Source organism: Panthera pardus, unplaced genomic scaffold (genome assembly GCF_024362965.1).
Source record: "Panthera pardus isolate Hobbes unplaced genomic scaffold, ASM2436296v1 HiC_scaffold_25, whole genome shotgun sequence".
Taxonomy (NCBI): domain Eukaryota; kingdom Metazoa; phylum Chordata; class Mammalia; order Carnivora; family Felidae; genus Panthera; species Panthera pardus.
This window is the reverse complement of record NW_026526821.1, coordinates 36,885,498-37,029,676: the sequence shown is the minus strand read 5'-3', so window position 1 is coordinate 37,029,676 and position 144,179 is coordinate 36,885,498. Positions and strand designations below refer to the sequence as shown.

Below are 144,179 nucleotides of genomic sequence, written 5' to 3'. Positions count from 1 at the left end.
CCCCCTGCCCTCTAAGCCATGTTGTTTAGGTCAGAGCCTGATTCTTGTCCAGTCTATCACTGACTCGCGTTGGAAATTGACACAGAATATATCCCAAACATAGGCATTTGTCTGGAGTCACCTTAATACCATAAATTATATCTGCTTACATTCAGGCTTAGCATCCCCTGTCAGTTTCCGTTGGAAGTTTCAGCTCCCCCCTGATTCTGACCCACCCGGTTAATGCATGATCCTCCTTCCCCAAAGCCTGGGAGAATGAGGAAAGACAGGCATTTGATAAAAGCCCATTACCATTCAAGAGAAGGGGAAAAAGAGAGAACAGAGCTGGAGCCACCCCATACCACGACCAGCAGTTGTTGGGTTTAAAATTTCACGTTGGCCTCTTTCTTATTAGACAGCCTAAGCTGGCATCAAGGGGCTATCGACTGTCAAAACAGCAGCCAGAGAAACAATCGACAAAGCCATCCCTTGAGAATGTTGAGTAAACTGGGGAAAATACTGTCAAAGGAGTTAATGTGCAAGCTGGCACCCAATGCCAGACCCAGCGTGAGAACCACTTACGTGGTAATTGTCCCTCCCGGTGTCCCTCGGCTCTGTCAAACACTGCCCCAGGCTTGCCTTTCAGCACAGGAACTGATCTCTTTTTGACAAACTGAAATACACACCCACCCTAAAACCCTACCAGCTGAGGGTGGGGAATGCAGGTGGGAAAGCAAGCAATTCTCTAGCAACCGGTGGGGGGTTCAGTTTCTCCAGACTCCCCTAGGGTCGGGCAAGCTGGGCCAACTGTTTCTGGGAACGCTTGGGTGATATTTATGTGCAGCCCTGGACTCAAGGGGAGATAAAGCCAGACACCAGCTGAATCTCACAAAAACCCTTACACCCAATCCATTTGTAGTCGGAGCTCCTCAGTACCAAAGTCCCGCACCCTCCTTTGTGGCATTTAGAATAATATGCTTCCCCAAAAAGAGAGAGATCCTGTAGTCAGAACCAAAGAGTGCATTGCAGCACCAACTCTTAGGGCCTGGTGGCAGGGCTCGCTGAAACAGTGTGAAATACTTTAAGTAATAGAGAAAAAGTGTCACTGTAGTGTCACTGTAATTACAAAGGTCAGAAATATGCAATTTGAAATAATGGGATTGAATAGGAAGACAGTAATCCCAAGAGAGGGCTGGGGTTTTATTTGTTTTTTTGGGGGGGTGTTTTTGTTTTTGTTTTATATCAAGAGAGACACCTGTCTCAAATTCGAGCTGATGCCTAGACTGCAGAATCCCTTAACATTTTGGAAATCATATCAGTTCACTACTCTGCCAAGTTCTCCAGTCACCCAAAAGAATGAGGAAATAGGGTTTATAAATATAAACAAATACAACTTGTGAAAAAAAGCCACTTGGAAATGACTTTGAACAGGCAGCATATGTATGAACATAAAAAAGTAACTAAGACACCCAAAACAAAAATAAATACAGGTTATAAATAGGCCAATCAAAAAAAAAGTCTAATAAATGTGGATAGTTAATTCAGTCATTACTAATTTAAAAACTTTAAGTAAAAAGAGCAGTGCCATATTTTTTTGCTCTAATCAGCAAATTTAAAATTGCTAATCAGCAAATTTGGCATTTAATGCCAAATGCAATTCATAAAATAAGATTAATGGAAATTTGTATTGCTGCAAGCCATTGGAAAAGCAATTTGATTGTAGGAGTCCAAAATGTTAAAAATACTTGTGTAGTTGTACCCAGTCATTCTGCTATGAAGAAGGGTCTTCCCTCAAGCCCCTGCCGTTGAACAGTGTGGAACCACATGTACAGATGGCCCCTCTGTGTCTGGACCACTCATAATCCTGACCTTCCATCTTCCGGTCAAAAGATGCTGGCTCATAATTCATTCACTTACTTCTGTGGAAATCTAGACTTTGCGTAGGGTGGGTGCAGACAGGGGCCGATACGTGGCTTTTATTCTCCTTATATTTTGCCCAAGTATCATTCTACTCACCTTTTTGTTGTTGTTCACTTTTTCCTCTTTTGAGGTTGTTAGGGACTCAATATCATTGGCGATGCAGGTTCCTTTTTAATTTCTTTTTCTTTCTTCTTCTTCTTTTTTTTAATGTGTGATAACCAAAGAGCAATTAGAGGGAAAATGCCTTTATTTTATCAAAAGTATTTTCACATTGCTTTTTTTAGATTTTCTAAATTTTTGGCACAGATCATTATTTTTTGCCATTAGGAAAAAAGTCCAATTTAAATTACTTCACAGTATGAATAAGTTTACAATTTGTATTTAGGGTAAAAACTAAGGTAGTAATTATATAGATTTTTAAAGACTTTTCCAAATAACAATTGAGAAAGAAATTAATTGTGGCAAGGCATGAGCTGTATCTATCAATGCTCAGATAATTAAAGTTATTTCAGAAGTTCAGTAAAAATGCTTTCATTGAAGATGAAGTCTGAAATGCCACTGGGGCTCACATTGCTATTTTCTTATTCATGTTATAAAGGTTCTAAAGAAAGCCTTTCTTTAAAAAATTGCCTTGTAGATAAGGAAAATCAATTAGAACGGATTTCAATAGTTCATCTTCTATAAAACAGCACCATGCAGTGTTTCATCCAGAAATATTTTTCATCTCCTGTGAAGGTATGAAAATCGCATTGTGTAGTTTTGTTAAGAAATGAAATCAGCACAGGGGCGCCTGGGTGGCTCAGTCGGTTGAGTGACCGACTTTGGCTCAGGTCGTGGCTCAGGTCGTGATCTCAAGGTTTGTGAGTTTGAGCCTTGCGTCGGGCTCTGTGCTGACAGCTTGGAGCCTGGAGCCTGCTTCGGATTCTGTGTCTCCCTCTCTCTCGGCCCCTCCCCCACTCGTGCTGTGTCTCTGTCTCAAGAAATAAATAAACATTAAGAAATTAAAAAAAAAAGAAACAAATGAAATCACCACAACATTGTTCATTTTTGCTTTAGTACAAAATAGCAATGGTAATCTCCATATGTATTAAGGCTGACCTTACTGGTTCAAACACTGAAGTCTCACACCCCAGGATACTCTCAGTCCCAAATTGTTATCTATCCCAGAGCTGAGTGGCTCAAAATAATAGCTATCTTATTATTATATCTAATGACTCTGAATTCACTAAATTTCTGCTCCATATGATGATGCCCCCTGGTGTCACTCTTGGTATTGAGCAGGTGGTTGGGCTGGTCCGGAGGGTCTAGGACAGCTTTAGTCCCTTGCATGGCATGGCATATCAGTGAGGATGTCTCAAAGGTTGATCTCTACTGGGCCCCTATCCCTCTCTGTATAGTGTCTCGTCCTCTCCAGGTATTCTTTTCAGCAGGGTACTGAAACTCCTTACCTGGTGGCTCAGGGTTCAGGGTGGCTCCAGGCTCTGAGTTCTGACAGACAGGAAGTAGAAGCCAATGGACAGGAAGCTAGTCTTTTAAATCTGGGCCTGAAAACTGCTAGTGTCACTTCCCATGTATTGTGTTGGTCAGAGTAGTCACAAACCCCGGGAAGGGAACAGAAAGAACATAGGATATATTTCTCAGTGGGAGGAGTGTGAAAGAACTTAAGATTGACTTTAAACTACAACACAGATACTGTGTTTTAACATAGTAACTGCAAGCTGTAGTTTAACTTGTCAAAATACAATAAGATAAAATAAATTATTCTCATTTTGTAGTTGAAAAAACTGATCCTCAGAGAAGCTGAATAATTTTCTCAGATCACACAACTAATATCAGAGCTCTGGTAAAGCTTAGGTTGATCTATGAAAAATATGCCATTTTCTTTATGCTACATTGGCCACAGAGAAGCATTTCATTGTGTATTCACAGATGGGAAACCTCTGCATATTGAGTACACGGAGGTATGGTGTACATCCATGGGAAAGGAAGACGATGAGTAGAAACTCCTCTCCCATGCTTGTGATAGACAGATAGGAGGATTGTCTAGCAAAGATTTTAATTCCCCATCTACCAAGGCACATGGGGTGTAACAAACAGACCATTGGGCTGTCTCATGAGGTGTCAGGTTACTCATGAGGCCTGCCAAAGAGTACGCGGAAGGTTATAACCATTAGTCCTGTGTCTGATTCTGCTGTGTAACAAAGCACCCCAGAACTTAGTTGCCTGAACAACTCTTCCAGTCTCAGCAGCCCAGGCTAACTGTGGCTGGGCTTCCTCATGTGTCTACATTCACCTGGTGGCTTAACAGGTCTGGGATGGGCTTCCTTCAGATGTCTTGTGGTTGGTAGGCATTTGCCAGGGGCTGGCCAACTATTGGCTGGTAAGCCTTGCTTCTTTTCCACATGACTTTTTAACCGCCAACAAGTGAAATAAGGTTTGTTCATGTGAAAGCTTCAGCGTGTCAAGCATAACAGTGTGCAAGGCTTCCTGAGATGGAGGCTCAGAACTCACACAACATTGTTTCCTTTGTATCCTATTGGCCAAAGCAAGTCAGAAGCCCAGCTCAGTTTCAAGCAGTGGCAAAATAGACTTTGCCTCTCTTGATAAGAGTGTTGCAAAATCCCATTGAAAGAGTCTGGATACAGAGAGAATAACTGCAGTCATCTTTGCAATTCTAAGACAAGATGAATTGGTTGATATCCTGTACACTATTTAACAGCCAGTTGCAGACCCCCACAACTCTGATGAAATGTCTTAAATGAAATTGTGGGCATTGTGAATTCAACCAGAAACCCTATCCAAATAATTAAGCTATAACAAAATCAATAATTCCAAAGGGTATTCTGAAGTACTTCTCATCCTCACTACCCACAATTTTAACTTATTGTGGTCCACTGTAAGGATTAAACTGCATATAAGGAAGAGCCTCCCCCCGCCCTACCCCCGACACCACCACCCTGGGCTGTTTACAGCTGGACCCTACTAGAAATTAAGTAATATCTCTTAGACACACACATCAATATTCTACAGTAAAACCAGGAAAAGAAAGAAAAAAGCCACATGAATGAAAACTGTACAGCAGGAATGCAGCAACAAACTTTGATTCCCCAAAACAGTCTAAGAATATTCCTTATGTTTTAGTAACTACTATAGGGTTCATATTTGAACTTGAACAGCAAAGTAGATCTGTTGAGTGCATTGTAAGTGCCAAGTATAGTACTGGGCATTTGATATATTTCATATCATTTAATGCTCACTGTGAATTTATCATTCATCAATGAACATTAGCATCTGCATTATTCACGTAAGGTGATTGGAACTTAAAATGTATGGTAGATTAGATTGCTCAAGATTTCTCTTTGTCTATTAAGAGGTGGAGTCACCATCCCTTGAATCTTGGCTCCACTGTGTGACTTGCTTTAGTCCGAGGATATTAGTAAATGTGATTGATGCATGCAAAAGATTGAAACATACTTCGACATTAGGGCCTTTTTCCTACTACCCTTAAGATCCTAGGGCACCATATGAATAAGCCTGAGCTGCCCTGCTGGAAGATGGGAGACTACATGGCAGAAATCCAAGGTGAACACCAGCTGAGAGTCCACCAGCCCCTGGCCAATCACCTGTTAACTTCCAGGCATGTGACAGAGGTCATCCTAGATCATGCATCCTCCAGCCAATTTCCAGCTGTCTGGAGCTAGTGGAAGCTGAGCTGGGAGTCAAGCTCATGTTCTCACATTCCAAAGCCTATATCCTTAATAGTGATACTGTACTGACTTCTCTAAAATATATAGTGTTTCTCAGAAGGTTTATAAGACTTATAGTTGTTAAAGTATCCACAAAGACTGCCTGGCATACAAGGAAGTACAGGCAGAAATTTCTCTTGTGTATGAACCCCAAGTGTCTTTACACACACCAAGGACTTATGGAGTAACCCTCAGGATAATAGAAACTCGTTAAGATTTTAAACAGGTTTTTAAACGAATCGTAAAAAGGTAAAATTGCAAGTAGCAGGGACATAGATTTTGGAAAGGGGAAGAATAGAGGCAGAGAAACCAGAGGCAACACTCTAGGTGTGAATTAATGAAGTCGTAAGTCAAGACAGCAACAATGAGATTGAGAGAGGAGGCATTAGTAGGGGAATCTGTGTGACATGATTGTTTAATCCTTTGCCTTAACTAGGCACTCACTTCAACTACCCTGGACTTGAACTCCCATGGGGATCCCAACTTACACAAATGCTGAGATGAAATTTATTTGAAATTCTGAAGGAGAGAAAAAGAAGAAGACACAGAGAGAAATGAAATATAGGAGCCATCTGGTCTCATTTGAAAATCCTTTGTCTGAAATCAGGAAATAGGAGTTTTGATCCCTCTCTGACATCACTTACTTTGGACCTTGAATAAGTCACTTAACTGCAACCTTCTGGCCTCAGTTTTCATCTCTGTCCAAAGGGAATCCTTTGAAGGATGGTGCTTGTTAAGGTTAAAAGCATTAATAAATTCAGTGTATTACCAATTTGTAAAATGGTTTTCTCTATGAGCACTTCCCATGCCAAGGTACTTAAAAGAGCAGAAACAGTTAAATGGAATTTACCAGAACTCTTTTCATTAATTTCACACATCCTGCCAACCCTTAGATTAATTAGAAATCCAGATTCTCTCTAGTGTCTTTGGGAATTTAGTCTTAAGGCTCAATAGCCTGATCTTGAGGGAACTGACATCTAGGAGAAATTTTGCTGGCCTCATAATATAATGACCATGAGATTTAGAAGTGAATGGTCCACTGTCAAATCAAGATATGAATTCTTGGTTTGAAATCTTAAACCCATCTCTTAATAGTTGCATAATTGTGGGCAAACTTCTTAACTAGTCTGCATCAGTTTCCTCATCTGTAAAGTGGGGATATAATAATACCTATTTTATAGGGTTGCTGTGAAAATTAAATGAACTTTCCTGTATGTATGGTGCTTAAAACATTGTCTGGCACACTGTAAATACTATATAAAAAGGTTACCAGTTAGCGTTATTGCTTATTAGTGTGAACTGAAACCTCTTCCTTCCCCTATGAGTTTAGAAAATCAAGATAAATCCTTTATCATTAGCCTCAGTTTCTCTCTCTTGCTGCCTAGCACTGCTGGTTCTCAGTTGTTCCTGTGCTTGCTTCTTTGGATGCTATCATAGCAGCACCATATCAGGTGATATGGTTCACGTCTGATTTTTACAGTAAAGTGAATTCCAATGATTCAGAAATCATTATGGCCAAAGACATATTTCAGTCAAAGCAGCAGAATTTCTTGGACCACTTCAGGGTTTGTCACATAGATCTGGTTACTGCAGATCTATGGGTTTCAAATATTTTTCAAGTATTTTTACTTCCTAAACAGCAGAATCTGTCAAATATAACATGTATCCTATATTGAAGGAATCCTAGTTTCCTTCATTACATTAGTCCAGCACCCTTATTTATAGATGACGTCTAAATAGATTAAGTGACTCTGGTCATACAGCTGTTTGGTGGCAAAACCACAAAGGTGCTCAGGTACTGGTTAGTTAGAAGCCAAACCAGCATGTGTAGAGCTTCAAAGGAAATGGCTATGAGAGATTGTTCCCCACTCAGAAATCACTCAGCCACATTAAGGACACGAGAAACAGCAGTGAGTGGAAAGGAAGTGATGGGTGAAGAGAGGTCTCTGTAGAGAGCTGTTGGGCCGTGGGGTCAGTCCCACCTCTGGGTATATAGCAGTACCTCTGATTGCTGCCTCCTTCCTTTGGGTGTGATTTTCTCATTTTTAGGCCATTATCATCAGTGAAAGTGTATAGTTCACTCTTGACAGGCACTCTATCTGCTCAGATTCAAACTATGTTCTTAGCTCCTTTTATAACTGTGGCTAGACAAGTGCAAAGCAGTCCACTATTCTGCTTCTTTTCCCTTCTCTAGTGGGCATTCTCTCCCTCCACAAAGCCTGATTGACAGAGTTTCTTCTGAATTTACTAACTTCACTTTTTTTCTTAAGCCCACAGTAACTAACCAGGATACCTTTTATTTGATCTGACACAGTAAGTGCCCACTTTACGTTTCCCTTTGGATCAATACTTATCACCAGACACTTTCCCGTACAAAATATCTTGCACAATAGCCTCCCCCGTATGTCTTAAATGTCACATACTTTGGAGTATTGTTTACTTTAAAATGCAAATCCCTGTCACACTAACCAAATTGCTCTTCATAGAATGAGTCACCCTAATCCTTTCTAATTGCTGAGTGGTGGATATATTGGGGGCAGTGTGCAGATGTTTGGATATATGTCATAATGGTAAGGATGGTGGATGAGAAAAGAAATGTGTCCATTATTGGGTGAGTGATGTTGGAATTCTGCCCTAGGTAGAAAGCTCAGAGTCCAGGGGGAAGATAAGTATCCTAGATTTCCAGGGCAAGGCAGGAGAGAGGAGGGATCATAAATAAGCATAGAATCTGTGAGAGGTGAAATTAGTACTTGAATTAAGACCTCCACTTATATCATGACCATACCTGGGGATTTAAACATTTTTTTAAGTTTATTTATTTATTTTCAGAGAGAAGGAGACAGCGTGAGTGGGGTAGGGACAGAGAGAATCCCAAGCAAGCTCTGCATTTTCAGCACAGAGCCCATTGTGGGTCTTGAACTTGCAGACCGTGAAATCATGATCTGAGCCAAAATTAAGAGTCAGACGCTTAATCAACTGAGGTGCCCAGGTGCCTCCATACTTGGGGTTTTAGAGTCTTTTCATGCACTCCCCACTGCTGAGCTACCATCAACTCCCATCACTGACATGGGTATAGCCATATTCTTCCAACAAAAAAAAAAAAAAAAAGAAAAGAAAGGTAGGTAAGTAGGTCATTACTCTAATCATTCCTATCCAATAATGTGGAAGAGAGCAACAACAAAAAAATCAATAGACAGGGAAGAAAGCCAAAATGAGTTTCCTTAAAGGTTAAATCAGATCTGTCTCCTAAGAGTAAACAGGCTATTATTGATGAAGGGCTGGGATTTCATTGTATTTTAAATTAACTTGATCCCAATAAAGATGGAAGTCTTGGAGCCAGCTATCTCCAAGTGCAGGTGCACTTGGGAAGTCCATTCTCTTTGGATATTACCACCATTTTCTGAGAACACTGTGTTGACCGAGTATAACTAGAAATCAGAGTCTCCATCCATATTTAATCTGACAGGCTCAAACAGCAGTCAGGGGAATCTTCACAGGGGTTTAGAGGAAAACTTCCTTCACAAGTCTGAGGTCTGATGGGATGCCATGTGAAGTTATATGATACAGCTACCTGAGGAAGGGAATTTAAAAAGCAGAAAAGAAGACTTCTAGGAAACATGGCCTCCCAAAGACGTTCTCTTCTCTCTATTTATCAAGGAAGTCTTCCTTGTGTGCACTAACCTGGGACATATCTCTGCTCTCTGCTCACTTTTGCATCTACTTTTCATTTTGAAATTAACCTCTTAACATCTTTCCATTGAAGGAAGCAAAACAAAGTCCAAACTGTAATATGGAAAACGTGAGTTAGAAATGGCCTTTATGGCTATTGTGGCATTTTCATAGCTACTTTTTAAAGGCTAATTCTTTTTCTTCATTGTTTATACAGTATTTCTTGAGCTCTGTTGATACCTTACTGTTTGTACCTCTCTGTTATCAGGGTGCTCTGATTGGGTTAGGGTCATGCAGTTTTTATAACATTGCCTGTGAAATTATCAGGCAGGGACATCAAGAAGGCCTATGTTGCCATAGCAGCAAAGCTGTGTCAGCCCAGCTAAACACCAATGATTCTCAGAGTAATAATGGACCTAATTAACTTTAGCACAAACTCAGGGTCAGAAACCCATCCATCCTCATGTGCTATGTTACCTGGAGGTTACCATCTTTTTCAATAATGCATTCAGATGTTGAGGGTTGAATTATATGGTACATGTAAAGCATTAAGAATAGAGCCACTAAATCGTAATTGTAGTGATAGCTTTCTCTGTTCCAGATTCTGTATTTATTGCTTGTGATGGATCATGGCAATATTCACAACTACACAGTGAGGTGAGGTGCCCCCATTATTCCCATTATACAGATGAGGAAGTTGAGGCTTAGTGTGGTCAAATGATTTGCCCTTGGCTGTAGAGCTAGAAAGTGGTAAATGTCAATGCCTATAGCATAATGCCAGGGTCCTATTTGTGTAATAGTTTGCTCTTCATCATCTGATGCACCTAGGCCCACTCACCCGTTTGTTTGCCTTCTCATACGACTTCAGTGATTTCAAACTACATTGTCTCTTACTTTTATATACTTCCCTTCTTCCTCAAGCTTTCCCTTTTCCTGCACCCCCCCGCCCCAACTCTCAAATCCTCCTGAAAAGGATAATAATCCTTTTATATGGACCCCTTACTAGCTGATTTGCTGGGGTATGGCTCTACAGGAAGGACTGGGCGAGCAGGGTGCTAAATTCTTGGGTGAGGCATGGGGCAATGACTTATCAACTGGTGTGGAAGTGCCAATATTGTAGACACCAGTACGTTCCTACATGTTTGTATGTTTTGAATTATAGCCCTGTCTCCTATAAGTCCTTGATCTGAGTTTCTATTCAAGTATCACTTGCCTTGGTTTCCCCAGATTCAAAAAGTCTGGGCTTAGTTTTCACTCTAATCTGTTCTCTTCTTGCTCTCATCTCACCACCTTAGAACATGGACATTTCCATGTCATCTTTTGTATCAGACTCTGTGATATGTGAGGGGAGGCTCCAAGTAGAATCTGCCTTTGCATCCTTCTTGCCTGATACACTGTTGAGTGAATAAAGGAATCTCTGCATCTGGTACTATCACTATTTCTTACAGGTTTTGAATTACCTACTGGATTTACAGAACCTTGAGTGTGGGAACTTGAGTTCACGTCTCTACTTCCTGGTGCCCACCGTTCTCTTACAAAGGTAGCACCCTCAATATTGTGTTTGTGGTTGGTGGGGAGGCCATAATAATAATAAACCAATGATAATTTTCATGTTATGATGCATTCTATGTGCCACAACATATAGAAGTTGAAATTCAGATATCATATATATAAACGTATGCAGTGTGCATTTAGACATATTATCATATGCATGCTGATCATAAGTACAGTCACATGTGTACACACACATACACTTAATTTTTGAAAAACAAACCTCTGAAGGCAGATACTTTTTATCTCCACTTTGTAGGAAAAACTGGAACCAAAGGGCAGACACTTGCATTCTCTTATTCATTTCAACAACTGTGTGCATGCCTTTAGTGTGCTGCTCATTGTCACTGGCACTGGGTAGTTAGTATCCAAAGGTGAACAATTCAGTGTTTCATGCCTTTTTTTTTTTTTTTTTGAGCTTTTGGCAAGTGGTAGAGATATGATTACACATTGTGATAATGGTAGGAAGAGAAAAGGAATGCTATGAGGGAGAGTAACAAGGAGGCTATAATTTTCATTTGAAGGGGTTAAAGACATATTTCCATGAAATGACAGCCTAATTAGGAAGGATCTGGGCTAGAATTTGGGTCTAAATCTGTTGGGCTGATTATGGACAAAATGACATTTGGCTGTGTCATTCTGTAGGAGAAATGCATTCTTAAATCTTTTTAAATAAACAATTATTTTAATTGTTTTAATTTTACTATTCACAGAATATTAGAGTAGGAACTAACTACTCAAGTGTTCCCTATGTAGGGGTCACTTGGTTAGCAACCATTATATGTGGTGATCCAAAAATTAATTGAATGCTTTCAGTGGTCAAGAGCTCACTATCTCAAAATATAACCTATTCCACTTTCAGTAACATGCATGATTTATTACACTCTCACAATGTGCTCAAAGCTGCTTCCTCATTATTTCCATCCAGTTGATCTGGAAAGGCACTAGATGCAAAGAATCCACTTTTTCCCATGATATTCTCCATGATTCTCCTGATTTGCCGGCCTAATGATTTCAGAGATCCCTTCTTTATTTTATCCCTGGAGAAGGGTCACAACTGCCACTGTGGTTTACTGCAACCATCATCTTATACTCCATGGGTCTCCCTCTTAAAATGGTGCAACCAGCACTGAACAAAGTGGCACCCGGCCAGCAAACAGTGTCAGAATTTTCTTCCTATTATCTAGCCACTTCCTTTCTCCAGAGTCATAGTCTGATAACAAATGGATGACAAAACTCTGTCAGTGTTTCATATTCCTATTATTCATGTGTTCTGTTTTTTACTCGTTTGATTACAAACTCCTTGAGGGAAGCTCCTACCATAGGGTTTGAACATAAGAATCATACCACAAATGTTTTTCAAAAGAAGTTTTTGAAACAGAGAAAGCCTCTCTGTTTACACCAGAAGATCTGTCTGAATTGACTCCTTAAAAATCACCAGGTGGAAATCAGAAGATTCCATCATGAATATCCAAATAACTTAATGCTATTATCTGGATTGGAACCATTTGGAACATTTACCTGATTGCGGAATCTTGGTGTTTCCTACAGAGGGTATCTAACAGTCATGTGTTAGTGATCCCTAAAGCTTTTTCTTCTTATTCAAGGACAACTTTTAAATTCCCTTTATTTTTTTATTCCATTAAAATCTTTTTCCATTGTTATGTCTGGTTCACTGTTTTGCCTTGCCTTCAATCAGTTTCTCCATGTTTACTGTGCTCCCAAGTTCTAGCTCATTTACCATCATTTGGTCTTACAGGAACAAATGCTAGTTGGAGTTCTTTGCTTAAACAGTCCTATTTTCCTTTAAAAAACCAATCTATTTGGACTTTATTCTGAAGTCAAGCTGGGGATTTTCTCTCTGCCAGGCTCCTCTGCCAACATGTGGAGAATATGATCTTGTCTACTGTGTAAATGCTATTTCCTAAAACCAACAAGAATAGCTGCAGGGTGAGAGTGAAAGGAGAATGGAACCATCTAAAAGGCAGGCAGGACAATCACAAAGCAGCTTGCATTTATACACTACTGATAATGTGCCAGCTCCTCTTCTAAGTGCTTTGTGCCTATTCATTTAATCTTCACGGTAATTCAGTGAGAGAAGCCTGAATACTATCCCCATTCTACAGATGACTAAACTGAAGTTCAGAGAGGTTAAATAACTTACCCAAGATGGTAAGAGGTGGAGATGGGAAGCAAAAGCCTAGCAGGTCTAGTTTACTCTTACTAAGGCTATTCTAGTACTGCCTACCAGGACTCCTAGCATCTTGGAAGCCACTCAGTCCTGTTACCCTATACAGTCTTGTTCTGACTAGACTGATCAATCCAGACATGAAATTGAATGGAAATGGAACAAAGATACCCTAATCTCTTCTAGGAGAATTCATGGTTAGATTGGCAGTAGACCTGTAATGTAGTTAGGAGTCATGAATTCTAACTTCTGTCCCTATGTCTGAACCTTTCCTCCAAAGTCTTAGATTAGAAGCTCAGATTAACATCTCTTTCCTCTCTGGAATGCTATTCTTACAATAAGAAAAACAGTGCTAGAGCATGAAAGATTATTACCCATCATCTCCAGCCCTCTGTTTCCCAACATGTAGAACAAACATGCTACTAAAAAAAGTTAGAGTCACTTAGTGAGGTGGTTGCTCACCTTTCATTGGTGGTCGGGCATCCTGCTAATTGTCATGAGGAAAGTCTCTGTGTGGTGCTAGGATTTCTTCAACACATCTCTACCACTTCTCCCTTTTGAGGAAAGAGAGAACAGTGTCTAGATTGAGAGTCTTTGGCAGACCACAGTATTTATTGTAATGGTTTATGTTGACTGCCAGAAGAGACCTCTAGCAGCTCTAAAACCTATGCTTAGTAAGGGCATAGATTAAAGAAACCTTTATGTGTTGCTTTCATCTTTCTGTTGAACATGTTACCATCCTGTAGTGCCAACTTTAAGATGTTTCTTTGGCTTGGTAGAAAATCATACTGGTTTCCCATTTTTGTATATGGCATAAAGTTTCTTTATAAAATTAATTAATTTGAGTAAAATTAAAGGCATGATCTTTACTATTGTTAGATTCAACATCTAATGGCAATGATAGAGGTTAGTTTTCATCTAGTGAGGATGTAAGAATCTTCTGCCTGGTAGGAAAGATAACCCCAAAGGTAATTGTTTGCATGGAAATATAGGCAGTCTTTTGGTCCCACTGAGAGTCAAACCCAGAATCTTGTGTGTAAAGCAGATGTGATAGTCACTACAACATGGAACCTTAAGGTGACTATTTGATTGCCCTGTGGGATATTAACCAGTTTTATGTCTAACCTAGACATCTTAATTTATCTTTGTCAAATGCCTATTATAACCTCTGATTCTCTATTTCTCTTTGAAACTAATTTTCCATGGTCCAGGACCCCACATAATGGAGTTGAAATCATTGACATGTGTTCATTCTGTATTTGTAAGTGAGCCATGTTTTAAATTTTTGAAAACAAAACAAAACAATTATTCTTTGACAATACTGAGCAAGTAAAATTCAGCAATTATTTCTTAACCATGTCTAGTATGCCAGACATACAAATAAACATAATTAAAAACTGTGGTAAGTGCTTTGGAGGTGTAAAGTGACCTTGGTTTTTATTTCAGGGTCAAAGAAATGAAAGAAAGGAAGTTAGAAATGTATAAGTAATTATATTTGTCATTCATAGACCATAGTAAAATTGTGAAGGTAACATGTGTTTGGTTGAAATTCTGAAGTACATGGTTATCTCCCTTTAAACATGGATTCCTAGAGACTCAAGGAGGCCAATCCACTTACCCTAAGCCCACAGCTCCGGAACAGTTATCATCTGATCTGTCCACCACACAATTGCAGCATTGCCCTTCTCTGAGACAAGATCCAGGGTTCCCCCATGCCTGGGGCAACTCTGTATTCTCCTTGGCCATATGGTAGCAGGTATGTGGTTGGAGAAGAGAACAGGTAGACTGGGAAAAGGAGGGAAGCTATCCATGTAAATGACTGAAATTGACTACTGCAATACCCCTTTCTTTCCTCATAGAGGTATAGAGCTGATTCCTGGCAGTGTTCCACTGGGGCTCAAATTATTTTAATGACAGATAAGCTTGAATAGAAATTCTCAAACTTCCTTCTGCCTCCTCCTTACCCATATGCAAAGAACAATTCCATCAGGCACATCTTTTTAATAACAGGGTTTAATTTCAGAAATTCTGGGGTAAAGAGGAAGCTCAGGCAAGTGGGAAGAAGGGGCCATATCCCATGATTCTTTCATATTGAATTTCCACTTTGAGACTCTCAGGGCAGATGTTTAACTGCACAGACCCATGGACTAAAACTTATACTCCTCTACATGTTAGGAGGATGTTGACTTTTGTCTTTAACACCTTCTTACCTTCACTGTCAGGTCTTTCCACCACTATCTTGACACCCCTTCCCTCTTGGAAATCAGTACTTCACAAGAAAAACATATCCCAGTAAGTTATCACATTTGATTAAACACCTCACCCTGAAGTGTAAATATTTCAGTGGCTCCTCCTTTCACAGATATATTTGCACCCCTTGGCTTCATAGCAGCCTTCTCAAACAGTGGAATTTCAGCAATCAGGAAAAGCCAGATAAGGTGGATATTTTGGGAAGGAGGATTTCCCCAAAGTCTATTCCTCAAATCAAATTGCTTTAGCACAATTATGACACTGATTTATTGACGTAAAAGGGCTATTACTTTGTTCTTGCTACATAAAATATCTGTGTTTGCTTAGCTTAGCTGATTTCCTGGTATATCTGAAATACACTTACAGAACTCCATAGAAGAATGTTTGTCTTTTTTTACCCTTTCTTTTTCTATATTGCTTACACTAAGCTTCTTCCCCTTGGGAAGAAAATTTAAATATATTTCACAGCTGCTTTGAAAACAGCTGTATAAATGTAAGACATTAATAGGGAAAGCCAAAATACGCACTAGGGCAAAATAAGACCAAAGTTATTAAACCATAACCTAAAGATAGTCAAAGTAAAATATACATATGTGTTGAGTTCAAAACATATGTGATTTAATTAAAATCTGACTTGTGTTTAAAAGAATGGCTAAGCAAGACAATAAGTGTGACACTTAAAAAATCTTAAATCATTCACACACACAAATACGTGCATGCACACAATCATTTCCTGAACCCTAAAGCTAAGGAGGCCTGAGTGTGAAAACAGAATAAGGTCTTCGGTGCACAAAGCTAGTGAGTTGAAGGAAACATTTCATGACAGTCCCTGCCTACACACCATGTATGTATCACACATCATTTATTCATAGCAGTATCAGTTAGTTATCCTGTTCCAATCTGTGCAAGATTATCTACTTTATCACCATGAGCAGTGTGCAGATAACACAGTAGGTTCCTGATGGCTGACTGCATCCACTTGTTTCCTATTCATTCATGGGACAAGGGGATTATAAAACTGTATGTAGGAAATGCAGCATTTGTCCTGCATAAACTTCTTTATCTTTATTTGCCCCATTGTTTGCTATATTTTTTTAGTCTACTGGCAGCCAAGGGTCACATTGCCATGAAGATAAATTTCATATTGGACCCACTGGGAGCTGATGTCAGTACAAATCTGTTCCAGGACAGATTCAAAATTATGGCAAAGAGGAAGTTTCAGTATTTTATGTCTGTATTATATTGTCCTGTTTTCCTGATAATGGAGCCAGGGAAGACTTGGAACCAGGGGCTATGTTTCTGCCTTGCTCATCTCCCAACAATGGATAAATACACTGGGCCTTCCCTGTTGGCCAGACTTCAGTCTGATTATCTGTGAAATGTGCTGTGATCCTCAGGCACTGTGATCCTGCATCCTTACCTGCAGGTTCAGTTATGCCCATGCCCTGGGTGACTTGAGGATAGAACAGTTGCATTTCATCCAGGGTTTTGCTGCCAGTGAAGGTTGGGCTCGCTGTGTTGACAGTGGTGCTTCCTGTCCATTATCAGCTTGTTTGACATTTGATGTGTGTCCATTTTGTATTTCCACTGGAAGCCAAATGTCATAGCTCAAAGATAACATTTTGCCCCTTATTTCCTCCCATTTCAGAATGAATTCAGGTTTTCTGTATGGGTAAGCTCCATTCAGAGTCTGGGGGGATTTCCAAAGTCAAGAGTGTTCTGTTTGTGAAGTAATTCTAGTAACGTGTGGAATTTTCATCATGAGGTTTTTTTTTTTTTCTCTTGCAAAGACTAAATGTTTAAGAAAAATGCAGGAAACTGGAAATTAGAATCAATTCCCTTCATAACAACAGCAGGATATCAGCTTTAAAATATGTTCTTTAGCTGGTGTAATGATTACAGTAATAGAAATTTGGGTAGTGCCTATGGAATACACAGCTTGACCTGGCGGTGGCTTGATGTACAATCCTAACACATTAAGAGGTCGTGTTTCAAGGGCTGTTTCTCATGGTAGTGTTTGGAATTCAGAACACACGAGTTCTGACTAAATCCATGGTACAAAAAAAGGGTCCTGGGTTGGGCTCTACAACCCATAACATGCAAAATGTATTCTACCTACAGCAATTACAAAATAAATAGTAAAATGTATTTTAGAGTAGAAGTGCCTGGGTGGGTCAGTTGGTTGGGCGTCCTACTTCGGCTCAGGTCATGACCTCGCGGTTTGTAAGTTCGAGCCCCACGTTAGGCTCTGTGCTGGTAGCTCGGAGCCTGGAGCCTGCTTCAGATTCTGTGCCTCCTCCTCTCTCTGCCCCTCCCATGGACATGCTCTGTCTCTCTCTGTCTCTCAATAATAAATAAACATTAAAAAAATTTTTTTAAGTATTATGGAGTAGTATAAAAATACTCTTTAGCCACAAGGTCATTTTTAAACATGAATTTATTATGCCAAAGACTGATTTTCTTTTTTAAATTGGTATCTACTCCAACCTCTCCTCTTAGTTATTCACTTAATTCAGCAAATAATTAGTGAGGACCTGTTATGTGCCAGGTACTATTGTAGGGTGCAGTGGACAAAACTGATGAAAATCTCTGCCCTTGTGTAGCTGACATTCATCAAAGCAGAGAAAGGAGTGAGGAAATGTCAATTTTTTGTTGGCAATTTTAGGTTCTCATACTGAGAAAGTATGATTTGCGTCAGGTCCTGAAGCAAGTGACTGAGGAGGTAACCAATCCGTCCGGTTTCGGTGGGAGCCAAGTCTTAGGCAAAAGCCGCAGCAAGTGCAAAGGCCTTGGGACAGGTTGGATTTGTTTAAACTGAAGTGAGAAAATGCTTGTTGGCTCATGTTTACAAGGAAGGAGATGAAACTGTCTGATTAGAGAGCCCAGGCTACGGAACATCCCAAGATGCAGAATATTTTAAGCTGTCTCCAGTCACTGGTTGACTGCTGAGCATCTAACTATTCTCTTAGAGACAAGCAGCAGTGCAAAAGCTGGGGGGACAGGTGGGGGAATTTATTTTATTTATATTTTTTCATTTTATTTAATTCCAATGTAGTTAACATATAGTGTAAATAATGGTTTCAGGAGTAGAATTTAGTGATTCATCAGTTACATATAACACCCAGTGCTAATCCCAACAAGTGCTCTCCTTAATGCCCATCACCCATTTAGTCCACCACCCCCCCCCATCCTCCCCTCCAGCAACCCTCAGTTTGTTCTCTGTATTTAAGAGTCTCTTATGGTTTACCTCCCTCTCTGTTTTTATCTTATTTCTCCTTCCCTTCCCCAGTGTTCATCTGTTTTGTTTCTTAAAGGGTAGGGGATTTATATTCATCTCTGTCTTGGATACTTTGATTTATGCATAAAACAGCACCTATACACGCTTGCAATATAGAATCCTTTAGTTAATTTATATGCATGTATTTTACGGTGTTTTTTGTGGTACAGATGTTTGAGAAACTTTTATTGTGAAATGTAACATACATACAGAAAACAATGATATATGTTCACTGATTTATCACAAAGTAAACAACCTTGTAACCACCCTCCAGGTGTCAATAAGCAGACACTGCCAGTTCCCCTTCTGCCTGCTTTGAATGCTGTCCCTTCCTCCCCTGTAAAGGCAAACCAGTCTTCTGACTTTAAAATGACCAGTTCCTTGCCTTTTTGTTTTAAAGAAAGAATGGTAAAGAGACCCCCATGTAATCACAATCATTCAGTCCTAATAGTTGTCAATGACAGGTCAATCATGTTTCATATAATCCCCATTTCTTGCTCTCATCATCCCCTCCCAGTTAAGTCATTTAATTAATTTATTTGTTTTTATTGAGATATAATCTATGTGAGGTAAAATGAACAGATCTAAGATATACAGTTCCATGAGCTTTGACAGTTGTTTATGCATGTATAAACTGATATAAACATAGAGCATTACAAGTTTGTTTTGTGTCTGTGTGAGCTCTCTTTAATTCCTAGGAACTCAGAAGCACAAGGGATGATTTCAGTCCCCCACTACGTACATGTAAAAATCCTGAAGCAGCTAGCTGGCAGCCAGATGTGGTCACAGAAGTATGCTTATATTGATCTTTCTAAACCCTTTCTAAATGCAGACTGTTATCAGCTACCCCGCTCCTCTCCCATGGCCCCTCCTTCCTTTTCCTTCTGTCGGCAAAATAGTTTGTTATGGATTGGTGATAAAAATCAGTGTCCACTGAAAGACATGTCAAGACCACCGCCATGTGAGACCTTCAAAGCATACCGGGCCACATTATGCCACAGTGTGAAGGGACGTGCCTGTCAGGGGGTCACAGCCCATGTCCGCCAACTCACTTCTCCTATTTCTCATGAGTAGAAGGTTTTTGCCCCTAATCCAACCAGAAGGTTCTCTGCTGCACCCTTTCCTGGGTGAAGGAACATATAGGGCTTATGATGTATAGGCTCAGGAAGGTAAGGTTGGCATGGACAGTAGGTTGTGTCTCTGGTTAATACCTCTCTTGGGTGATCCCTTCAGTGATGTGGCCTTCCTCGTGACCCTGACCAGATTCATCTTCTACTTCTCATCGCTCCCTTTTCCCTGTGTCACTCATGTGGATTTCTCTTGGGTGGTGAGTAATGATAAGCCATAAACATGTTAATCTCTCCTACTCACAGGAAGCTCATGAAGGCAAAATGTCTTTATTTCATATTTCTCAAGGGATCTTGTAACATCATTTGCATATGGCTGATGCTCAACATCTACCTGCTAATAAATGATGTTTACAAATGAGTCAGAAATTCATGACTTCATGATATAATTATACTTCATGATATAATTATATTAGACATTAATTGCATATTTTGCATGCTCAACAGTATTAATCCCACATCCATGTCTTAGTTTAAAAAGCAACAACAACAACAACAAAACAAATTAAGCAAACACACAAACAGATCTTGGAGTTTTTTGGAGTATCCTTAACAATTGACTGTGTTTAAATTTTGTATGGATTTTTTTCACCCTTTTCTTAATACAGTGTATGTCAGCCAAACAGTATCTACTTTATCCAGAGGCTTATATTAAACTGCTATTTTAAGAAAACAAAAGTAGAGTATGGTTTTCAAAGCTGGCCTGTGTTATTCATAAGTAAAAGTGATACACTTCTTATTAGACAATGAAATTATAAAGTCAAAATGCCACTGAATGTACGTGCAGGTTTTCAGTGGGCCTAAACATAATATAAGGCCAGTGATAAGCAATGCATAGTTCTAAAACTCCCAGAGTCTAAATTTTCCATATGAAGTGTTTGGTGTTATGGTGTTTCTTTGGTGTTATGGTGTTCCTTTGTTCCTTTTTACAAGAGGAAAATAGACATAAAAGATGCATAATAAACAGGGCTTTGATCAGAATTTCTAAGATTAAGAATGAAGACTTGTGTGGCCCTTCCACATTGATGCCAGTTCCAGGCCTGCTTCCCAATCTCCGGGATGCATAAGAATCCCTGAAGATCTGAAAATATAAGTAGGTTTGGGTGGGGCCCAAGACTCTGCATTTTTAACAACCCCTCAGGTGAAGCCAAAGCTACCAGTTCCATGAACTACACTTGGAGTAGCAATGAGTTAAAGCAAGTTACCTCCTACTGCTAGAATTTTTCAGGTAGTGGGCTGGATGGAGTAGGAGAGAGGAGGTTGGAGAAGGCAGGGAGGGTTGGTTAGGGAAAAGGTAAATTGCTTTTTGTTTCCTGCAGTAATTTCTGCAGGCTTTCATGGGAAAGTGAATTCAAGGTATGGGATTCCTGTCTTTTAAGCACCGTCTCCTGGATATAAACTGTCCCAAGTGAATTTTCAAAGACTTGCCCAAAGTTTTGCTCTCTTGACTCTCATGGAAATTAACTGTGGCCTTTCCAGTTTATGCTTTGAAAAAGCTTCTCTCTTCATTTTTGTGGGAACCTGCATCATAATAACAGTGTTTCTCAGTAGGAGCAACATGAAAGCAAATTAACCCTTTAAATTACAGGGAGCAGAGAGCAGTAAATTCACCCTGCTCTGAAGCAGCATCCTTTTCTCCTTTTCATGCTGCACAGAGCTCCTTTTAAGGCAATGAAATGTCTGTTGGCAAGTGAAGGCCAATGGGTCTTGCTTCCAGGAAACTTGAATTTTTCCACATGGTTGTTCTTGACCAAAATAAGGTCAAATGGAGGGATATGGAAGTGGGTCCTATCGCTTAGGGCATAGAAAGACAAACCGTACCAAGAGAAAAGGATCTAACTTTTGTTGATCCCCTGGCCTCTTCCAGACCTTCTACATACAGTACCACATTTAGTTTTACTCCATCCCTGTGAGCTGGGCCTGATTCTTTATTACGTTCTCAGAAAATTGAGATCCGTTCAAATTAAGTCCATTGCTTATGGTTCCCACATTAATTAAATTTCAGATCTGGGGAAGGTACTCTCTATGATTCTAGAAATATTGTAATTTTTTCTCAGACTCATAGACTGAGGGTGTTCTGCTAATTCGTAAGCAGAACCACTCCTTGTGTGCTGTGCCTAGCACCCAGGTCCTCAGTCACTAACTGCTATATAAATGAATGAACACATCCACATCACTTAAATTCATACACCCCAGCAAGAAACCACGTTAATTTTGATGGCTATTTCCCATTTAATGTATGGAAATGTATCACAAAAACAACATGTGCATGGGATCTTTGATGAAAGCAGATAGTGAGACACGTGCGTTAGACCCTCCTGTCCTCCTTCAACACTCACACGGTGGTTTGCTGTATCTCTTTTGAAAGTTCAGAGTGGCTGATTATCCAAAAAATCAGGTCCACTATAAGAGGAGCTAAAGTTTCTAGTATTGTCAGTTCTCAGGTGCCATATTTTGCTAGAGGAATTTCAATCAGTTTCTTTGCAGCAAAGTAAAGAAAGGATTCTGGGTGAAAGAAAAGTCCAGGACAGTGATAAGGGCATCAGTTATTATTATGCATACCATAGGAAGTTCTTTGCCCTATGTGACCCCAACAGGAAAAAAAAAATAAGTGAAGAAATAAGTCATAGAACCCAGACGTATTAGAAAACATAACATGGAATATGTCTTCTGCAATAAGAAGTGAAGTCACCATTCCTGCTTTGTTGAGCCTGGTATAGATTTCTCTCTAGTAACAAATATTACTGCCCGAGATGATAAAAAGAAATATGACTCCTCAGTGAATAAGCTAGGAACACACACACACACACACACACACACACACACACACACACACACACGAACACAGAAACAACAGAAAACAAGTACCATCGGCTTCATAGAAAATGAGGAATCAGAATTTCAGGCAATATTTTGGTAATAATGTCACAAAGAGATATTCCAGTGTCCTCATATACTCAGTCATGTTTTCCACACTCATGAAAGAAAATGGCTCAAAATGTTTTGCAGGGAAGCAACAGTCATAAAAACATTGACATTATCTTCTAAAATGATGAGTATGGGTAATTTTTTAAATTTTTATTTATTGTAGAGAGAGAAAGAAAGAGAGTGATCATGAGTGGGGAGGGACAGAGAGAGAGGGAGACAGAGAATTTCTAGCAGGCTCTGCACTGTCAGCACAGAGCCTGCCGTGGGGCTTGAACTCACAAACTGTGAGATCATGACCTGAGCTGAAATCCAGAGTTGGATGCTTAACTAACTGAGCCACCCAGGCGCCGGGAGTATGGATATTCTTAAAAACAAAGAGCAGAGGTGTTTGACTTGTTACATGTAAAGATACATCTCATGAATTGATCTTCACCTATTTCATTATTTGGCACTTAGTAGTCCCTCAGTTTCTATTTGTGGGATTTAGGAAAGAAGAGCCAAGAAGTTCTTGTTCTGAAAACCAAAGGACTGGGCCAGTAAGGGAAGAGCTACAGCTATCATGAAAAACGAATCCCCAAACACTGAAGACACATAGTTTATTGTCCTAGTGACAATAAATAGATGAAAATAAGCAGATGGTGACTTCACTTCTTATTGCAGAAGACAGTTATGTTTTCTAATATTTTGGGGTTTCCTGACTTGTTTTTTTCACTTAATGTTTTTCTTCCTCTTGGGGTCAGGTAGGGCAGGGACCCTCCTATGGCACTCCATTGCAGTGGTGGAAATATCACTTGAAAATTCTTTTATTTATCTCTGTCGTCTTAGTGTGATGCATTTCAGTCTCTCTCCTTCCTGTCCTTTTCCATTCTCTCCCATGGGAATATATGATGGTTGTTCATTTTTTGTTAACATAGGCCAGGAACAATGCTCCAGAAGTAGAAGCACCTGAGGATACATGGTTTCTATGATCAGCATCTACTGGCCACAGGATAAAAATACCCAGGCTGCCTGCATGTACTGAAGGTTAAAAACAACCTGTCTGTTTTGATTGGTGAGAAAGTTTTATAAATGTAATGCTGTCTTGGGTTTCACAAAAGCAAACACTAGGACTTGTCATCCATCCTTTTCATTTCTCCTGTTAGGGCAGCACATCTTCCCTCTCCTCCTTTCCTCTCCTAAGTTGAGTGACATTTTGGGGGGCAGAGCTCTTCCTGTGGTCACTTTCCCAGGATTTTCAAGTGGTATTTCTGTCACTGTAGTGGAACATCATGACCTGTTTATTTTTATAGCTCTGTCACTACAAGAAAAGAGATCTTCAGTGCTTTCAATTTTTTTAAAATCAAGGTTCTAGTTATTCTCTTATTGACTCAGTCCTTCAGTTTTCAGAGCAAGTATTTCTTTAAAAATAAGTTTATTTATTTGAGAGAAAGAAAGCATGTATGCATTCATGCATAAGTGGGGGTGGAGCAGAGAGAGAGGGAGAGCGAGAATCCCAGGCAGGCCCTGCATTGTCAGCACAGAGCCTGACACAGGGCTTGATCTCATAAACCACAGGATCATAACCTGAACTGAAATCAAGAGTCTGATTCTTAACCAACTGAACCACCTAGGCATGCCCAGAGCAAGCATTTTTTGGCTCTTCTTTCCTAAATCTCACAAAACAATTTCCTACAGAAAGCAAGATTGTAAATGTAAGAATATGGAAGAGCCACCCAGGCACCCAAAGAACAGGAAAAAGATCTTATTTTGCCTTAAATTCCACACTTCTATAGGAGAGAATACTCTGGGGATGGCTGGAGGTGGGAGTTACTTAGCTCCTTCCATAATCTCTTAAAGTAACCCCAATTAAACACAATCTCAGTAAGAATAGTGTGCTCACAATGCTACACTGCTTCGAGTCACTAGGAGCAAGAGTGCATTTTGACTGTGTCAAGACAGTTAACTCGTTTTAGATGAACAACTCTGGGGTAGGGGGCTTCTGCTGCTCTGCCTTACCCCTGGAAGGATAGAGGATCTAAGGGGATGAGAGGGTGAGCCTCAGGTAAATAAGATAGAGCCAAAAATGTAAACACAAATAGTGGAAGCTGAAATGAGCCAGGGTAGCAAGGACTAGAAAGTTCATTTTGACTTGAAGAAAGTAAGCAAGGTCTGAAGACACTAAAACTGCAACCAGAAACAACCGCCTTAAAAAAGCATTTGGAATTTTATCAAAACAGAAACATTGAATATATCATAATCTTCCAACTTATTATACCAAAGTCAGCTACTGCCCAGTTGAGGCTGATGGGAATAGATTTGATAAAGAAAACTCAAGAAAAAATTGTATATGGTATTTCAGTGGAATGTGGTAATAGGCTTTTTATGTGAAAGCATCCAGTTAAAGGGGGCAGTCCTGCATCATCTTTGATTGGATACATCTGCAATATAACTTTAAATTTTAAAATATAGTATAAACACAGTTTCTTCTCAAATGGTTTTTAGGCTTTAATTTTCAAGAAAGCATGAGTAAATTACTTTGTATAAAGCATGAATGAACCATGACTACTACAATCTTTGAACATCATCTATGGTAAAGCTTTCTGAAAGACAGTACAGGTGGGCTGCTAAGTTAGGACTGTACAACAGAAAGACTCCCACTAAAATGATATCAGGAGAATCAGTAACTAATTTTAGTCCTACTTTCAAAGCTTAAGTGCTTTAGAAAATTTACCGATTTTTGAATCTCTGAACAATTCTTCCAAGTAAATAGACAAAAGAACATCAACACCTAATTGAAGTTTGAATGTCTCCTAAGATAAAAACAGTACTATAGTATATAACTCCTTTGGTTTCCTAGAGCACTTTCACCTATATTGGTTTATCTCTTCTTCAGGACCACTCTTTGGGGTGTGTGTGTGTGTGTGTGTGTGTGTGTGTGCATGTATGAGATGGGGCCTCCTTTAGAGAAGTATAACTCCAATTCTTCTGATGTCCCCAAATCATTTTTTTCCACAAAGGATGGTGAGTCCTTCTACATGAGGTATAACATAAGAAGAGATCACCTGTCCCAGTGGTTCCCAAAACTTATTTACATTCTGAAATTGCCTGGGAAACTTCAAAAAATGTGGCATCCTATGCTTTTCCCCCTAGAGATTGTGATTTATTGGTCTGGATGTGGTGTAAGCTTTGGCACTTTAAAAAGATCCCTATGTCATTCTAATATGCAGACAAACACAGTAGCCATCAAGCTAGACTCTTTGGATCTCCTTTCCCTCACCTGTAAAGTGGATGTGTAGGTGGAGTTGAAAGGGCTTGAAGGTGTGGAGTAATAATTACAGCATTTCCTGAAGTAGATTCTGGGGAATGCTGGTCTTCTCTGATCCTCATGAAAAACCAAAACGGCTTCTCTGATAAAATCACTTTGGGAACCAATGTGTAAACTACATTAGTTGAATGAATAATAATTGTCTTAATGAATGAACCAATCAATCTATCAAGAGTGCTGGTTCATATTCTACCTTTACCACCCACTAGCTATGAATCACTGGATATGACTTACCTCACTGGGACTCCGTTTTCTCATCTGTAAATAAAAGGGGTGACCAGATGTCTTATGCTTCTAACATCCCATAACTCCGTAACCAGAAAATTTCTGAGATCCCTTTTATTTTAGGATTGCATGAGTCAAAAGGAACCAATGATCTTATCTAACTCACTCAAGACTACAGAATTGGGGGAGGGTGCTTAATTGGTCTAATTTTACAGTGAATCATCATTAGGCCCTGAAGCAATATAGCTGCAGACTGTGATTCTTCTCTCTAGTGGTTAAGACTCATTTTATTCCTAAAAGCTTTTTAAAATATTATCTTCCTTACTGTTGCAAATAAAGACAGCTGAGCCTCAGACAGGCTGATTCATAGCTACTATTTCTCAGGCTCATAACTACAGACGACAATCGACACAGGCCTTCCTTTGCCTTTAGCTTTCTTTCTGCCAGCAGACTGTCTGGACCTTGCCCGGGCTGTCTCTGGGCATTAATGAATGCTGCATTCACCCCGCTGGAAATCCAAAGTGACTAATGGGTAGACTATTTGGGATGCCTGCAGTCGCATTCAATGTCCTCTTATGCCATCTATCCCCTTTCCCTCATTTAGCCTGGAAATGGGAAGGGCACATAAAATGCAGCAAGGCCAATAGGAATTTACTGACAGGGAGGAGAAAAGTACTAAAGGCTGCCTCGCCCTAGAGACCGTCTATGTATCGATAGCTTACCAATAGAACAGTTCGGATAAATAGAGTTTCCTCTGAGCTGACCCTCCAAGGAAGTCTTGCAAATCATCCAAATACCTGTAAGTTAAACAGTTACTGTGAAAATAAAGGATTGCCCTTGATGCTTCGGTTCAGCAACTAGCAAACTATGGCCCACAGACCATTTCTGTAAATAAAGCTTTATTGGCACACAGCCATAATCATTTGTTTATACATTGTCTATAGCTTTTTTTGTTCTAAAATGGCAGAGTTGAGTAGTTATAACAGAGACTGTATAACTTCAGGGCTTAGAATATTTACTATCTGACTGTTTTAGATTTATACATGTTGTTTGATATAAGCACATTTTGCATTCACTCATTCCTTTATTCCCTCACTCTGTATATTTAATAATGAAAGCAAATAAATAATATAAAAATATAAAGAAGCATAAAATAATTTCCTGTCCTTTCAAAACATACCTAGACATCAATCGTCATCTTGTTGCAATTATTGACGTACAAAATCCTTTAGAAACTCACCCCTGCATACACTGTCACACACATGGCTTCCAGGAGGGAAAGAAAAGCATGCATGTGACCTGATCATGTATTCCACCTTATTAAGTCAATCAGATAGGATATATATAAATTATAAAATGATGCAACTTAAAGCTAAAGAGGTGATTATTTCTAGTCCATCCTCTCTAGTCAATGTCACAAAACTAGAGTTGGTAATAAATCTAAGTTTTATAATATGCAAGAATCTTGGCTCTTGTGCTATCATTATAATATAAACATATATATGTACATGTACAAATAAACAACCCATAATACATAAATATTTGTGGTATATTTCTAAGTGTTTCAACATGCTAGCTTATTTTTCAATGTCTCCCTCTTAGGACAACTGTTGCCAGAATACAGTTTCTCCTTTTGTAGTTCTGGCATGGACAAAACAAGTAAATACAAGAGAAGTTTTATCTGGGATTTCCTCACTTGAGAGGGAGGAAAAGATTCTAATAAGAAGTTAGTTCTAAAGAAATACTAAAACACACCCTTGTTCAACTAACTCAATCCTGTATATTTCTGTCCTGAAGCTATAAGATATATTGGAGTCAGGGTTGGTTTCGATAAGATTGATTTTGGTTTTGAAGCAAACTTTTCTTCCCCCAATACAATAGCAGGTCAAAGCCACCTAACTGTATATAAAAACAAAAACAAAACAAAACAAAAAAAGAGAAGCCGGAACGAATTCAGAATTAAATATGAATTGGCAACAGTTATAGACTGCTTTAAGCAATGCTGTTTCTACAAATCATTCCCAGGAAATATTTAAGTGTGTACATGGAGAATGTAATTCCACTAACAACTAACACAATGGATGAATCTTAATAATGATGACGATAATGATAATATTATTATTCTATTCCTGGGATACTACTTCTTGGCATCTGAAACTCTCAGTACACATTTGCTGAGGACCAATATTTTCCCTTTTCTAAGTCAGCCCCATATTAGGATTTCATGAGCTAGAAGATCAGATTACTGCTGCTTACAAAAAGCTGCTGGAAAGTGCAAACTAAAGTGCTGGAATTTTAGTGCCATATTTTAGTGGAGTGAGTGCATGGCAGGGGAAGATTAATTAGATTTAAGACAGAAGGAGAGTCCAATTTAATTTTGCCCCATTACTTGACTTGCCTGGAAATTATACTTAGTGTGTGGGATTCTTCCCCCTGAGGGGAATAGCACCAGAACCTTCTCTCTGCCCTGTCAGGCTTTGGGGAGACATGCACAGTTCTCCATCTGCTCATCCTGCTCTGTGCCCTCCGGGGTTTGTTTGTGCCAGAAATGCTCTGGAAGCCAGTGGGAGTTCTTTTTTGGCACAAGATTTTCAAGATGAGAAATGAGCCTCTATACTTAAGATACGTTGGCATGAATCTCCAGCTCTGATCAAAAATTCTCATGGAGGCTTAGGCTGTAATTCTGTGTCAGGAAGGAAAAGCAGAGAGAAGCATATAGTCACATTTTCAACCATTTGAAGAGATGTTTGCTTTTGCAAATTAACCCTGGATTAACCAAATAAGGACTTCCTGGGCTGAATCAGGAAGTGTTCCAGACAAAGCACTGTGCCAGGAATGCACCTTGCTCTTTCCCCCCCTCAAGATTTTCACATTTATTAGCCCTTGAAAAGCTCTGTCATAACCTATTGAAATTCTTTAAGCCCCAACTCCAACTCATTAGTCCTCCATAGTTCTTTTCAATCTCAATCCTCTAAATTTTTAGAGCTTTAGAGCATATAGTGTGTTCTATAGAACTTGACAGTGAAACTCCACCACTTTCCACACCTTCCAAGTTACTTTGAAAGCCATAAGCAAAACTCTGTGATGGGTCAGAGACATATTGACTGCCTACTACCAACAGAGGGTGTGAGCATTTGGAAAAGTTGTCTCATGAATCAACCACTTACATTTGCTAGACAACATTCTCATGGTATATTATGTTCTTAGACTGTTTCCCATAGTAGAGCATAAGCTTTTGAGAACCAGAAGCGGTCGTCTTCAACACCTTGATTGTGTTAAGATCTATAATTTCAGTTCTGGTCTGCTTTTCCTTTCAATGACCCCAAGTCTTCACAGCTAACTCTAATGTCAGTTCTCACCCATGGTCCAGTTCCTGAGCTAGTCTAGAGAACCCTGGAAACACCATGTGTTCCTGAATCTAGGATGTCATAAATTTTAAGATAGACCATCAATTTAGTAATAATAATAAAAAAATGCTATGTTAAGTGTATCCATTGACTAAAAATGCACTGCAGTTTCAAAAGCAATATGGCTTAAAAAGTAATTGTTACTGTAGGACTGATAAATAAGATTTACCAGTAGTATCAGCCCCAAATCCAGTGGAACTTAGAACTGGGTTGCATTGATAATAGATGGATTTGTGCTTGTGATTCCCCAGAATGGCAATAATTCTGCCCACTGAAATAGGAAGCTCTGTTTTAAGCATCACAGCAAATAATTCTTGGTTTTGCTCTTATTAATCTTGCTTCCCTATAAAGCTGGGTTTCTCTCTGAACCCTGACCTGATTTACTGGGATGTTGTGCCTTGTCAGCTTATCCTGATCTTGTCCCTTTTCCCCTATTGGTCTTATATTTCCCTCTAATACAATCAAGAGAACTTACACAAAAGGGTGAAGCTCCTCAAAATAATTTCCTGTCTATCTAAGGGTATCAAAGGCCCCAATTCATCAGTGCTGAGGTCGGTCAACTGTCTAGGACCTTCAGGTTTTCCCAACTGCCTAAATCAGTAGTTTTCAACCCAGGGCTGCACATGAAGACTCATTGAAATAGCTTTTTAAAGACATCACTGCCTAAGCCCCACTCCCAAGATTCTGATTTTTTGTTCTAGACTAGAGCCTATAACTCATGCTGATTTTTTTTCCTAACTACCCCAGGCAATTCTAGATGCAACCGTGATTCCTTTGGACAATAATTGTGTATAAGGCACAATGCATATAAAACTTAGGTCCTTGAAGTTGACCCTAACAAGCTGATGCAAGAATATAAAAAAACACTGTCACTGACAAATATCAAATGAATAAAAGAATATTTCTCTCTTCTGCAAAATATCTCAGTTCTATATAACAACAAATACCATACCTTTAAATTCAAAATTGTGCATCTAATTCTGACACTGCAGATTCAGGGACTCAAATCTCTTCTTCTTTCTTATATATCCTATCTTTAGATACAGGACTTTAGTGACTGTCAGAGCTTTGTTTAAAATTATTTAGCATCAGTGAGCAATGACTATAAGCCACATATCAAGAACTTTTCATGTATCTGGATTTAAGGTCACCTTATCCACAGCCCATTTCACTTAGAATTTCCTTTAAAACTCAGTTGATAGAGGAATATATATCAGGAGATTCTAAAGTGTTACAGAATGTTATGATATTATTCAATTATTATTTAAAGGAACAGAATTTAAAATGTGATTATTGTAGTGAACCAAAGAGTTGATTGGCACTAACTCTGAGTAATGAAGGATTGGTGACTACAACTGACTTCATTAAAAATTATTGTTGAGAGACTCATACCATTTTAATAATTTAAAAAAATTAGCTGTCAACGTGTTGATCATCTTAAAATCTCATTAGGAGCCAGATCTCAGGATTTAAGGTATAAAGCCTCTCAATGGTAAATAGATTCATGGTGGGGACCATTTATTTTATCAGTGTTTAAACTCCCTTATATAACTTCCAAGAGTAATGCTACAGCCTGCTGAAGTTTATTCCTGAGGATTAGAAAAGAGGCTTCAATTCTCTACTACCATTTTGATCCACACCTTTTCCTCCAGTCAGAAGATGGGATCTGTTTCCCTACCCTTTGAATCTAGGCTGGCCTTGTGATTTGCTTTAGCCAAAGAGAAAAGTAAAAATTACCTATGATCTTACCATCCAAAAAAATTTTTTTTTATTTATCTGCTTAGATTTCATTCTATATTTATAGAAATCTGTCTCTCTCCATACACAGGAGCATATATTTCTCCAAATGGCAGCACACTGTATGTGGTTTACAAGCTCTCCCCATCCTTTTTAAAAATCCATATATAACAAGGTATTGTAAAACATTTTTCATTTCAGTACATTTACCTCAGCACAATCATTTCTAAAAACTTCATTGTATTCCATTCTATGACACCATAATTTATTGACCTAATGCCTCTGTGGCTGGACATTTATAATGTATGCTCAAATAAAAAATAAATGGAAAAATAAGTGGAAAAAACATGAATTTTTGGCTCACTTGACTCTATTGCCTTAAATGTTCAACAGTAGTTTCATATTATATTTGGTTCAGTCCTTTCATTTTTGTATAAATAACTCTGGAATATGTTTGTGCCACAAGGTTGTGCATTTAGGCACAATTTCTTAGGCAAGTTTCGAAGAATTGAGACTAGTAGATAAAAGTGTATGAACATTTTAAAGACATTTCACAATTACTTCTAAAATTTAAACCACTCTCAGTTTCCATTAAGAGTATATACAAGTTGTAAAATACATAAGGTTTTATATTTCTTGAGAGATTTTACTTATAAGTTACATTTTTTTCTTAAGAATTTTATTTAAAATTTCTATTTCATTGACATCTGTTCATAATTTCTTAACAGTGTATCTATATTATTTGTGCAATGTTTCCTTACCCCTTCATGATGTTGGTTATTGGTACCTTCTTTCCTTCTTTCTCTTTTAATTTTTCCATTAATTTGTCAGATGTTTTTAAATTTTGTCTTTTAAAGAAACCAAATTTCAGTAATGTTGATCTTCTCTATCATGTTATCACTTTTATTGCTTTTTTTTACTTTGTGAAACTTTATTAGCTCCTTGTAATAAATGCCTAGTTCATTGATTTTCAGCCTCTATACTTTTCTTTACTGATTTTTTTTCTGCCTGTAGGTCTATCAGCTACTTAGAGATATGACAAAACCCTGAGTAGTTATTTTGGGGTGGCTTGATCTTCCAGTTCCTGAGAGTTGTGTTGAAGTCTCCTATTGGATCTTTCTTCAGTTCTCTTGTCTATGTCTTCTTGTGGTTCCATTAATTTCTGATTTATATATTTTGAATCTTCATCATCAGGTACATGGATATGTAAAATAATTACATCTTCCTAGAAGTTGAACTTGTTATGAAGTGTTCTCTAACTATGTCTTTTGCCTTAAATCTGTTATTTAATATTAAAATAGTTACACTATCTTTTGTTTCTTATTCACTTAATGTGTATATTTTTCATACTTTCATCTATTCTATTCTTGGATCCAGGACCACATACGGATGTGCACTGTATAACTTTAGGAATACCATCCTCATAAACTATGATATTAATGCCTCTCCTCCAGGAATTATGCTAAGCCAGATTTCATTGGGATTTCCTTTAATCCAAGTTAATGCTCCTTACTTTTGACTGTTTAATCAATCTGTTTACATTTAAATAATTACTAATGTAAAATGTACCATCTTAATAGTCTTTCTTTCCTACTTGTTCTGCTTTGTTTCTTTCCCTGCTTGTAATATTTTGGTTTATTTTTTATTCTAATTTTTCCTGATAGTCATATAGAAATGATACCCTAGAGATTAAAATATGAATAGTCACCTAAGTATAAAATTAATCAAAATTTCTATTAACTTCTAAAAAATACAAGGCCCTTAAAATATTTTATTTCCCTTTTATCCATTCCAAGTTAATCTTTCATTTTAATTTAATTTAATATTTAATAAATTATTACTATGTCTAATTACTGTTTTTTTGTATATTTTGTTAAATTTGCCCACATATTCATTATGTTCTCTGCTCTTCATTACCTCATGCACTTTAGATTTCTCTGGATTCAACTTGCTTCTGCTTTCAGAACATTTGTTAATAGTTCCTTTACTGTGGGTTTGCTAGTGGCAAATGTTCTGAATTTTTGCTTGTCTGAAAATTATCTTAATTCCTTCTTCATATGAAAGATATTTATATAGGGTATAGATTTTCAGGTTAACAGTTACCTTCTTAAGCACATTAAAGACATCATTCCATTGCTTATTGGTTTTCATTGCTACCATGAATTCATCTGTCAGTCCTTTTTTAAAATCTGCTTTTCTGTTGTTTATTCCAGGACTTTTTCCTCCTTTGTCATGATTATATGTAAATAACATTTTATTTACCTTACTAAAGATATGCTAGGCTTCTCTAATCTCTAAATTAGAAATGTCAGTAGTTCTGGAAATTCCTAGTTATCATCTATTCAAATATTATTGCTCTTTCGTACCCTCATTCATTTCTTAACTTCAACAACTCCAACAGTAGACCTTCTCAATGTCTGCCTTGCCTCTTGGCTTCCTTTCTGTATTTCATCTGCTGTCTCTTCATGCTCCATCCTGGATAATTTCTTCAAAAGTTTCTTCTAATTCTCATTATCTCCTGGATTATATCTAATCTGTTTTTAAATCCATACTTTAAACTTATAATTATTTATCAGATTTTTAAATTCTAGGAATGTTAATTTTAAAAATATGCTGCAACACTTCTTATTTCTTGCAGATATTTTCAAACTTACTTCTTTAATCAAGCAAATGTAGTTGTTTTATAATTTTTCCAGTAATTCCAGTAACATTTTTGTCATTTTTCTTTCTGTTTTTATTTTTAATTTCCTGCCAGTTCTTGCTCCTGATTTTTAGTTTCCTTGGATGCTTAGAAATCTTTGACTTTGTATTCTCATTTTACTTGAAATTTATTTTTATAGAAGTATTTTGAAGCCTATGATAATGATATCTTTCTCTAGTCAGGGTTTGCATTACTTCTTCCATCTGCTTATTGTTATTATGAAGGCTAGTACTCTTTAATGAGCTTAATCTTGGTGTGTGTGTGTGTGTGTGTGTGTGTGTGTGGTGTTTTTTTTTTTTTTCATAAGGGAATACCCAGTAATTGCAAATCTGTTGGCAAATCCATGCAAGAGCCACCTTATTTTTGCCTTACCATTTTCTGATGCTGCATTCCTCAGATTCCCAACTGAATTTGATGATTGCACAACCTACAAGAGCTCTGGGTTTGATTTCTCTCCTCTCCTTTCCTCCAAGGCTAAATTTCTCAAAATGAAAGTTGACATTTGTCAGTTTTGGCAACTGCCTTCAGTGTAAAATCAAACTTTGCTTTTTGCCTATCTCTTGAGTTACATCTTTTTCCTACAATTTTGGCCTTGTAAATCTTTACTATGTTCTATCAGTTCTTTCACACTTCATAAAAATGATCTTTAAATATTTTATCCATAATTTTTATTGTATTCAGCAAAAGACTGATATGAGTATAACCTAACCTCATATTAGAAACAGAAGTACTACAATTATGTTCTTCATAAGTTAACATTATTAGTCTCTTGTCTTCTTGCCATAAATACTTCTCCAGGTGGTTTTTTGCACATCTTTACTTTAGTTGTTTAGCAGTGGAATAGATCGCTGCTTCGTGAGTGAATGAACTGTGAAGCCCATGAGAAAATCACTCACTGATAGGCTTTAATAAAGATTATAAAAAAGATTCCTATAATAAAACATTGAACTAAATTACAACACTGTCTAAAGTGCTATCTAAATCAACAAATGTGGGGATTCTCTTTTCTCCCTTAAAATATGTTTTCAACAAATTATGTTTTCTTGTTAATACATTCTGAAAAAGGATCCACCTATTACCCCTCTATTGAATCAATATTTCTGCTTGATTATATTTGTCATTTTTTAATATTTGTCTTAGATTTTTTACATGGGCAAGCCTTCCTCCTTAGCTATGTTTTAAAATAAGGAATTGCTTTTACATATACCTTTTTAAATATCTCCAAATCTCTGTCCATTTTTTTCTTGCATGTTAGTAGATATCTAGAAAATGCTCAATTTTATTTGAGTTGAAAAAAATTTATAATAAGACATTGATTTTCTATGTGCTTTACATGAATTATCTTAAATAATCCTCGTGACAATTTTATGAGCTCTAAGTTGTTATTATTTCCATTTTATAGATGACAAAGTTAAGGAATATGAAGTACCTAGACCAAAATTAGGAAGTGGTGGAACCTGGGTGTGCTTTCAGGATGTCCGACTGCAGGACTCCCATTTGTAACCACTGCACAATATGAAATTGTGGAAAGTGATTAACAGCTTATAAATAATTTCAGGATAATAAAAAGAGAAACAATGAAAATACAGTGAGTAGTCAAGAGCTAGAAGGAACCAGCCTTTTTGGCAATGGGATGAAAACAGTATCCTATATTCCTTGCAGTCAATACTCTGTTCTCTGTGTGTTTGTGTGTGTGTGTGTGTGTGTGTGTGTGTGTGTGTGTACGTGTGTGTTGATGGTTATGTTTGTTTCTTTTAACAATTTTTCTTTGAAAAATTATGTTTCCTCATTCCCTTGTCCTCACCATGTGAAAATAGTCATGCAGGAAGACCCAGTGCCCCTCCCTGGCTGCTGCAGTCCCACTTCCTCTCCCTCCCTGGTTTTTCGGTGCAGTTCCAGCCCTTCAGCATGCTCTAACCTTGACAGCACTGACGTCAAGAATTGAGGGAGTATGCTGAGCCAGACCCAAGCAGGCGGGTTTTGGCTACCAACATTTCCTCTAGAAGCTGGCCTCTTTCTGGCTTAGGCATTCTTCCCCTTCCTGGCCTTATTCCTCCTTGCCAACCAGCCCTCCTCTCTGCTTACACATCATGTGAACCTTTACTAAGCTTGTGATGTTCTTGTCATCTGTATGGTCAGCATCTATGTTAAGAGTTCTGTCACTCTAGGAGGTTTAAAGAGATGGCAACCTACCCCTCTCTACAAACATCAGAGTACCATTTTGTTGCACATCCACAAGCCAAGGTTTGCCATGATTTTTCTTGACCACAGGCATATTCCAGTGAGACCCTGATTGGTGGAGAATGAGTGAAGGGTCAGTGTGGGTGCTCTACCATCCCAAATTACCACTAGCAGTGTGTTCCTATCATTCAGGGATACTCCAGAGCCCAAACTGAGGAACAGTGTAGCAACTTTGATGTCCAAATCCTACACCATCCTTTCAAAGTGGGACTTGGTGGATACCCAAAAGATCAAAGCCCTGTAGATTTAGGATAGTTCATGAAAAAAGCAGACTAGCTACTTCCGGATTTGGGCAGAGGGTAGGAGGACTTGGTAGGGGAGAGAAAAGGTATTGTTCAGGATCCTACAATGTGCAGTGTTTTGTACCACCACCTTGCATTATCCTTTCTTACTCTTTAATCTTGCTGAAAAATTCAAGAAGATTATAAGTGACTATATGAAGGGCAATATTATTATCTTATTATTTCTTCTTTTTCCTGCAAAGGCTAATTCAGCACCAACTGTATAATCTCATAAAACTATGGGATGTTAGACCAGCTGGTTTCTTTACATCTAATTCAACCCCCTACTTGACAAGTGAGAAAAAATCCAGCTCAGAGAAAATAAATGACTTTGCCAGAGTCACATGATTTCCTTATGGCAGTGTAGGTAGATAGGAGCATCCACACCTGTGGACTCCAGACCCAACAGGTGCTTGTTGTAGGTCTGATATCAGAAGGATTAAACATGTGAAGGACTGCAGGCCCTAAAATGCTGTTTCCTTCCCACAGTGACTGTGGACGAATAGCACTTCACTGGTAGGCCATGGTGGCTTTTCGTAAGTCTGCCTATCTATCCTTGAAGTGGATAACTGGGGAAATAATGTCTTTGTGTCCCTCATCCCTTTTCAGTATGGTCTAGAAAAATTCACCCAGAATTTGTTCAAGTGTCTGCTTCTCAGAGAAGCCTTGTCTAATGAATCTTCTGAAACAGCAGTGTTCGTGCCCTGCCTAGTCCTCTTCCCCTCAACACTCAATAATTGGCTTATGCTGCCTAATTTTTCTCCATAGCACCAAGTATCACCTCACACGGCATAGATTTGTTTATTTTTTTGTTTTTGTTTCTTTTTCTTAAATGACAGAAAGAACCCAAAATAGGGAAGATGCTTGTGAATAACTGAGAAAATTTTCCTGCTACTGCTATGGTTGTCTAGTGTTGATTTAAAATACTATAGGGAAAAAAAGTTCTGATGAGAAGAGGGTAGGTATGGGAAAAGAGAGAATAAATGTAAAGCAGAAGGGGGAATAAAAAACAATGTAAGGTAAAAGGGGACATCGGACTTGCTCACTAGGAAAGATCTGAATGGGTAACCAAAGAACAGAGACAAGGAAATAGAACATTAAACAGAGGGCAACTATATCAGCTATTTATTGCTACAATCATGCTGTATAACAAACCACCCCCAAACTCTGACTCAAAACAGTAAGATTTATTGAGGCTAGGCTCAGATGGGCCCATTTACATTTCTGGAGGTCAGTTAGATTTTGGCTGATTTAAAATGGTCTCATTTAGGACAACTGGGTAACATGTCTCTGTCCCTCCTGTCCCAACTTCCAGCAGGTTATTCAAGGCATGTTGTCTCACGGCCGTGATAGAGGGAACACTGAGTGAGCAAGAGAAAACATACAGGTCACTTAGGGTTTAGACAGAACGCACACAACATAATCCACAACTGGCCCAGGCAAGTAACAGGGACGGAATCGAGGGGTAGGGATATAGACCCCATCTCTTGAAAGGGAGAGCTTCAAACAGTGTACATAGAGGGAGAGGTAAAGAATTGGGTTTTGATTACAGTTTACCAGAGCAACCCTGGAGCTCTTGTGGCACAGAGTGGGGAAAATCTCTGGTTCTCTGTAGTGCCTATCCTTGAAGGTAGGAATGCTCCCCAGGGTACCTGGATTTTTGAAAACTCTGATTCTGCATTTAACTAAGTATGCTGTATGTATGTATAAACAGAGTTTTCAAAAATTTAAGTTCCCTGGGGAGTATTCTACACACACGCACGCGCGCGCGCGCACACACACACACACACACACACACACGTCACTTCCTTTAACACTATCTTACAGCCCCTCATTCAAGTGTATTCTCCAAAGATGTTGAGTGGGCTTCAAGCCCAGTGAAATGGTATCATAAGGAAAATGTAACTTGGATCTATTCTGGCAACACCACAGAATAACATGAGGAACCAATGTATATATGGGTGAAGGGCACTCTATCATCTCAGTCTCCAGAACTCTTCTGGGGTCTAGAAGCATTTGCTTTCCTCTTAGGTTCCCTGCTCCTAAACCTCCAACAACCTATAACAAGCCTATTTATTTATTAAAGAGACTGTGACTATATTGACCCAGAATCCCAGATGTCCTTTCAAGACTTTGGGGAACAGACCCAGTCATTATTTCCCTACTCCAGTGAAGTGGCTGGCATCAGGGTACACCCTGGATGTCCTTCTGGTATCCTTATAATCAGGCCAGAACCCAGATAGACCCCACCATCCAGACATTGGCATTCTTTAATAGTCCTCAGCTTGGTGTAGAGCTCATCATTATTTAGAAAGGAAAAAAACTTCATGTGGACACCTCTGTCTCCCCTCTGTAAGTGTATTATTCTAGGTGCAAAATAAACTATAAAAAAAGGAAAACCAAAGGCTTGCTCATCCCCTATGACTCTAGAGGGGAATTCCAATCACACAGAGAACACCCTGTCCCTTCCTCCCACCTTTTCCACCCAACAGAGGAGGAGGAACTAGCCTTGGGGAGGGAATTGTTTTCCTGTTTCACTGTCTGTAAGCACATTTTCCAGATCATTCCTGACTTTTCAATTTCAGAAAGGTCCACTCTAAATGAGGCCTAGTGTTGGACCAGATTCATGATGTACTTCCTACTTCTCATAGGTAAAATGTTTATCAGCCTGAAGGGAAATGGCAAATACACAGGGCAATAGAGAGAACATGCACAATGTTGGCTGATAAACAGAGTTTTGTTCATGGCAGCTTTGGGGGCAAGCAGTTATTTTCCATGGGCTGTTATCAACAGGAAATCTAACTGTAGTTAATGCAGCAGGAGATTTTGGCTAGTCTCTTGAAATGAACTTTTGAGAGCCCTTAAGATAACTGTCATTCACCTTCCAGACTCATTAATCATTGACAAGCTGAAGCTATCCAGTTAGGAGGAAATGAAGAGGGGGGCGTTGAATACATGTCAAACAAATCACACTCTCAAGCTAGCACCAAACTCAAGAAACTCCATGAGAGACAAAATGTAAGCTAATGTGCCAGATTAATACTAGCACAGTGACTGTGGCTAGGAAAGAAGAAGGAATTGAAGAGTAAATAAATACCATGGTTCTGAGATCAAAAACTTGAAACCTTAACTCTCACTTCTCTTCCCTTTACTCCCATCTCCAAAGAGAATATATTACCCTCCCTGTCTGGGGGAAGTAGAGTGGGAAGGTGAGGGAGACACAAAAAGAGATAAAGCTATAGAATCCTGTGTTCCTAACTTCCTTAGAGACCAAGGTAGATCTTGAAAGACTTAATTTTTCCCCATTAACTTTTATGAAGCCTGACTTGGCTGTAATGTTTCTTAAATGCCAGCCAGTTTCCAGCCAGGATTTTCCAAGTGCATCTAATTGCCCACTTTATCACAGGCACTATCAGGTAAATGGCGTTTCACCTCCGCTGGGCCTGCCTAAGGTTGACACCCAGGACTTGTCAGGCAATGGATCACAGAGCCAGTGTGGGGCCCCTTGCACTGCATTCCTGCATGAGGGTGACAGTAAATTATGACATCTGCCAGGAAGATCGGAACATGGCTGTGCTACCGGATGCATCTAAGCTACACAACCAGGAAGGCTTTTAGGATGTAATTGGAAATGCATCTGAGAGCTCTTAAAGGGACAAAGAGCCTCTTTCTCTGGCAACAGTGGATCAGAGATAAACCCTGGACATTTGCTTTTCTCTTTGATGACATTTAATGACCTATTTTTATGTTTGCATACATAATGCTACCTGGCAATTATAAAGTGCCCCAGAATTCAAATTGTGCTTCTGTCCATCCTCTCCAGACCCTTAAAGACACTCGAATAGAAAAGTTCATCATGCCCATAAGTTTAGGATAAAGAAACTGTGGTGGAGCCATGCTAGGTGACTTGGCTTGGATCAAAAGAAATTGATAGAAAGTGTGCCATTGCAGAGGTCTCAAATGTAGGTCTTCAAACCCCTCAAAACAGCCTTCTTCAGTTTATCAAGACATTTTCTACCTTCTTCCTTTCTAAAAGTCTTTTTGTTAATTGTAACTTTAGAAGTACGGGGTTATATATTTGTACACGTATGCCTTTTAAACTTAAATTTTTACAGGACTAACACTGAAATGTGATATCGAAAAAGACAAAACAGACAGAAACAAAACACCAAAACCAAAATGGAAAAAAAAATCATCTCTTAACTAATTAAACTAGATTTTTTTAAAGGAGCTCATGAGAAGAATAAATGAGGATAAATGACTGGAAGCATGAAATTATGAATGCAAACAATAATTTATTAAAACTTTCAGTGGAATAAGTTGATGTTACAGACAAATTCTACACAAGATGGGAAGGGTAAAGATGTGACTTGAGATATTTTGGGACTTGGGAACTTCTTTGAGTTTGCATCAAAGACTTAAGGAGGCAGCAGAGCGAAGAATCTAAGCCTGACATCATTTGAGATACAGTGCAGAAGATGTTTTTCATTTCAGTGAATTTTTATAAGACAAATACCCAGCTCTTAAACATACAAATAAAAAAGGAGGTGGTTATAAGTGTAGATACCATAAATGCTGATCTAAAATGGTGACTATATACAAATTGTCCATTAGCATCCCTGCTTGTAAATGAGAGACTTTTGCCTTATTAAGGCTACACAGAAATTTTATGGTGCAAAGAGACCAAGATTTGGTTTGATTTTCAACATGGTGACTTATTTTGTGATGACCCTGTGCAAGTCCTATAACTTCTCTGTGCTGAATTTTCTGATCTTAAAATATAAGTGGGAATATCTAGTTTGTGGGGCAATAATGATTAAATGAACAATTGGGTGTAAGAGCACTTTGTAAACTAATAAAATGCTATTATTTTCATCTGAAAAGAACCTAGTGTTTATTGAAAGTTATGCTATACCCTTCAGGATTGAAAGAAAAACGTCAGTACTGATTTTATTCCGCATTAAGTCACCATTTATTGGGTACTTGGCATATGCAAGTTCTGGTGCCCTCTAAATAGAATATGACATGGTTATGAATACTAGAATGTTAAATTCGTCTAGGTCAAAACTACCATATATGTATGCATGTATTTCCATTCCTTTCTTCCAATGTTTATTGAATAATTTATTAAAAAAATTTATTTAATAAATAAATTCCCAGTCCACAAACTGCCAGTCCACAAACTGCCTTAAGAAATTTACAGTGGCTGATGTGTGTATGCATATGTGCTCATATGCACAAATAAGCAGATATTACATCGTGACATGTATTATGACAAAATAATTTTATGAGTCTGTCTTATGATAAAATTTTCTGGAAGGAAGTTTCCAAAAAGTTTAATATACACACTTAGTTCTACACCTGGAACTATTTATACATAAATACCATTTTTTAAATAATAATAGTTCAACATATAATGGCTGGGATAATGTTTTTGCTCACTGTAGTTTTTGGCAATATCAGAGGTAAGTAAAGAGATGGATAACTTAAGTGACCAGGAAATGAAAAGCTGACATGTCATCATAAGCAGGAATGACTGGTAGAATGAGGCTGTTTCGCCATAATTAGAAGCAGTAAAATTCTAGAAAAAATATGAATGGATGTGGCATCTTCTAACCTTCTTACGTCACAGTCAATATTTCAAAAACACTAATACTACCTATACTCAAATGCCTGGTGGATGTATTGAAGTAAAGAGGTATTTTGGCTTTTTTGTTTGCTTGTTTGTTTTTAATGATTCAGTGGTTTCCTTGACATTCACTCTCAAGTTTGAATTCTGAAGTAAGTAACTGAAACCTCCTTTTTCCTCTCTTCTATTAGTTAAACCTTTCCAGAAAGAGATGTTATCATTGTTTCTGACATAGACAGAAACTACATAATAAATATAATTTGTGTAAATCAAGTAAAAGATAATTATAAATATATTTAATAAGTAATATGTTTTGTACTTTATTATAAACATTCATTTGTTTGAAATTTTACTAAATAATTACTTGTCTGCATTCTTAAGATACACCATGGGCATTATTTTCATGTTAAACATGGGCTTCCCTAAAAAATCCTGTGAATCCTGTCATTTAGGAGCCTGGTATTTCATTGCCAACATTCCACTCCAGTCCACAACTGCTGATGTCCTTCATTACAGTTGTTAACACATCACGAAAAACACAATAACATAACCAGAATGGACTCTTCAGTTTTTCAAGTGGTTTAAAAAACATTGTCCTTTGATTCTTTTATGAGGATTCCATAATTTCTTGGGGTTTTCCAGCTGCTTTTTGATCACTGGTCCTGCCAGCCTCTCTTCCCAGACAAAAACTGGGACACTTGATGGTGGTTGTGGTGAATTAATAAGGAGAAAAAATAAACAGAAGGCCCTTTTCCCATGTGTTTTTTTTAACTTTGCAAATCTGTTCACTGTACAGTTAATTTGGAGCTTGCAATGCAGGAACTCTGTCTGGCTCTTCTAATTCATCATTCCCTTCTGATGTTATTTCATCCTTAGAGAGTCCACAAGTGGAACTCACAGCAGGCAAATGAATAGATGGTCCTCTCTCCAGGTTCCCACATTCTTCTAGGACATCTGGGTAGCTGGATGCAAAGGCAAAGCAAAACTTTCTAGGATTTCTACCATCCAATCCCATAGGTTTGATATCTAAATTAGTGGTAGGCAAACATTTTCTGTAAATAGCCAGATAGTGTATGTTTTTGGTTTTGCAGGCCATATGGTCTCTGTCACAATTACTCAACTCTGCGGTCATAGCATGAAAGGAGCCATAGATAATACATCAACGAATAAATGTGGCTGTGTTCCAATAAAGCTTTATTTATGGACACTACAAATTGAGTTTCCTATAATTTCATGTGTCTTAAAATATTCTTCTTGTGTTGATTTTTTTCCCAACAATTTAAGTCTGTGAAAGCATTCATAGCTTGTGGGGCCATGCAAAAGAAACAGTGGCTAGATCTGGCCCACATGCAGTAGTGTGCTAACCCCTGATTTAAATTATCGGTTCTTCAAATTTATGTCTCAAGCCAGTGCTTACCTTTTGGATCTCACAGTTCATATCTCTACGTATCTGTCCCTTGAACACCTTCAGCGCCCAGAATGGAAATTGTGATTCTCTTCTCCCATTGCTTTGTTTGCCCAGGTTTTATCCATCTGATAAAAATAATTTCACACCTACAGCTAGAAAACTGCTAACCATTCTTGAGTTTTCTTTTATTGTACTCCATATCCAGTCCATCACTAAATTCTGTGCATTGTACTTCCACAACCGACCTCAGATCTGCTTGACTCTCTCCTTGTGCTCCAAGCTACTCCCTCCTATTAACTGGATTCCTTTAATAACTCCCTTATTGAAATCTCTCCTTCTCTGTCTTTCCTGTTAGCTAAGTCATTGGAAAATGAGTTGTTTTCACTGTTTCTGAGGTGTATAGAAATTGTGTCATCAATACTGACAGTATGTTAGGCAAATTAGAAGTGTCTACATCTCCCTTCTCTCAGTGCATTTTGCTGTACAAAATCTGAAGTGAGCTTGCTAAATCATTAGTCATGAAATCACTATGATGGCTGTCCTTTTCTCTGAAAAATAATCCATACTTCTAATTGAATTCTTCAAGGTTCTACCTGAGACAGATTCTACTTTCTCCTCCATCTCTTCACCACCTCTGATCAATCTCACCCTTGTTCATTCAGCACACTGGCCTTCTTTCTGATCCTGTCCTTTCCTGGCTCCACACTTTTTCCTCACTCTTCTCTCTAAGGTAATTTTTTCCTAGTTCTTTGCTTGGCTGGCTTACCCTCATCCTTTAAGTTACAACTTAATTATTACTTCTCCAACTGTCCACTTTACCCAAAGTAGGCATCTCCATCTTCTTAGCCTTGATGACTTTCTTTATAGCCTGTATCCCAGTATTTAACAGTTTTGATTGTCCTTTTTAAAAAAAAAAAAAAACAGTTCACTGTCTGTCTTCCATATAGAATGTAAGTGATATGGGGTTCACTATATCCAAAGGCTCAGTCAAGTACATAGCAGCTGCTAAATAAATGACTTAGTAAATGAATCTGTCAATTTAAACCTGTAGCATCACTGTTAGGTGTATGTCAAAAAGGGTTTTTTTTATGTTTTATTTTAGGGAGAGAGAGCACAAGTGGGGGAGAGGGGTGAGGGGAGAGATAGAGATAGAGAATATCAATCTAAGCAGGCTCCACACTCAGCACAGAGCCTGATGCAGGACTCAATCCCACAATAAGGGTCGGATGCTCAACTGAGTCACCCAGGCGCCCCAAGTGTATGTCAGTTTTTAGTTGATATATAAGTGACATTTGGAGAAATGGATCATGGCATGTTTTCATTTTATTTTTAAATGTTTTATTCATTTTTCAATTTACCAAAAAAAATGAGTACTTTTGTTAGTAGAAGCAACAGAAATGAAAATATTAAATGGAAATCGCATCCTGCTAAAATTTTTGTCTGTAGTTATCTAATTCATGTTCTTGAAATCTGCATAGTTACACTGGAACATAGAAAATATTCAATGTCTAAGGTAAGTAGAGAAGAGTAGTATACTACCAGGAGGCTGTCACAGAAAAACCATTAAGGATCAATTTATCCCTCAAGTGGAGCTCTGGGGAAGACATGGGAGGACTTTGGTTGAGTAACTATGTCTTCTCTGTTGAATCACATCTCTCTCTAACCGATTCTAACTGCTTTTTCAAAAACATCATTTAATTTGAAGGATGATTAAGAAGTGATTTTTAAAAATGTGCATGGATAGGGGCTATGGCATTGGTTGAAATACTGTGTCTTTGTGGCCTATATAATGTGAACCTCTGAGCCCCGATTTCCTTCTCAGAGTCCAAGGATAATTTCTCATTATACTCTTATTTTGAAGACTTGGAATATATTTGTAAGCACCTGGCATGAAATACGACACAGACAAGGTATATATAAAAATAAAATCTCAGTTTGTGTGTCATAAATACTAGATTTTAAAGGAGCAAGCTCCATGAAATGGAGATGTCTTGTATGTTTGTAATAAAAAGAAAAAGAAATTTGGCTTGGGGAGGATTTGGGCTATTGTAAGTTCCTGAGATGATTTTTTTTCCCACTATGTTCAGAATCCTTACAGATATATAAGATAGTATTACCACATTATGCTGCAATAACCAACAGCTTCTGAAATCCAGCAACAAAAGTTTATAAATGTTTATTTCCTGTTTATTTTATATTCAGGTTGTGGTAGCTGCACATTAACTGTGACCCTGCTCCACATACATTCTTCATCCCAGAACCTAAGGAGAAGAAGCAGCCTTTCCTTACTACATATCTTTCTCATTGCAGAAGAAAATGAAGACGGTTGAATCGTACATGACTCAAAACTTCAGACATGGTATGTGTTACTTCGCTCACATTTCACTGATGAAAGCAAGTCACACAGGCAGAGTGGTATCACTGAGCCAGGGAAGTCGTTCCTCCAAGGGAAGTCCCTGAAGTTCACATGGCAACACATAAGAGATTTATGATTCTCCTACAAGAGGGGGCTGAATAATTGGTTATAATAAAACAATAGACTTTCCCACCCTAAAATTTAAAGGAAAAAAATAATTAGAATGCCCTCTAGAGTTGGGTGGACATATTTCCTCCACCTGAAATAAAACATTGCTTTGTGGAGCCAATGGGATATTTAGCATAATAGAAAATGCTGATTTTTTAAAAGAGCAAATGAAATAGCACAGTCTAAGAATACAGTTTCCAGTGACTGATATGGCCTTAGCATGACTGGTCAAAGAGGTGGATTTAATGTTAGATGGATAGGTCTGGGCAATACTGATTATCACTCTCCCAGGACACCAGGCAAATTCACAGAACCACAGTAAGCATGATTGCATTGAGCCTCAGACTAAAGGATTTACAGTCTCCCTTAGTCCAACTACAATATATTTATTAAATACTCTGCCAGAGTTTATTAGATTCAGGCTACCCCGAGTTGTCTGTATTATTAGCTAGCAGACTGAATATTCTACTTATATACTCAGTCATCAGTAAACAATGGGAAACCCTCTTCCCCCCCTCCCCATATTGTTTTTCCACCATAAAAATAACATATTTCAGCTCTCCAAGAAACTAGCATTTTCATTCTCATTTTTAAATTGAGAAACTGATATTGAGGGAGTGAGTCTTGTCCTCCGACTCTCAGCTGGTAAGAGAAAGACCAGGAAGGTGCCCTGGATTCTTCATGAAGACCAGTGTACTAGTATGGCTTAGCATTTGAGTTTCCATGTAATTCCACAGTGGTGGAAACCTAAACAGTTTTATTATGAAGAATTAACAGATTTTTGCACAGAGAAGAATTAATCAAAATAGTTTCTTCCCTCCAGAGCTTAACACACTCATTTATAATTGTTTTTGTTGTTGATATGGTTTGCTTTTTCATTTTTAATTTTTTAAATGTTTATTTTTGAGAGAGAGAGAGAGTGCAAGGTGGTGGGGGGGGCGGTGCAGAAAGAGAGGGAGACACAGAATCTGAAGCAGGCTCCAGGCTCAGAGCTGTCAGCACAGAGCCCGATACGGGGCTTGAACCCACAGATTGAACCAAAGTTGGAAGCTTAGCCAACTGAGCCACCCAGGCACCCCTATGTTGTTTGTTTTTTAAAAAATACTTCCACTTGTGTGGATAATGCAGTCACTTTAGGCCGAGCTGGCTCAAACCCTTAATTAAAAATGGGCATCCGGATGTCTTCTTTAGAGAACATCCGGATGCCCATTTTTAATTAAGGGTTTGAACCAGCTCGGCCTAAAGTGACTACTTTATCCACACAAGTGGAAGTATTTTTTAAAAAACAAACAACATGAAAAGATGTTCAACGTCGCTCCTTATCAGGGAAATACAAATCAAAACCACACTCAGATATCACCTCACGCCAGTCAGAGTGGCCAAAATGAACAAATCAGGAGACTATAGATGCTGGAGAGGATGTGGAGAAACGGGAACCCTCTTGCACTGTTGGTGGGAATGCAAATTGGTGCAGCTGCTCTGGAAAGCAGTGTGGAGGTTCCTCAGAAAATTAAAAATAGACCTACCCTATGACCCAGCAATAGCACTGCTAGGAATTTATCCAAGGGATACAGGAGTACTGATGCATAGGGGCACTTGTACCCCAATGTTTATAGCAGCACTCTCAATAATAGCCAAATTATGGAAAGAGCCTAAATGTCCATCAACTGATGAATGGATAAAGAAATTGTGGTTTATATACACAATGGAATACTATGTGGCAATGAGAAAGAATGAAATATGGCCTTTTGTAGCAACGTGGATGGAACTGGAGAGTGTGATGCTAAGTGAAATAAGCCATACAGAGAAAGACAGATACCATATGGTTTCACTCTTATGTGGATCCTGAGAAACTTAACAGAAACCCATGGGGGAGGGGAAGGAAAAAAAAAAGAGGTTAGAGTGGGAGAGAGCGAAAGCATAAGAGACTGTTAAAAACTGAGAACAAACTGAGGGTTGCTGGGGAGTGGGAGGGAGGGGAGGGTGGGTGATGGGTATTGAAGAGGGCACCTTTTGGTGTTGTATGAGCACTGGGTGTTGTATGGAAACCAATTTGACAATAAACTTCATATACTGGAAAAAGGCAATTATTAAAATGACAATTGAAACCTAACTGACTTCTTAATCAAGTTTAATAATAGTTTACAAAGCAAATTAATGATTTTCTTCAGTAAAAACATTTGAGTCAGTTGTGCACATGGATACAATGGTAAAATTCATTTTATGTAGAAGTATGTATTTTTAGGCTTGAACAACCAGAAAAGCAAGAAAATACATGTGGGGTATTTGTCTTTTTATGCATACAGAAAAAATAGCAAGGATTATATCTGAAAACTAAAGGTCTCTCTCCCTTGTTTTTAGCAACCCAGTTAACTTTGCTAGAGTCACTCATTTCTCATGTAGACTTCCGGACATAAGCCTATACATCAGTGTTAACTATTGCTGTGATACCTGCTGAAGAGTGCTAAAAGAAGGTAGGGATTAGGCAAGCATTTCAATTTTTCCAAATGTTGCCATCAAGGGCTGGGAAACAGGGGAGCGTGAATAAAAGAAAAAGACCTAAGAAACAGAGCAGTGTTCTGAAGCATTTCTATGCCATTCTGGGTCTCTTGTCACATTATTTGGTATTTTCATTGGGCTCAAAAAAAAACTGGGGGCAAAATATTTCTTTTCCAAAATGTTACGGATTTAAATTACAGATTTAAAAAGGGGAGCCGATAGTATCCATAGAGAGAACAAGGAATATGTAAGGCTACCTTTCTGTTGAGAATTGAGAATAAGATTTTAGAAAGAAAGAAAAGGCTACTTTAATTCTCAGGGGTCCTGTCTCTGAGATGAGTAGAGATGAATTTAAGCTTATCCATTCTTTCATAGAAGGAATATTTATTGAACACCTAATATGTGTCTGGTGCTGATGACGTGAAAGTAAGCAACATAAATATGACTCCTATGGCCTTAGATATTCCCCAGATTCAATTAGTCAACAGCCACATGATGAATAGCCCATTTGCTGAAAGCCTACTGAAACACTATCTTGCAAAAAGACCATTCATTCAAATTATACATTCATCAAAAATTACTTTTAATTAACAATTGCTATGTAGAATGTGATAGATTATGAAAATGACAACCAGGAAAATGTAAATAAAAATAACAATGAGATAGCACTACACATTTATTTGAATGCTGGCAAGATTCTGAAGCGAACAGAACTCTCATTCATTGGTGATGTGATGCAAAGTGATACAACTTTGGCAGTTTCTTACAAAGCTAAATACACTTTCCTGTCTTCTTGATGTGGGACCTAGTTATGTGACTTGCTTTCTTCAATGGAATGTAAACTTTCATAATGTATAAACAGAAGTATTATGCTATAAGGTCGGCTTTAATTCTCTTTACTTTCTCTGAGCATGGCACAGCTGAAAAGGTCTTCTCCTTCAGCCTTGGTTCCAGAGTGAGAAGACAGAAGAGAGCAATATCAAATCAGCTGACATAAAATACGAGCAAGTCATAAATGTCTATGATTGTAAGCCACTGAATTATGGGGAGTATTTGTTACCTCAGCAATGCTGACTGATACAACCTTCCATCTGCATATAAAATAGTAAATAAGAGGTCATAAATCCAAAATGTACCATACCAAATCTGCATTCAACTGTGTCTATTAAAAATATGTAGAAAGTCAGTGACTTGGATTTAAAATGGTGTGTGTGTGTGGTATGTGATGTGTTATTCTATAGTATCCTATTCTTCACTTTGGAACACTGACTTTTCCTTACCATTTCTTGTATGTATGTATGTATGTATGTATGTATGTATGTATGTATGTATTTTCTCTTTATTTTTTATGATATACAGATCACATCACAATGGCAAACTAGTAAAAAAAAGTGATGATATGAATAATGATATAATAAGTAATAAATATTACTATTATACTTTGTAAAAAATAAAGTACAATGAAATTACCTAGATTTGGTAGCAATTCACAGATGATACTAGATAAAACAAAAATAACTTCTCACCTTAAGAGCCCAAGATTTCTCGAATGATCAATGTGCATATGCATATGGCAGGCAAGTTGGCTTTCAGCAAATTGCTTGGTGCGTGGGTTTTTTCAGTCAGTTGGTATCCTTCCCCATTTTTGCTGCCCTAGAACTTATATTCTAGATTCAGGAGGAACTGAGCTTAGTCCAAGGATTTTAAGCAGTAAGGAAATATTTGATGTGTTCAACTGTATATTTTTACTTATATAATCTCTAGAACTATCTCTAAGAGAACCTAACCTACATTCACAACGAGTGACCCTAAGAAATGGAAACATGAGTCAAATGTGAGTGGCTATACTAAAAGAATTTAAATGAAATTAAATCATCAAATCTGTCAGGGACCTGATCAGGGACTGCCATACTAGAGGAAGGAGTCTGCCTTCTCTTACCCTTAACTTAGTAATGTGACAATGAAGTGGAAAAGGTCCAGGACCACAAGTAGGAAATAGATGGAAGTCAGCCTGGACTAACCATATAAGTTCCGTAATGTAAAGAATGCAAAAAATGCTGTCAGCAAGACTGACGTGCTTGGGATTATATTGCTGGAGATCCAGAATGAGCATCTAATGTTTCTATCAGGGATATTGCCTGACGATATCGTGCCTTCACTCTAGACTCTAGAAGAGGGGAAACTTGAGATGTGGTTTAAGTTGTAATAAACGATGTCTTTTCTGGTCAGTATGAATTCTAGATTACTATCTGATAACTGCACACTTCCTAGAATTCATAGGCCAGTGGTCCAGAATGAGTAAACACTGAATCTCTGAAGAAAATGACAAGAGAAACATGGGATTTTCTTTGATTGATGATAAGAGTGAAATATCTCCTTACTGTGTGGTGACAGCACACAGACACAGTACATAAAGAGAGGTCTTAGAAAGGCAAGACCTAACCTGAGCTTGAGAATGTTACAAAAGCAAGGAAGTTTGCCACTTTCCTGGGAAGCTTGAAGGGCTACAGAAGATGGCCACTTCTCAACACCTCTGGCCAATCATAACTTTAAACACCTACATGAAAAATGTATCACCCTTGAGAGATTGTTTGGGACTGGAGTACATATCCCCTAAAATCAAGGTCTCCCATGTGCTCAATTCAGACTGTCAAAACAGTTTGAGATTTAAGTATCAGCATGGACGCTTGCATGGACAACCCAAGGTGACTATGGAATAACAAAATTTTTCTGGGTTATATGGACATTATGAACATCTGATGCTATCATTTATGGGTTTATGCTCAGTGGCTAGGAAACGTATGAGAAAAGGAAAAGTTTGGATTAAGAATGTTCAGAAGCCACAAATTCCAGATAGGAGTTTGGTACACCCCTACCTCTCTTAATTTAAAGACAAATGTAAGGATATGTATCAGTGTTCTCAAACTTCTAAGAATAATATCGTTCTTGGAAATTTCAAATATTAAATTCTCCCAAAAAAACTATTTTCGGGTTATCTCTACTTGGCTGGTGCAATAAGTATGGCACTAGTCCACCCATGTGATTATCTAGCAGTGAGACAGGCTCATAAATCTTGGCCACTGGTAACATTTGCTGTGAATTTTGTTTCCACAGATCACTGAGCTTGTCTTTCTTGCACTGTAGAATGAGGCTAAACCTTCACAATGATTTCTGAAGTTTTAAGAGAAAAGACTACAAAGATGAACCCATGTTGCATAAAGGCTGACAAGTCTGTTTCTATAATATCCTGAATAAATTTTTAAACCCGAGAGGAACAGCAGAGTTATGGGCTACCTGAGAGAAAGAGGCAGTCAAGACTGAATCACAGTGACTTAGAGATGGGAATGAGCTCAGGCCAATCACATAATACTTGCTATTGTGCTCTGGCTTAGTCACAGCCAAATTCAGGAAGCACATTCCATTAGACTAAATAAAGCCTCGATCATGTGTAAAATTTCCAGCTTGAATAGGCAGCCATCCTATCACTCATCAGGCTAGATGCATTTAATGGGTGTAATTTCTTCCTCATATTTCTATGCATTTATTGTTTCATTTTTATTATAGGAATTTGGACATATTATTAAGTTTATTATTTTGTGTTAAGCCTAGGCTTAAGTAAATACTGTTCTTCAGGGTGTACATGAAAATATGTTTCCTTTAGATTGTCAAAAGAATGGGGCAATCTGATTCAACTTAACTATGAGATTAGAAGAAAGGAAAAGTGAAAAAAACAAAAACAAAACACAAAACTTATCCAGCACCAAGCCAATGTTTGAGAGCTTATACACATTATTTTAGAGGGGGATTGTAAAAGGTAAATTCCTCAATTCCAGAAGTTCTGATTCTGTAGACTCAAGATGGAATTTAGAAAAAAAAATATTTTAAGAAAGTTTCACAAGTGATTTTTATTTGGTGAACACTGCCTTGGGCCTCTGTAAACTGCATTAAACTTAATTTGCTTAAGTCCTTACATTGCTTAGAGTAAAAGGAAAGATAGAAGATGAATGTTCTTTTTATTCTATGCAGGCCAATTATCTGAAAAGCTTAATGTCAGAAATTATCCTTGCAACATTTTAATTTCAAGACTGAACTTCATTTTTCAGACCTGCTGAACTGCACAGCTCTAAGGACTATATGAGCCAGGCTTCAGCTGGCTGCTGACCAGAGCTTCAGTATGAAGCAAGTGCTCATTAAGCACAACGAAGTTCAGGTGAGTGTAATTACACACACACACACACACACATGCTGGAAGATGTTCTATGTATATTTTTTTTCTGGCAGATTTTCCAAGGTAATGGTATGCCCCAAACAAAAGCCTAGAAAATATGCCCCAAAGTAGAGATTTAGACCTTCAATAACAGGAGATAGGAGGTGACTTAGTTATTTGGGGGGTTGGAGGGAAGTCAGGTTGAAGCTGTTCCTATTAAAAATTCTCCAGAACTCCCCCAGAAGAGGGCTCTGAGACAAAGATTTAAAAGTAAATTGTACCAGAGGAGATTTCAGGAAGCACTGATAAAGGAGTGAGGAGCAGTGAGACTAGCAATGCAAGGCCGCCAATAAGGATGATTTATCAAGCAAGTGATTGTGGACAACTGGGGCTCAGTTCTAACTGGAGAACTCTGGGAGACAGTGTAAAACACGTGCTTCAGGATTAGCTTCCTCAAAGGTAGCAGGAGCTGGCATATTGAACACTAACTCCCATCAGTCATTGGTTGAAGGCTGCTCCAGGGGAATACTCATTCCCAAGTACTTCCAGTTTCCCTCTTGCACAGGCAAATCAAGCTTCAGAGCAAGTCCTCTGGCCAAGGTGCAGTCTCTGGAATTTGGGATTCCAGCATGTATACTGAGATGTAAGGGCCAAGGATGCAGGAGGAGGACTGAAAGCATCAGCTAGAGAGATCTGGAAAAATTAAATCTTTGAAGCCAGCTACTCTTCCTAGGGTAAAGAACAATGGAAAAAAGGACTTAATAGGCAAGAGCCAAGCCTTATTATGTTTTTCTGTTTTATAAAAACACCAAACCAGGTTAAAGGGCAGGGAGCTACTGGCTGTCCTGATTACCAATCCATGAATAGGTATAAAATTATCACAGTGATGGACTAGAGCTATGGTACCAGTTTACTTGGATTTCCACTTTAGAGTCCTTCTGCCATAACTGGTGAAATGTCAAATTTTCCTTATACCCCAAAGTAGGGAATAGCCTCAGCAGAAATTTTTAAAGCACCTCTTGTTTGAATTCCCTAGCTATGTTAAATGTTTTTGCCTCATTTAAGTGTAGGTTTCATGGTGTAATCTCAGGTGTCTGAGCTTCACCAGGAATATAAATAAAGTGAGCAGAAATTCTAAAACTGAATGACATGTAACAAAATGCTGTTCCCCTACAATTAGTAATTTGTTTTCTAAATGAATATGGATTCATATGCCTCTTATTCAGTTGCCTATGTAAAAATTATGAATTTCTCATTTTAAACAAAGTAAAATTATTTTTTATGAATTTAACTTTCTGCCTCCAAAATACAGAATTATTGAATATGTAAAAAGTATCATGTTTGAAGGAACACCAGTTTTTTAGACCACCAGGAGAAATCTCATGTGGTTTCATATAGCATTTAGGAAACCACCAACTTTGGCTGACCGAGAAAGTGAATAAGAATCTTGTGTTATTTTAAATATGTTCAGTACCTTCTCCCAAAATGTTGAAGGAGTGTCCACAGCTGCACAAACTACAGCTTTGCAAAGAATTAAAACCACCCCTTTGTTCATGAAGGTCAAACAATTACAGTGCTTATAGACATGATGCCCTAAAGCTATATGAATGGAATCATAGAGGGATTTTTTTCCACTGGAGATTTGCAAACTCATCAGATGGAGACAGGGTAGAAAGTAGCTTGCCAGATTTAGATTTCATTCTGCCTCTGGTCTATTCTGAAATTCAGAAGACTTCCTCTTGTGTGCTCTGTGGATCAGAGCAAACTTCTCTCTCTCTCTCTCTCTCCCTCTCTCTCTCTCTCCCTCTCCCTCTCCCTCTCCCTCCCTCCCTCTCTTATACACACACACAAGGCATGATTGTTTGTGTCTTTAAATTCAATTTATTCCCACTTCCACATTTTGCCTTACAGCAATATTTACAAATTGTAGAATGATTTCCTGACTATAGTCATGCCTGGGACTACTTTCCAAAGCAACTTAGCTTAAATCTACCAGGTTGGCACTGGGACAATTACATTGAAAGATATCCTAAATTGAGTGTCACTTTCTCTGGTTTTTTATGGTGTGGTCTCTGACACATAAGAGACTCTGCTGTCATTACAAACTATTGTCAAAAACATATTTTCGAAGAGAAAAAGAACTTAAATACCAATATTGTAATTTGAATAAGGGCATAATTTAGCATCTTGGATTTACACTGCTTATTTGGGTACTTTCTCTATTTCCCTCTGGTAACCATCAGCACTCTATAGTCAAGACTGTTTCTTGGTTTGGCTTTTTTTTCCTGTTGCTCTTTTGTTTTGTTTCTTTAATTCTATGTGTGAGTAAAATTACATTGCATTTGTCTTACTCTGACTTATTTCACTTAGCAATATCCTTTCTATCTCCATCTGTGTTGTTGCAAATGACAAAATTTCATTCCTTTTTATGGCTGAATAATATCCCATTGTAAATATACCACATCTTCTTTATCCATTCAACTATCAATGGACACTTGGGCTGCTTCCATATTTTGTAAATAATGCTGCAATAAACATAGGGGTGCAGATACCCCTTTAAATTAGTGTTTCTCTATCTTGGGGGTAAATACCTAGTAATGTGATTACTGGATCATAGAGTAGTCTTATCTATAACTTTTTGAGGAACCTCCATACTGTTGTGCTGCTTGTGGTTTTGATTTTAGCCATTCTGACAGGTGTGAGGCCGTATTTCATTGTAATTTTGATCTGCATCTCCCTGATGATGAGTGATGCTGAGCATCTTTTCATGGGTCTGTTGGCCAAATGTAAATCTTCTTTGGAAAAATATCTGCTCATGTTTTCTGCCCAATTTTTAGTTGGATTATTTGTGTTTGGGGTGTTCATTTTTATCAGTATTTTATACATTTTGGATACTAACCCTTTACTGGATATGCCACTTGGAAATATCTTATCCCATTCAGTAGGTTATCTTTCAAGTTTTGTTGATTGTTTCCTTTGCTGTGCAGAAGGTTTTTATTTTGATATAGTTCCAATAGTTTATTTTTGCTTTTATTTCCCTTGCCTCAAGAGACATATACATTGCTATGGCCAATGTCAGAAAAATTACTGCCTGTGCTGTCTGCTAGGATTTTTTATGGTTTCAGGTCTCACACTTAGGTATTTAATTCATTTTGAGTTTATTTTTGCGTATGGTATAAGAAAGTGGACCAGTTTCATTTTTTTGCATGTAACTTTCAGTTTTCCCAACACCATTTGTTAAAGAGACTGTATTTTTCCCATTGGATATTCTTTCCTGCTCTGTCAAAGATTAATTGACCATATAATTGTGGGTTTGTTTCTGGGTTTTCTATTCTGTTCTATTGATCTATGTGTCTGTTTTTGTGTCAGTACCATACTGTTTTGGTTACTAAGCTTTGTAATATAACTTGGAATCTGGAATTGTGATACCTCAGCTTTGCTTTTCTTTTTCAAGATTACTTTGGCTACTCGAGGTCTTTTGTGGTTCCATACACATTTTAAGACTTTTTTAGTTCTGTGAAAGATGCTAGTGGTATTTCAACAGGGATTACATTAAATCTGTAGATTGCTTTGGGTAGTGCGGACATTTTAACGATATTTGTTCTTTCAATCCGTAAGCATGGAATGTCTTTTCATTTCTTTGTGTTATCTTCAACCTCTTTTTAAAAATATAATTTATTGTTAAATTGGCTAACATACAGTATCCAAAGTGTGCTCTAGGTTTTTGGGGTAGATTCCCGTGGTTCATCGCTTACATACAACACCCAGTGCTCATCCCAACAAATGCCCTCCTCAATGCCCATCACCCATTTTCCCCTCACCCCCCCATCACCCCTTAATTTGTTCTCTGTATTTAAGAGTCTCTTATGGTTTGCTTATCTCCCTGTTTGTAACTATTTCTCCCCTCCCCTTTCTCCATGGTCTTCTGTTAAGTTTCTCAAGATCCATATATGAGTGAAAACATATGATATCTGTCTTTCTCTGACTGACTTATTTCACTCAGCATAATACCTTCCAGTTCCATCCACATTGCTGCAAATGGCATGATTTCATTATTTCTCATTTCCAAGTAGTATTCCACTGTATATATGAACCACATCTTCTTTATCCATTCATCAGTTGATGTACATTAGCCTATTGTTGAAAGTGCTGCTATAAACAGTGGGGTACATGTGCCCCTATGAATCAGCACTCCTTTATCCTTTGGATAAATTCCTAGTAGTTCTATTGCTGGGTCATAGGGTAGTTCTATTTTTAATTTTTTGAGGTGAGGAACCTCCACAAAGTTTTCCAGAGCAGCTGCACCAGTTTGCATTCCCACCAACAGTGCAAGAGGGTTCCCATTTCTCCACATCCTCACCAGCATCTGTTGTTTCCTGAGTTGCTAATTTTAGCCACTCTGACTATATCTTCAGCCTCTTTCATCAGTGTCTTATAGTGTTCAGAGTACAAGTCTTTTACCTCCTGGTTAGGTTTATTCCTAGTTATCTTGTCATTTTTCATGCAATTGAAAATGAGATTGTTGGGGTGCCTGGGTGGTTCAGTCGGTTGAGTGACTGGCTCAGGTCATGATCTCACAGCTTGTGAGTTTGAACCCCTTGTTGGGCTGTGTGCTGACAGCTCGGAGCCTGGAGCCTGTTTTGGGTTCTGTGTCTCCCTCTCTCTCTGCCTCTAACATACTCTCATTCTGTCTCTGTCTCTCAAAAATAAACATTTTAAAAAAAGAAAATGAGATTGTTTTCTTAATTTCTCTTTCTGCTGCTTCATTATTAGTGCATTCATTTATCAGTTCTAGTAGTTTTTTGGTGGAGTCTTTAGGGTTTTCTATATATGGTATCATATCATCTGCAAATAGTGAAAGTTTTACTTCTTTCTTACTCATTTAGATGCCTTTTTATTTCTTTTTGTTGTCTGATTGCCATGGCTTGGATTTCTCGTACTATGTTGAATAAAAGTGGTGAAAGCGGACATCCTTATCTTGTTCCTGACTTTTGGGGGAAAACTTTGTTTTTCCCTATTGTGTATGATGTTTGCTGTGGGTTTTTCACATAGGCCTTTGTTATGTTTAGGTATGTTCCCTCTAGACCTACTCTGCAGAGGGTTTTCATCATGAATAGATGCTTTATCAAATACTTTTTCTGCATCTGTTGAAATAATCATAGGATTCTTATCCTTTTTCCTATTGATATGATATATCATGTTGATTGATTTGCAAATACTGAACTACCTTAGCAATTCAGGAAGAAATGTCACTTGATTGTGGTGAATGATTTTTTTTTAATGGATCACTGGATTCGGTTTGTTTGTATTTTGTTGAGGATTTTTGCATGTATGTTCATCAGAGATATTGGCCTGAAGTTGTTTTGTGTATATGTGGTGTCTTTCTCTGGCTTTGGTATCAGGATAATACTGGCCTCATAGAATTTGGAAGTTTTCCTTCCTCTTCAATTTTTTAGAATAATTTGAGAATAGATATTCACTCTTCTTTAAGTGTTTGGTAGACTTCACCTGAGAAGTCATCTGGCCCTGGACTTTTGGGAGTTTTTTTATTCTTGATTCAATTTCTTTGCTGGTCATCAGTATTGCTCCAATTTTCTATTTCTTCCTGTTTCAGTTTTGGTAGATTATATGTTTTGGTGGATTTATCCATTTCTTCTAGGTTGTCCAATTTGTTGGCATGCATTTTTTTCATAATATTCTATTACAACTGTATTTTTGTGGTGGTAGTTATTTTTTCTCCTCTTTCATTTGTGATTTTGTTTGAGTCCTTTCTCTTTTTCATGAGTCTGATTAAAGGTTTATCATTTTTGATCTTTTCAAAGAAACAGCTCCTGGTCTCACAGATCTGTTATATTGGATTTTTCTAAGTTTATCATTTCTTTCTGCTCTCATCTTTATTATTTCTTTCCTTCTTCTGGTTTGGGTTTTTTTCTGTTGTTCTTTTTCTAAGCTTCTTTACATACAAAATTTGGTTGTTCACTTGAGATTTTTCTTGCTTTTGAGGTGGGCCTGTATTGCTATAAGCTTCCCTTTTAGAATGGCTTTTGCTGCATCCCAAGGGTTTTAGACCACTGTGTTTTCATTTGTTTCCCTGTAATTTTTGATTTGTTCTTTAATTTCTTGGTTGACCCTTTCATAGTAGCATGTTATTTAACCTCCTTGTATTTGTGCTCTTTCAAGTTGTTTTCTTGTGCTTGATTTCTAATTTCAGTGTTGTGGTCAGAAAAGATGTATGGTATGACCTCAGTCTTTTTTAACCAGTTGAGACTTGTTTTATGGCCTAATATGTGGTCTATTCTGGAAAATGTTCCATGTGCACTTGAAAAGAATATGTATTCTGCTGTTTCAGAATAAAATGTTGTGAATATATCTGTTAAGTCCATCTGCTCCAGTGTGTCATTCAAAGCCACAGTTTCCTTATTGACTTTATTTGGATGATCTGTCCATTGATGTAAGTGGGTAACTTACACTTTTTCACATGTGTCTCCCTTTGGATACAGAAGTGGAGAATGATGAGGGAAATGCAGAGCAAGAAAGGGAAAAGAAAGAGTAAAGTAAAACAAAAACAGGCATCACTGAGGGTTCCGAGTAAGAGAGACAGTGAAAGAATAAACAACCTTCTTGGTCTTAGTACCCTCCCCTGTGAAATGTTGGTTGACTAGGACAGTCTCTAAGAATTTAAATAGTTCTAAATATTTTAATTTTTTTTAAATGTGTTTATTTCTGAGAGAGAGAGACAGAGCATGAGCAGGAAAGGAACAGAGAGAGCGTGAGACAGAGTCTGAAGCAGGCTCCAGGCTCTGAGCTGTCCACACAGAGCCTATCGCGGGGCTCCAACTCCTAAACTGCGAGATCATGACCTGAGCCAAAGTCAGACACTTAACTGAGCCACCCAGGTGCCCCAATAATTCTAAATAATATTAACAGTTCCTCAGTTCTTTGCTTTTAAAGTGAGAATGTGATTTTAGCCACCAGCCATTGAAATATCTCAAAATGACTATTGTTTGGATAAAAATAACTCCTTGTAAACTGATTTGTGAGAACTGCCTTACAGCTTTTTGGCATTTTTTTTTTTTATGTACGAAGATAAAATTATCAGGTGTTCAACCTTTATTACCAAGTGGCAGAAAACAGGCTCCAGGTCATTCTGGTTACTTTAGGGCTGCATAGGCCATGATGCCTGCTGATCCTGTCACTGCTCACAAGTTCAGGTATTACCTGCACATAGACAGTCTCCAGGGTGAGTTTGCTGCAATGGATCTGGGATTTGAACCAAGAACTTAAGATTTCTCAGCCTCATGATGCCTTTATTCACCCTCAACATAGCCCTAATAAAAATACTTTATACTGGATAGAGATTCTTTGTACAATAACTTGGTTTGTTTTAATCATTGTTTTAGAGTCCAGATCAAGTTATGTTATCCCCATTTCACAGATGAAGAAAGACAAGCCCTGGAAGAATTTTTTTTTTATTTTTTATGACCAGTTAGCCAGTGGGAGAAACTCATAGGGGAATACTAACATATTATCTTCTTAAAGTTACCAAAAGCTACTAAAAAGTGCTCAGGAAACAGAGCATATGCATCCATACATACTGAGATGGTTCTGATGGAATAGTAATCATTGCTACAATCTTAAAGGTTCACATTTCTCTGCCTTGGTTTGGACTCAATTTCTTCCATGTAGCCAAAGAAGTTCCGATAATGCTAGCATTATAAACTTTTGAGGCTCAGATATGGAGCACTTCCATACTCAAAATACTAGGAGCTCCTCTGACTTAAGCAAATCTCCCTTGTTGTCACAGGTCCTTCTCTACTCCACATCTGTTAGTAGTAAATAAAAATGTAACTATACCTCAACTAATGGCCACTTGATGAGTCTAGGCTTCCAAAACATAAAGACAAAAAAACAGATTACCAATTTTTATATAAAAAATGTCAGCATCAGGTGATTTAAAATGAAATTTAGGCCTTTCTTGTTTCCTCCAGATTTTGTTGTTTGGAGTAGGATAGGTAATAGGAAAAAACTTTATGGAATACAGGAGGTGGTTCTAGATGTAAAGAAGAAAAAGTGTTTCCTAATTTCAAGGCCAAATGACAACAGAAAAGCTGTATTGTTTGTCTTGTTGATCCTTCCAACTGTGCTACAAATCCCAAGGGGAGTGTCAGCCCAAGCAAATTAAGCTAGTGTATCCACTGTTTCACAGAGTCCAGGTTGGAGTCAGCATCCTGCCAAATGAATATGTCTCGTTAGAGGGGTTTGCATTAATGTACCATCCTCATGTGGTTTGGGTCACCTCAGTGGCCAACCACCACTCCTACATACTAGCAAAGTACAGACACCCACCAGACCACACCATAACATCCCCTGGACAAAGGACAGGGGAAATATGTCAGAACTATACATTTTTGGTTAATTTGTTGTGTAAATTAAATGTATGGCTCATAAGTATGTCAAAAATGGATAAATGTTTACTGGTGGTTTCAGCTCAGTCTCAGGCAACCTAACTGGAAATAAAAAGAACAATTTTTAAAACTCATCCAGACAGAAATTTGAATATTAATTTGTAAAATAATTATTTGTAGACAGGATAAATTTCCCTTTTGTTGAACCATTCTTGTACATTTTATATAGGATTTGATTTGTCCAGATCTGGTTTAAATGCATTCTTTACAAAAAAAGATCTATGACACAAATTTCTTTTGGGTCTTAGAGGAAATAATTTATATTTAACTTGAGTCATAAAACCAAAGCTCCAATGAATTGGAAATGCAGTAAAACTTGTTCCTGTTCCAAAATATGTCTGGAAATCAGGAGGCAAAAGTAGATTTCAGTTGATTGTTGAAAACAATATACCTTGATATAGATTGAGAGAAATTTCATCATGTTTGGTTGTTGAATAATGAATTCCTTATTATCTATAAATGTACAGCATATCTCTCAAAGACAGAACAGGATAAATACAAGACAGACTAGAACAACATCTGGGTAGAGATCCCAAAAGAACAAACTCAATGTCCACAGCATCTTATCACAGCCTAAAAGAGCATGATTAGGTGAGAAAAGGCATTCCATTTGGGAATTCTAGAGAAATGCAATCTTTACATTGCTTACACTCTTTAGAGACTTTTTTAAAAAAGCAGGGTAACAAGCTGAGGCCGTATTTTAGAAATGTTCCTTGAAAGAGCAGTAATTTAGATGGGAAAGAAGTCCTAGGTGGCATTTATTTGGTCACTCAGTCCTGTGTGCATCAAAGCACATAGAATGAGCAAAAAATAACAACAAAAAAACCAACATGAAATGTATAAACTGTGTCTTACCACTATGAGTGTTTTTCTTTTTTGTGAGAAAAAAGAGAAATTCTCCTCAAAGGAGATAGTCCAAGCAACTTAAAGGAAAGAAAACAAGGTTCAAAGCAGCAATACATTAAGTACTTCAAAAGTAGTAATAAGATTGACTTTAGGGCTTGACTTTGCTTTTGTGAAGGGCAAAGTGATATTTGTGTTAGAAAAAGCCAAAAGAAAGCCATGAGAGTCAGAATTATTACATGTGAAAGGAAATGGGTAACAATAGGTTTAAATAGATTTAGAGAACTCAGGAGCAGGGAAATTTGGTGGTTAATTTCAGAAACTAGGAGTCTCAGAAAATGGATGAGATATCACAAAGAAAAGGGAATAATGTAGCATCCAACTGATGGTGGGGTGGGGGGAGGATGGAAAAACTTCTTTCCTTCACTTAAAAAAATTTTTTTTACATTTATTTATTTTTGAGAGACAGAGAGAGAAGGAGACACAGAATCCGAAGCAGGCTCTGAGCTGACAGCACAGAGCCCAACGTAGGGCTTGAACTCACAAACCGTGAGATCATGACCTGAGCCGAAGTCGGACGCTTAACTGACTGAGCCACCCATGCGCCCCTTTCCTTCACTTTTTAAAGGTATTACCCTCTTAAAGTTCCCTTAGAATGACCATCCTATTTAAGATTATCACTCATCCTAGCCTTCTTCCCTTTACATTCTTTACCCAGCCTTGTCCGGCCCTAATTTTTTTTTTCTTTTTTGATAGTACAATACCTTCTAATGTATTATATTAGTTTTTCACTTATTTTCTTTATTGGATGTCATCATTTCCCTACCTAGAGTGGAAGCCCACTGAAGGCAGAGAGTTGCTTATTCAATGATGTAACTCAGGCATCTGGAGCTGCCTGTCATACAGCAAGCACTTGAAACACATTTGTTGAATGCATGAAGGAGTGAGCAATATAGTATTCAAGAGGCAAGGTTGCATGCTGAACTGTGAGATTTCCTATTATAATATAGGGACACTTGATAGTGATACATAGAAGATAGAAGCCCTGCATTACATCTTCTCTTAGAGCCAACCTAACTTTACAGGAAAGTGGCAAACATTATAGACAGAAGATTGCATTAAGTGTCATAAAGAAAGAATATGAGAACTGGGAGTTTATGACATGGCAGCTAAAGGTTAAACTTAGGAATGTGCCTTTGTGGTGGGTGGTCTAAGCTGTATAGAATTCTAATAGACCTCTTTCCAATAAACAAAACAAAACACCCATCAAATTTGGGAAACTTCTTCATAGCACCTGGTATCCACAACTTTTATCAGTTAGTATAGCACAAATACAGTGGCATTAAATCTTGATAAAATTTAGTTTTAGGAATACCTGCTGACTTATTGCCTTAGGCTCCTCAGATTTTATAAGACCTCTAATATAAATATGTGTTTAACAACCCCATTTACACCACTTCTTAGTCATTAGCAAACAACAGATCAGTCAAACCAATAAAGATGTTACTGCATGTCCCCTGTAAACTGGAATGGTGGATTTGGATACATATATGATTCTTATCATCAGAAGCTGAGGTGGGTCAGTGTCCCACCCATATCTCCTTGGCACTCACAGCTGACATATTATCTGAAGGCCTCTCTGACTGTAATCAGCTACCTCTTTTGGCTGGAGAGCACTCTCTGGTAGACAGAACATACTTGGTCTGTACATTCCCAGAAGTACCAGGGAGTTAGCTGCTTCACACCAGGCACCACTCAATGATTGACAAAAGTTGGAGGATAAACGTCCCATTTCCTTACCCCTAGGGTGGAACAATTCTGACGTGTGCTCTGCAGATTCTCCCAGAGGTCCTCAGTGGAATCACGTTCCAGTTGCTGGCAGTGGTTCACCTCAGTAATGTGCCTCAAACTTCCTGCCTACTAGTCCCTATCTCACTTCTTCATTCCTTTGTCAGTGCTCCCTGGAATCACATCCTTAATACTCAAACCCTCATCTGAGGTTCTGCCTTTGGGGAATCCCAACCTGAGACAAACTCACAGCCTATTTATGAAGATAGAACAATAGATCTTGAAAGCAAACACCACCAGTAATTAAATGTTGGACTGTGACAGGAATTAACTGCCATGAAAGAAGAGGATAAATTAGGCTGAAGATGACAGATATATTTTGTACTTTGGGGAGGAAATGGGATATTTTGCCAGACTGTGGAGTACATAGTGGCTTTACAGCTGGATATGAGTGGTAAGAGGTATTAAGAGTCAGGAAAAGAGCCTAGAGTGAGGGATTGAGTGGGGACAGGTTGTTTCAGAAACAAGTCTGATGAAAATTGGCCCAGATACCTATTGCTAAGCAGAAGATACCATCATAAAGTATCCTCTGTTATTTCTTGTATGGCCAAGATACAGGTTTAGAGTTTAGAAATAAATGATCCCTCTACTCCCACCCCTCTGTGGCAAATCTCCAGGAATCACAATTTGTGTGTAGTGAATACTATTGGTGTACTCACCTGGGTCTGTATTACTGACTGGGGTATTAATTCCCTAGCTATTGCTGGTTACTAATTGCTCTCCACTGCCCCCTTCTCTGAAGTAGTACCTTTGGCTGAGTGGGAGACTCCTTGGCCTGGGAGATTGCTCATTGCTTCTCACAGTGACTTCCTGCAATAGATGATTGACATGAATGAGAAGGGGGTACAAAATGCTGGACCCCCAAGCCTCTACGTAGTGCATCTCATATTCCAGGGCCCCCATAGGATCAGGCAAGATGATGGGATCAGGGTAAGATGGCTTACCCTGCTTCTCTGGCCCACTGTTCATTAAAGGCACACCTTCAGTAAATCACATGCAACCAAATCCCTTCTCAGGCTCTGCTTAGGAACCTGATCCAAGATCCCACGTGTATGATAGGAGAAAGCCTTCTTCATAAGCCCACTGGGAAAGGCCTTATGGCTCGCTTAGTCCTTTTCAGACCCCTGTTGGCTCTCTACAGAAGATGAATGACTTTCCACCTTTTTGAAGTAACTACTTAGTCAGCTGCAGACTTTCTCATAATCTGCCATTAACCTAAGCAGAATGCACTGCCTAAAATGACCCCATCCATTCAAGGTCTAGCAGGCTACCGACTGATAAGGTGGACGTGACCTCTGGCAGAAACAAATTTCCAATAATAGTAGCACAAAGACATCGGAACTGTTTTTTGGGCCAAACTACTCCACCCACACACAGTGGAAATAATGAGCAGGTGACTTTCTGAGACGCCTAAAAATGGATCCTGCAGGAAGGCTTGGAAGAAAAGAACCATAAAACTTTTACATACCAAATCCCAGGATCAATTTAAGGGACTGATGTGTGGGAGGCCCTTGTCCCAGGTCCTAAGTGCATTGCCTGAGCCCTCCATCAAACTAAAAGCAAAACAAAGCACAGTCCCACTGTGCCTAATACTCCCCAGATGACTTTAAATGAATACACAAGGTATCTGGGCCAATTTTCATCAGACTTGTTTCTGAAACAAGTATTGTTTTTTTCTTTTAAAAGGGCATTCTTCAAACTCATTGTGACACTGTAGTGCCTGTTGTTACTATGTTGTATAATAGGATGTCTCTGCCTCTGCCACTATGGGTTTTTGTTCAATGAACAGAAATGTGCTTCAACATTACCCTTAGCAGGCTAAAACAGGAAGTTTATCTGTAGCTAAAATATACATACATGGGTACTTACTGCATTTCTAATCCAAGAATCAATGGTTTGGCCCCTTGAGGGTGAGAATGTATTTGAGACCCCAGCACCAAATAATAGGCCATTTACATACGAAACATTCAGAGAAGTGTGTTACATAAAACAACCCAACAATTCAGCTCTAGGAATATGTTATCAAAAGACTTATATCAGAGCAGCATTATTTGTAAGACCCCCAGACTGGAAACTACCCAAACGCTAATAAACATTAAACTGTTATATTTGCATACAACGGTTTACCCTACCGAGTGGGTATGAACAGTGTCCACATGTATCTTACTGTCTCAATGAATTTCAAAACAATGTTTATCAAAAGGAGACAGATACAAATAAACAGTAAAATAGGAACAAACTAATCGGTAGTTTTACACTTCTGGATAGTGGTTTACTCTTAAGGGAATGGGAGATAGGAACTGGGAGCATGACGGGGTGGCACTTGGGCACCAATAATGTTCTGTTTATTGTTGTGAGTGCTGGTTACATAGGTGTGTTCACGTTGGAAAAAATCATCAAACTTCATAGGTACAACTTTTACACATCTGTGTGTGTTATTCTTCACAAAAATTAAAAGTATGTGTCAAATGAACTGAATGTTCTGTTATTTTGGGTCATTCAGACTTCTCTTTCATAAATATCAATAGATTCCTGTTTTAGTTTACACTAAGAAACACTGGTGAACCAACATAAATGATTGATTCATAGGATTCAGGGAAAAATAGGACAACAGAGTAATTGGGTCGGGGGGGAGCAGGGATAACATTAAATTATAGGTCTTTAAGTTGGGAGGAGACTTGGAGAATAACTAACATAGCCCACGCATTTTACAGATAAGAAAACTGACCTCAAGAGGTCAAATAATAGGCCCAAGGTCACATGTGTGGTTAGCAACAGCCCTCAGAGGAGGTCCAAGGTCCTTTTTCTCTAGACCACACAGCGTCCTTGTTTTCCAAACCTTCTAAGAAAGTTTGTGAATACATTTAAAATGTCTGTTTTCACAGTTTTTAAAAATTGACTCATTTACCCCCTATTGGTGCAACATGTAGGATATGATCTGACTCAACACCCTGTGCTCCAGTCTGTCAACAGCCAACAAGTCAGCAGACTACTAGTATTTCTGCTTCAACTTAATAGTTGATTTTAATTAACTCATGGTTTCTGTGCTCACTAAAACCCTTTATTTAGCTCACCCCAATATGCTTAAAATCAACAAATATTCCTAGCAACTAAGACAGTTGAGGCACTCAGGGTTACTTTTCAAAAGCAGTAACATTTTCACAGTTCTTGAGGGAATCACAAAGTCCTAGAGGAAAATATGTCTCCGAAGTTTACTACAGAGATTCACAACCTTAACTTCTTTCAATTATTAAGTGTAGAGAGTTTTAAGCACTGTGATCCTGTAGCCCTCATAGACCTCCCAAGTCAGATTCTCTAGGGACAGGATCTGGGCATCTGAATATTTTAAAATCCCATGAGTGCAAATCATGGTTGGAAAAGGCTGCTCCATTGCTCCTCTATGGTATAACTCTCACCATTCTCTCTGTGATCACTCAAATATGTGAATATTTAACAAGTGAAGCAGTAACTGGCAAATGGCTGTCTCAACGGAACCAAACTAGAGTGTCTATTCTTTCCCAAAGTTCACTGATTACATACCACAGGTTGGTATATTGCCTCCTTGACTGACTGCATCTAGCCAACAGACCAATTAGTGTTTTATGGATTAGTACTGTACATTTCTTAATCCACCAAACTACTCCTTTGGGAAGCTTATAATAGCATCAGTAAGGATCATACACAAATTAAAAGGAAAGAAAAAGCAGGATATGAGAATGGTCAAATTAACAGTAAGAGATTCAGCCAGGACTCAGAGTCCAAAGTCAGAGTGGTCTGGGAAGGTCAGAGAAGGCTATGTGAATGAAATAAAAATGGATTGTCAAACTGAAAGTCATCATATTTGAATTTTTGTTACAGAGACATTTCTGCTTATATAAGTAAATGAATGTTACCTTATATAACTAAATCAGTGTTACTACCACAATATAGAATAATTTTAATTCTATATCTGAGAGGTATAAAATACTGGAATAATTAGTCATCAATAATTACTGCCTTCACTGCATTGAGTCCACTATACAGAAGTTTTAAATATAACTGAAATTTTTTTAATGACTCTAAGAATTTTATATGTAGTGGGATGGCAGATGATTAAGTAGGTTCTGTAATATGGTGCCAAGATAAAATTCAAAAACAAGGGCTAAAGATGTACAAAGGAAAGATCCTGTCCCAGAGAGACCTGGTCATGTGAAGTAACTCCTAAGTCAAGTCTCAGGATAAGCAGGAAAAGGCAAAATGAAAAAAAAAAAAAAAAAAAAAAGGGAGAGGCATCTACTTATGCATAGGTACAAACCCTAGAGCACAGAATTAGGAGGATGCTATTGAGTTTACACATTGTCAGAAAGTTCAATATGATATGAACAGGGCTCATGAGTTCAGAAAACTCATCTCCTTAGCTCATCATTCCCATCTTATGTTATCTCTCATCTACACTGGACACATGTGTTTTATGAGTTCCTTTTGGACAGGTACCATGTCTACCTGGTTTGCAAATATATCCCATAGCTTACTGTATGGGAGATTCTCAATACATACTTCTGAATGAATTTTTTCCAGCTGCATTCTATTGTAATTGAGGAAACAGAAGTCCAGGGAGATACAGTGGACAGTCTAAAATCACATACAGTTTAGGGGGCAAAGCAGATATTAAAACAATCTTGGGATCCACTACTATGTCTAACTCTGCCACAACAACTGCCATTCAAATCCTGAATTGTAGGGCTCTCTTCAGCTTTCTGTGAGTGTATCCAAAGAATATTGACAATGGAAAATTTATTTGAATTTTGATTTCTTAAAGTAGGTATTGGCTATTGGCATTATTGAATTCACCGTAGAAGATGTCTCTAATGAATACATGATTTGGGAATATTATAATAACCAAACCCATCTTGAAGAGGGAGGAAAGCAGGAAAGTAGGAGGATACTAGGCTCACCTCAGCCCACAAACACAACTAGATAACCATCAGATCATTATAAATACCCCAGAAATCAATCTGAAGATTGGCAGAACAAACTCCCAAACTAAAGGTAGAGAAGAGGCCATATCACAGAAGGTAGGAAATGCAGAAATGCAGTTTGGGAGAGAAATCGATCATGGCCACTGCGGTGGGGAGAGAGCCATGGTTGTGGATAGTAGCGAGAGACAAACTAAAACACAGGGGAACATAATGAAAAAACAAATCCCTGTTGCAAATGGCTTGGAAAGTAAGAGGGCCTGAATTTCATGAGTTCTTGTAACCAGTAGGGCTTAAAGCCTGAAGTTTTTAAATATCTGTGTGCTTGGCTCCAGAAGAACTAGGAAGACACTAGCAGAGCTCTTGGAGAGAAGGCAGGGCAAACAGCCCATGGACATATGGCATGGAAACAGTGATCTGAAGAGCACCTAGGGCACACAGTGGGGTGTTAGCTGCTTATCCTGAAGCATGTCCCAGAGAGGCAGCCTTCATAGAGAGACTCTCCTAGGAACAAAGGAAATGGAAGGCACCATTTCCCTCCTCTGCCCCTCAGCATAAGCACAGGGCCACCTTCAGGAACCAGTGCAGCATCAACACTTACTACCTAACTTGCTTACTTCAAGCCCTGCTCCCCCAGACCCCCGTGCTCCAGAAGCACCATGCTTCCCAGTCATGCTTGCCTCAGTCCCAGTGCAGCAGGTACCCTCCCCCAGAAGACCAGCCAAAATCCTTGCCAACACCACATCTCCTGGTCTGGAAGTTTTGTAAAGCCTCAGTTCTGGTGGCAGCAGTGGTGACAGGTCTCATTTCACAAGCAGACTACAGCACACCTAGTTAAAATGTGCCACATTCATGCTAGGGACCAAACATTTCTCAAAACAGGCAGAAAGCCTCTGCAGACAACTGGCCTGAAGGATAAAGCAGCCAGGATACAACAGCAGAGCTCACACAGTACACATTGGAGACACTCCCAGAAGTACTTGCTGGGGAATAAGAGGTACCACACTCCAGTGAATTCCAGGACCTCTTCCTCATAAAACCATTCCCCTCAAGAACAGGAGATGTAGCTGATTTTCCCAACACACAGAAACAGTCACAGAGAGACAAAATGAGAAGACAAATTTGTCCTAAGTGAATAGGAGACGGCCACAGCCAGAGATTTAAGTGAAACAGATATAGGTAACATACCTGATGAAGAATTTAAAGCAGTGATCATAAGGATACCCATTGGACTTAAGAAGAGAGTGGAGTACATCACTGAGACCATTAACACAGAGATAATAACACAGCAGAGAGAAAGGACTCAATAAATGAAATAAGAAAAACATATTTGATGGAATAAACAGAAGGCTGGATGAAGCAGAGGAATGAATTAATGACCTAGAAGCCAGAGTAATGGAAAGTAATCAAGCTGAAAACAAAAGAGAAGAAGGAAAGTCAGTGACTCCATTAAATATAGTAACATTCATATTATAGGAGTCAAAAGAAGAAGAGAGAGAAAAGGAGGCAAAGAATTTATTTGAAGAAATAATAGCTAAACACTTCCCTAATCTGGGAAAGGCAACAGTTATCCAAATCTACCAAACACAGACAACCCCCTACAAAATAAAAATAAAACAAATTTTTAGAAAGATTCACACCAAGATATATTGTAATTAAAATGACAAAATATAATGATAAAAAATATTAAAAGCAGCAAAAGAAGACAGTTACATACAAAGGAAACTCTGCACGGCTATCAGCAGGTTTTTCAGCAGAAACCTTCCAAGCCAGAAAGGAATTGCATGATATATTCACAGTGCTGAATGGGAAAAATATTCAGCCAAGAATACTATATCCATCAAGGCTATCACTCAGAAGGAAATCAACAGTTTCCCAAACAAAAACTAAAGGAATTTATGACCACTAAACCAGCCCTGCAATAAATATTAAAGGGGACTCTTTGACTGGAAAGGAGAGACCAAAAGGGACAGTATAAAGGTAGAAAACACAAAAGCAATAAAAATGAATATTTCTATAAAATATCATTCAAGGAACTCATAAAAGGATGCTAAATAAGAAACATGGGGAGGAGAGGAGTAAAGAATGGGTCAAACTTAAGCTATTGTCAACCTAATGTATACAGCTGTGTGTGGAAGATGTTATATATATACCTAATGGTAATCACAAATCAAAAGCCACTACTAAATATGCAAAGAATAAAGAGAAAAAAATCCAAATATATCACTAAAGAAAACCAGCAAACCATGAAAGACAGAAAGACAGGGATCAGAGAAAGTCTTCAGAAATAATCACAAAATGAATAATAAATTGGCAATAAATACATATCTATCAATAATTACTTTGAATGTAAATGAACTAAACACTCGAATCAAAATATACAGAGTGACAGGATGAATAAAACACAAGATTAATCTATATGCTGCCTACAAGAGACTCATTTTTGACCTAAAGACACGTGCAGATTGACAGTGAGGGAATGGAGAACAATTTACCATGCCAAAGGATGTAAAAAGAAAGGCAGAGTATCAATACTTATATTGGAAAAAACAGACTTTAAAACAAAGATTGTAACAAGAGACAAATAAGGACAGTATATAATAATAAAGGGGACAATCCAACAAAACAATATAGCAATTGTAAATATTTATGCACCCAACATGAAAACACCCAAATGTATAAAACAGTCAATAACAAACACAAAGGAACTAATCAATAATGCAGTAATAGTAGGGGAATTAAACCCCTACTCACATCAATGGACAGATCATATAAACAGAAAATCAAGAAACAATGGCTTTGAATGACACACTGGACCAGATGGATTTAACAGAAATATTCAGAACATTCCACCCAAACACAACAGAATACACATTCTTTTCAAGTGCACATGGAATATTCTCCAGAATAGATCACATATTAGACCACACACACACACACAAAGCCTCAACAAATTCAAGAAGATAGAGGTCATACCATTCATTTTTTCTGACCCAGTGCTATGAAACTAGAAGTCACACACACACACACACACACACACACACACACAACCTGGAAAGAACACAAATACATGGAAGTTAAATACAAGCTACTAAAAACAATGAATGGGTCAACCAGGAAATCAAGAAGAAAATTAGAAAGTACACGAAAACAAATGAAAATGAAAATACAATGGTTCAAAACCTTTGGGTTGCGGCAAAAGTGGGAGTAAATTAGAGCAATACAGGCCTACTTCAAGAAGCAAGAAAAATCTCAAGCAACCTAACCTTACGTCTAAAGGAGCTAGAAAAAGAACAGCAAACAAACCTAAAATGAGCAGAAGAAAGGAAATAAAAATTAGAGCAGAAATAAATGATACAGAAATTAAATAAACAATAGATCAATGAAACTAGGATCTGATTCTCTGAAAAAAAAATAAATGAAATTGATAAACCTCCAGCCAGACTTATCAAGAAAAAGAAAAAGGACGAAAATAAACACCATCAAATGATAGGGGAGAAATAACACCCAACACCACAGAAATACAAACAATTATAAGAGAATATTATGAAAAACTATATGCCAATGAATTGGACAACTTAGAAGAAATGGATAAATTCATAGAAACATATAACCTACCAAAACTGCAACAGGAAGATATAAAGAATTGGAACACTGACTACCAGCAAGGAAATTAAATCAGTAATCAAAAAATTCCCACAAAAATTCCAGGGCCAGATGACCTCACAGGTGATTTCTACCAAACATTTAAAGAGTTAATACCTATTCTTCTTGAACTATTCCAAAAAAATAGAAGAGGAAAGAATACTTCCAAATTCATTCTACAAGGTCAGTATTATCCTGATACCAAAGTCAGAGAAAGACACCACAACCCACCCCCAAAAATCTACAGGCCACTACCGCTAATGAACATACATGCAAAAATCGTGAACAAAATACTAGCAAACTGAATCCAATGATACATTAAAAAAATAATTCATTTCAATCAAGTGGGATTCCTTCCTGAGTTGCTAGGATGCTTCAGTATTTGCAAATCAATCAACATAATACATCCTATCAATAAGAGAAAGGATAAGAATCATATGATTATTTCAACAGATTCAGAAAAAGCATTTGATAAAGTACAGCATCCATTCATGATGAAAACCCTCTGCAAAGTAGGACTAAAGGGAACATACTTCAACATAACTAATACCCAGACATTAATGATATATTTCTCTCAGATCCATTGTGTCCTGGAAATAACACTGCAAAATAAGAAAGCTGACAGGAATCTTCAATTGGTGTTTAAAATTCTCAGTGTTTAACTTAGTTCCTTTTCTTCTTGGTTCTGAATCTGGTATGCATAGCTGTATTATTTACAATTGGCCCCTCCCACCCCCAAATATTTTAAAGCGATTTACAACAAAACCATCCATTACAGTCCTTCTGTTGCCTCCATCAGTGTGGCCATGCCCTGGTTACTAACACAAACCATGTGACCAGGCACTGTGGGGGTGCTGGCCATGTTCAGGCTCTATCTAGACTGGGATTGTAAAAGTAGACCCTCAAACAGCTCTTCAGAGCAGAGGGATGTACAAACACTATCCATGAATATAAAGGACTAAAGGGACTTATCAAAGGTATAAACTAGGAACCAGTGTGCAAAGGGGTAAATAAAGCTTACCAGGAGTGGAGGAGATATGGGGAGTCATTTGCCTATTCTTTAAATATTTAAGAGGATTTTAAGTAGAGTGCCCCAAATACTCTGTAAACATGTTTGGATTTTTTTCTATAAGCTGTGAGGAGCTATTAAAGATAAATAAGCATGATTGTTTGGGGTAATAGCTCTGGCAGTAGGGACAACTGGTGAAGCCAGGATGAAAGGCAGAGTGAAGAGTTAAAGGTTTCTTTATGAGATGTACAGTCCTTGGCACTCATAGCAGCATCTGCATCACCTGGGATTTTGTTGGAAATACAGAATTTCACACTCCATCCCAGACTTACTAACTTATAATCTCTTGTTTTAGTGAAATTTCTACTGTAAGCATCAGTACTCTAATTGACAATGTTGTATATGCCCCGCTTGGCAAGGCTGCCTCTCAAAGAGTTGAGACTGGCCCAAACAAAACCTGAAGTTGATATATGGTCAGGGATAAACTCTGGAAGTGGAGGATTATTTAAAGATTCAAGGCCCCCAAGTGTACATGAAATAGGAGAACTTGCTCAGAAATGAAAGTGCCACAAAACTGCGTAGGCAGGACCAGGTTGTAGCTGGATTTAGTCTCTGGACAGATTCCAAAAGGCAACTGATGGAGAAGAGAAACCTTCTATAGAACAACTGTGAAGGAGGCTATCAGTGAGAGGAAGGTTCAGGTGAGGTGGGAAGTGGGGGTTTGGGAGAACTTAGTAGATCTAACCTGGGGAACAGAAAGCAGGAAATTTCAGATTTATAATGGAGGAAGATTTATAAGTTTGAGTGACAGATTTCATGCATGGAGTGAGAAAGAGATGCTGAAGGTGACACTTACGTTTCCAACCTACTGGATTGCAGGGAGGTCATATCAACTACATGTAAAGTTAAATACCTGAAACTCAGTTTTATGTAACTGATGAATAAAACTGTAGGATATTTTGTTTAGAAAGTGCACACAGTTTGCACCAGGTTAATTTTATGTGGGAATCTTTAAGAATGAACAGAAATATCTATTTTGTTGAGCATTTTCTAATATGAAACATGATTTCTCAAACCTTTAAGTACCCAATATGAACTTCATAACAACCTCATGAAGAAGGGATTCCAAAGATTTCACAAATGAGGAAACAGGAATGTAAAGGGTTAAAGTAAAAAATTAGAGTGAAAGCCAAGATGTGGACCTGATTAGTGATGTCACAGCCCATCATTATCACTATGTTGAGCTACACTCATTCCTACCCCACACACGTTGGTCCTGTGGCCTCACTTACAGGGTATTTCTAAGTTCCAACAGGTACCCAATTTTTACTATACCAAAAGTGATAGACAATATTTCAGTTCTTTGGAACAGAGTATATATCTAAATTCCAGGAATTATCTTTATGAATGAAAAGCATTAAAGGGGAATATTTCTTAGAAATAACAAGCCAGCTTGACCTATTGAGATAGAGTCAATTCCTGATTATCTGTGTTAATTAGTGACAGTTTTAGCAGGGGCACTGAAATCCTCCAATATCCCACACACTTGACTCTGATCATCCAGATGGTTAATCTCTTACTACCCTCTAATTTAGATCCCAGGCATTTTCAAAGGTAGCCTAGATGAAAAAGGGAAAACATGAAGTGATATAAAGATACAAAGGTTGGGATAATAAAAATATTGAGTAAATACAAGGTATGGTACTTGGAACCAGCGTTCCTAGTTCATATCCACTTTCCAGCCATGTATCCATGAACTAATCACCTACTGTCTGTGCATCAGTTTCTCCATCTGTAAATTGGGGTCAGTGGTAGTATGTACTTCAAATATTGTTGGAGGGAATGACATCATTCAGGAGGAGCGCATGGTAAATAGAGAATGATACAATAATCATCAGATCAATAATCAAACCAACACATAAAACTTAAATTGAAAATGGCTCTTTTATGAACTGTCTGCCAGACTACAGTCTATCTCCATCCACTCAGTCATGGGTTGAAAGATGAAGCCCAGGTTGGCAGGAGAAATCTCCATTCAGTTTTCTTTAAATAAGCTCCAGAGGGCTTTTTTCTCCTGGCCACTACTGTTTACTCTGGCACTCAAAGTTAGCAGCAAGAACTATTAGCAAAACCCCCCAAATCACATGGATATCAATACAATAAAAATCTTCCAAGATTCCATATCCTGCCTATGCTGCAAATCCAGAAACATCCACTGACCTCCTTTTTGCACTGACTGATGACAATGCAGATATTTCAGGCTGCAGTTCCCTGTTCACTGCAGTCTGTCTGAGGTTGTTTTACCCCTAGACTATTTTTGCTCATATGGTTGCTCTTAGCCACAGACATTCAAATAGAAACCAGAGAGATCCAAATCCTTGGGAGGAACCTATAAACAAATGCAGGAAGAAGCATCCAGTCTGACCATGGCGCCCATAAAAGTTTCTGTAGACAGAATATAAGGGACTGGATTCCCAAAAGCTACATTTGAGAACTTGCCTAAATCTTTCTTAGAAAACTAGCTACTTCACAAGGATGGAAGGATGGAAATTGACAGGAGCAGGTTGGGGAAAGCTTATTCGTTGTGTGTGTGTATACAAAAGATTTCCCTTTTGGGGGCTCAGAAGAGCTGAGGACAGCTGGGTATCTGCCATTTTGTCCCTAGGTTCTAAAACATAGAGAAAAACATCAGCCAAGTTAAGGTATATTTCAATTAAGAAAGGAAAATGGTAAAAATAGATTTTTAAAATATTTATTTAAGAGTGTTCACGCACATGCAGGTGTGCAAATGGGGGAGGCACAGAGAGAGAGGGAGAGAGAGAATCCCAACCAGCTTCCATGCTATCAGCATGGAGCCTGATGCAGGCTCGATCCCACTAACTCATGAGATCACGACCTGAGCTGAAATCAAGAGCTGGACTCTTAACCAACTGAGCCACCCAGGTGCCCCAAAATAGACTCTAAATACCATGAGCAGTATCTGTTTGGGGATCAACAAGTAACACCAAACCCAACTTATAAGTATCCGAATACCATTAACCACTAAAAAACTCTCTAATTCTGTAGAACCCTGAAATGTAGTATTCAACCATGTATAAGGCCTTCCAAATTTCTATTCTTTCTCTCAGAGTGTCAGGTTCTTTCTCTTCTCCTCCCCACACCATCCTGATTGATCTACCATCCACCAAGAAATTGACACAAAATAAGGAAAGGAGGGAACCCAAACCATGAGGCTGCTCTTGCAAAATTCTCTGATTTGAGTATAAATTCAACTTACCAGCAGTTTCATTTATCACAACCCTAGGTCACATGAACTAATTGGCACGTTATCACCTTTGAAGGATTTTGAGCCATAAATCCCCAATGCTTCAGTGCTAGAGAGAAACAGAACAGGCAATATTATCTGAAGCCCTACTGTCCTAACTTAATGAGAACACTGAGCCACTGGATCTAAATACATAAAACAAGCAAACAAAAATATCTTTCCCCAAAGCAATAAGAAAACTAGAAAGAATTCTTACTTTCACAAGTGGCCAAATCTTTAAATGTGTGCCTATTAAATACATCTTCTAAGACTACCTGGAAAATAATGTGCAGCTTGCCAAAACAAAATCAGCTTACAGAACATTTTCACCTTTTCGCCTTCCAACGAATTTCTTGTTTTCCCATCCAAACAATAACCTTATTGTTTACACTGAAGTACAGTACATGACTAGTCATGTTAGGAAGTGAATGAATTGTTGTCCTGTCAACAGTTTTTTTTTTTTCCCCACATACCTATTATATCTAGGAATTCCTTCTGAAGTTAGAAACTTTGAAGAAAATATACACTGCTTTCATCTGTTTTCATTATCCTGAGTTCCACTGGCATATAGACTAGGGTTGCTTAGCAATGTGAACTTAGTAGTAGTTGTAGTATTTGTACAGGTTTCTGAGTATATACTGTTGTATCCTTGTCAAATCTGGTGAGAATTTTGGTCCACAATGCTTTCCGTGTTTTATTTAAGCTCAGGTTAAACGCATGAATGCCTGTACAGGTTCAGTTTACTTAGTGTCACACGAATATATGGAGACACAGTAAGGACTGAGGCCTGAAACGGGACACTCTAAAATCCTTCCTTTCCCTTTCCTCTCTCACAGCCCCTTGAAACTCAGGAGCCTATTGGTGAAGAGGAGCTAGCAGATGTCCATCCCTGTATGATCTGGATGACATTCCCTTTTTAATTAACCCAGAAAAAGTGAACATAAATAAGATCTTTTCACTGTAAGTCAGAAAAAAAGTTCAGTTCAGTAACATGCAGATGTGAGACAAAAACTCAATATTCTGTCAATCACAGCACAAACAGAAAAGCACTCATGTCTTCCTATCCTGTTCAACAGCCATAAAGAAAAAGTCTATCAGAGAAACTGATGCATGCAGTTGGATGAAATAAGTTCCATGCAGTATGCATTTCCAGCCTCCTCCAAGGCCATGCCTACACTGACAAACACCTAAACTTTGCCTTCATATGTTCAACTTAAGTGCCCACAAAACTCTTATCATATGGACCAACCAGCTTTCAGCTTCACCCTTCATTTCTATTTGCTTTTTATCCTATAGTCTTCCATTTCTTTGTTTTTCTTAATTGTGGAAGGGGTGACATAGTATGAAAAATAAAGTTTATCTTTAGTTCCTTAGTGTGCTCAGAATTCTAGGGCCAAATAAAATTTTGCCTAAGACACCTATATTCATGTATGAATATGTTTTCTCAAAAGCTTGTTGATGTCTATGTACAAATGATTAATAATGATTCTTTAGGAAAAGTAAAATATTTCAATCTGATTGTTTCCTCTCATGGGTGAGAGACAGGAATACACAGAAACTAAATATTTTTCTCCACCTTACTCTCCCATCTTTCCAACAGGCTAGCCAGGCATGTTCTCATGATGAAGGCAGATGTGCACCAGTGTAACCAGAAACATGTCAGTACAACTGACTTTCAAGGCTCTGCATGTGTCCCATCTGCTACCGTTTCAGTGGCCAAACTTAGTCACATGGCCACAGTCAAAATCAGGAGGCACATAAATAGACTCCATTACCTTATACATCAAAAGGTATGATTACAAGCAGAAGAGAATGGGAGTCATTAAGGCAGTGAATCTACATCAGTCATAGATGTATTCACAGTCACTGATGATAATATAGAGACCCAGAGATTGTGTCAGAGATGAAACTAGAACCCAGGTCTCTCGACTTATGGTTTACTCCTCTTTTTAAGACATTCACTGCCTTTATTAAAGAGCAAGGAAATGACTGACATAAGCATCCCATAATCAGCTTCAGTATTATCAAATATAACCCATACTCTCCAAAATAGTGCCTAAGAATACTGAATTTATGAAATACATGTGAACCAGACGCACCTGGGTGGCTTAGTTGGTTAAGCATCCAACTCTTGATTTTGTCTGAGGTCATGATCTCACGGTTTGTGGGATCGAGCCCCACATCGGGCTCTGTGCTGACAGTGTGGAGCCTGGCACCTGCTTCGAGTTCAGTGTCTCCCTGTCTCTCTGCCCCTCCCCCACTCATGCTGTCTGTCTCTCTCTCTCTGAAAAATGAATAAACATTAAAAAAATTTAATAAAATAAAATATATGTGAACCAAACATAAAACCTTCATTCCCTGGTCTGGTGTTTTAGGAGTTAAAATATTATGCTATTAGCGCAATGTAGGCAAAGCAACTATTAGAAAAAGAGAACAAACTATGAAGGCCGGAGACATACTCTATTAAGAGTTGCCAGGTGTAGCAAATAAAAATACAGGATGCAGGATGCCTGGGTGGCTCAGCTGGTTGAACTCCTGACTGTTGATTTCAGATCAGGTCATGATCTATGGTTCATGACTCCAAGCCCTGAGTTGGGCTCTGCACTGGCAGCATGGAGGCTACTTAGGATTCTCTCTTTCCCTCTCTCTCTGCCCTTTAACCACTTGTGCTTGCTCTTTTTGTCAAAATAAATAAATAAACATTTAAAAAACATTAAAAAAAATACAAGATGCTAAATTAAACCAGAATTTCATAAATAGGGGTGCCTGGGTGAGTCAGTTGGTTAAATATATAACTCTTGATTTTGGCTCAGGTCATGATCCCATAGTTCATGAGTTCCAACCCTGTGTTGGGCTCTGTACTGCCTACTTGGGATTCTCTCTCTCCTTCTCTCTCTGCCCTTCCCCTGCTCATGCTCAAGCTGTCAAAATAAATATTTTTTAAAAATATTTAAAAAATACAAGATGCTAGGTTAAATTAGAATTTCATAAATAGGGGCACCTGGTTAAGTGTCTGACTCTTAATTTTCACTCAGGTCATGATCTCACAGTTATGAGACCCAGTTGCAAGTTGGGCTCCACACTGTGCATGAAGCCTGCTTGGGATTTTTTCCTTCTCTCTCCCTCTGCTCCTCCCCTGCTCACTCTCTCTCAAATTAAATAAAAATTAAAAAAAAAGAATTTCATAAATAACGATTTATGTTTTAGTATGTCTTATGCATTTTCTTTGGAATATACTTATAGTGAAAAAATTTCATTATTTATCTAAAATTCAAATTTAACTAAACATCCCTTATTTTACCTAGAAATCTTAACTCTATTAGCAGATTAAAAATACATATAAATCATAACAATATATACATGCATTATATTAATAATTCATTATCAATTTTTTTCAGAGGAGAATTACCATAAGTATTCAGAATAAAGGTACTTTTATAATGAAAATTATTGTCATATTTGGCATATTAATAACTTCCAAAACAAATTTTTCCACAGAATTACATAAATAAGAAAAAACAGGGGTGCCTAGGTGGTTCCATCAGTTAAGTGGCCAACTCTTGATTTCTGTGCAGGTCATGATCTCAAGGTTAGTGAGTTTGAGCACTGCGTCAGGGTTCTGTGCTGTCAGTGCAGAGCCTGCTTGGGATCTCTCTCTGCCCCTCCCCTGCTCACACTCTTTCTTTCCTCCTCTCTCTCTCTCTCTCTCTCTCAAAAATAAACATTAAAAAAAAGGAACAGTAGGATTTCATATGCATATATGGCAGTTGATTCCATAATAGGGTTTGAATGCATAGGAACAACAATAAATGTATTAAGATTCTGGAACCTTTGCTGTGCCTTTGATGGGCCAGAAAAGTGAAAACACAGAGAAGGAGCTATCTGGATTCCACAATCACTGTGGAAGAGGTTGCCCCAGATATAATAAGGAGATATGGGTTCATCGGCCTCAGTAATTTCTTCTCAGTGCCCTTCAGTGCTCCACTGGCAAGAAGATATCACTAAGTAGATTTAATTCCTTCTCTCTAGGAACTCCAAACACAATTTTTGTGAAGAAAAGAAGCATATGAGTAGCTGAGAGAGTCCAAAATTGTAAATATATATATATGTATGTATGTAGGTATGTAGGTAGGTAGGTATGTGTATATATATGTAAAAATATATAAAGTAAAATATATATATGTATATATGTATATATATATATATATATATATATATATATATAAAGTAAAAAATTTAAAAATTAAATGTAAAAGATTTTTGTCAGTGTGAATCAGTACATGAGATGAAGAGTTAATAACTATCTGGTTCTATCAATAACTGTCAATGGGAAGGAATTAAAAAACAAAAACCAACAACAACATAAAACTTCCTCTTAAATCTAGCCAAGCTATCTGTTAAAGCTGGTTCCCATTAAATGTTTGTTAATTTAATTTATAAAAGCCAAAGCCCAATGGATGCTGTCTGCTGTACACAATAGGGGCTGTATGTGTACAGACTGGCTTGCTGCCAGTATATAGTGTCATACAGACTGGTATCTTGTATGTAAACATTGCATGAATCTTTAATAATCAAAATTTTAAAAAAATCTTTATGGCTCCAATACTCTCGTAATGCAAAGTAAATACTGAACTTCCTGTGTTGACATTGTGGGCCTTCTTACTGGCACATAGTTGTGAGCAGACGTTTGTTTCACCATTTTCATAGGTCAAAGTTTTTACTTCCGTTAGGGAGAGAGAGGAAGTTCCCTCTAAAGGACAATCGTCTCTGTGTTATATGCTTTATTGTCACTGGGCTGGAATATTACATTTAATAAAGCTCCTTATATTATAGAATGCTTGTTTCTAAGTTAAATATTGAATATGTAGAACTTTTGGATACATAAATATCTTAAGGATATATAATTAAGCATTTAATTTTTCTCTGAACTTCCTACCAACCAAGTTGAAATTTTTAAAGAGAGAATATTTATTCTCTTCTCCTGGCTTCTGTTCAGTCCATAATTATCTCCCACACAGCTTTTATCCCTTTCCCTACCCTACAGTCAGACAATGCGAGAAGCAGACATTGTTTTTTTCACTCTGCCAATTAGGAAGTCTTTGGTGGGCATCTTCTAAATGCTCTACACTGTGCTAGATAGAATGGAGGATAAAGAGCAAGTGTAAGACATGTCCTGGTCTCTAGCAATTTACAGTCCACTAACAATATCCCCACAATGGCTTTGTGTTGGGGTTTTGTCACTTATATAAAAGCCTCCTACTGGCCGTATAATGGCCAGTAATCAATGTGGATCCCCCTGGATGCCTGTGGTGCAAAACACTGAGATACAGGTTAATCTCATCCATCTTTTTAAAAGAATTATTTATTGGAGGCACCTGGGTGACTCAGTTAAGCTTCTAACTCTTGATTTCAGCTGAGGTCATGATCTCACAGCTCATGAGTTCAAGCCCTGCTCACTGGCAGCACAGACTTTGCTTGGGATTCTCTTGCTCCCTCTTTCCTGCTCATGCTCTCCCTCTCTCTTTCGCAAAATAAATAAATAAAGCTTAAAAAATATTTTTTTTATTAGTGCTCATCATGACCCACTGCAAACATATTTGTTTAATCTTGAGTGTGGCTGTGTTTGTGTGTGTGCAAGAAAGAAAAAGGGAGAAATTTAACTTATATAGCTTCAACGTTAACTTTAAAAATATCAGTCTGAAAGGGTCAATGCAGCACCCAATGATCCACAACTGGATGTCTACTTTACCAAAGGAAGGGGGCAGTTAAGGGTTTAAAAATCAGAATAGATGTTTGATACAACATTGAACAAACAACAGGTTAACTGACTGTTGTTGTTACTTGTTTTGCTCAGTTTTGTTTTCCAATGTTAACTGGTTGCCATGATATTCTGTGGATGTCATTTAATTCACAGTCCAGGACGTCACTTAGGCATGGGGAGAATGTGGTTTGTTGATGAAAAACTTATCTGTGTGCAATATTCATGTGGACTTCATTCCTATCAAAATAAGATGCTTTATTTAGCCAATGAGTTGGGATTTTTTAAAAAAATTCCTTTGTGCTAAAGTCATCCCTATATCTCATTTCAAAACCAACCCAAATATATTAGAACCAAAGAGAAGCATTCAGTCAGCACTTTGTCAAACTCTAGAATGTTGATTTGTTAAAACTAACATGTTTTTACTTTGTTTTCTTATACATACCTCTTAGTTTCATCCAGCCAAGTACTTTTCCATTTGAACAGATGGCAGAAACAAGAGGGTTTGACAAATGTGGCTATTCACACCTATAGTATGGCTTCAAGTGGGTGAAAATTGGCAGCTAAGGTCTATGAGGAACATTTGTGGATTTGGTATCTGAAGACCAAGTTGCAGTGTTGGTTCTGTTTCTTGCCTGATTGACACTGGATAGACCCTTCAATGTCTACTGGGTGGCAATCCTGTCTTTCAGATACAGATGATACATAAGGCTTGCAGTATTATGGGGGAGGGTTGGATAAGAGAGGGTATACAGAAGTGTTTTATATAGGGGAATGCTGCAGTATGGTTTCTGCAACTCCATAAAACGAGGGGAGAACCACCCGCGAAGTCTTCTGAAGATATCACTCAGAGTAAACTTTGTTCTCTCTTGAGTACCAGATCTTGGTCAGTCACTTTGCCTTGTAGTTGCCCTGATGACAGAACCATTGGGAATTTTTGCTGCTAAGCCTTCAAGAAGAGCCAGAATGTACCACAATAAACTTGAAGAGTATTTCTGATTGAAAAAAAAATGGTAAGAAATATTGATGGTTTAGAGAATTTAAGTCAAAATAAAAACTCACAAGTAAATGTTCTATGAGCTTAAAAATACTGGGTGCCTTATTTTTTAAATAACATGTAGTAAGATAATTAACATGAAAGTTGAAATTAAGTGTCCATAGAAAAGGTGGAAATTTTTAGCAAATGTACTAAACAATTAGACTAATAAAAATCACTGTAAATAGAGGTGGAGCACTGAAATTAAAATCAGAAATGAAAGAGGAGAAATAATAACAAACACTGAAGAAATACAATTGTAACAATATTATGAAAATTTATATGCCAACAAATTGGGCAACCTAGAAGAAATAAATTCCTAGAAACATATAACCTCCCAAAATTGAATCTCGAAGAAATAGAAAATTTCAACAGCTTGATTGCCAGCAATGAAACTGAATTAGTAATCAAAAAACTCCAAACTAAAGTCTAGGACCAAATGGCATTCCAGGCGAATTCTACCAAACATTTAAAGAAGAGTTAATACCTACTCTTCTCAAATTATTCCAAAAAAAATAGAAGGCAAGTTTCCAAATTAATTCTATAAAGCCAGCATTATCCTGATACCAAAACCAGATACAGACACCACTAAAAAAGAGAACTATATGCCAATATCCCTGATGAACGTAGATGCAAAAATCCTCAACAAAATACTAGCAAGACAGATTCAACAAAACATTAAGAAAAGATTATTCAAGGGGCGCCTGGGTGGCTCAGCTGGTTAAGCATCTTGACTCTTGGTTTCAGCTCAGGTCATGATCTCACAGTTTGTGGGTTCAGGCCCCCATAGGGCTCTGCACTGACAGCACGGAGCCTACTTGGGATTTTCTCTCTCTCTCTCTCTCTCTCTCTGTCTCTCTCCCCCTCCCCTGCTCCCTATCTCTCTCACTCTCTCAAAACAAACAAACAAACAAATAAATAAATAAATATCATTTAACACGATTGAGTGGGATTTATTCCCAGGATGCAAGGGATGGTTTAATATTTGCAAATCAATCCACATGATACATCACATCAACAGGAGAAAGAATAAAAACCATATGATCATTTCAAGAGATCCAGAAAAAGTATTTGACAAACATCCATTCATGATGCAAAACCTCTGCAAAGTAGGTCTAGAAGGAATATACCCCAATGTAACAAAGGCTTTATATGAAAAACCCACAACAAACATCATACGCAGTGGGAAAAAACTGAGAGCTTTCCCCTAAGGTCTGGAACAAGACAAGGATGTCCACTCTCACCACTTTTATTCAACATAGTACTAGAAGTCCTCGCCACAGAAACTAGACAACATAAAGAGATAAAAGGCATCCAAACGAGTAAGGAAGAAGTAAAACTTTCACTATTTGCAGATGACATAATACTATATATAGAAAACCCAAAAGATTCCACCAAAAAAATTACAAAATACTAGAAATAATAAATGAACTCAGTAAAGTCACAAGATACAAATCAAATATACAGGAATCAGTTGCATTTCTATACACTAATAATGAAGCAGCAGAGAGAGAAATTAACAATCCCATTTACAATTATACCAAAAATGATAAAATACCAAGGAATAAACATAACCAAAGAGTTGAAAGACCTGTACTGTGAAAACTATAAAACATCAATGAAATAAATTGAAGATGATACAAATAAATGAAAATATATTCCATACTCATGGGTTCAGAGAACAATTATTGTTAAAATATCTGTACTACGCAAAGCAATCTACAGACTTAATGCAATCCTTATAAAAATGCCAACAGACTTTTTTCACAGAACTAGATTAAATAATCCAAAAATTTGTATGGAACAACAAAGGATCTCCAATTGCCTAAGTAATCTTATAAAAGAACAACAAAACTGGAGGTATCATAATCCCAGATTTCAAGATATACTATAAAGCTGTGGTGATTAAAACAGTATGGTACTGGCACAAAAACAGACACATGGATCAACAGAACAGAATGAAGATCCCCAAAATAAACCCAGGATTATGTGGTCAATTAATCTATGACAAAGGAGGAAAGACTATGCAAGGGAAAAAAGGCAGTCTGTTCAACAAATGGTGCTGGGAAAACTGTAAAGTTACATGCAAAAGAATGAAACTGAATCACTTTCTTATACCATACACATAAACTCAAAATGGATTAAAGACCTAAATGTGAGAACTAAAACCATAAAAATCCGAGAAGAGAGCACAGGCAGTAATTTCTCTGAAAGTGGCTGTAGCAACATATTTTTGTATATGTCTCCTGAAACAAGGGAAACAAAAGCAAAAATAAACTACTGGGTCTACATCAAAATAAAAATCTATGCAGCAAAGGAAACAATCAACAAAAAGACAACCTACTGAGAAAGAGAAGATATTTGCAAATGATATATGTGATAAGGGGTTAGTATCCAAATATATAAAATACTGATGTAACTTAACACCAAAAAACCTCAGATAATCCAATTTAAAAATGAGCAGAAGACATTAACAGGCATTTCTCCAAAGACGACATACAAATAGCCAACAGATACATGAAAAGATGCTAAGCATCAGTAATCAGGGAAATGCAAATCAAAACCACAATGGGATATGGCCTCACACCTATCAGAATGGCTAAAATCAAAAACACAAGAGACAACAAATGTTGGCGAGGATGTAGAAAAAAAGGAACCCTCATGCACAGTTGGTCAGAATGCAAACTTGTGCAGCCACTGTGGAAAACAGTATGGGGGTTCCCCAAAAATTAAAAACCGAATTACCATATGAACTACTGGGTATTTACCCAAAGAATATGAAACACTAATTTGAAAAGATATATGCACCCTATGTTTATTACAGCATTATTTACAAGAGCCAAATTGCAGAAGCAGCCAAGTGTCCCATCAATAGACAAATGGATAAAGAAGATGGGGTGTGTGTGTGTGATATTGAATATTACTCAGCTATAAAAAAGAATGAAATCTTGCCATTTGCAACAACATGGATGGAGCTATAGAGAGTATAATGCTCAGTGAAATAAGTCAGAAAAAGAGGAATACCATATGATTTCACTCATGTAGAATTTAAGAAACAAAACAAGTGAACAAAGAAAAAAAAAGAGACAAATCAAAAAACAGACTCTTAACTATAGAGAACAAAGTGATGGTTACCAGAGGGGAGGTAAATGGGGGGTGAAGTAGATGAAGGGGATTAAGAGTACACTTATCATTAGGAGCACTGAGTAATGTATAGAATGCTGAATCACTACATTAAACACCCAAAACTAATATAACATTGTATGTTAATTATACTGGAATTTAAAAATAAGTCAATAAAAAATTTTAAAAACATCATAATTAATCATTTTTTTCCTGAACTTCCTACCAGTCAAGCTGAAATTTAAAAAAAAGAAATGATGTAATTCTCATTGTAAAACATCGCAATATAAAATATCAGTGTAAAACAACTTTTATTTCTGGGAACAAATTATAAAGAGGATTTATTCTTTTTTAATGAGATATAATTGACATATAACATTGTATTAGTTTTAGGTGTACAACATAATGGCTTGATATGTGCATGCTGCAAAATGATTACCACACCAAATTTAGTTAACATCTGTCACCTCACATAGTTCTATTTTTTTCCTGTGATGAGAACTTCTAAGATCTCTCTTAGCAACTAAAAATTAAAGTGCTGTTAACTATAGTTAACATGCTATACATTACATCCACAGAACTTACTGATCTTATAACTGGAAATTTGTACCTTTTGACTCCTTCCTTCCCCCCACCCTTTCGTTCTTTCTAGAACCCTAATCAAGATATAATGCTACAATTCTCAAGCTTTGGAGTACATGCCCCTAGGAATGTGTTGATATGCCAAGGGTGTACCTAAAGCCACAGAGGACTAAGAGCAATTGGGGTAAATGACTTAACAATTTGGGGTGAAATTCACCTATGTTTATATTACTATAAACATGTCTTATCAAACAGGAGCAAAATTTTCACTTGCCTTCATAATAAAAACATGTCTAGAAATGTTCTCTTCTAGATAGCCTACACCCCAAGGCTATACTCCTCTGCTAGTGGAGTCCTTTTGCAGAATTTTCTGATGTTCTGACATAATGACAGTATCATAATAACAGTTTTAGAGAAAATACCAACATATCTATATCTATATCTATATCTATATCTATATCTATATCTATATCTATATCTATATCTATATCTATATATCTCCCTAAAAATCCAGGGCAGAATATTAAAACATGATTCATAAAGGTGCATATTCCCAGAACCAAAACAGAGAAGCTTGTTTTTGGCCAAGCTGCCTGTGGTCTAACTCTTAAAGAAGCAAGTTAATCTCAAAATGTGGTCCTCAGAGCACTTGCATCAGAAAACCCTGGGAATGCTTATTAAGATGAAAATTTAGGGTTGCCTGGGTGGCTCAGTCAGTTAAGTGTCCAACTCTTGATTTCATGGTCTCATGGTTGTAAGATTGAGCCCTGTGTATGTGGAACCAGTACTCCACACTGAGTATGGAGCCTACTTGGGATTCTCTCTCTCCCTCTTCTCTGCCCCTCCCCCGCTTGGGCTCGCTCGCTCTCTCTCAAAATAAGTTAATAAACATTGTGTGTGTGTGTGTGTGTGTGTGTATTCATTCATGCCCCAAAGGATGATCACTTCTGGAGCAGAGGCCCAGGAATCTTCATAGGAACTTATTAGAGAATTGATACATAAACACACTAAAAGTTGAAAACAATTTAAAATGGTTGGAGGGATGGAATTAAATTTCCCTAGTCCAGCTTTTCTGTATCTTGCTTTTCTCAGCTGGCCTTTTTGCAACAGCATGGTGCAGCTAAACCCCTAACAATTTAGAGCTGATTTAAGGGAGAACCAGAACCATATATTTTGAATACCAAGACTCTACGTGAAAAGTTTATTATTCTACTGGAGACCCTGAGAGCCTGACATACAGCCTCACTCAGCTGGAGAAGCAGTAACATTCACCTGAGAAGGATTATCAGGGTCACCAAAAAGAAGGTCAAACAAAGAGGGTCTAAAACCCCCTTTTAATCTGCTCAAGTGCCTGAACAAATATTTGAATGGAGACCACACCTCAGACCATCTTTTCCTTTCACAAAAATCAAATTCCCCAGGTTGTTAAGAGATAGCATACTAAAATATGGTTCTATAGTCTATCTGACTTCCTCAGAACAGATTTTCTCAGTCTTTAATTTATTAATTGGCAGAGTTTTGAAGAGGAAGGTAAAAATGCAAATATCTTTTTCTTGAACTTACTGGACCAGAGACTCTGTGTTGGACAGAATCTTCTAAGACCAAGTTTCTGTATCCCAAAGATACTCAAAGTAGGATTCAGGAATCAACAAGGATCCACATCAGCATCCCCCAGGAGCTTGTCAGAAATGCAGAATCTCAAGCCCCTATCCCAGCACTACTGAAACAGAGTCTGAAGCTTAACAAAATCCTCAGCAGATCTGTATGTACATCAGAGTCTGAGAAGCAAGGCTAGAGAACACATTTGGAGAACCAGTGCCAAAGACAATGACAGAAATGGTTGTAACCTGGAAAACTTTAAGAATCAGTCTTACAGTTCATTCACCTTGGCTTCTGAAAAACCCTGGTATTATTTCCAAAGAACATCTGCTCTGGCGCAGGGAGTTTTCACTACAAAAACTACATCTGAAGGCTATATGTAAAGCAAATCCTTCTACAATTTAGAAAAGCCAAGATTTATGCTATGGATTGTATCTTTCTTGGCCTATGGACAGTTTTGATTTGCATCAAACCTGCCTCATGCAGATAAGAGATGCTGAAAGAATTAGAACTTTGTCTGCCATCTGAATCTACTCCTCTGGAGAGAAATAGCCCATTTCCCAGCTGCAGCTGGGAACATATCATCCCATTTTAGCTGACAGATTATCAGAGATTTTCCAAATTACTATTCCCAAGCCACTCTGAGTCCCAAGCACATACTCTGAATCAGGTGCGTGTGAAATACAAACAGGGCTTAAATTGGAAAGAAAAAGCTGAAGCTCAAGCCTTAACAAGCAAAATGCACATGTTAATAAAACCCATGCACGGCTTCAAGTCCATGTAAGGTATGGATCAACCAGCAATAGCAAGGTTCCCATCGGAATCTTCCCAGCATACAGTCATGACTCATGCCCAGAGCCATCTTGTCCTTGTAAGAATAGCATAAATCATCATCCAATATTAAAAATGATGCCAAAAGTGCATTTTATTCAAATGCATTCCTTAAAATAATTGCTGAGAAAATAATGCAAGAGTGTTCAACTGACAACTGACTCTTTAGTGTTCACATCTGGAGGGAAAAATATGTCATGGAGTAGTTAAGTGGATTCTAGAGATGCTGGAAATTCCTAAACCCACAAAAGTCCAAGTACATGAGTTTGTTTTATTCTTTTGAAGAGGAAACTTCTATGCCTCAGTCACACCTACAAACAGTACAAAGAGGTCTCCTACATTTTGTAATGCAAACCTTATCATGTTTTCCTTTCCTTTTCTTCTTGTCTTTCTTCTTTCATATTTTAGCCAACAGCATCAGAAAAAAAAAGTATTTGTCATGGATTCCTATAAGCTCTCTCCCTTCCCTCTCTCACACATTCTTTCCACCAACATTCACACAAGCTCAGAAGTCTTTCACAATTATAATAAACCATCTTTGACTCTGTTTTTCCTCCTGCTACCCCTCTCTTAGGCTATTCTAATTAAGTGTACATTTACTACTCCACTCCTCACCTTCTATATGGTGTGAATACCCCCAGAAACAGCCTCTCAGACAGGGATTCAAGGGTGTGATCCTAGAAAAAGTGATAGGGGAGTAGAAAAGTATGAGGAAGGGCATAAAGTTCATAGAGGGGATATTATCCAACCAGTCACCACGGGGGCAACTTAAGGTAAGTCCCCTTGGGGGTCTCTGAGAGATAGCATAGAGTTATCTCAATAGAAAGGCAAAGGACTAGGGTATTTAGGTATCAAACTTTTTTCTGTCATTGTTTGATGTCTGTTTCTGGGGACTTTAACTCTGTCATTTTGGCTTGCTCTGTGCTTAGGCTAAGGGTGCTCTTTAGCCAAAATGATGAATGAATGAATGAATGAATGAATGAACAAAAGAATGAAAGGCCTCAAGCAAAGCAACCTTTGGAATATAGAAGTGACTACCAAAGGGATATAAGCAGGCTATCAATACCCGCTACACCTCTGTTCATTTCTCCACTCAAGCCCCTGTAAGAGCTTTAACTAAGTATCAGTGTGGCTAAAGTGCTTAGACTAATTTCAGAAATTATACTACTTGTTAGTCAGTAAAGACTATCAGCCACTGCTTCCTTCTTGAAGCTCCAGGACAACACATCTTTCTGAGTGTTGTCCTTTCTCTCCTGCCACTCTTTTTAATTCTTTCTGGTCTATCTTCTTCCACCTAAACTTAAAATGTTAGGACCCTTTCCTTTCCTCTTCTCATCTTTCTCTTGCTGAGTAAGTTTATCTGTCCCTATGGCTTCACTTACCATTTATATCACAACAACTTACAAACTTGTATCTCTGGTAGCTCAGACCTCCTGACCAATGATGTTGATGGCCTACATGATATCTGACATCTCAAAATTGCTTCAAATTAGGCACCAGACTTCATATTCCATCCCTCTTTTCCCCTAGAAGGAAAAAAAATGTTCCTCATCTACTGTTTTCTATCTCTGTGAATAATACCACCTTCTACTCAGTTGGGCAAGCTGGGAAACTAGAAGTCAGCCTTGACACATGCCTATCTCCTGCCTCTGCAATCTTCATTTAATTATTGGATTTTATCCACTTGATCCTACCAGTAATTTATTCCTTAAATCCATCCACTCCTGTCCAATTCCTGGTCCATCCTTACCTCTTAATATAGCATCCAACTGGTTTCCTCAGATCTGTTCTTCACCATACAGCTTGAGGGAGCTTTTAACAATGCAACTCTGATTGTGTCACTGCCCATGGGATCTGGCTCTTGTCTGCTTCACCTGTCCCATCCAGTACTACTTTCTACCTAGCTTTCTTTCCTGTTCCACCTATGCTTATCTCATTTCTGTTTTGATATCTTATCTCTCTTTTTGCCTCTGACACTGGAATCTTAATAACTCTTGTTCCCTTGACCTTAAAGCCACTTCTCCCAGTATGTCTTTCCATTAACTAACTTCTACTCATCCTTCAAATAGAAGCTTAAACACAACTGCCTCAAAGAATCCTCTCATGCTTTTCCTGATTCCTCCAAGAAAAGAGTTGGTTCCCTTAGTATTCCATTGTTTAGAAAATCTCACTGAAGCTCTTAATTCTTATAATCATAATTAAATATTTGTGTAATGTGTGTTGCCTGTCTCAGTGTAAGCTCCCTGAGAACAGGTAATGTGCCAATTTAATTCACAGCTAAATACCAAGCACCCACAACAATGCCTGGCATGTAAGATTATGGTCATTACTCAAATAAGTTTTTACTAAGACTATTGACAATTCCAAAAATCTGACTAAGTTTAGCTTGGGTTACATTTTCTCTTTGGTTTTATATTCTACACCCCTGTTTCCACTTACAAGATGTTGAACATCATTGTAAAAATAATCGAAAGGTATCTATATTAGTTTGCTAGGGCTACTATAACAAAGTACACAAACTAGGTGGCTTAAACAACAGAAATGTGCTGCCTCACAGTTATGGAAGCTAGAAATCTGAAATCAGGGTGTTAATAGGGTCAGGTTCTTCTGAGGGCTGTGAGGAAAGGATCTGTTCCAAGTCTCTCTCCTTGGCTTGTAGATGACCATTTTCACATTTACACAGCATCTCACTATATGTATCTCTGTGTCCAAATTCCGCCTTTTTATAAGGACATCAGTCATAATGAATTGGGGCCCACCCCAATGACCTCATCTTAGCTAATTACATCTGCAATGATCTTATTTCCAAATAAGATCACATTCTGAGGTCCTAAGGGTTAGGACTTCAACATATGAATATGAGGAGGGGGGAAGCACATAATTTAACCCATGACAATATCCAAGGATTTTAAGCAGGGGAGATAAACAATTAGATTCACATTACTGAAAAGTCATGTTCGCTACAGACAGCATGAAGAAAAGATTGGAGGGGGCAAGACTGAGGCCTGGGAAGGCTAAGGGCCTATTAATAATGCTTCCAGCAATGCCTATCAGCCTAGTTTCTTTATTAGCATTACCCAGAGTCAAAACTCTGCTCCAATGAGTGGCAGCAGTATGACTTTCACTACACTGGGGTCAGTTTTCTTATCTGTGAAATGACCATAATTTTAGCATCACATAGTTTATAAAGCTGAAGGAAAGAACCAAAATTAAATTGGCCTGTGACCTGACTTAGAAACCTGTATTTCCCCCCAGTTTCCCCCAAGTTTTCAGCATAACACTCAAAAAAAAGTTCAAGTTTTTAAGACAAAATCAGCCATTGAGATAACTTGTGACTTAATTTGCTTATATGATTATCTTTTGTGTCAAAGAAGAAACATGTAGGTTTTATTCTAACATTTCAGTTTTCCGTTAATATGTGGGCATATTATAGGACTATCTAATAGAAAAGTGGATCTTAGATCTTTATAAAGATAAGAAGTATTAGAATGAAATCCAAAGACTCATCACATTTAAAACATCCTCTTCTCTACCTCTGTTCCACTCTAATTCATTCCTTTCTTTCTTTTCATTTCCAATACATACCCTAATTCCCACCCATATTTTTATCACTACAAATAATGCAACTCTGGGCCTTGTCCCTAGAGAAGAATTGTCCAACTTATTTTTTCCCTCCCAGTCCTTGGCAAGTCTGCTGGGTGACCCACTCGGACACCTCAGAGGGTGGTGCCTCCCACCCCCTCAAGCCACAAGCAACAAAGCCTTAGTCATTTCATGCTCTTGGCTTTGTCATCATTTTGATTTTTTTTACATTACTTTGTCATTAACTCATCTCACTTATGTAAAGAGAACAAGCCAGAGATAGTTAAAGAGGTCTCTGGTGTTCTCAAACCAACACACCAATCAACCAACCAAACAAACAAACAAACAGATAGCATTTCTATTGCCCAATGTCCAGAAAACAATGTCTTGCCAAGACAGAATTTTGAATCACAGGACAATGTAATTTATTTATTCCATGAACTGCACTATGCAGCAAGCCACATTCAGGCCATTCTTTTGAACAACATTTTAATAATTTTAAGGGTCAACTATCATTCTACCTTCCAAAAAGCAAAGGAAAATGGGACTGTCTTATGTAGGAAGGAGACATAATCTGAAGTTACTGGGATGGCACACATATGCTAACATTAGGTGTTAGGATCCTTTTCATTTTCTGTAAGGCTAATTCATCACCTCTGTCTCCCTTAGAGATGTACATTTTGTAAGATATGAATGTGTGGTACAATTTTTGTGTGTAAGAGAAGGCTAATTTATGTTTTCCTTGTTTAATAGAATTTGAAAATAAGAGTGATAAATAGAAAAGCTACATTGTAGGGGAACCTGGGTGGATCAGTTGGCTGAGTATCTGACTCTTGATTTCGGCTCAGGTAATGATCTCATGTTTTGTGGGATTGAGACCTATGTCAGGCTCAGTGCTGATAGCACAGAGCCTGCTTGAGATTCTCTCTCTCCCTCTCTCTCTGCCCCTCCCTGACCACTCTCTTTCTCTCTCAAAATAAATAAAACAACAACAAAAAAAGAAAAGCTGTATCATAGGTACCTGTTTTGTTAAGAGGAAAATAAATACCATCTTACAATTCCATCAGAAAGTGGGAAAAGATTGATTTACCATTTTGAGGAACAAAAGAAATTTTCATTTGAAGGGAAAGAGAATAAGGATGTCCACCCAAACATTTCTCAATCTTAAATGTGTTTCCAGTTAATAAACAAACAAACAAAACCCTAGGATCTTATGTGAGCAACGGTAACATTGTACCGATAAAAGTGCTATCAAGAGCAGTCCATGTAAAGAGCCCTGGTGGGAAACTCCTGGATCTGTAAAATCCCATAGAACTAGGTGAAATAGCCATGGGTACAGTTTGAATTCAGGCTTTTACTGTTCTTGTCATTGTTCTTCTGATTCTTTCACATTTTGACATGGCCAAAGCTTGTGGAATAAAAACTAAACCCAGACAGTATCTTCTGTGAATCCCCACCCTTCCCATGCATGATTATTAAGTTGGAATGATTAAAAATGTCAACTAAGTACCCCAAGAAATTGTAACTAAAATATTTAAATCATAGATCTCTACAGACCCAGTGTTTGGAGAAACTAAAATTAGTTTACTTCCAGTGAACTATTCTTTATAGTAGCTATTCTCTCTCAATTCTCATTATCATTCTATTCTATACTACCTTAATTTGCAGACAATGTCTTTGGGTTTCAGAAAAGCCCAAGTTTGTATGTGATCCCATTAGCCCTCTGAGTCATTTTGTACTGAATTTACTCCTACCTGTTCCCCACTAAGGAAACCTTCAGTAGGTTGCAGTGAATGGCTTTTATACCCATCAGTGAGTCATCACACAGGCAACTGACCAAGAATTCAATCTGGGTGGATAGAGGACTCTAGCTATACAGAATAATATAGACTTTTGAATATAACCAATTTACTTTCTTGTGTTTGGAGAAGTCCATAAACTATTGTAATATTTTATGAGGACTTGAGCTGGACATATGCAACCAAGACATATACTAATTTTAACAATAATTTACTGAGCCTTTGAGTGGATAATGTTGTTATCCCCGCCAATGCCTTTTACCGGACTGGTACACTTGCCTTCAGCTGCTGCAGTTGTTGGTTGCTAATGGCTCACAATTGCCCCCTTTTCCAGATAATTTCTCTTGGCAAAATAGCACCTATTTACCCAGGAGGCTACATCCTAGTCCCACCCCAGGGGCAGGCCATGCCAGTGACTGGTTTACATGAAGAATGCAAAAGGTTAGCCAGTAATATCAAGGTAGGAACAACTACATGATGTAATTCACACTACAGAGCTCTCCACTGGATCAAGCTAAAGGCAGAGTCCAATAGAAACTATGAAACTATGTCCTGGCTTACTTAGCGCCTTCTCCTACCTAACTTGTTTCCTTCACTCCCTCCCCTTTCTCTTAAGACTACTCCAGTAAGTCATGCGAGCCTGAATCCCTTTTTCAGACTTTGCTTCTAAAGAGAACCTAAGTCAAGCCACAGTTCTATATGTATTATGGATACATTGCTTTCATATATTTATTTCATTTAATTTGCAGGACCACCCTATTTAGAAGGGCCATAAAATGGAGACCAGGCTTTACCCCAGGTTTTTTTCTGGCTCCTAAAAATAGTCAATTTTTATTATGCTAAACTGCTGCCTTAGACATTTATAGTAACAACTTCATCATATATCACCAATAAAATTAATAATGTAGTTACAAACTTCAGAATTTGAATGAATGTGTCTTCTCCATGTTAACATGTCCAACAATGAACAGATGTTTCATAGTGTTTCCTTGACATAAAGCGATATTTTTCCATTAGGGTAAAAGCAGAAGGAAAAAGAACGGAGAAGGAAAAGAAATGAAAAAACGAAGAAACAACAAAGGAGGGAGGAAGGAAGGAATGAAGGAAAGGAGAAAGAGAAAAGGAGGTAAAGGCAAACAGACAAATAGAGAGAAAGAAAATACCACAATAGATACTTGTTTTAATAGACTTTTAGCTTCTTAGGTGACCCCTGGTCTTGTTCCTTGGCTAAAAATGCAGTGCTGGTCATTTCTCCTTTCTAATTCTTTTCAGCGTGGAACAGTTGGAATCGCTTTAATCATGGGCTGAACTTCAGTGCAGCTCTTGGCTGAGAATCACTTTTCTACTAAGAACTGTGAGGAGTTTCCAGGGAGGGCTTGTAAACTAGTTATCTCTATTGATGACCACATCTGTGTGCACATCTGTGGTACAGAAACACGCCATGTAATAAAGTGTATCTTGTGTTCTGTGACTTTCTGCCATGTGGGCTTGCCTTTCCCACCACATTCAAGACGCCCTTTTCTTATTAAAAAGAATCAGTATAGAGGAGTGATACCCCACCCACAGGGTGAGAAGGAGTCTCTTCTGTTTTTCATTTTGTGTCCAAGCAAGGCAAATATGGAATTCATTTTGAGATTTCTTAAGACTTCTAAAATGAGCTCACTCTGAAGACAATGAATATGTAGAATGCCTACTATGTGCCTGACATGGCAAGAGAACTAAGTATTTTGTATCAACTCAATGGAACCTCACAACAACCACTGCACTAGGCACCCTGGTCCCCATTTTACAGGGGGAAACTGAGAGTCAAAAGGGTAAAACTATTTATCTAAGGTCAAGCATCTAGAAAATGGAGAAACTCAGCTTCAAAGTCAGGTCTGAAGGATACCTCAGCCCAAGGTCTGCTTTATTACAGAAGTATGGGCAGTGACTTCTCAGGTACTTACCACTGTCTGAATAAGAGAACACTTTTTCACCTTGAAGAAGTGTTATTTTTCTTTGAAATCCACTCTGCTCAATTCCAAAAATTCTACAGACATCTACCAGCCTTCCAAAGAATATGAAGAGAATCACTATGTCATATAGAATATCCCCAAACCACAAGACTGGGTAAGGAAAGCTGGAAGAAAAGGAAACAGGGAAATGGCCTGCTAAACAAGGATTACTCAAGATGACTACAAGCAAAAGAGAAATAAATGCCTTCAGAGAAGACCTTTTTTTGAGCTCATGGGGCTGAAGAAACTAGAAATGAATGTGGTCGCTCCCAAGGAATTTGGGCCCTCAATGCTGTAACTTGGTCTTCCCAGGAATCTGATATCCATCACTGCTTTTAGTAAATATGGGGAGAAGATGACTTAAAGGAGCTTAAAAATAAACTTTATTTTTAAAGAAGAGGAGCAAGCATGTCAATCAGTCAACTAAAAAAAGTATTATGAGTTTGAAATTTAATCATCAAATAGAGGGGAGAACTAAATTATTTCCAAGTTTGCTTTCAATAATACTTTAAGATTTTAGTATGCATCAGATAGAAAAGGTACCTGATAGATGGCAATAGATTATATGAGGTTATAAACATTTGCAGAGAAGCTCAATGACCTTGTAAACCTAGAATATTGGCAAATGCTATTTATGTTATTTCTTGAACAGAAATTACTTTACATTCCTTGATATAAATTACATTTTAAGTAACATGACTTTCTCTCTTCCAATTCCAAAAATAAGGGATATGATTCATGGGCTAAAGTGCCCTAGTTAATAAGTTAATGGAAAGAAATAGTGAATAAATTTTTACAGACATATAGAGTTAGTACAGGCATTGTTGAAAGATGATAGATGGCCATTTTGGCAGATGCTCAAAAGTTTCCACTGTTTGTAATTACTGGTCAGGTAGATTATAATTAGAAGATGTGCTCCTGGTATATTCTAGAAACAGATGAATGCTTTATTATACAACATCTGTACTCCATGCTTTCTACATAAAAATAAAGTATAATTGCAGTATCTGTTGCTTGTTTCCTTTATCATTCTGAATCTAATTTTAAGTAAGCTTTGGAAAAGGATCAGGACATTTTAAATTGCTGAAACCTTCTGTCCATCAATAAGGATAATAATGTATGACAACAGTGAAACCTTTACCAGCTACTTGTGAGCTCTCTAGCTCAAATGACTAACCTATATCCATGAACAGTAGGCAGAACCACTTGGGTTTATCTAGGAGACCATCATAGAACTGGATATGGGAATCACTGGGACATTAAAAGACATATGTCAGAAAAATGGCTACAGAGTGTTCCCCTGGCTTTGTTCTAGGAACATCCTAGACACACGCCATGCATATCCCTGGGCTTCCACAGCTAGAGTTCACAGACATAACAGTGCTGTACATTTAAGCCTCACAGCCACTTTTACAGGAATGTACTTATATTTTCTTTATTTTCCAGATAGAAGATGAAGGCACAGACAGATTAAAAGACATATCCATGATAGTATAATAGGGAAGTGGCAGAACCAGGATTTGAACTAGCCAGTCTGACCTCATGGTCCATACTCTTTACCACTTCTTATCACTGCTTAGACTCTACAGACCTGGACATTTGAAAGATACTGCTCACAACTTAAATAGAAAGCCAGGGATAAATTATCTCCTCACTGAATCACAGCACCTGCCAACTAGAGGAGATGGATGCAATACCACCTATAACAAGAGAGTGCCTTTAGGATTACAGGAAAACATCCAAGTTAAATTGAAGCAAAGAAATCAGTATGCAAAGGGGAATGTGAGGTTATGTTTCCTTACAGCAAATTTAGAAGCTTTAGTGAGAACCACATTTCAGGAAGAAGAATAAATGCTTTGAAAAATTTTCTATCTCTTTAAAATTATATATTTGGAAGCATCTTGGTATCTCCAGCAATTCAAAGAAACATGATGGCCAATTCGTTTCCAAGATGTCAGTTGGGACCAAGTCAAAATTATCATAATGTTCTAACTTGCTTTTTTAGCCCTTAGTTCAGATCTCACCTGTATCAGTTGAGGGGAGAGAACACAGGTAAATTTCCCACCCTGGATCCTTACTAGCACTGCTACCAACTGGGTGAGGACTGCTGAACTCAACTCTAGTGTGGGTTTCATGGCAACATAAGGACGAAGATAAGGTTGCTGTCTATAGGCTGACACACTGATGGGAAGGGAGGAAATTTAACTGGTGATATGAGAGCTGGAGCCCGGATGTAAGGTTTCTGTAATGAGAGTTTCTGTTCTTCCTCTGGAAAAATTGAGCATTGTCAGAGAATGCTGGAATGAATGTAGCATATCTTTCCCTAGGAAATTTAACATTCATTCATTTATTTATACAAAAGCAACATAACTATTAGGGAAAACTACAGGGATAATTTTTCTTATCCTCTTGTTCCCCATACCTGTTACTATTAATAGAGTTGCAGTCTAGAATGGGAACAAATTGAATCAGTATCAAAGTAAGAGTTTTGAAGATGAAAGTGGCAAACATTAAAAGATAAAATAATAATACCCAGTTGCTCCTTTCTCTTTCTCACATCAATATGCTTTTCTTTTTTTTTTAAGTCTTTATTTATTTTGAGAGAGACAGCATAAGCAGGGGAGGGGCAGAGAGAGAGAGATAGAGAGAGAGAGAAAGAGAGAGAGAAGCCCAAACAGGCTCTGCACTGTCAGCGCAGTGCATGGGGCTCAGTGTCACAAACTGTGAGATCATGACCTGAGCTGAAATCAAGAGTTAAGCACTTAACTGACTGAGCCACCCAGGTACTGCGCATCAATATGCTTTTCTGACATACAGAGGAATGCCCACCTTCATTCCCTCCCAGGTCTAACTAGCTTACATGTAGATAAAGAAAATCTTATTTTATCCAGCTTTATTGAGATATAATTAACAAATAAAATTGTAAGACATTTAAAGTGTACAATGTGATGATTTAATATAGGTACACTGAGAAAGAATTTCTGGCATCTAGTTACCTAATACACCTATCCCCTTGCATATTTAGTTGAGTGTTTTATTTATTTATTTATTTATTTATTTATTAATTAATTTATTTATTTATTTTGGTGAGTATATTTAGGTTCTGCTCTCTTAGCAAATTTTTCTTCCTTTTTTTTAATTTTAGAGACAGTGAGAGAGAGAGAAAGAGAGAGAGCATGTGTGAGTGGGGGAGAGGGTCAGAGGGATAGAGAGCAGAGAAAGTTTTAAGCAGGCTCCACACTCAGAGAGGAGCCCAATGTGGAGCTCAATCCCACAACCCTGGGATCATGACCTGAGCTGAAATTAATAGTCAGATGCTCAAAAGACTGAGCCATGCAGGTAGCCCTTAGTAAATTTCAATTATGCAATATAGTGTTATCAACCATATAATGTAATGTTTTAGTCACCACATTATACATTAGATCCTCAGAACTTATAACTCAAAGTATGTATCCTTTACCAACCTCTCCCTATTTTCCCTGCCTCCCAGACCCTGGTTAACTACCACTCTACTGTTTCCCTGTTTCCTACCTGGTTTGTTCATTTTCTTATTTGGGCATATGTCTCAAGAGCCAGTTATGAGCCCTTAGTGGAGACAAGTTACATTCCACATTTAAATGATATAATACAGAATTTGCCTTTCTCTACCTGATTTATTTCACTTAGTTTAATGTCCTTCAAATTTTTCCATGTTGTCACAAATAACAAGATTTCCTTCTTTTTTGAGAATGAATAGTATTTCATTATACATGTAAATATATAATATATTTAATATAATATATAACATATACATTTTTCTTTTTTCTTTACCCAAACACTTTAGTTGTTTCCATACCTTGACTATTGTGAGTTATGCTGGAATGAACATGGAATCAGAAATATCTCTTCAAGGTAGTGGATTTATTTAGTTTTTCTTTGGATATATATCCAGAAGTAGGACTGCTGGAAGGACAGTCTTATTTAGGGGAGTGGAAACAACTCCTATGATACTCAAATCATTCTTGACATAGTTCCACTTCCACACAAGGTTCAGTGGGTGTCTGTTTCTATAACATTGCCTCCCAAAAGTTAGCCCATTCTCCAAGTGTCTGAATTAGTGAACTGTTTGTTTGTTTTTTTTTTGCCTTGTTTTCCAAATACCTGATTATAGAACCATATAGCTCTTTACTCATCACCATAAAAATAGTGTTCATTGTGTTGTTCCTCATACTACTTTGTCCAGACAACTTTTAAATGAATCAAATCATGGTATTTCTACTAAATATTTCATTAGGAATAATTTCTGCACTATGGAATTTTTTAACTGTCTGATATTTAGCTTATATTTTAATTTGCTCCATTTCATAAATAAATCTTGTCCAGAAACAGTAGAAGCAAAGAATGAACTATTCCTGATAATTTCCACTTCACCTCAAGGTATAGACACCCTATCTTTTACATCTGTCAAACCACATCCCATAATTTGTTCAGCTTTAAAACACATCTACTTCCAGGTCTCCTCAAATCACCATTTTGATCTACCAGTAGTTGCCTCTGTTTTTCACTCTTGGAAAAGCCCTGAAAAAGCTGTGAAATAAAATAAGCAGAGGTTTTAATTATTTCAGTTCTGGTGGGACTGTCCAATGGATTTCATGTAGATACATAAACCCTGCCAGAAGCATGAGACTCATTTCCATGTGTTTGCCTGCTGAACCAAGTCCTCAATGTTACTTGATAATCATTTGCTTTCCTCCAAGTATTGGGCAAAACATAAAGCTCCATATATCTTCAAATATAAAAATCAAGAAGCACATAACTGTGCCTTTTACCTGGAGAAGTGAATTTTGCAAAGTTTCAGTGATTTTTTTTCTACCAGCCTGTGAATTTTAAATAACACATATAGTGTTTTTTCTACATGTCATTTCTCACATTTCTCCCTATATCCCTAAGTAGAGAAAGCTAGGGGGATACAAGAAATAAAATATTTACTTAAAGTCAAGCAGAAATTTCTTGTCTACTACATAAGAAAACACATTTCCAAATAGAGGTTTAAAAAGCCCTCATAGTGTTATTGAATACCATTTCCTGCCATGAGAACCAATATAGAATGAAAATAAGAATAAATTCCTTAGTAGCCAGTCCTAGAATTGAATGACAAAATGAACAAACACTGAATGCCCATGTAGAAACTGTATATGCAAGCAATTTTAGCTATATTCTGGCTCAGTGAGAAATCAGTTTGTTCACTTAAAATAACCAAGGACAAGTTGGGTGGTTGACACATGGATGAGAGTATCTTAAGTAAAACCAGGAGCCACAGAAAATAGGATAGATAGTGTAGCAGGCAGGTCCTGCTTTGGGGGGCATGTGAGAATTGTCTTTATCCTCAGAATCCGGATAGAGAATCTACAATATGAAATGGCAGGCCAGGAATTGGGGGACTCAAACTCTGGTGCATCTTTAAAAGATAAAAATAATCTTTTAATGCAATCTTTCTAGATTCTAACTCAAGAAAACTCATCAACTTTCTTTCTTTAGTTAAATAAATCACGCTTTGGCCATTCTCCTGCTTATTTCTGATAATAGGAAGAGTTTCTTTTACGTGAAAAGAACATTTAACAACTGTATGTGTTTAGCAAAACCTATAAACTAATCTGAATCTGCTTCCCTACCTATAAAATGAAAATAATCATTTGAGGATTAAAGGAGATAAGGATGTGAAATGAACTGGAAACTTATAGAAATTATTATTTTTGCTATACATATCGTCATTATTTGTTAAGTACAGAATGACAATTTTGTTATTTGTTTAAAAGTAACAACTCATTTAAATAACAGTAAAATACTGCGGAGGTGAGTGGCTACAAAGCTTTAAGAAGTAATTGTTTTCATTTTCTCCTAATACGAAGCTTTCTCTGAACCCCCTCTCTTTCCAAAATCTGGCTTTAGAGTAGAGACATAGTGTTGAATGTCTTCAGCGATAAAGTATTGAGGACAGGTCAGCAAAGGAGCCTTTTAGATTGGTAGATTGCAAAGGACAGCTTGTTCCAAACAGAGGCCTGAGGGCAGATGAGAGAGAAGAAAGGAAACAAAGGAAGCAGTTAGGGACAAGTCTGGGCCCAGCCAAAGGGGAGGAAAGAGGAAGGCATGTTGGAGGAGGCCCACCAGTTCCTCATTCTATCTAAGGACGGAGTAAATGAAGGAGCATCATCTTCATTGCAGCCTCTAGTTGCAAAGTACTGCCTATGTGCAGGGTTCCTTCCTACAAAGAAAGTTTCCCATGATAATGACAAATTCCATTTCAACATATATGGGTTCATGCTTCCTTTAGTCCCTTCACAGCCTCAAATGCATTTGGGGACCATTCTTACATTACAGACTAACAAATTTAGTCATGTCGAACATAGTTATTTTTCAAGGAAAGAAATATCTTCCAGCTGCCTGGGAGTGAGTTTGCCCTTGAGGACAAAGATGGCATAAGAGGAAAAATCCAAAACTCCAAGGGGAGGAAATCAGAAAGAGAACAAGGGAGCCGAGAAAAGGCTACATTTCCAATTACAGCTAAAATTCCCGAAACTTACAGATATAGCATTAGTTCATCACTTGAGCACAGAGTTGGGCAGCTACTGAAGACCCAATTAGCATGAGGGTCTCCAAACACATTTCCACATACAAGTTGGACAATGATCCTATGGGGCCCATCACTGTTTCACTTTCAGTCCATTTTATCCACAATGCCCACTTATACAAAGACTAGAAGGCGGAGAAGAGGTGAAGCACACTCTGTGATTAGCTTCTCTCTCTCTCTTTCTCTCTCTCCCTCAACACCTCTCACTATCAGAACCTTCCCCCTGCCAACCCTTTCTTCGCTAATGAGGATGCAATTTCCTGATGTCCTAGGCAGAGGCAGGCCAATGGTCTTACTTCCACATGGTTTCAGGAAACACATTAATAGTTACCTGGCTTTCACCATATCCCTTTGGAAATCCCCCAGTGTGACTTTTGCCAACTAAAGTTATATAAAGGAAATAAAAGTGGTTTCTTTTGAAATAGGCCATTATTCTTAATTATTCTCACAGGTGATATGAGACTATATCTCTGTCTACAGACATGAATCCACTTCCCCAAAACCCACCTGTGAGCACAGTCATCTCATTTCCAAGCAACGATTAGTTTCTGGTCAGTATCTCGTACCAAAGGTCTGTGGATCTGCCATGGCATCATCATTAAGCTATCAGGTATGTCTTCAACCACAACAGTGATATAAAAGAACTTTAAGTTTTTTCCCTTGAGATATTTTTTATTCCTTTCTTTTCCCTACACGATTCATTTTTTTTTTTAATTTAGTCATATGTCTCAGTAGAGCTAGTTATGAAACATTAGTGGAGATGAGTTATCTTATTCTGCCAAGTATATGTCCTCTTTTCTTACGGTAACAAGATTCTGACAACCCTGTGAGAAACCATTTCAATTTTATTCTTATTCCATGTGACTTGGAGAAGGCATATGACCTAAGTCTGGCCAATCAGCATCTACACAGAACCATAACTATTATTGGTTCAGGGAAAGCATGTGACTGAGGTCAGAGCAATCAGTTAATCTTACCACTTTTGCTGGAAAAACCTATAAGAAGCTCTCTCTCTTCTACTGAGTTACTGAAGGGAGAAAATGTACACATGAAGGTGCTGAAAGCTTAACTGTAATCATAGAGGGAAAGTCTGTTTGAGGAGCCAACACATAAGAAAACAGAGGTGACAGGAGACCAAATACTGATAGCATTGTCAGTTAGTAGATCCAGCCATGCCTGAAGCCAATCTACCTCTGATCTTTTCAGTTCTAAGCCAGTGTGTCTTCTTTTTGACTTCTGAGTTAGATTTTTAGCCAATCTATGTTAGGTTTTCTGCCACTTGCCACCAAATATTTTGTTTTAAAATCTTCCCTTCTGTGCCAGTACTTCACATCCATCTAAGATTTTATCAGCAGTGTTCTCACTTTGCCACTTAAAGTTATGCCTAGAAACCAGGTGATAGTAATGAAAATGACCCACAAGCTATGATATTCATCACTAGCTAAACCTTAGCTTCCAATAAATAGAGGAAGTTGGATCATAATGAAAGCACAGAAACTCATTTCCAGTGTGAATAATCTTTGGGACAACTTCATTCCTCTTTAATCCAGAAAGAGACAAGAGTGTCTTCTCATTTGCTCTGATAGATTAGCCAAAAACACAACAGACTGAGACTGTGAAATTACTAGTACTATAGAAAATACTACCAATAAATAAGAGCAGAACAAGAAAATGAATATGCTATTAGCTGGATCTTTATAAATCACCACTAAGTGTTTGGATTTAAGTTTGATTATAATTGGTGAAGAATTTCCATGTGGTAAAAGTGAGACTAGGGTAGCCAAGAAGCAGTTGGAAGTTACACAGATTTGTTCTTGGCTTTACAATGGGTGTGGAAAGAGTAGACAGAACTAAAAACACAACTGGAACTCTGGCCCAGTTCCTGAATATTAGCATAGAGGGGTGTGCTTTCCATGCAGAGGGTGTCATCAAGTAACCAAAAGAAAAAAAAAAACTTGGGGAGAATAGAGAGGGTGGGGGGAGGTGTCCCTTTCATTGTAGCTCTTCTCTAATGTCAAGGAGACTGGCTGGGAATCAACAAAGATCCTCTAAGAATGCCTCTATTTCTTGGTTTTTGGCCAGTTACTCAGAGCAGATGTGAAATGTTTGCTGTGATTAGGAAATATTTTGCATGTGAGAATGTGGATGCTATAATTTTCAACTCAGCCAAGAAGACTTAATAAATGGTGAAATTTTACATCTTTGGGGAGGAGCAAAATATTTTTTAAAAAGTGTTGGTTAAAATAAACACCAAATTCCCAAGGAGAGACTCCAAACTCTTATGATGTGCAGCACTGATCATTTTATTACTGTGGAAAAATTTACTCAGATGGTGCAGCCCACTTCATCCTTTTGTTAATGTCCTCATTCTCCCATTATCAATGGCATATGAGTACTCATCTTTTACTATCTGAGCTTTTGTTATTGAATGAACCAGAAATTGATGACAAAATATGTCCTTGTTAGCAAACAGTAAATTAAAAAGTGATCTGATGTCATTAAAAAATGAGAAGCCTTTTATTTTACAAATGAAACCAAGTTATCATTGGCAAGAATACGATGCATATTAGGAATACACTTGCATTCTGGTTCCCTAGTATAGCCATCTGTCTGACCTTCAAAGTCACTTTATTTCTCTAAACTTCAGTTTCCTGTTGTGTCAAAGGAGAGAGTTGGGCTACATCAGCATTTCCCAGAGTGTGTATTGTAGAAACTAGTTCTGTGGGATGTTAATGAATTGTCAAAGCAAAGGTAGGAATTCACTGTTTAAACAGGACAAAGAAAAGATTTCAAGACCAAAGAAATAATGTGTGTGAAAGTATAGAGATACAAAAAGCTTTTTACTAATTTGTTAAACAAATATTTACTGAAAACCTATTATATGCCAGGTGTTGAGTGTGCTAGAAGTTGGGGATTCAGTGGCAAATAAGGATGATGAGAAACTTGCCTTCAAAGAGTTTATATTCTTGAGAGATTTATGATTAGGCAATTAAGATGAAATCAAATATACTGAATATTATGATTTTAAAAACAAGCAAAGGCTCTTATAGAAGATGAGGATAAGAGAAGTAAGAGTGGGCTTTTTGGGGGAAATTATATTTGAATCCAAAACTAAAGGATAAATAGTAGTGATCCAGGGAAATACTGTAGAAGATGAATATTCCAAGCAAAAGGGACACTACTGGTAAGAACATGGCGCTGAAGAAGAAAAGAGAGAGTCTGAAGAACTTGAAATTAAAATATACTATGGCTAAATTTGATGTGAGAGGGTGAAAGTGGCAGGAAATGAGCTTTGAGGAGTAAATGGGAGAAGATCATCTTATATCTCATTAGCAATGCACAATGGTCTGGATTTTATCATACGGAAAATAAATAATGCTAAAGGTTTAAGCAGCTAAGAAAAATGACCATATTTTTATGTTAGAATGCTGACAGCAGCAGCAATGAGAAGATTTTATTGGAGAGGAAAAAGACTAGAAAAAATTATACTAGTTGGGATACTCTTGCTTCTGGCTGTGGCAATGCAGACGGAGAAAAGAGGACAAAGGTGAAACTCATGTAAGAGGTAGAGTTGGAAGGTTTGTGCCTGATTAGATGTTGGCAGTGAATAGAGGGGAAGGTATACAGTTTGGCTCACAAGGTGAATAGTGATACCATAAACCAGAATAGCAATTATGTGACAAAGAGGAGGAAGAGAAAAAGGAAACCGAAAAATGAAGTTGAGTTCTGTTAGGGCATGTCCATCTTTTTATTTCACTGGGTATTTAAATGGAATTATTTGGATACGTCAGTCTAGAACATGAGGAAGTGGACTGAAATCTGAATATAAAGTTAAATAAATGTCTTTAGTTCATGGGTGACCATGGTATCTTAGAGTGTCTGAGATCACCCAGAGTCTGTGAGGAGTAAAATGAGAAGAAAAATAAGACAAAAACAAACATTGAGGGAATAAGCATATGAAACTATACCTACAAAGAGAACAGAGAAGGATAGGCAGAGAGAGAGTTATTTTTAAGTTATTAGTGATGTTAGGGCGCCTGGGTGGCTCAGTTGGTTGTGTCCAACTCTTGATTTTGACTCAGGTCATGATCTCACAGTTCATGAGATCAAGCCCCACATCAGGCTCTGTGCTGACAGTGCAGAATCTGCTTGGGATTCTCTCTCTCCCTCTTGCTCTGCCCCTCCCCCACTCTCTCTAACTCTCTCTCAAAATAAATAAACATTAAAAATAGATAAATAAATTATTAGTGATGTTATAGGGATGTTCAAATAAAGTAGACAAGATTGTATTTTGTTGAAATTTTTTCATGATTTCTAATCAAATGTTATAGTATTAGAAAAAATTTATCTAAATTCTACCTCTGGAATATAGTCAATATTATTATATTTTAGGATTTTTTTCAAGGCACAAGTAATCTCAAATAGTGAATTAGTTTTAAAACTATTTTGTTTCTAATTCTTGAAGACAGTGTCAGAAACATACACATAATTCCACCTTTATGACCCAAGTAGATGAAATGCATAGATTTTCTATTAAATTTCTCACGGCCTACACTGCAGAGATGCCTTTTAACTGACAAAAACACAATTACATACACACACCATAAAAACAGGCTTTTTCTACCATCTCTCAGCATCTTCCTGAGTTGGCTATATGAATAGCAACCTGGAAACTGCCTAAACAACTAAGTAGAGAAATTACAGTTAATCCAAGGAACAAATCACTGCATCCAGAAATCAAACCAAACACATGTTAAAAAGAAAGAAAGAAAGAAAGAAAGAAAGAAAGAAAGAAAGAAAGAAAGAAGGAAGAGAGAAAGAAAGAGAAAGAAAGAAAAGAAAGAGAGAAAGAAAGAAAGAGAAAGAGAGAAATAAAGAGAGAAAGAAAGAAAGAAAGAAAGAAAGAAAGAAAGAAAGGAAGGAAGGAAGGAAGGAAGAGAAAGAAAACACTAAGATTTTCCCCCCCAAGTGTTGAACATACTTAGTTTCACTGGGTTCATAACAATGAGTTTCCAAATTTTGGAACCCATTGGACCCTTAGCCTGTCTGATTTTCTGACTAAGCTACAGTCTTCTGGAGTTGATTTCATCAGTGGCTGGTGAAGCATGACTCTGTTTTTTTTTTTTTTATAAGCTTTTCTTCTTAAAACAACATTTTGATGAGCTAAGCATAAATTAATCAGAAACATATGGATTAAATTGACTCCAAAATACATATGGGTTTAAAAAATAAGAAAAGTACTCAGGGCAAAACACACTTAGGGTTTTATAATCCCACTATGTTAGAAAACTATAGCAAGAGGATTCCAAAATATGACTTTCCCTTATCTCTGTCATGGTCAGCAAAGTTTTTGTTATCTTATAGAAGAAGGAAGTCAAGAAGTAGATGAGTGCTGTGAGATTGCTCAGCCTTACAACCCACTTTCTAAGGCTGGACATTGTGGTTTCAGTCTGTCTGCTGCTGACTCTTTGAGGAAAAGTGGGGCACTGAGAGAGATCTCTTAGTAGGACACTGGGGTCTAGCACCACCCCTCTAGCTTTATCCTCTCCTTTGAAGACAAAACATCCTCATTTTCCACTTCTGGGCAAGTCTTCTCTAGTATAATTTGTTGTTCCAAATCAACATGTAAATTTAATGAATTTATCATCTCTCCTTATTTCTCGGCCTCCCATCTTCCAGGAACAAAATCCTTATTCCTCTTAATTCCTTATATCCTATCAGTCATCAAGTCCTTCCAAATTGTCCTTTGAAATTCATACTCTCTGCATCCTGACTGCTATCACCTTCATCCAACCCCTCATTACCTCACACCTGGATTACAAGGGCAGCCACGAAGCTGACCCTTACTGATTCCTCCTAACCTCTAGGCCACCCCACACACTACCATCAGTCTACTGTTTAACCCATGCTTTCATCATATCACCCTGCTCCTTCTCCTCTTTTTCTTTTACTATATGTGAAATTTAAGCTCTTCTGTCTGCCTCCCAAGTTTCCTCATAACACAGATATACTCTACCTCTGAAAGCATGTTTTCTATTATTGTTCCATACCCACCACCTCCCAAAGCTTGGCATTAGCCATATGCTATATTCAGTTTATGTTTCAATTTATATTCTCAAATATCATCTCCTAACTACTTATTTCCTCACTTATATTTACCATTCTTCTACATGTTTATGGCATGATAACTATATCATAAAATGCGGGCAAACTCACCAATGTGATATTTAAGTGAATACCTGAATGATAAGAGGACTTATCTCACAAAGAGTGGCAGGGAAATAGCATGTGCAAATGCCCTATAATGTTCTGTGAGTGGGGAAAGGGGTAGGAACATATTTGTGTGTTTAAGAAATTGTAAAGAAAGAAAGTACATATAAAGAAATTGTGTTTTAAGTTTTCTTTTAACATTTGTTCATTTTTGAAAGCCAGAGAGAGCACAAGCAGGGGAGGGGCAGAGAAAGAAGGAGACACAGAATCAGAAGCAGGCTCCAGGTTCTGAGTGGTCAGCACAGAGCCCAAGGCAGGGCTCAAACCCAGGAACCGTGAGATCACGACCTGAGACAAAGTCAGATGCTTAACTGACTGAGCTACCCAGGCACCCCAGAAATTGTAATTTAAAATGTAAAAGACCACTGCAGCTGACATGAAGCTTAAAAGGAGGGAATGAATATGAGATGAATATGAGATGAAGTTGGACAATAGTCAGCAGGAATATCATGAATGGCTTTAGCAGCTATGCTAAAGAGTGGACTTTCTTCTAAATTCAAGCTGCTCTAAGGTTATTTACATTAAAGAGGACAGGTCATTTATTGGAAGATAACTCTGGCTTCTTTGTGAAGAATAAATGGCAGTAAATACAACAGTATAAAGGTTGCTTTATTTTTTTAAAATCTTTTTTAATGTTTATTTCTTTTTGAGACAGAGACAGAGCATGAACGGGGGAGGGTCAGAGAGAGAGGGAGACACAGAATCTGAAGCAGGCTCCAGGCTCTGAGCTGTCAGCACAGAGCCCGACGCAGGGCTCAAACTCATGAACAGTGAGATCATGACCTGAGCCAAAGTCAAAGGCTCAACCATCTGAGCCACCCAGGCACCCCTAAAGGTTGCTTTAAAGAAATAGACAAGAGAGAAAGGTGGCTCAGACTTGGAGGTAGCAATGAAGTCAGAGAATTTCAAAAAAACATTCTGGAAGAACTGGCAGGATATGTTCAAGAACTGAATGTAAGATGTATGAGAAATTGACAAATCAAGAATGACTCCTATGTTTCAGGCTTGAGGAATTGAGTGTATTTCCTCATATAGAGAAGACTGAGTAAAGAGAATAGGGTACACTGAACCAAGATTTTAGTTTTGGATTTAACTCGAGGCAAAATGGATTAACTAATTTTGGCCCATCTCTACTTCCTTAAAAACAAGAAGAAGAACTGGAGAAAACAGTTTAAAATCTCTTTTATCGGCATTATAGAACTATTGAGTCAGTGAAGATATGGAAGGTACACAATCCAAAAAAAAAAAAGAAATGAAGAAGAAGAAAGAAAGAAGAAAGAAGAAGATGACAAAACATGAACAAGGAGGAGGAGGAAGAGGTCATCCAAAAACATGATTCAGGCATTTGGTTTCCTCAAGGAATTTTCTCATTTTGATAGTGGACAAAAAGAGGCTGAAAAGAGCAGAGATTTTGCTAGATTTATATTGCTAGGAGGACAAATAATGTAGCACATTGCATGCCAAGAAAATCTTTGGTAAATACCCTAGTCTTTTGATTGGTACCTCAAAGACCAGACCTAGGAAAGAAAGTTGAATTCCAAGTATCCCAAACGTCATAGAGACTGATTAAAATCATGTCAAATCCCAGTTGGATTAAAGTGATTTGGAATTGTTAACACCCTAAGAAATGCCTATCAGAATTTCTTGGAGAAAGATAAAAATGAGCCAGGGCTCCAAAATACCCTTAAAAGTTATCAAATGCAATATTTTCTATTAAAAAAAAGCTGGCATACTGAAAACCTGAGAGGAATCCAAACCTGAGAGGAAATACAGATGACAGAAACAAACTCAGAGGATATCATGACTATGAAGATACCAGACATGAAATTAACTATTAATGATATAATCAGGAATTTTTTTAAAGAAGAAAAATTTTGGAATATAATACTTCTCTTTTTTAAAATTAAAACTATGGAGCTGAAAAAATATGATAATGGGTATTAAGAACATGATTAATGGGGCACCTGGGTGGCTCAGTTGGTTAAGTGTCCGACTTGAGCTTAGGTCATGATGTCATGGTTGGTGGGTATAAGCCCCACGTAGGGCTCTGTACTGACAGCTGAGAGCCTGGAGCCTGCTTCGGATTCTGTGTCTCCCTCTCTCAAAAATAAACAAACATTAAAAAAATTTAAAAAAGAACATGATTAATAATTTTAATAACTGTAAAAAGGTGAAGAGAAAATTAGGAAAATGGAATAGATCAGGAAGAAATACACATAGCTAAAGCTTTAATTTGTTTTCAAGTTTATTTATTTTTCACGGAGACAGAGTGGGAGCATGAGCTGGGGAGGGGCAGAGAGAGAGAGGGAAACACAGAATCCAAAGCAGACTCCAGGCTCCAAGCTGCCAGCACAGAGCCCAATGCGGGGCTCGAACTCATGAACCGTGAGATCATGACCTGGGCTGAAGTCGGACGCTTAACCAACTGAGCCACCCAGGTGACCCACATAACTAAAAATTGAGAAGTTAACAAGAAGTGCATAGGGCATGTGGGTGGCTCAGTCGGTTGAGTGTTCAACTTTGGCTCAGGTCATGATCTCACCATTCTTGAGTTCGAGCCCCACATCTGACAGCTCAGAGCCTGGAGCCTGCTTCAGATTCTCTCTCTCTCTCTCTCTCTCTCTCTCTCTCTCTCTCTCTCTCTCTCTCTCTTTTTCTCTGCTCCTCCCCTGCTCATGCTTGCTTGCTCACTCTCTCTCTCTCAAAGTAAATGAATATTAAATTTTTTTTTTAATTAACAAGAAGTACCAAAAAGAATGTAAAAATAGTATGGGAGATATTGAACATACAAGTATTTGGAACATACAAGTATCTGGAATCCAGAAGGAAGGGAGAAAGATAATGTGACAGAATAATGTTTCAAAGATAAATAGCTAAGAGTTTTCCAAAGTGACAAAAGAGATTAAGCAACACAATCAAGGCACAAAATACTAGTAAACAAATCACGGACACATTTTAAAAAGATAAATCATCAGGACTAAAATTTAGACTTCATATAACATTTAAAAAATCAATATTGGGGTGCCTGGCTGGCTCAGTTGGTTAAGCATCTGGCTCTTAGTTTTGGCTCAGGTCATGATCTCATGGTTTGTGAGTTTGAGCCCTGTGTTGGGCTCCTTGCTGACAGTGCAGAGCCTGCTTAGGATTCTCTCCCCCTGCCTCCCTCCCTCATTCTCTCACTCTCAATGTAAATAAGTGAACTTAAAAAAAATCAATATATATAATTTACCACATTAATAGAATAAAGGAGAAAGTAATATAACATTTAAATAGATGTAGAAAAACATTTGATATAAATGACAAGTTTATAATAAAAATTTTGTTAATATGCAGACCCAAAATACCAGAAAGTAGTGAGCAGACTTACACATGATTAGTAACCTGACTTCATCCTATGAAAACACTGTACCCCCAAATTTTAGAAATCACATCTTTCTCAAATGTTTATAGAAATTTTCTAAAATGACACACATTGTACTATATAGAAAATCTCACCAAATTTCAAATTGAAATAATACGGAGGATATATTCTAATTATAGTGGAATTAAGCTAGAGGTCATAGAAAAAAGATAACTAGAAAGTCTCTTTTTTGAAATTAAGGAACACATCTCTAATCCATGGGTAAAATAAGAAACAATTAAAATTAGAAAATATTTTTAACTGAACTAAGAGTTAACCCCCAAACAACACAGAGATTAGGAGTGCCAACTCCTGCACAGTCAAAAATCCAGTATAACTTTTACTTCCCAAAACATAACTACTAATGGCCTACTGTTGACCAGAAGCCTTACCAATAACATAAATAATCGATTAACATATTCTGTATGTTAAATGTATTATATGCCATATTCTTACGATAAAGCAAGCTACAGAAAAGGTTATTAAGAAAATCATAAGGAAGAGAAAATACATTAACAGTACTGTACTGTATTTATGGAAACAAATGCACATATAAGTGGACCTGTGCAGTTCAAACCCCTGTTGTTCAAGGGTCAATTGTTTAATATATATAGTACATATTAAAACTTATAAGATATAACTAAAATCATAGTTTAAGGAAAGTTTATAGCCTTAAATGCATATATTTAAAAAGAAAAATGGCTGAAAGTAAATAATCTAAGTATCCATATATCAAGAAGTTAGGAAGCTATACTACAAAGCTGTAATAATCAAGACAGTATGGTTCTGGCACAAGAACAGACACTCACACCAATGGAAAAGAATAGAGAACCCAGAAATGGACCCACAAACATATAGCCAACTAATCTTTGACAAAGCAGGAAAGAATACCCAATGGAAGAAAGATAGTCTCTTCATCAAATGGTGCTGGGAAAATTGGACACCGACATGCAGAAAAATGAACCTACACAAGTTTCTTACACCATACACAAAAATAAACTCAAAATGGATGAAACTCCTAAATATAAGACAGGAAGCCACCAAAATCCTCGAGGAGAAAGCAGGAAAAAACCTCTCTGATCTTGGCTGCAGCACCTTCTTACTCAACATGTCTCCAGAGGCAAGGGAAACAAAAGCAAAAATGAACTACTGGGACCTCATCAAAATAAAAATCTTCTGCACAGCGAAGGAAACAATCAGCAAAACTAAAAGGCAACTGACAGAATGGGAGAAGATATTTGCACATCAGATAAAGAGTTAGTATCCAAAATCTATAAAGAACTTATCAAACTCAACACCCAAAAAACAAATAATCCAGTAAAGAATGGGCAAAAGACATCAATAGACACTTCTCCAAAGAAGACATCCAGATGGCCAACCAACACATGAAAAAATGCTCAACATCACTCATCATCGGGGAAATACAAATCAAAACCACAATGAGATACCACCTTACACCTGTCAGAATGGCTAACATTAACAACTCAGGCAACAACAGATGTTGGTGAGGATGTGGAGAAAGAGGATCTCTTTTGCATTGTTGGTGGGAATGCAAGCTGGTGCAGCCACTCTGGAAAACAGTATGGAGGTTCCTCAAGAAAACTAAAAATAGAACTACCCTATGACCTAGCAATTGCACTACTAGGCATTTATCCAAGGGATACAGGTGTGCTGTTTCAAAGGGACACATGCACAGCCATGTTTATAGCAGCACTATCAACAACAGCCAAAGTATGGAAAGAGCCCAAATGTCCCTCGATGGATGAATGGATAAAGAAGATGTGGTATATATATACAATGGAGTATTACTCAGCAATCAAAAAGAATGAAATATTGCCATTTGCAACTACGTGGATGGAACTGGAGGGGATTATGCTAAGTGAAATTAGTCAGAGAAAGACAAAAATCATATGGCATCACTCATATGAGGACTTTAAGAGAGAAAACAGATGAACATAAGGGAAGGGAAACAAAAATAATATAAAAACAGGGAGGGAGACAAAACAGAAGAGACTCATACATATGGAGAACAAACTGAGGGTTACTGGAGGGGTTGTGGGAGGGGGGATGGGCTAAATGGGTAAGGGGCACTAAGGAAACTACTCCTGAAATCATTGTTGCACTATATGCTAACTAATTTGGATGTGAATTTAAAAAAATAAAAAAATTACAAAAAAATTACAAAAAAATTAGGAAAAAGAAAAACATAGTGAATACAAAGAACATAGAAAAAGGAAATAATATGCATAAAAAAAGAAATGAATTTGTCCTAACTTTCCATAAAGTATGCTGTTCCTAGTCTTCTGATCACTTACAAACAGGATCCAAGAACCTTGTATGGAAGGAATCACACAGTGATTCCCCCTAGATCTTCTCTATCTTTCAGGAAATAAAATGCATGACCATGAGCAGGATATTTTGTTGGCTTTATTTTTACTCAAAATTGCCTTTTCTTTACTCATAGGTGAAAAGACTCTGAACCCAAGGCTCTTAAGACTCAGGAAAAGAATTAAATGCTAGATTTATTAGCAAATGTCAATGCTGGGTTCCTAGAACATTCTAGGATACCTCAGCCAATTCTCAAAATGTGGGATAGACCTGTGTATGCCAAGAACTCAGAGTTCTCTCCCTGAATGTAATAGTGAAGTAATTAGAATGTCCCCCACAAAGAACCTCAGCAGTTAATTATTCTCTAGAAACCAAAAGATAAGCAACATTCTAAACTCTGTAATGCCCTAGAATTCCAGTCAACTTTGAGCTATATAGTCCCAACATCTGATAAAGTACCTGGCAGAAAGTGGGCCCTCATTAATTCCTTGTTGAATTAATGTCATGTATCAGTGAACAGGAAATATAAGCTAGGAAGTAACACAGCCCATATGAACTCAAAACTGTAAATTCAAAATCAAGTTATGTTTCAACTTACAATGTCATAGTATTGTTTACTAGGTTTTGAACAAAATACAACTAGTCATATTTTCATACCACGGGTAATAAGTCTGTTGCCCCATAAAGATCTAACCTGTCTTCAAGTTCATGTTCTGCCAATTCATGATATTAAGGTTTGTATAGTTTCACTTAAACTGCTGAATATACTGAATTGAGTTCAGAATTCTTTCAAACTCCACTTTCCCAGACCCCAGAATACACTTCAGAATCAAGACTGACTGTCATCATTTTTTGCTCCACCCAGACTAATAAGCCAATCCTTTCTATAGTAACCAAAAAAGGAATAGAAAGAAGTACAACAGGTCATAAAAGTTAGCACAATTAGATATATATGTTGACATGTAAAAACAACTGGCAGTAAAGTGATTAGTATAAATTTTAGTACCCCAATTTTTGGAGGAGTTGCACAACTTTATCACAACCTCACTATTTGTGAACAATGTAGCCATTGCTGGTCTGTGGCAACGAATAAGCTTCATAGCACCCAAACACCATCAGAGGTTCTATATTTACCTTACATCTGCCAACAACCCATGTTCTCTCATTTTCTGTGTAAAAGAGCTCCATGTGGGCCAGATTTAATTTGATGCAGAAATACTATGTCACTTCCAATAAAAGCAATAAGGAAAGAGAGATTCGCACAATAACTTATCAAGGATGGCAGCTCATGCTGGTATTTGGAATAGTTTGGAGGTATTGTTTTGTTTACTGAACAGTCAAGTTGAAAGGAAGGTGCACAGCCTGATTAGAATGGCCTCTGCAGATCTGTTTTCCAAATAGAAAACATATGCCCCTCTGGGGAGAGAAACATATGTCCCTTAGGGGAGAGCTCTTCATTCCCAGCTACAAGTGAATTTGAAAACAGTTTGACTCTGGTAAGAAGAATATAATACAGCATCTTTCCTTATGTGAGGTAGGTCCAGAGCAAACTTCTAATGACCAAAGTAAAATACATACCAATTGTGACCAAAGGCTTTTACCTAATGCAGAAGCCAAGGGGAGCCTCAGACACCATTATATTCAATCCCCTGTAGATTTCTCTAGGTGCAGATACTGACGCCTAAGGAGATTATTGGATTAGACCTAAAACCACATGGCAAATCCATGGCCAAGTTGGAGTCCCAATGCTGGTGTCTTGATTTATAATTTAGCCCTCAATATTATATTATTCCAACATCAGAATAAATTTTCAAAACTTCATTTGGAGTAAAACTTGAGGAAAAATTAACTGTAATACTTGATATGGTAACAAGACTGGAAAGATATAGAGATAAGTCATTTCTCATTCAATCAGAGAAAATCCTTATATATGAATCAAATTAATATTTTTCTATGATTCATATAAGACTCCAGGAGCAAGTAAGATGAACTGTCTCTCATTTTCCAGTAGGGCATTTTCATTATTTTCCATTTAAACATGTAAGGAAGTAATATTCAAAATTAACTGAATTATTTTTTTCTGGCCAAATGCAGGACTGTCATCTTACATAAATACATATTAGAAAAACACAAAAATATTAACTTAATGATAAAATAGCTAGTCATGATCTCTTTTCTGTATGCAGTCAACTTCTACACACACATGTATTTTTTCATGAATTGTGATTTTTTAATGAAAAATAATGATTTGAAGTTGTTTAAATAGTCCCAATTCTGAATGAGAAAACTTTTCTTGGAAGCTTTAGACATCAGAAAAGCAACTCTACTGCTTAAAACCCATCCTTTTGTAAGCACCTTCAAGCCTTGAAAAATCTGAATCTTTCTCTAGATGTAGAAGCTGATAAACATCCTAAGATTTTTTTATTGCATCATTACAAAAAAAAAAAAAATCTGGGGCAAGCAGACATTTAAAATAAAGCTCTGTTACTAGAAAACAGACAGTCTCCATCCTCATTCTGAGTAATGTCTGCCTCTGTTCAGTTCAACAACCCACAAAGAAAGTAATAGACAAAGACATGCCAGATGAAAAATATCACACTCCAAAAGGATACCTAGTGAAGAAACCCAGCAATCACTGCCCAAAGACTGACTTCTGAAAATATGTTAGGAAATGGGGTACTATTTTATTTCATTGTGTTTGTTTTTCTCCATTTAAAATTTGCATGGTAGCCTATTTATTTAATGAAGATTTTACCTTCATTAAAATTGTTTGCTTGGGTTCCGTCATGGACACAGTCTGGGCTTTCCCCAGTTTAGATCCTGTAGAGATTAATGTTGACTCAAAAACAAGCTTTCTTTGGCCCTACCTCTGTTGGGTTCAGTCTTTGTCTCTGCCAGTACCCCCTGGCCCATACTGATGATATCACTGTGAATCACTAAGAAGCCTGCATACACATGGCTCAGACATAATAATGATGTTGCTCATGACAACACCATTGTTAATAATCTGACCACACAGTGATATGAAACATCACCTGGCTCTGTATTTTAACAATTAAAACTTTCATTCTTCCTAAGCACAGACCATCTAGGATTAGACCGCACCTACTTTTGCTTTCTTTATCTTATCTCCATCTTTATTATACATTCTTGGCCAGTGTATGAGGAGAAAACCTTTTGGACATCTCATACCCTTTGGTTGACCTCTTCTGACTAAATGAACATGTCTAGGACAAACACAGCTTATGTTTGACACCATTTCCCCTTGAGGTATGAAGTTGTATCCAGATGAAGAAAGAGAAGTAAAAACTAAACTTCGCAAATTTTCTCTTGGAGATGTACGGAATTGCTCTGAGATTTATGTTAAATTTTACCTAATAGTGATATTGATACAATATTTGCTTTAAAAGTTTCAAAGGAATAATTGCTCTCTATAGATGTTATTTCTACATTATTTGTATTTTCATGGATTTACAAACTGGAAATTGCACTAGCATTTTCCAAAAGTCATATAAGTGAATGCATAGAGGTATGTGGATGATGACTATATAGAGTGTTTTCCAAGGCTTTAATGAAATATTATTACACTTAATAAACAAAAGATGAGAAATTAATATTAAACCAATATTTAAACACAAGAATGAACTTAAAGCTTAATAGCATTACAGAAGACTCTGTACAGAGTCCCAAGACTTAAGCCAATGATTATATCATTTAAGCTTTCAGTTGAGTGACAGAGTCAGAGGTGAACACAGGGAAAATCACAGGCCCAGTATCTTTGAGAATCAACTGGCTGTGTGTAGACAAAACTCTGTTGCTTGGCCTCAGATTATGGTCTTTTCTACCAGACAGAACTAACTATTCATCTACCAAGTATAATTTGAAATCAGTAGATAATATCTACAATCAATAAACTAATTTCAGCACACACATATTTAAGAACATATACCTAAAAAGCACAAGAAATAGTTAAAAGAGTTGCAAATGGCATGCTAATGAGTGGGAAACTGGTATTTTTCTTTATTAATCATTTAAAAAATGTTTTCATCTGTGTACATATATCACCGTAATTAAAATATAAAGTGAAAAATTAAATTATGTATTAAAAACAAACACATGATTGCTATTGCTAGGTGAAGGAAATGGATGGGACAATGTGAAGAATTTAGTATAAACAATTCCTCAGCACAATTAGATGAGAGAAACCATTCATTCTTTCTCACATTCGTCAAACAATTAAGAAGCAATTACTATGTGATTACTATGTGCCATGTTTGGACTAGATGCTGTGAGAATACACAGATGAGTCTGTCATAGTCTTTCTTCTCAAAGACCTTGCAATCAAGTGCGAAGAGAAAGAAATGTGAGTATAACATAAAAAATCAAAAATTTTAACTGACATTTAAATAAAAACTTTAAAAAATATTAAAATAGAAAAAACAAAAAAAACAAAAAAAAATAAAATTTTCTGTGACAACTTACTTAAAAAAAAAAAAAAAGAGGAAAGACCCATTGATATTTGTTGGCAAAACGAAGACAAAGTTCACAAAGAATCATGTGGATTCATCCTTTAACAATAACAACAGTATCTAATATGTTATAGTATTTCCTATGTGATGGGGCTAGAATTTAGATTAGTAGGGAAGAGAGGGAGGTATTTCAAATTGGAAGAGAAACATGAGGAAAGGTGAGAATGTATGCAAACACATGACACTGTGTGTGAATGAGAAGGGAAACCACGAGGCAAAAAAGTTAGTACTAGAATCAACGGGAGAGGATTTAAAATGCCATACAATGAAACTCAAAGGCAACCGATGACGGAATGGGAAAAGATATTTGCAAATGACATATGAGACAAAGGGCTAGTATCCACAATCTATAAACAATTCACCAAACTCCACACCCAAAAAACAAATAATCCAGTGAAGAAATGGGCAGAAAACATGAATAGACACTTCTCTAAAGAAGACATCCGGATGGCCAACAGGCACATGAAAAGATGCTCAACATCACTCCTCACCAGGGAAATACAAATCAAAACCACACTGAGATATCACCTCACACCAGTCAGAGTGACTAAAATGAACAAATCAGGAGACTATAGATGCTGGAGAGGATGTGGAGAAATGGGAACCCTCTTGCACTGTTGGTGGGAATGCAAACTGGTGCAGCCACTCTGGAAAACAGTGTGGAAATTTCTCAAAAAATTAAAAATAGATCTACCCTATGACCCAGCAATAGCACTGCTAGGGATTTACCCAAGAAATACAGGAGTGCTGATGCACAGAGGCACTTGTACCCCAATGTTTATAGCAGCACTCTCAACAATAGCCAAATCATGGAAAGAGCCTAAATGTCCATCAACTGACGAATGGATAAAGAAGTTGTGGCTTATATATACAATGGAATACTACTTGGCAATGAGAAAGAATGAAATATGGCCTTTTTTAGCAACGTGGATGGAACTGGAGAGTGTTATGCTAAGTGAAATAAGTCATACAGAGAAAGACAGATACCATATGTTTTCACTCTTATGTGGATCCTGAGAAACTTAACAGAAGACCATGGGGGAGGGGAAGGGGAAAAAAAAAGTTAGAGAGGGAGGGAGGCAAACCATAAGAGACTCTTAAAAACTGAGAATAAACTGAGGGTTGTTGGGGGTGGGAGGGAGGGGAAAGTGGGTGATGGGCATTGAGGAGGGCATCTGTTGGGATGAGCACTGGGTATTGTATGGGAACCAATTTGATGATAAATTTCATATTTATAAATAAATAAATAAACAAAAAATAAATAAAATGCCATACAATGATGCTTATTCTTTATTTTTAGTGATTTTCAAAAAAGGGAAATGATACTTGCCAACTCTGGTGACCCTGTGAAGAAGGGACTGGAGAGTGAGAACCTGGAGGTATCGGTAGGGAAGCTGCTACAAAAGTAACTGGGAGCACAGCAACATGAACCAGGGCATTGACAGTAGGATGAAAGGAAAGAAATACATTAAGTGGCAGTGTGTGTCAATGGAAAAATCAATTAAATTTAGCAACCAATTAAATAGAAGAGGTAAAAATAAGGAATCTAATATATGTTTTTGGTTTGGACAGATGAATTAATGGTGGTGTCAGCAACTGGGCAGAAAACACAGAGATAAGGGATCGTGGAGGGACTATAAAATTGATTCCATTCAGGACATCTGGGCTGCAGACACTATCAAAACAAGCAATGTGAAGGCTGACATTGACAAGTGGCAAATATTCCTGTTTACATAGAACAAAAACTTGAATCATGGATAGACATTTATTAAAATCTTACTAAATATGCAAAGTATTGAGAAAGATCCTATGGGTGGGCAAAATAGCTTAGAGTATAGACTCTGTCCTTAGGTGCTTTATAATGTAGGTAAATATAAATTATGAAAATATAAGAATTATTCTGAGAAAATTTTATGGGAGAGATAGAAATAAAAACTAGGTGTTGATAGATAAGGTAGAGCAAAGGGGAAAAGAGGCAGGAGTCTCAAGTAAAAGCACTGAGGGGCTTCTGAGAAAGGGGCTTTGGTGAGGCCAAGAATGGTGGACTGGTGGAAGCATGTGTACAAGGAGAAGGAATTAGCACAGGCTGGTATGTTGGACTTAGCTTTTGAATATTTAAAAAAAATGTTTATTTATATTTATTTTGAGAGAGATAGAGAGAGAGAGGAAATGGGGGAGAGACAGAGAGAGGGAGACAGAGAATCCCAAGCACGTTCCACACTGTCAGTACGGAGCCCGACGTGGGGCTGAATCTCACGAACCGTGAGATCCCAACCTGAGCAGAAATCAGGAGTTGGATGCTTAACGGACTGCACCACCCAGGCGCCCCACTTTTGAATTTTTTTAATATCAAGCAAGTTGCCTAAATATGAGAGAGGCAACAAAACAGTACTTTTGGAAGATTTTCTGACAATTAAGTAAAATGAACACAGTATTGCCAGCCTGACAATTTGAAATATGCTTACATTGCTTTTTCTTTTTTTCATTCTTGCAAAAATGTTTCATGAGTGGCTACTATATATGATCTCCTATGGATGAGCACAAAATTGGATCAGAACAGAACAGCTTATTCCAGAATTTAACATTTGAATGAGACATAATGTAGAATCCTGGAAACAGAGGAGTCTGGAATCAGCATTTATCTTTCCGTTTAGGCTTCGTCACTTAATAACTGCATGACTTTGGGCAAGTCACCAAACTGCCTAAATGTTTTTACCATTGTTATTTTATATATTTTTGTTTTGATGTTAGGCATTCTTTATAGTATCGTTTTATGTTCTTTGCCTTTTTACCTTCTCTCTCCTGCTTGTCACAAAGTTAGAATTTTTATTATAATAAAATTGGATCATATTGGCAGATTTTTATACAACTTGCTTTCCTCTATGGAAAAATTTTTTGAAAGCTGTCCTAATGTACAACTAATTCATATCTAAAGTCCTTTTTTCCTAATACTGGATGTATTTATTGAATATTCTGTTATATCTTCATCTTTCTTTCAGGTTTTTGCCTTGTAACAAAGCTGCACAAAATATCCTTGCCTAGAAATATCTTTATTTCCTAGAGCTTCCTTCTGTGGGAAAGATCTTTACAACTAGGAATGCTGGGCATATATATTTTTAATTTCATTAGGTTTTGCCAATCTGCTTTCCAAAAAGCTTGCAGCAATTTATAGGTTATATAACAATGGTTTATTGCTTATAGGTTTATAGAGCAATGGTTCTCAAAGGTTCGTGTTCATCATAATGTCCTGGAAAGTTTGTTAAAAACACAGCTATCTGGACCTCACCTCTAGTGATATGACCACCTATATTCAGTGATAATGTTATTTTTAATTGTTGGCAGTATAAGAAATATAAAATAATATCTTATTATACTTGAATTTGCATTGTAATGACTACTACTAAGTGTGAGCATCTTTTCAAATGTTTTTGGCCATTTGTATACACTTTTCTGTATGCTGTTTCCAATGTCCTTTGTCTGCCTTTTTTCTATTAAGTTGCTTATTTTTTCCTAAAGTTTTGTCTCATAGAACATTAGCTATTTCCCCAGTCTCCTCACGTGCCCAATCATTTGGAGGGCCTTAACTGTCTTTCTCCCTTCTTGTTAGCCCAACACTTGAGGTAGATGTAGGTCCAAAGGTCTTTCCTACAAGAAGAATGGGTAAGCACCACTTCAAAGTAGAAATTCAGCATGCTTAAAATAGTATGACTGAAGTATCTTTTCCCATGTGCCTTGCCTTGTCACCTCACAAAGGGAAAATAGCTAAGATCTATCTGTAGATATTCCATCTTATATTCAAACTTAAGTGATGAAATAAAGTATTTCTCTGTTTATTAGATACATCTAAAATATCTGTAACAGGAGAAAAAATTTTATAGGTTTCCTGATTCATGTAAAGAGAAATTCTTTAATAAGGAGTCAACAATTTAAACAGGTCCTATCACAGACTAACTTCTGTCATTTTGGAGAAGGTACATTTTCTTATACATATTTTCAGTCATTATAGTATGTAGGGTAATATTTTGAGCTTAGTACATGCTCAGTTAGTGACCATATCTTGTATTATCTTTATAGCTAACTATATACACATATAAATATACACATATAAATCTTTATAACTTTATACACATACATATACACATACACAGAGGTTATGACTCAACCCACAGAATGTTAAAACTTTGCTTTTATAAAATGGGGTTTACTATATTTGTATTTTAAAATTGGACAGTCTTTCCTTCATACCACACCATGCATCAAAGATGATTCTCCAATCTGAAGGCTGTTTCCCCAAATCATCATTTCAAACTAAGAACATTCTGGGAAAAAGTCAAGGCAGGGTGTCTGGAAATGGAGTTCCAAACCTCTAAAGTGATTCAGACTGTGTTTTGTCCTCAGGGATATACTGGGATACAGTTGGAGGCTTTCATTGTCTCAGTCATAATTCCCACCCCCGAGGTTGACCATCACTGAATTGCGGCTCCATATTATGACGAGGGCATAACCCAAGTTTAGGAGCTGCCAGCAGTTTGTGGCACAAATGTCTGGTCACCAAGGGCAGAAATCCCCAGCCATCTGGGGGCTTGTGGTTCAATGGGATATGTACTTGCCAATACTGCTCTAAAGTGATTTTTACTTTGAACAACTTGTTGAGCACTATCAGTATGCTACTGGTATAGAAGTAGGAGTGTTTGTTTTGGTTGTTACTTGCTTTGTTTTTAGTCTGGGAATAAATTCAGGGCCACACAGTGTACACTTTGCAAGATTAAATGCTTGCAGGTAGGTTGTAATAGATTGCAAAAATGGCCAAAATACTTTGCAGTCTCTCCTGTCAAGAGATAGAGCCTATTACCTCACTGTTTGAAACTCAGTTTGTCTCTCTTACTTGCTTTGGATAATAAAATACAGAAAAGTGATGTCGTATGAATTCCAAGCCTAGGACACAAGAGGCCTTGCAGTTTCTGTTCTTGTGCCCTTAAAACCCAGAGTCTTCCATGGGGAAAAGCTCATGTAGCCTGCTGGATGATGAGTTGGCCCAGAAATACATACTGCCCAGGTGACTGCCTGCCAACCCCAGAAACAGAGCTACCTTGCTAAATGGCAGTTGACCACAGATGGGTAGGTAGGACTAAGCCCATCAAATTACTGACCCTAAAATGTTGAACTGAGTAATTATTTGTGCTTTTAAGCCATTATGTTTTGGGGTTGTTTGTTACATGACAAAAAACCAACTAATACACAGGTACATACATTCATATATATAAACAGGGTAGTAAAGAGTGGCAAGGACTGTGGTAAACTGTGGTAACACAGGTCTGTCTAGAGGAATTCAAATACAGATTTTTAAGAACTCTGCTTGCCATAGGAAACACATCTGGAAGCTGCCTGCCAGCCAAGAGTGTTTGCCTTCTGAGCTAGCCAATTCCCTTACTCTCACGAATGAGACAATTGGTCCAGAAAGTGACTTACTCAAATTGCTATGGCTAGTTTATGCCAGAACAGAAATAAGAGTCCAGGTCTTCTGGTATCCTATGTAGAACATTTTCTTTAATAAAAGGCTGGCTTTTCCTATCTGAAACAGGCATAACTTGAAGATAAGAAAGGACAGCATAGAGCTAAGATTGTTCAACTCTTTATAAAGGGGTCTTTAAATTTTATTTTATGGATATTGTTTCAATGATAAAGAATGGATCCTATAATTTAATTTTAATAAAAAATTCTTAGAAATATTTATAGAGCTTAAAATTTTCTGTCCAATGAACACTTCACCCTCACTAATTAATTATGTTTTTGTATGTTCTGGAAACCAAAACAAAAAACAAAGTTCTCAAATCTTAAAATTGAGGGAAAATGGTCCTGTTACATAACTCTTTGAGAAACTTACTCCAGTCAGGTTACGCAAGAGGATAATAAAACCCATACTGCATGTCCTCTGAACACATAATACCGCCTTTTTGTAGATGTGCAAATTACTACCCTTAAAAGGAGTTTCACCATTGATGACATAAATCATATTCTAAAGGATAAACAGATGTTTCAACAGGTATCTGGCACTTGACTATAAAAAAAAGTGAGCTAGAGAGTCCAATTTCATTCATTTCCCTTCTATGAAGTTTTCATAAATCAAATTATTTCTCACATAGTATGTTTATTTGGTATTTCTTCACAGAATTTTACCTAAATTTACCCTTGATGAAAAGCCTCTCTTGCAGAAAGCCACCAAATAAGAGTTAGGAAATAGGTTAAATTTAAACTCTTTTTCCTGTCTGTGTTTTGCCCATCCTGAAAAGGTAATGTTGTTATTCTCAATGAAGCCCAAGAGTCAAAACATTTAAATTAAATTTTAAAGATCAACATGGCGTTGGCATCCTTCTGTGTGTTTAACATCTGTGCATTGTGAAGATATTTTAAAATGCCTTTTGGAATGTGTGTGTAAGCAAGTACACCTAAGTTCACAATGGAGACATGGGAAGCACTGTGAAGGAAAATGGGGTGGGAGGCATGAAGCAGAGAAAAAGAGCACAACCCAATTCCCATTACTTAATAGAACACATTGTGAGGCCAGAGCCTTGTGGGAGCCAATCACCAGCTGACAAAATTAGATTCTGAATCATGCTTTGTAATTCTTTCTAATGCCAGCCAGAGATGAGAGCCTTCCCTGGGAACTGGTTCCTCCCAGGACCTACCCCCCACCCAGCATTCCTTATCAGCCCCTAGCCAGCTGCCAGCTCTTAAGGTTGCTAGACAGAGGATTTAATTCTCAATGTTGCACATTAATATTCAAATTCCTTCTTATCCATAGACTGTGACTTAAGTATGAACTTTTTTTTTCCATCTCCACCCTCTTTCCCGCATGAATTTCCTTTCATAGGTTTTACCCAGAAACTTTTGAATTGAGTGGACATAGAAAGGAGAGTCATTTACAAAATTTGTACTGAGTCTGTTCTTCTGCAGTATAGGCATGTTCCCAGAGCAATGCTTCTTATTTCCCAATTACAAAATCTAATCTTACTAAACATCCTTTAAAATACATCTCCACCCCCAAATCTTTACCCCTCTATCAAGTGTTCAGCTGATGTCTAAAGTTATTGGCAAGTAAACTTGAATTCGTTACAGTGGAAAATAGAGTTATCAAAATGTAGCCAGATATCTCATATAGCTTTGGATGGCCCTGGTTTTCACATGAAGGCCTTAAGAATATGTAGTTTAGGCAAAACTTCTCAAATGAACCCAACAACAAAAATATATCTGCCGGTTTATGAAGAATCACAAAATTGAAAAATATGCATTGTGAGAGATGTGAAGGCATATACTACTTTGAGTCAGAAAGTATATTTTTTTTAATTTATTTTTTATTATTTAAATTCTAGTTAACATACAGTGCCATACTGGTTTCAGGAGTAGAATTCAGTGATTCATCACTTACATACAACACCCAGTGCTCATAACAAGTTCCCTCCTTAATATCCATCACCCACCTAGCCCATCTTCTACCACTTCCCTCCATCAACCCTCAGTTTCTCTATCTTTAAGAGTCTCTTGTGATCTGTAGGGGCACTTGGGTGGCTCAGCTGGTTAAGTGTCCGACTTCGGCTCAGATCATGATCTCACGGTTTGTGAGTTTGAGCCCCACGTTGGGCTCTGTGCTTGGAGCCTGGAGCCTGCTTCAGATTCTGTGTCTCCTTCTCTCTCTGACCCTCCCCCACTTGTGCTCTGCCTCTCTCTCTATCAAAAATAAATAAATGTAAAAAAAAAAATTTAAAAATAAGTCTCTTGTGATCTGTTTCTCTTCTCGCCACCCCCCTTTCCATATGTTCATCTGTTTTGTTTCTTAAATTCCAAGAGTATTTTGGCTTCAACTATCTTACTAACTAAAAGAAAACATGATAGTATATTAGATTATTTAATGCAGTGTTCATTATCTGTGCAAAGCACCTTGATGTTCCACTTTACTTTGTAACCACTTTACTTTTCCACCACTTTACTTTGCCCAGTGTAGAGAAGTCCCCTTTGCTGCACTGAATAAACATGTATCAGTGGCAAACTGCATAAAGCACTTTAAAGGATATAGGAGGATGCCTTCATGGATTTTTTATTATAGGGAGTCAGGTAGATCTTTTCCAAATTCTCATCTAAAGCATCCACTAATTTTATGATTTTAGGTAAGTAATTTAAACCTAAGCTTCAGTTCTCTCATCTATAAACCAACCACCTCAAATAGTTATTGTTAGTCTTAAAGAAACCCATACATGTACACCAGTTTTAACACACTGCCCAAAACACAGTAAGCAATAAATAAATGTTATCTAATATTGTTAGCTATTCTGATGAGGAAACAAACTTATCTTTCAGAAAACTAACAATTTTAGATCATATGCTGGAGCCCAGAGTCAGATTTTAGAAACATTATAAAGCCAATGGGTTCAATCATCAGTATATCCTCGAATGTCCTTAAGATATATATGCCTTTCCTTGTCTGAGAGATATAATTCAGGTAACATGCCCTCGGGGTTATGGAAATTGACAGACATGGCCTATTACAGAGACAAGTTTATTCTCAACTACCTACATTTTAGTAAAACCCACCTGAATGTGTGTCATAGACTCAAGGCTCCACTTTCTCTCACGTTAGTATGATAAAATAAATCAAGAATGATGACTGGGACCAATGGGTTTTGTACTATCGCTTACAAGAAACAGAGGACATCTTAAATATCCTCCAGGATGTTATGCCTCAATTCTAAGTACAGAATAATGTCAGGAAATTTAGGCACCTATATGATTTTAGGGGAAGAATCAGGTGCCCATGAAACCACCCTGAAGGGTAGATATCCATGCATCCATTCCACTTATATAAAGTAGAACTGATATCTCATTTTTAAAAATAGAAGCTAATACAGAAACCTAATGGTCTAAAACCAGAATGGATAGGATTATCTCACTTTTCTTAAGCATAATCCTTCCCTAACTTGGTGGGTGATGAGAACTAAAGATCACCCTATAGCTAATCAAAGCAACATTTGATAAAATTAACTAAAGCAACATAATCAAAGCAACATTTGAGAAAAATAGCCAATTTTCCTTTGTTATCAGTATATGATAAAATGGCCCCAGATATGGTCTTCTGTTTTTTTAATGGTATCAGCATATGAAAATTTTCATTAAATTTAATTATGTGGCTTGAAATGCTTAGTATTATATGAAAGTTAACCTTGGAAACTTTCTATATTCCAATTAAAGCTTATAATTTTATAAGGCTTAATAATTACCTTTGGTAACAGCATTAGAAACAAAATGAATTTGCTTCTTGTCACTCATTTAACCATAAGATGACATCTGATCTTCAGTCTCCTTCAAAATTCCTGACTACACTATACTCTTCCTTAAATCCAATTATTGATCTATTCCCATGCCTGCACCTATGCAATTGAATGTGGCTGCAGAAAAACACATGCCTATGATAACTGTTCTTAGTTTAATAACGAGTAACCTTATGTGGTACCTCAATGCTGTCCAGCAAACATACTGTATTTCCCTAGTCCATTCAATCTCCCACTCTTCAAAGAACTGTTTGATCCCTTCTCTCTCCTTAAATATCTAATACTTCCTCCCTCATCTTCTTGGGTAGCTAATACCCTTGCTTCTACTTCCTGGAGATTATAGAAGCAATCCGCTTAAACTCCACAAGCTCTTACCACCATGCCTACTCTCTGACTTCTTAGTACTACAGTAAACTGTCATGTGCCCATTTAAGGCCAACTCCTCCATTCTCATCTGCTAGAGGATGTTGCTCTGGTGATTCTCCCTTCTTTCTGCTGCATTATCAATGGTTCCTCTTCTATGGATGATTCCTATCACCATAATCAGGCCCTTAATATTTCTCATCATTACACAACAAAACTGTCTATTAATCCCACTTCCCCCTTCAGAAAAGACCCTTTCTCCCTTTACAGCAAACCTTCCAGAAAGAGGTATCTATATTCCTACTGTCGAATTTATCTTGTTCCATTCTCTTCTGAACCCACTCTACTCAAGATTTTTCCCAACTACTCTACTAAATGTGAAGGTTATCAGTGGCATAAAGTTTGCTAAACACAGTAGTTAATTCTCATCTAATTCAGTCAACAGCATTTGATTATTCTCCTCCCTGAAAGAACTTATACATCTGGCTTCCAGGACATCAAACTCACTTGATTTTCTTCCATCAGATTTTCTGGTTCCTCTTGGTCTTCCTAAACTCTAATCAGTGTCCTTCTTAGGTTAAGTCCTTAGGACACTTCTCTATTTTATTCACTTTCTTGGTAATCTCATCAAGACTCATAGCTTTACATATTTCTAAGCATGGACCTCTCCCCAGAACACTAGTTTCATACATCTAACATCCTACTAAGCTTCTTCATTGATGTCTAGTATGTATCAGAATGCAACATGTCCAGAAATTAAATATCTATATTTACCCCACCCACACCTTACCCTTTCACTTTCTCCACCTCAGTAAATATCAATTCCACCCTTCAAGTTGTTCAGATTTTTTAAAACCCAAAAAACAGAAAACGAAAATCTACAGTCATCCTTACTTTGTTTTATTCCTACCCCATATTTTATCTATCAGCAAATTCTATCTGCTCTTCAAATTAAGAGAATCCTACATATCTCATCACTTCTATCACAGATATCCAGATATCTTCCATTTTCTCGTCTCTACCCTTCCTCTAAATTAGCTCCCTTGATCCCTGTCAGTTAGGTTCAACCATGGGAAGCATTGACAAGAGCTTGAGAGAATGGAGATAGTTCAGGGGAGTCATATTCCTAGTCCCCATCATGCAGTCCTCCTAGGCTCATGAGTCTCTAATTGAAGGTTCCTGTTCCTCCCAAGGCAGCCTACTTGATGCCACTTTCTCCTTCTGGGTTCCAGTAACAGTCATCCCAATCCCTTCTGACCAGGGATGATAACAAATTCTCTGGTAATTACAACAGTTCATCACACTATCCCTTTTAGTTTCCCTATAACTCACTTACATCTTTGTAAATAGTCATATTGTGAATAAACCTTCTTTATTTTTTTAAGTTTATTTATTTTGAGAGAGAGAGCAAGTGAGTGAGCATGAGTGAGGGAGGGGTGGAGAGAGCGGAAGAGAAAGAATCCCAAGCAGGCTCTGTGCTGTCAGTGAAGAGCCTGATGTAAGGGCTTGATCTCACGAACTGTGGGATCATGACCTGAGCTGAAATTAAGAGGTGGACACTTAATACTTAACCACCCAAGCACCCCAGACCTTCTTAAATTATCCTAATTTGAATATGGCACTTGCTTCCTGATTGAGAACTTGAATGACAGTAGTTACTATCAAAAGTAACTCAAAAAGTACCTGAGTGGTTCAGTCAGTTGAGTGCCTGACTTTGGCTCAGGTCATGATCTCACAGTTCGTGAGTTTAAGCCCCTCATCAGGCTCACTGCTGTCAGTGCAGAGCCTGCTTTGGATTCTCTGTCCTCCTCTTTTTCTGCACCTCCCATGCTTGTGCTCACTCTCTCTCTCTCTCAAAAGTAAAAACAAAACATTAAAAAATTAGGGGTTCCTGAGTGGCTCAGTGAGTTAAGCATCCAACTCTTGGTTTTGGCTCAGGTAATGATCATGGTTCATGGGTTTAAGCCCCACATTGGGCTTTGTGCTACCAGCACAGAGCCTACTTGGGATTATTTCTCTCCCTCTCTCTTCCCCTCCCCTGCTCACTATTTTTCTCAGACATATACATACATACATACATACATACATACACACATACATACATAAAGTAACCCAAGAAACAGACTTTCAAAGTGATATTCTGTGATTGGATTTAACAAAGGAAAAAATGAGACATGAGGAATCCAGATCAACAGTAGCAATATTTCTCCAGTTAACATGGTATGCAGTGCAAATGTAAGGCAAGGTATTAGGAAATCAAGTGACTGCAACACTTTGTCATTGTGTTGCAGATTATATGTAGATTATAAAGACTATAATAAAGGAAACTTTATTTTTATTATGGCTCAAGAGAATAAACATGAGAATGATAAAAATCATAAACTATATGTATAAAATTAAGAAAATGAGAAAAATCAAAAGACCTTTATGGCAGAATCTTTTATCCCCTATAGTCACAGAGCAAATATGGTTGATGGTTATAAGAGCTAAATAATTTCAGTGCCTTTTACATGTTCAACTCTACCAGGTCTCTTATGGTAAAGTAAAGGTAATATTGGGGAAGGATTAGAACCATTATGTATAGCATGGGGATACTTGGGTAAATACGGGTGAGGCTACGAATCTTTAAATTCCAAATTATTCTGAGTTTCCTTACCAATAAAGGTAAAAGAGTGTACCAAAATATTCATCATATTCCTGAGAAAATTACAGAGGTATGCTTGAGAAATGCAGAAGTGATCATTTCTGTTATATGTCTTTTAATTCACCTTTTTGGTTTAATAAAAAAAGAAAACAATACCAAGTGGCTCTGGTAGAATGAAAGTAGATTATCAAAATTTAGTCATCAAAATTTATGAGAATCATAAATACAGTTACAAAATGGTTAATCTCTACTACAACAAATCAACACAAGGTGTGGCACCTGATATGCAGCTATTGATCTCATATTTTCCTTCCCTTTACAATCAAGAAGGTTAACACTTGTCGCAGGGTTATGTTAACTCCCCTGTTCTCTATCATAATATAGTCTCTAGGGAATGTGATTAACCTAAAATCCTATAAAACATTATGCCAATCCAATTCATTGATCACATTATATTGATTGGACCTGGTTAGCATGAAGTACCATGTTCCTTTGACACCTTAGGAAGACATAGGTACTCCAGATGGTGAGAGAGAAACTTTGCTGAAGTTCAACAGCCTACCACTTTGGAGTTTTATAGGAGCTCAGCAGTAGGAGTCTTGGCAGGATATCCTTTCTAAAGTGAGAGACAAATTTCTGCACCTTGCACCACTTATCATAAAGAGAGAGTCACAGTACTTGGGAGACTTGTTTGGATTTCAAAGGTAATATGTAACACAACTGGGTTTGCTGATTTGAATCATTTACTTGATAACCCATAGGACCGTCAATTTCAAATGGGTTCAAAAAAAGGTTCTGCAGCTAATATAGGCTTTGGTATAAACTTCCTTACCACTTGGGCCTATGACCCCGCCCAACCAATAATAGTATAGTTGTCTGTAGTAGATTTGTTGAATGTATCCTCTGGAAAATCCCCAAATATAGAATCTTATACAGATACCTAGGGTTTTGGAGTAAAGACATGCTCTCCTTTGTTGATAACTGTTTTCTATTTGAAAAGCTATTTTTAGAGGGAGAAGCCAAGATGGCAGAACAGCATGGGAGTTTTTTGTGTGTCTCGTCCATGAAATACAGCCAGATCAACACTAAACCATTCTTCACACCTAGAAAACTGATTTTAGGACTAACACAACAATCTGCAGAACTGAACCACAGAACTCAGCAGGTGTGTAGCACAGAGAGGTAAACTGGGGGATAGAGAAGCCACGGAGGGCAGGGAGATGTTTTTGCTGGTGAATAGAGGACAGAGAATGGGAAAAGCACTCCCCCAAAAGCAGCTGGAGAGAAAGTGGAAAAGCTGAAACAGCCGTAGAGACTGAACTAAAAACAGAGAAATGAGAGGGTTTAAAATTCCATTAAGACTCTGTAAACAGGGGGAGTGCAGAGTCTGAAACTCTGCTGCTCCATACCTGACAGTGCTCTGGTGAAGAAGGGTGCATCCCCAGGAGCACAGTGAAGTCCAGGGGTCCTTGGGCCACATGTAGAGAGGCAGTTCCCCTTCTGGGAGGACATTTGGTAGAGGCTGTGCAGCACCCCCATAGGCAAAGGCCCCAGTGGACCCTGGAGAACAACCATATTCGCTGGTGCTGGAACAAGGTTGTTAAGGGTGAAGCCTGGTGCCAGATGTGTGTTGTGATTTTCCATAATCCCCGTAGCTCCTGCTACACAATCGTGTGAACTTTTTCTGCTGTGGGCTGGCACCCGGTCGCACTCTCTGACATCAGCAGCAGCACAGTCCTGCGAATGTTCCTGGGTGTGGCCAGCACCCAGCATTGCTCAGTGACACCCTCCTGCAGGGGGCAGAAAAGGTAAAAGCCGCAGTCCCTCAGAAGTAAGGGGTCAGGAAAAACAGCTGCATCTGAGATAAAACTCAGGAGGGAGGTGTGCCTGGCAACTTGACAGCTTGGTCATGGACAGTGTAAAAGCGGGGAGCGGACAGAAGCCAGAGACAAAGGACAGGTGCTCAACTGCTGATCAGGAAGCAGAGTTCTGATACTAGAGACTGGGTAGCTAGGTGACGCCATTTTCACCCCTCCCGCACGTGTGTATACACAACTACAAGTGCCACAACAATCCACCCCAGTAAGCAAAGCAGCGCCATCTAGTGGAGAATGGAGCCATTACACTAAGCCCCGCCTGACTGGGCTAACCTCGCTCTTCAGTAACACTACAAGTCTCTGCCTGCTTAGTTTACAGACTATAAAGTGCTTCATAGTTTGACTTCTAGGAGAAAACGATATAATTTCAATCGTATTTCAGTCTGTTTGCTGGTCCATCTATTCAATGTTTTTCTTTTCTATTTCTTTTCTTTTTCTTGAATACAGAAAGAGAAAAATTTTATTTTTATTTTCAATTTTTACTATTTTTAAAAAATTTTTTCTACATTTTTTACTTTTTTGTAAATTTTTCAAATTTTATTTTACTTCTATCATTTCATTTCATTCTATTTCATTGTATTCATTTTTTCAAATTTTCAAACATTTTCCTTTTTTTTTTGGTTTGTTTTTTTTTCCCCTTATTTCTCTAATCTATCAATCCCCTTTTAACACCTGGACCAAAACACACCTAGGATCTAACATCTTTTATTTGATTTGTGTGTGTGTGTTTAATTTTTTAATTTTTTTTTTTATTTAATTTTTTTTACCTCAATTCTTTTTCTTCCTTCAAAATGATGAAATGAAGGAGTTCACACCAAAAGAAAGAGCAGGAAGAAATGACAGCCAGGGACTTAACCAACACAGATACAAGCAAGATGTCTGAACCAGAATTTATAATCATGATAATAACAATACTAGCTGGGGTCAAAAATACATTAGAATCCCTTTCTGCAGAGATAAAAGAAGTAAATGTTAGGATAAAATTTTTCAAAATGCTATAACAGCTGCAATCTCAAATGGATGCCATGGCGGCAAGGATAAATGAGGCAGAGCAGCGAATCAGTGAGATAGAGGACAAACTTATAGAGAATGAAGCAGAAAAAAAGTGGGAGACTAGGCAAAAGAGCACAACTTAAGAATTAGAGAAATCAGTGACTCATTAAAAAGGAACAACATCAGAATCATAGAGGTCCCAGAAGATGAAGAGAGAGAAAAAGGGGTAGAAGGGTTATGTGAGCAAATCATAGCAGAAAACTTTCCTAACCTGGGGAAAGACAGACATCAAAATCCAGGAAACACAAGACTCCCATTAGATTCAACAAAAACCGACCATCAACAAGGCATATCGTAGTGAAATTCAAAAAGTACTCAGGCAAGGAAAGAATCCTGAAAGCAGCAAGGGGGAAAAATGTCCTTAACCTACAAGGGAAGACAGATCAGGTTTGCAGCAGACCTATCCTCAGAAACTTGGCAGACCAGTAAGGAGTGGCAGGATAAATTCAATGTGTGGAATCAGAAAAATATGCAGTCAAGAATTCTTTATCCAGCAAGGCTGTCATTCAAAATAGAAGGATAGATTAAAAGTTGCCCAAACAAACAAAAATTAAAGGAGTTCATGACCACTAAACCAGCTCTGTGAGAAATTTTAAGGAGGACTCTCTGAGTGGAGAAAAGACAGAAAAAATCCATGAATAAATAAATGAATGAATGAATGAATGAATGAATAAATAAATAAAATAAATAAATAAATACCAAAAGCAACAAAGACTAGAAAGGACCAGAAAACACCACCAGACACTCCAACTCTACAAGAAATATAATGGCAATAAATTCATATCTTTCAGCATTCACTCTAAACATCAATGGACTAAATGCCCAGTCAAAAGATATAGGGTAACAGAATGGATAAGAAAACAAGATCCATCTATATGCTGTTTAGAAGAGACCCACTTTAGAACTAAAGACACCTTCGGTTTGAAATTAAGGGGGTGGAGAACCATCTATCATGCTAATGGTCAACAAAAGAAAGCTGGAGTAGCCATACTTATATCAGACAATCTAGACTTTAAAATAAAGACTGTAACAAGAAATGAAGAAGGGCATTATATCATAATTAAGGGGTCTATCCACCAAGAAAACCTAACAACTGTAAATATTTATGCTCCAAATATGGGAGTAACCAAACATATACATCAGTTAATCATAAACATACAGAAACTCATTGATAAAAATACCATAATAACAGGGGACTTCAACACTCCACTTACAGCAATGCACAGATCATCTAAACAGAAAATCAACAAGTAAACAATGGCTTTGAATGACACAGTGGACCAGATGGACTTAACAGATATATTCAGAACATTTCATCCTAATGCAGCAGAATATACATTCTTCTCCAGTGCATATGGAACGTTCTCCAGAATAGATCACAAACTGGGACACAAATATGCCCTCAACAGGTACAGAAAGATCAAGATCATACTGTGCATATTTTCAGACTACAACCCTATGAAATTTGAAATCAACCCCAAGAAAAAATTTGGAAAGACAACAAACTTGGAGACTAAAGAACATCCTACTAAAGAATGAATTTGCTAACCAAGATGTTAAAGAGGAAATTAAAAAGTACATGAAAGCCAATGAAAATGATAACACCACAACCCAAAACCTCTGGGATGCAGCAAAGGTGGTTATAAGAGGGAAGTATATGGCAATCCAGGCCTCCCTAAAGAAGGAAGAAAGGTCTCAGATACACAACCTAACCTTACACCTTAAAGAGCTGGGAAAAGAATAGCAAATGAAACCCAAAACCAGCATAAGACAAATAATAAAGATTAGAGCAGAAATCAATGCTATTAAAATGAAACAACAACAACAACAAACATTAGAACAGCTCAATGAAACCAGAAGCTGATTCTTTGAAAGAATTAACAAAATTGATAAACCAGTAGCCAGTTTGATCAAAAAGATAAAGGACCCAAATAAAATCAAGAATGAAAGAAGAGAGATCACAACCAACAGAGCAAAAATATAAACAATAATAAGAGAATATTATAAGCAACTATACGCCAATAAAATGGGCAATCTGGAAGAAATGGACAAATTCCTAGAAACATACACACTACCAAAACTGAAACAGGAAGAAGTAGAAAATTTGAACATACTTATAACCATTAAAGAAATCAAATTAGTAATCAAAAGTCTCCCAAAAAACAAGAGTCCAGGGCCAGATGGCTTTCCAGGGGAATTCTACCAAACATTTAAGGAAGAGTTAACACCTATTCTCTTGAAGCTGTTCTGAAAAATAGAAATGGAAGGAAAACTTCCAAACTCTTCCTATGAAGCCAGCATTACCTTGATTCCAAAACCAGAGAGACACCCCACTAAAAAGGATAACTATAGACCAATTTCCCTGATGAACATGGATGCAAAAATCCTCAAGAAGATATTAGCCAACCAGATACAACAATACATTAAAAAAGTTATTCACCATGACCAAGTGGGATTTATACCTGGGATGCAGGGCTGGTTCAATATCCACAAAACAATCAATGTGATTCATCATATCAATAAAAGAAAGGACAAGAACCACATGATCCTCTCAATAGATGCAGAAAAGCATTTGACAAAATACAGTATCCTTTCTTGATAAAAACCCTCAAGAAAGCAGGGATAGAAGGATCATATCTCAAGATCATAAAAACCATATATGGAAAAACCCAATGCTAATATCATCCTCAACGGGGAAAAACTGAGAGCTTTCCCACTAAGGTCAGGAACAAGACAGGAATGTCCACTCTTGCCACTTATTCAACACAGTATTGGAAGCCTTAGCCTCAGCAATCAGAAAACACAAAGAAATAAAAGGCATCCAGATTGGCCAGGAGGAGGTCAAACTTTCACTTTTTTACAGATGACATGATATTCGATATGCAAAATCCAAAATATTCCACCAAAAAACTGCTAGAACTGATCCATGAATTCATGAAAGCTGCAGGATATAAAATCAATGCACAGAAATTGGTTGCATTCCTATACACCAACAATGAAGCAACAGAAAGAGAAATCAAGGAATTGATCCCATTTACAATTACACCAAAAACCATAAAATATCTAGGAATAAGTCTAACCAAATAGGTGAAAAATCTATACACTGAAAACTATAGAAAGCTTATGAAAAAAATTGAAGATGACACAAAAAAATTGAAAAATATTCCATGAACCTGGATAGGAAGAATATTGTTAAAATGTCAATATTACCCAAAGCAATATACATATTCAATGCAATACCTATCAAAATAACAGCAATGTTCTTCACAGAGCTAGAACAAGCAATCCTAAAATTGTATGGAACCAGAAAAGACCCCAAATAGCCAAAGAACTCTTGAAAAAGAAAACCAAAGCAGGAGGCATCACAATCCCGGACATCAAGCTGTATTTCAAAGCTGTATCATCAAGACAGTACGGTACTGGCACAAAAACAGACACTCAGATCAATGGAACAGATTAGAGAACCCAGAAATGGACCCACAAACATATGGCCAACTAATCTTTGACAAAATAGGAAAGAATACCCAATGGAAGAAAGATAGTCTCTTCAGCAAATGATGCTGGGAAAACTGGACAACGACATGTAGAAAAATGAACCTGGACAAGTTTCTTACACCATACACAAAAATGAACTCAAAATGAATCAAAGACCTAAACATAAGACAGGAAACCATCAAAATCCTGGAGGAGAAAGCAGGCAAAAACCTCTTTGACCTCAGCTGCAGCAACTTCTTCCTCAAAAGGTATCCAGAAGCAAGGGAAACAAAAGCAAAAATGAACTATTGGGACCTCGTCAAAATAAAAAGCTTCTGTGCAGTGAAGGAAACAATCAGCAAAACTAAAAGGCAATTGACAGAATGGGAGAAGATATTTGCAAACTGCATACCAGATAAAGGGTTAGTATCCAAAATCTATAAAGAACTTATCAAACTCAGCACCCAAAAAACAAATAATCCAGTGAAGAAATGGCCAACCGACACATGAAAAAATTCTCAACATCACTCATCATCAGGGAAATACAAATAAAAACCACCATGAGATACCACCTCACACCTGTAAGAATTGCTAATGTTAACAACTTGGGCAACAACAGATGTTGGTGAGGATGCGGAGAGAGAGGATCTCTTTTGCACTGCTGGTGGGAATACAAACTGATGCAGCCGCTCTAGAAAATAGTATGGAGGTTCCTCAAAAAATTAAAAATAGAACTACACTTTGACCCAGCAATTTCACTACTAGGTATTTATCCAAAAGATACAGGTATGCTGTTTCAAAGGGGCACATGCACCCCAGTGGTTATAGCAGCACTATCATCAATAGCCAAATATGGAAAGAGCCCAAATGTCCATCGATGGATGAATGTATAAAGAAGATGTGTTGTGTGTATGTGTGTGTGTGTGTGTGTGTGTGTGTGTGTACTCCAGTGTGTGTGGAGTATTACTCAGCAATCAAAAATGATGAAATCTTGCCATTTGCCACTACATGGATGGAACTGGAGGGTATTTTGATAAGCAAAATTAGTCAGAGAAAGACAAATATCATATGACTTCATTCATATGAGGACTTAAAGACATAGAACAGATGAACACAAGGGAAGGGAAGCAAAAATAATATAAAAACAGGTAGGAGGTACAAAACATAAGAGACTCTTAAATATGGAGAACAAATAGACGGTTACTGGAGGGGTTGTGGGAGGGGGGTGGGCTAAATGGGTAAGGGGCATTAAGGAATCTACTCCTGAAATCATTGTTGCATGGTATGCTAACTAACTTGGACATAAATTACAAAAATAAAAATAAAACAAAAAATAATGGAAAGCTGATTTTATATTGCTAGTGGGTCTGTATACAAAATGGAGATAGAAGTTGTAAATCAACAGCATAGTTTTTCTCTCACAAAAGCTGATCTGGCTACTACCACTATGGAGTGTGGCCAAAAAAAAGAGGCAAATGCTGACAATCAATATTGCACCATCCCTGAAAACCCAATCATCCACTTGGTGGCACTTGACTGCATTGGGTATCTTCTGTCATGGAGAGGAGAGACACAGTCTCAAAAAAATAGAAATATTAATGATACTGATTTGCCTTCCCTACCCATAAGGTTTTATAAGCACAGGCATTTGTGGACTTACAGAATACCTTCTTCATTACTAGAGCATCCTGTACAATGTTGCTTCCAACTAGGAGATTGATTTTATAGCAAAGCTCACACTCATAGAATCACCACCTGACCCATCATCCAGAAGGGGTTGGCTTGATAGAAGCCTGGAATATCCAGCTAAAAGAACAATAACAAAACCAGCTGGAAGTTAATATCCTAGAATATTGAGTGCTCTACCAAAGATGGAATATATGCTTTAAACATATGGCCAATACATGTTGATGTTTTTTTTTTTTTTAACTTAGCCTAAATGTATACATTTAGGAACCAAATAGTGGAGTGACCCCTTTCACTATTATACCAATAACCCACTTATAGGGTTTGAAATTGAAATTGAAATTTTCTTCCTTTCCATTCCCACAACCTAAGGTTCACTGTGTTTAGAGATCCTGGTGTCTGAAAGAGGAATGCTTCTACTGGAAAATAAGATCATGGACTCACTGATTTAAAAAATGAGAATTCTCCCTGCTCATTTGGTTCCTAGTACATAGAACCAATAGTCAGAGAAGTACTCTATACTAGCCAAGGTGATCCATCCTAATCACCCAGGGGAAAATGAGTTATTGCTACATAATGAGAGCAAGAATATTGTTTTAGGAACCCATGCATTTGGTGGGTTACCTTTTCATACTTCTTTGACCATAAGTCCTTTTTTTAAAAAAAACATCATGTTTATCTTTGAGAGATAGAGAGACACAGAGTATGAATGGGGTAGGAGGGGCAGAGAGAGAGGGAGACACAGAATGCGAAGTAGGCTCCAGGCTCTGAGCTGTCAGCACAGAGCCTGATGCGGGGCTCGAACCCATGAACCATGAGATCATGACCTTTGCCAAAGTCAGATGCTCAACCAACTGAGCCACCCAAGTGCCTCTACCAAAAGTCTTTAACCAGTGGAAAACTGTGGCAACCCAAAAAAAAAGGCAAGACAATCAAGGGCTCAGATCTTACCTGAATGAAGTTTTGTGTCATTCTACCAGGTAGAAAACACTGACCATATAGTGGTAGCCAACAGAAAGGAGAAGTATGCAATGTTCTGTGGAAGACTATTGTGATTACCAATTTTGGCTCAAGATCAAATACAGAAACATAGTAGCTATGTTCTATGTCATTTAATTTTTTTCTTTCCTCTCTCTCCCTACCACCTGATATGAATAATACAAGTGGTGCTTATTATTATAGATGGTAGGTAGGAAGATTACTGCATGGACAACATCCACAATGATGTGGTATCTTATGGGATTTCATGCATTTCCTAGGTTGAAGACCACAAACTTTTCACACAGAAGAAAGAAAAGAGAAGCTGGAGGAGAAGAGTAGACTGTGGTGAATAACTTCTACTTGTCTCTCCAGATCTACTTTTCATCTGCTTTCTGCCCCAGGAGCCTGACCTTGTAAAGACATTGGTGGTTCCCTTGCTCTGTAGCTCCTGACTGAGTTTAGTCAAAGGATAGACTTTGACAGTATATTGGATGGATGGAAGAAAGTGAGGTCTTGATGTCTATTGCTGTGGCTCACCCTGTGAAGTCCCTGCTCAGAGGGACTTTCTCTACACAACTTTCTCCTGTTCTGGAACTCTTTTCTTCCCTTATCCTTTTTGGCTTAGACACAGTAAGAGTTACTCACCCTGGATTACTACACCATCTCTTTTGGTTCCCCAATATGCCATCTACACTTTATAATTAATCCCTTTGTGAAACAAACAAAATTCTATGAATTATCAAAATTAAAGTTTGCTACCTGTTTCTTGTTGGGGACTTGACCAAAACTTCTCACTAGTCTAAACCACCATCATCACTACCAGAATTACTATAATAACCTCCTAACAGGTCCCACTTCTTTTGCCCTTATCTGCCTCTATACTGTTCTCAACACAACCACCAGAATGATCTTTTTAAAGCATACATGAGTTCAAGACACTTGGCTATTAAAAATCTTCCAAATGGCTTCCTGATTCACCTAGAATAAAAGCTTTTTGTTGACCCACAAGGTCCTACATGATCTCCTCACTCCTCACCTCCTATTCCCACCTTCATTCACTTTGCCTAGCCAGTAAGAGCTCTGCCAACGGTTCTAACCATGTGTCATTTGCTTCTTATGGAAAGCTTATCCCCCATATATCCATACGGCTCCCTCCCTCACTTCCTTCATGCCCCCCACTCAAGTAGCATCTTTCCAAGGTGATAAAAAGTGAAAAAATCCTTGAGCACATTATCTAAAACTTGTAACCCTCCTCCAACATGACTTATTCTCCCTTCCTACTTAATTTTTCACCTAAGCCACCCTTAATCTTATTTATTTTACCCATCTTTTTTCCTCTTTCTCTCCTTCTAGGATATAAACACAGAGTGCAGGAATTGTTGCTCAGAACTATTAACTCAACATCTAGAAATGTGCCTGTCACATAATAGGGGTTCAACCAATATTACCTGAACCAATTTATTCATTCATTTCCAGTTTACTCAGAGTAAAAGCCATGGTATTTTGGCTCAACTACTGAGTTCCTAATCAATCTGAATTAAATTATCACGTATCTCGGCTTGTGAGCCATTAAAGAACATACAGGCATTTACTTCTTTTCAAAAGAGAAATAGCATTACCGTATTTGATTACATAAATTAGGGACCAGACTTTTCACCCCATCACATATTTTCCAAAGATCATTATCTCCCTTCCAGAAGATGATTTGCAGTACAGTTTAGGCTGATAAAGTGATTGTGCCCGATTGTAACTTCATAAAAGAAAGTCAAGATTATTTTAAGCAAAGGCAGCATTCTTTAAATTTGTCTAAAGTCCCTAAATTGACAACTTGAAGTGACAGTGTGAATTAAGAAGTGATATGGAAAACTAAGCCTCATTACTCTACTATCACAGTGTTATAGATATCAAAATCTTGTAAGTTAACTTGAAGTAAACATCCTTAATTTATACTTGAACTGAATTTGAAGACTTGGAAGGGAGAGAGCAAGTCTTCTATGATCACTAAGCCTACTGTCCTATTAAAGAAAGTGCATGAAATGCTCAAAAATAAATGACTGTCAGAGATCTGGAGCTTAAAAACGTACCAGACTAGATATTTTGATTAATTTTTTATAAGTATAGTTGACACACACTACATTAATTTCAGGTGTACAACATAGTGATTCAAAGAGTTTATGTTATGCTATGTTTACCATAAATGCAGCTACCATATCCCACCATACAATGCTATTACAATATCATTGACTATATATGCCCTATGCTGTATCTTTTATTCCTGTGACTTATTCATTCCAGGATGAATGGATGTTTTAATTAAAAACATCAGCTTGTAACCTAGTTTGTTCTTGTTGCCAAAAGTCCTGTAGAGAAAACTCTATATACCTATGTTTACTAATAGCAGCAAAGGATTGTGGCATCAGGGTTATTTAAATATTTCAAGTTTGCTCTTGACTAGCTGCTAAAGGATAAATATGCT

The 144,179-nt window shown here is 37.6% G+C and overlaps 2 long non-coding RNA genes across 2 annotated transcripts; one reads left to right on the top strand and one right to left on the bottom strand.

The window, feature by feature from the left end:
• The first annotated feature begins 45,772 nt into the window (after positions 1 to 45,772).
• On the top strand, positions 45,773 to 104,401 carry LOC128773494 (uncharacterized). The gene is made up of 3 exons (XR_008417789.1): positions 45,773 to 45,927; positions 52,695 to 52,801; positions 104,259 to 104,401. It is a non-coding gene; the product is annotated as an uncharacterized LOC128773494 (long non-coding RNA).
• LOC109274704 (uncharacterized) lies at positions 64,623 to 118,675 on the bottom strand. The gene is made up of 3 exons (XR_002083789.2): positions 118,532 to 118,675; positions 91,179 to 91,322; positions 64,623 to 64,764 (listed from the first exon to the last, which is right to left on the bottom strand). It is a non-coding gene; the product is annotated as an uncharacterized LOC109274704 (long non-coding RNA).
• Between the last annotated feature and the right edge of the window lie 25,504 nt (positions 118,676 to 144,179).